This window comes from Saimiri boliviensis, chromosome 13 (genome assembly GCF_048565385.1).
Source record: "Saimiri boliviensis isolate mSaiBol1 chromosome 13, mSaiBol1.pri, whole genome shotgun sequence".
NCBI lineage: Eukaryota > Metazoa > Chordata > Mammalia > Primates > Cebidae > Saimiri > Saimiri boliviensis.
In genome coordinates, this window is record NC_133461.1 from 71,167,309 (window position 1) to 71,311,487 (window position 144,179).

Genomic DNA, 144,179 nt, shown 5'->3' on the forward strand with positions numbered 1-144,179 from the left:
TGAAAAACACAACATGAGAACTTCAAGAAGCATGTACAAGTTTCAAAAGCCGAATTGACCAAGCAGAAGAAAGGATATCAGAGGTCGAAGATCAACACAATGAAATAAAAAGAGAAGGAAAAAAAAAACAGAGAAAAAAAGCACAAAAAGGAATGAAAAAAATCTTCAAGAAATGTGGGACTATGTGAAAAGACCTAACCTATGTTTGATAGGTGTACCTGAATGTGATGAAGAGAATGAATCCAAGCTGGAAAAAACTCTTCAGGATATTATCCAGGAAAACTTCCCCAACCTAGCAAGGCAAGTTAATATCAAATCCAGGAAATACAGAGAACACGACAAAGATATTCCTCACGAAGAGCAACCCCAAGGCACATATTTTTCAGATTCACCAGGGTTGAAATGAAAGAGAAAATGCTAAGGGTAGCCAGAGAGAAAGGTTGGGTTACCCACAAAGGGAAGCCCATTAGACTCACAGTAGATATCTCAGCAGAAACCCTACAAGTCAGAAGAGAGTGAGGACCAATATTCAATATCCTTAAAGAAAAGAACTTTCAACCCAGAATCTCCAATCTACCCAAACTAAGCTTCATAAGTGAAGGAGAAACATACCAAATGGTAGAAGAGCATCAACACGATCAAGAATCTGCATCAACTAACAAATAAAACAGCCAGGTCGCATCAAAATGACAGTAACAAATTCACACATAACAATACTATCCCTAAATGTAAATGGACTAAATGCCTCAATCAAAAGACACAGACTGCCAAATTGGATAAAAAGCCAAAACCCATCAGTGTGCTGTATCCAGGAAACCCATCTTACATGCAAGGATACACAAAGGTTCAAATTAAAGGGATGGAGGAAGATCTACCAAGCAAATGGAGAACAGAAAAAAGCAGGAGTTGCAATTCTCATCTCTGATAAAATAGACTTTAAAGCAACAAAGATCAAAAGAGACAAACAAGGACATTACATAATGGTAAAAGGATCACTGCAACAAGAAGATCTAACGATCCCAAATATATACGCACCCAATACAGGAGCACCCAGATACATAAGACAAGTTCTTAATGACTTATAAAGAGACTTAGACTCCCACACAATAATAGTGGGAGACTTTAACACCCCATTGTCAATGATAGACAGATCAACCAGACAGAAAATCAACAAGGATATCCAGGACCTGAAATCAGACCTGGAACAAGTAAACCTAATAGATATTTACAGAACTCTCCAACTCAAATCCACAGAATATACATTCTTCTCAGCACCACCTCACATCTACTCTAAAATTGACCACATAATTGACAATAAATCACTCCTCAGCAAATGCAAAACAACGGAAATTACATCAAGCAGTCTCTCAGAGCACAGTGCAATCGAGTTAGAACTCAGAATGCAGAAACTAACTCAGAACTGCACAGCTTCATGGAAACTGAACAACTTGCTCTTGAATGTTGACTGGATAAACTATGAAATAAAGGCAGAAACAAAGATGTTCTTCGAAACCAATGAGAACAAAGACACAACATACCAGAATCTCTGGGACACATTTAAAGCAGTCTCTAGAGGAAAATATATAGCCATGAGTGTCCACATGAGGAGAAAGGATAGATCTAAAATTGACACCCTATCATCAAAATTGAAAGAGCTAGAGGAGCAAGATGAAAAAATCTCAAAACCTAGCAGATGACAGGAAATAACTAAGATCAGAGCAGAACTGAAGGAAATAGAGACACGAAAAACTCTTCAAAAAATCAATAAATCCAAGAGCTGGTTTTTTGAAAAGATCAACAAAATAGACAGATCACTAGACAGATTAATGAAAAAGAAAAGAGAGAATAAGCAAATTGATGAAAACAATAAAGGAGATATCACCATAGATTCCATGAAATCCAAACCATCATCAGAGATTATTACAAACAATTCTATGCACGTAAACTAGTAAACCTGGAAGAAATGGATAATTTCCTGGACACCTGCATCCTCCCAAGCCCAAACCCGGAAGAAGTCGAAACCCTAAATAGACCAATAACAAGGTCTGAAGTTGAGGCAGCAATTAAGAGCCTACCACCCAAAAAAAGCCCAGATCCAAATGTATTCACAGCCAAATTCTACCAGACATACATAGCGGAGCTGGTACCATTCCTCCTTAAAATATTCCAGACAATCGAAAAAGAGGGAATCCATCCCAAATCATTTTACGAAACAAATATCATCCTGATAGCAAAACCCGGCAGAGACTCAACAAGAAAAGAAAACTTCAAGCCAATATCCATGTTGAACATAGATGCAAAAATCTTCAATAAAATACAAGCAAGCCGATTGCAACAGCATATCAAAAAGCTTATCCACCATGATCAAGTAGTATTCGTCCTGGGGATGTAAGGCTGGTTCAACATATGCAAGTCCATAAACGTAATTCACCAAATAAACAGAACCAAAGACAAAAACTGCATGATTATCTCAATTGATGCAGAGAAGACCATTGATAAAATTCAACAGCGCTTTATGCTAAAAACCCTCAATAAACTAGGTATTGACGGAATGTATCTCAAAATAATAAAAACTATTTATGACAAACCAACAGCCAGGATCATACCAAATGGGCACAAACCGGAAGCATTCCATTTGAAGTCTGGTACTAGACAAGGATGCCCTCTCCCACCACTCCTATTCAATATAGTACTGGAAGTTCAAGCCAGAGCAATCAGGCAAGAAAAAAAACAATGGTTATTCAAATAGGAAAGGAGGAAATCAAATTGTCTCTATTTGCAGATGACATGATTGTATATCTAGAAGATCCCATTGTTTCAGCCCAAAAATCTCCTGAAACTGATAAACAACTTCAGCAGCATCGCAGGATACAAAACCAAAGTGCAAAAATCACAAGCATTCCTATACACCAGTCACAGACTTAAAGAGAGCCAAATCAAGAACAAACTGCCATTCACAATTGCTACAAAGAGAATAAAATACCTAGGAATACAACTAACAAGGAACGTAAATGATCTCTTCAAGGAGAACTACAACCCACTGCACAACAAAATAAGAGAGGACACAAACAGATGGAGAAACATTCCATGTTTATGATTAGGAAGAATCAACATCGTGAAAATGACCATACTGCCCAAGGTAATTTACAAATTCAACGCTATTCCCATCAAGCTACCAATGACCTTCTTCACAGAACTGGAAAAATACACCTTAAACTTCATATAGAACCAAAGGAGAGCCTGCATAGCCATGTCAATTCTAAGCAAAAAGAACAAAGCAGGAGACATCACACTAATGGACTTCAAAGTATACTACAAGGCTACAGTAATCAAAACAGCATGGTACTGGTACCAAAACAGAGATATAGACCAATGGAACAGAACAGAGACCTCCGAGGAAATACAAGATATCTACAACCATCCAATCTTTGACAAACCTGACAAAAACAAACAATGGGGACAGGGTTCCCTGTTTAATAAATGATGTTGGGAAAACCGGCTAGCCATGTGCAGAAAGCAGAAACAGGACCCCTTCCTGACACCTTACACCAAAATTAACTCCAGATGGATTAAAGACTTAAACATCAGACATAACACATAAAAATCCTAGAAGAAAATCTAGGCAAAACCATTCAGGACATAGGCATAGGCAAGGACTTCATGACCAAAATGCCAAAAGCAATGGCAACAAAAGCCAAAATAGACAAATGGGACCTAACCAAACTCCACAGCTTCTGCACGGCAAAAGAAACAGTCAGTAGAGTGAATCGACAACCAACAGAATGGGAAAAAATTTTTGCAGTCTACCCATCTGACAAGAGGCTGATATCTAGAATTTACAAAGAACTAAAACGGATCTACAAGATAAAAACAAACAAGCCAATTCAAAATTGGGCAAAGAATATGAACAGACACTTTACAAAAGAAGACATACAGGAGGCCAACAAACATATGAAAAAATGCTCATCATCACTAGTCATTAGAGAAATGCAAATCAAGACTACATCGAGATACTTTCTTACAGCAGTTAGAATGGCGATCATTAAAAAACCTGGAGACAACAGATGCTGGAGAGGAAGTGGAGAAAAGGGAATACTTTTACACTGTTGGTGGAAGTGTAAATTAGTTCAACCATTGTGGAAGACATTGTGATGATTCCTCAATGACCTAAAAATAGTATTCTCATTTGACCCAGTAATCCCATTACTGGGTATATAGCCAAATGAGTATAAATCATTGTATTATAAGGACACATGCACACGAATGTTCATTGCAGCACTGTTTACAATAGCAAAGACCTGGAATCAACCTGAATGCCCATTGATGATTGACTGGATAGGGAAAATGTGGTACGTATACACCATGGAATATTATGTAATCATTAAAAATGATGAGTTCGTGTCCTTTGTAGGGACATGGATGAACCTGGAAACCATAATTCTCAGCATACTGGCACAAGAGCAGCAAATCAAACACTGCATGTTCTCACTCATAGGCGGGCGTTGAACAATGAGAACACATGGACACAGGGAGGGGAGCACTAAACACTGGGGTCCATTAGGGGGAAATGGGGGAGTGTTGGGGGGTTGTGGGAGTGGGAAGTGATAGCATGGGGAGAAATGACAGATACAGGTGAGGGTAACAAAAGCAGCAAACCACACTGCCATGTATGTACCTATGCAACAATCTTGCATGTTCTTCACATGTACCCCAAAACCTAAAATGCAATTTAAATAAATAAATAAATAAACAATTGCAAGTAAATAAAATTATCACAGTCACAATAGAAAAATCAAAGCAAAATAACAATTATTTAAAAATCTAACAATATATACAAAATTATTATAAAACATATGGATTATTTAAAAAACTAAATGTCTGAAGTTGATACAGCAAAGAGGTCAAGTACATTGTGAACTCCTGATACTGCCTCTTCAAATAAATGACTTTAGAAATGCCACTTAGCCTTCCTGTGCCTATGAATTCCTCACCTGCAAAATGAGAATAATAAAGTGCTACTTAGAATTGTTATGAAAGTTATATGTAAAACACGAATATAGAACTGTTACTATGGTTGTGCATGTACGTATGTCTGTGTGTATAACAGCAGCAATACTCTTAGCAAATAGGAATGATTTTATCTCAGACCCTAGTTGGGTTTATAGAAAATTTCTTTCTTATTTAACATTGTAGTTTCCTTTATTTCACCAAGTGCACATTAAGGTTCACATATTTTATTCTCAAGTACCTAACACTGTAGCCAACTCCTTGATCATCCTCTCTAAAGAAGTCTCACAGACTATGGCCACTGTGAGGTGAAATAGTTCCTCCTTGATATTGGGTGAAAACTTGTTTTTTATGTTCACAGAGTGGTCAGGTTTTTTTGTTTTGTTATGTTTTTAAACAAAAAACATTAAGTTATAAATAGAAGCAACAGGCCAGGCATGGTGGCTCATGTCTGTAATCCCAGCACTTCGGGAAGCTGAGGCAGGCAGATCATCTGATATCAGGAGTTCAACACCAGCCTAGCCAACATGGCGAAACCCTGTCTCTACAATCAGTACACAAATTAGCCAGGTGTGGTGGTGCACACCTGTAACTCCCAGCTACTTGAGAGGCTGAGGCACAATAATCACTTGAAGTCAGGAGGCAGTGGTTTCAATGAGCTGAGATTGCACCACTGCACTCCCACCTGGGCAACAGAGTGAGACTCCAAATAAAAAGAAAAGAAAAAAGGTAAAAATCAGGAGGACAAAGTTTAAGTGGAGAGTCTTTGTTAGTCTTCTTTTTCCTTGTTAGTTTATGCAAGCAGTGTTCTTAGTATCAGCTAAAAATAAGGTTATAAAGTAGTATGTGCAAACCTCATGGTAACCTCAAAACAAAAAACAAACAAAGAATACACAGAAAGTAAAAAGCAATAAATAAAGAAATAAATCATTTTCTCTATTGAGAAAATCACTTTCTTTAAAAAGAAGACAGGAAGGAATAAAAGGAAGAGATGACCACAATACATCCAAAAAAATAAAACAAGATAGTTAAGAGTAAGCCCTTACTTTGCAATAATAACAATGAACTTAAATGGAGTGAACATTCCAATCAAAAGACATACATGGCATAATGGATTAAAAGAAAAAGATCCATTTATCTGTTGCCTACAGGAAACACTTTTCACCTACAAAGACACACACAGTCTGTAAACAAGGGGATAGAAAAGATTCCCTGACAATGGAAACAAAAAAAAAAAAAAGAAGAAGAAGAGCAGAAATAACTGTACTTATATAAGAAAAAACAACGATATGAAGAGACAAAGAAAGTCACTATATAATGACAAAGGGATCGATTTAGCAGGAACACATAACAATTGTAAATATATATATATAAGGGATCGATTTAGCAGGAACACATAACAATTGTAAATATATACACACACACACACACACACACACACACACACACACACACAACACTGAAGCACCCAGATATACAAAGAAAATATTATTACAGTTAGAGAGATAGAACTCCATACAATACTGGACACTTTGATGCCCCACTTTTGACATTGAACAGATCTTCCACATAGAAAATTACGAAACAATGAACTTAATCTGAATTACAGACCAAATGGATCTCATACATATTTACAGAATATTTCACCCAAGAGCTGGAGAATACATATTATTTTCCTCAGCACATGGGCCATTCTCAAACACAGACCATACGCTAGGTCACAAAACAAATCATAAAACATTAAATATCAAGTATCTTCTCTGACTACAAAGGAATCAAACTAGATATAATTAAGAAGAGGAATTTTGGAAACCATGCAATCACATGGAAGTTAAACAATATGCTCCTGAATGAATGACTGGTGGGTCAATGAAGATATTAAGAAAATTGAAAAATTTCTTGAAACAAATGGTAATGAAAACACAATCTACCAAAACTTATGATACAGAGAAAGCAGTACAAAGGCAGAAATTTGTAGCTATTAAGTGCCTACCATCAAAAAAGAGGAAAAACTTTAATTAAACAATACATCTTAAAGAACTAGAACAGTAAGAACAAACTAAATCCAAAATCAGAAAATAAAGATGGTAACAGAAATAAAATTGAAATTAAAAAAACACATAAGATCAATTAAAAAGTTGGCTTTCTGAAAAGTTGAGCAAAACTGACAAACTTTTAGCGAGGCTAACTAAGAAAAAAGAAAGAAGATTCAAATAAATAAAATCAGAGATAAATAAAGGAGGCATTACAACTGATACTGCAGAAATTCAAAGTATCATAGTTGGCAACTATATGCCAATAAATTGGGAAGCCTAGAAGAAACTGACAAATTTCCAGACACATAAATCCTACCTAGGCTGAATCATGAAAACATCCAAGATCAGAAAAGATCAGTAACAAGTAATGAGCTTTAAGCCATTAGAAAAAGTCTCCCGGTAAATAAAAACCCAGGAACTGATGGCTTCACTGCTGATGGCTTCACACCAAACATTTAAAGAACTAGTACCAATCCTACTCAAACTATTTTGAAAAACAGAGGACGGAATACTTCCAAACTTACTCTGTGGAGGCATTACTTTGATACCAGAATCAGACAAAGACATCAAAAAAGGAAACTACAGGCCAGTATCTCTAATACTGATGCAAAAATCCTCAGCAAAATACCATCAAATCAAATGCAGCAATACATTAAAAAGATAATTCATCATGATCAAGTGGTATGTATCCCTGGGATGCAAGGGTCATTCAACACACAATCAATGTGATACATCATATCAATCGAATAACAAACAAAAACTGTATGATCATGTCAATTGAAACTGAAAAGGCATCTGATAAAATTCAACATCCCTTCATGTGGTAAATCCTCAAAAAATCGGGTACAGAAGAAACCTACCTCAACATAACAAAGAAGGCATGAGAGATACTCACAGATAGAATCACATGGAATGGGGGAAAATGGAAAGCTTTTCCTCTAAGATCTGGAACATGATAAGTATGCCCACTGTCACCACTGTTATTTAACTTAATACTGGTAAACCTAGCTAGAGCAATCAGTGCAGCCCCTGATATGGCCCCCAACCCACCATGCCCCCTGCCACCAGGAGTGTAGCCCCCCCAACAGGGCACCTAACACACTCAAACTGCCCGCTCCACACACCATGGGCACTGCAACACATGATAGTGCCCCAAACCCAAACACCCCCCCTCACACCCGCCCCTGCAGGCAGTGCAGCCCTGGAGAACAAACTGAACCCACCTCACTGCTGCCAGTAATACAGTCCAGGGTAATTCCCCCAACCTGCTCCCCACTGAGGGTGGTGCAGCCCTGGATAGGGTCCTCAACCCACCCCCAGTGCAATCAATGCAGTCCCAGACAGGCACTCAACCAGCCACTCAAGACAGGCAGTGATGCCTGAGATAGTACCTCCAAGCTGCCTGAGGTGGTGGGCAGTGCAGCAATGGATAGCCCACCTACCCCATCCATCACCTTTTTACACTCTGGCCGGCTGCAGTGTCTGTGGCTGCTGCTAGCCACAGCTAGGTGAGCCAGTGAGATGAGCCACAGTACTGCAGGTTCTAGCATCCAGTGGTCAGCAAGTGGCGCCTCCTTCTCCAAGCTGGGAACAGAGCAGATACACCACCAGATGAAGAGCTATGTTAGTTTGCCCAGCTGCCCTGGAGGCTGGAGGCCGCAGCACCAGGGCTCACCTCTGTATGATGTGTGGCTGCCATGGAGACGGCAGAGCACATGGAGCAGTAGGAGGCAGCTAGCAGCAAGAACTGCTCAGTGCTTGGCTACAGGAAGGGAAAAAGGAGGAGTCACCACCAGCAGGCTGGAGGCTGGAGCCTGAGGCACTGCCCATCACCTTGCTGTGGTTGATAGCAAAGATAGAGACTGCAGTGGGCCAAAGTGGAGAAAGGCAGAGGGGTACGTTTGCTATCTGGGGCTTCACTGTCCATCTCAGGGGGCTGGTTGGGGTGTTATCCCAGGCATCATTACTTTAAGTGTACTACCTGGGGCTGTGCTGCCCATAGCGGTGAGGTGGAGGGTGGGTAGCTATTTCTAGCTATATGGCTGGGGGCAGTGGTGGCCGCATGGGGGCGCTATCCAGGGCTGCACTGTCCTCAGAAGGGAGCATGTTGAAGGCTCTGAAGGAAACCGGTTGAGGGCTCTGCATCAGAGGTTAGTTTGGGGGCGCTATCCTTGGCTGTACTGCCCTCAGCAGGAAGCAAGTTGAGGGATCTGCATCAGGGGATGGGTTGGGGACACTACCGTGGGCTGTATTGCCAGCAGTAGTGGGGCTGATTGGGGGCGCTATTGGGTGCTAGCTACACTGCCTGCGACAGAGGGTAGGTTGGGGACGCTATTGGGGTTACACTGCGGGTGGCATGGGGGTGGGGGAGACTGGTTCAGGAGTTGACGGTCCAGGCGCTGACTGTCCAGCTGCATTGCCCACTGCAGGGAGTGGGTTCGGGGTGCTATCTGGGGCTGCACTGCCCGCAGTGGGGAGGGAGTGCTTGTTGGGTGCACTATTCATGGCTGCACTGCCCATGGTGTGGCATGGGTTGGGGGCGCTGTCTGGGACTGCAGTGTACTTTGCAGGGAATAGGATAGGAGCAGTATCTGGTGCTACACTTCCAGTGGGGGGCGGGGGGGATGGTGGGAGGTGCAGGAAGATGTGTGTGTGGGAGTTTCAGTCTTTATTAGGAGCCAGACTACCCATGAGAGAGGGGCCTTGAGTGCGCTATCAGGGCTTACGCCACTGATGGCAAGGGGAAGTTTGGGGCTGATACCCACCGCCAGTGACAGACAGGGTGGTAGAATGGATTGTGGGCACCATCAGGGGCTGCACTGTGGCCAGTGGGAGCAAGTTAGGGGCACTGTCAGCTGCTCCACTGCCTGTGTGGGACTGTAGGGTTTGCTGTATTATCAGGGAGTAAGCAGCATACGGGTTAGTGGTGTTGCTGGGGGCTACATTGCCTGAGGCAGGGTGCAGGTTGGGTTTGCTATTTACAGTGTCATTCCCTATAGCTGGGGGATGGTTGGGGGTGCTATCTGCTACCTGAGGCTGTACTGCCTATCGTGGGAAGCGGGTTGTGGGCCTCAAAGATCCGTGGCTGCACTATTCATGACAGGGAACAGGTTGCGGCATTTTTGGGGCATCACTGCCCACAGCAGGGGATTGGTTGGGGCTCCTATCCCTGGCTGCATGATCCATGGCAGGGAGCATGTTGGGGGTGCTATCCGGGGCTGGCAGGGAGAAGGTTGGGGGTGTTATCTGGGGCTGCACCTCCCACTGCAGGGGGCAGTTTGGGGCATTTTCTGGTGCTGCAATGTCCGAGTCAGGGACGGGCTGGGGGTGCTATCGGGTGTTACACTGTGGCAAGGGGCGAGGGGTGTTAGGGGCGCTATCCCATACTGTTAGCAGTGGGTGACAGGTTAGGTGAGCTATCACGGGCTGCCCTGCTGGCGGCAGCAGAGTTTGTGGTGGCGGCAGAGCTCGTAGCAACAGCAGTGGCCTCCAAGGAAGGAGCCTTCCTCCTCTGTCTGGACTGTATTTAACTATATAATCTACAAAGATGCAGAGACTACTGTGACAGAACTAAAACAAACAAACAAACAAACAAAAAAAAAACTTTCTTTTTTTTGGAGGTGGAGTTTTGCTTTGTTGCTCAGGCTGGAGTGCAGTGGCACCATCTCGGCTCGCTGCAACCTCTGTCTCCCGAGTTCAAGTGATTCTCCTGCCTCAGCCTCCCGAGTAGTTGAGATTACAGAGACGGGGTTTCACCGTGTTAGTCAGGATGGTCTCGATCTCCTGACCTTGTGATCGGTTCATGTCAGCCTCAAAGTGCTGGGTTTACTGATGTAAGCCACCACGCCCAGCCAATAATAACATTTTTTTGAATGCTTACTATATGTTGTGTAATTATCTAAGTGATTTTGCTTTATTTTCTCCTCTAATTCTAATCTCTAATTGATGGGGAAGGTATTATTGCTACCCTGTGTTTACAGATAAGATCAGTGAGGCTTAGAAAGCTGATAAATGAACTTTTTCTATTAATCTAGGAGGAAATAACCCTCTCATTTCATTACGGGGGAAGTTCATTACACCTGCTCACTACAGTGATGTCATGGATGAACATTCTATTGTCAGACTCTGCAGTTGTCCTTTATATCAGAAGAAGCTGGGAATTGTAAGTAACTAATTTTTCTAAATGTAGGCTTTCATTATTTTTATTTAGCAAAATACTTCATTGTAAAAAAAAAGAAATAAAACCTGAGGTTATGAAGTAATGGCATGGACTGGCCAATGATTTGTAGATGACTTAATCTTGTAACACAATGTTCCTGTTTATTATTTGGATTCTTTTGTAAGCTGTGCTTTCTTTCCTTTAGGTACCAAAACAGAAATATGAAATTTCTACCAAAATCAACAAAGTCTATGATATTATTGAAAGAAAGGTTAGTTTAAAGGCTCTTTTATGGCAATTAATTATTTTTGTTTACTAACCACTGTCCTAAAAAGAAATGGCCATTAATTTTTAACGATTCTAAATACGATTCTAAAAGTAACTGGTTAAAATCTTAGTGCTTAGAAAATAGTGATGTTAAAAGTTTGATTATATTTGTAAATATTTCAGTCAAGGTATTAATTTTTTTTTGCTTAAGCTTTAAGACTTAAATATTTAAAAATTAAAAGTGCATATTGGCACAAATCTAGGCAAATCATGGAACAGAAGAGAGTCAGTAACAGACTAACCACGTATGTAGACTCTTGACATATGACAGTGGGAGTACTGTAGATCGGTAGAGAAAGGATGGATTTTTCAATAAATTGAACTGGTACAGTTGCTTATGAGAATGGAAAAAATGAAAATTGATGCCTATCTGTCTATATACAATTTTAGGTCGATTAAAGACATAAAATGAAAAGCACATAACGGACAAAGAGAATGAAAAGCACATTCAGATAGACCTAGATTTGAACATCTGTTTTGTCATTTACTAGCAGTATGAAAAATTAGTTTCTTGGTCTGTTTACTCAACTGTAAATGGGACTATTAATAGCTTCTCTAGCTCAATTGTTATTCCTTTTAAAGATAATATGTGTGAAACATTTATCACAGTACATGACATATAATCGGTAAATAATACCCATATGTAGAGAATTAAAACCTGCCACTGAGATTTAGGGAGCATCTTTTCCTATTTCTACTACCCATTTTTAATTAATGTGTACTCCCTGGAAAATGAAGTCATTTAACACAAAGAGGAGTGAGTACAACTTTGTATTTTTGTTGTTGTTGTTTTAGGAGATGGATTCTGTTGCCCTGGCTGGAGTGCAGTTGTGCAATCTCAGCTCATTGCAACCTCCACCACCTTCTGGGTTCTAGTAATTCTCCTGCCTCAGCCTCCCAACCTCCTGAGTAGCTGGGACTACAGGCCCATGCCACTATGCCTGGCTAATTTTTTATATTTTAATAGAGATGGGGTTTCATCATGTGGCCCAGGCTGGACTTGAGCTCCTTAGCTCAGGCAGTCAACCTGCCTTGGTCTCCCCAAGTGCTAGGATTACAGATGTGAGTCATTGTACCTGGCCATAACTTTCTTTTTACCACAAAACTTTGTTCTCAAAGATTGCTAAGTTAATAACGTGGCTTCAAATTTAAAATCACATTGGAGATTTGGAAAGATAAAATTTAGAAACGTCTTGTATTTCTATAGAGTGTTGCTTGGCCCAGCACCCTACTTCAAAGCATTTCAAGTATATCGTTAAACATCATCCAAAACTTATATTAAGCTGGGAGAAGCATTGATTTCTGTCACTGAGCTGCATAACACCATAGAACATCACATATTTTTATAATTTTCTGCATTTTAGCCTTAAAAAGGAAAAAAAATCCCTGAAGCTTTGACTTTTTGTAAATTTATAACATTTTTCAAAAATGTTACGTAATATATTAAAATACTTCCATTGAAGCCAGACGTGGGAACTCACACCTGTAATCCCAACACTTGGGAGGCTGAGGCGGACAAATCATGATGTCAGCAGTTCAAGACCAGCCTGGCCAATATGGTGAAACCTCATCTCTACTGAAATATATATATATATATATATATATATATATATATATATATATATATAAATTAGCCGGGCATAATGGCATGTACCTGTAGTCTCAACTACTTGGAAGGTTGAGGCAGAAGCATTGCTTGAACCCAGGAGGCAAAAGTTGCAGTGAGCCAAGATTATAACACTGCACTACAGCCTGGGTGACAAAGTGAAATTCCATCTTAAAAAAAAAAATTCCATTGAAGTATAACACAAATATTTAAGTATATGACTTCTTGAATATTCGCATATGAACACACTGATGTAATCTCTACCCAAGCCAAGAAATATATCATTACAAGTAAACTAGAAGCCCCATATATAGTCCTTCCTAATCAGTACATCTTTCCAGAATTAATATTATATTAGCATAGATTAGTTCTGTCAGTTTTTTGACAGTTTATATTCTTGGCGTCCAATTTATTTCATGCAATATTATACTTTTAAGTAAGTTGTGTTGTTGCATATAGCTGTGGTCCATTCTTTTATTGCTGCATAGTACTCCATCATATAAATATACCATTTTTTATGCTAATGGACATTTAGACTATTTGCAATTTGGGGCTATTATGAATAATACTCTGATGAATTTTCATATATTTATCTCTCTGCTAATATGTATATGTATATGTATTTCTGAAGTATATAGGGCTGGGAATGCTAGGTTATTGGATATGCATATATACAACTATACAAGATAATGCCAACCAGTTTTCCAAAGTGGTTGTACCAGTTTACAGTTCCACTACTACTATTGGCCATTTCCTTGACTCCATGTCTTTGCTAGTACTTGATATTGTTAGTTTTAGCCATTCTGGTAGCATTGATTTGTGATTATAATACATTTGTATGGTAATTAATGAATTCATCACTATTTTATTTGACCACTTGGATAGTCTTTTTTATGAAGTATCTGTTGTCTTTTTTCTGTTCATCTGTTGGAATATCTGGGGGGTCTAAAAAATGATTTGTGGAGATTCTTTATGAATTCAGGACTGAAGTCATTTTTCAATTCCATGTGTTGCAAAAATATTATCTTCTACTCTGAGACTTGACCTTTTAATCTTTTTAATAGTGTCTTCAGTCCAATTTATTAATTATTCTCTTCAGTGACTTCTGTAGTAAACCTTTACTTAGTCCAGATTATTTTATCCTCTAAAAGCTTTGTTGTTTTCCCCTTCACATTTAGATCTGTAACTCATAATTTTTAATTATAGTGAGAAGTATGGGTCAGATTTCATGTTTTTCCATATAGATATTTAATTTACCCAGCACTATATAATAGAAAGATTCTGCTGTTCCTGTTCTGTAGTGTGGCCCTTGTCATAAATTTTTTTTTTAAATGTGTGAGTTAATTTGTCTATGTGGGCCAATACCATACTGTCTAATTATAGTAGCTTTATGTAGTCACACACTGCATAATAATATTTCAATAAAAAATGGACTGTATATACAATGTTAGTCCCATAAGACTGTATTAATACATTTTTACTATGCCCTTTCTGTGTTTAGATATACAAATAATTACTATTGTGTTATGGTTGCCTACAGTATTCGATACTGTCCAGGTTTGTACTTAAGAGCAATGGGTTATACCATATATTCTAGGTATGTTGTAGGCTATACCACATAGGTTTGTATCATCTCAGTTTGTGTAAGTACATTCTATGGTATTTGCACAATGAGAAAATCACCTAACAACAAATTTCTTGTAATGTATCCTTGTCATTAAGTGACACATGACTGTAAAGTTTTAATATCTAGTAGAATAGACATTTTTAAAGTCTGCTCAATAATATTTTATAGTTCTATGTGTAGAGATCTTTAATATATTTCATTGTATTTATTCCTAGGTATTTTGGTTTGTATATGCTATTGTAAGTAATCATTTTTAAATTTTTTTCTAACTGGCTTTTACCTAGAAAATCAATTAATTTTTGTAGTTAGAGGAAGATGGACGAGTAGGAACAGCTCTGGAGTGCAGTTATCAGCAAGAACAATGCAGAGGGTAAGTGATCACCACATTTCAAATGAGTTTTTACTGTCCACAGACCAGGAGATTCACAGGTGGAAAAGCGCCAAGAGTTTCCAGCACAGCTGTTTCAGCCAGTGCCACCAGTTCTCACACAAAAGTTCACACAAATCTGGGGGCCATCTCAACTCGTGCCTGGAATGCCTGGGAGACAGAGCTGCCCATTCAACTGAAAAAGAAGGGACTGAAATAGGGAGCCAGGTGTTCTATCCTGGTAGGTCACACCCCCACAAAGACAAGCATTTTGAAAAGCTCTGTATTGAGAGTTTTGCAGCAAGCACAGCTGGACCTAGGATAGTGCAGCTTGGTGAGGGGAAGAGTGGCCTCCATTACTGAGGCAGTCTACCACCGCTGAGGCAATCTGCCATTATCGAGGCAGTTCACCATTACTGAGGCAGACTGCCATTACCAAGGCAGTTCTAACTGTACCTCTGTAAATAAAACCACAAGGAAGTTTACACAGCAGCTGGACAGAGCCCACGGCAGCTCAGCAACACCTCTGCTGGCAGACTGTGACTAGACTACCTGCTGGCTTGGCAGGGCATCTCTGAAAAAATGCAGCAGCGTATCAGGAACTTATAAATAAAGCCCCACCTTCCCAGGAAAGAACACCTAGGAAAAGAGGCATTTATGAATTTCACTGCAGCAGACTTAAACATACCTGCCCAGTGTTCTGAACAGAACAACAGAGCTCTCAGCACAGCACTTGAGCTCTGATAAGGGACGGATTATCTCCTCAAGCAGCTCCCCAACCCCTATATATCCAAAGAGACACCTCATAAAGGAGTCCAGGCTGACATCTGGTGGGTACACTTCTGGGATGAAGATAAACCAAGAAGAAATCAATAGCAATCCTTACTGTTCCACAGCCCCTGCAGGTGATCCCCAGGCAAACAGAGTCTGGAGTGGACCCCAAGCAGTCTTGTAGCAGAGGGGCCTGACTGTTAGAAAGAAAACTAAAAAACAGAAAGAAATAGCTTCAACATCAACAAAAAGAATGTCCACTAAGAGACCCCATCCGAAAGTCACCAACTACAAAGACCACAGATAGATGAATGCATGAAAATGGGAAGAAACCAGCACTAAAAGGATGAAAACACTAAAAACCAGAATGCCTCTCCTCCTTGAAGGGATCACAAACTCCTCACCAGCAAGGGAATAAAACTGGATGGAGAATGAGTCTGATGAATGACAGAAACAGGCTTCAGAAGGTGGATAATAACAAACTTCTTTGAGCTAAAAGAACATGTTCTAACCCAATGCAAAGAAACTAAGAACTTGAAAAAAGATTAGATAAAATGGTAACGAGAATAAACAGCTTAGAGAAGAATATAAACAACTTGATGGAGCTGAAAAACACAACATAAGAACTTTGCGAAGCATACACAAATTTCCATAGCAGAATCAACCCAGTAGAAGAAAGGATATCAGAGACTGAAGATCAACTCAGTGAAATAAAATGAGAAGGCAAGATTAGAGAAAAAAGAGTGAAAAGAAATAAACAAAGCCTCTAAGAAATACGGGATTACATGAAAATACCTAATCTACATTTGATAGGTGTACTTACAGGGAGACTGAATTCAAGCTGGAAAATACTCTTCAGGATATTATCCAGGAAAACTTCCCCAACCTAGCATGGCATGCCAACATTCAAGTCTAGGATATGCAGAGAACACCACGAAGATATTCCTCAAGAAGAGCAACCCCAAGGCACATAATTATCAGATTCACCAGGGTTGAAATGAAAGAAAAATGCTAAGGGCAGCCAGAGAGAAAGGTGGGGTTACCCACAAAGGGAAGCCCATCAGATTCACAGCGGATCTCTCAGCAGAAACTCTACAAGCCAGAAGAGAGTGGGGGCCAATATTCAACATCCTTAAAGAAAATAACTTTCAACCTAGAATTTCATATCCAGCCAAACTAAGCTTCATAAGCAAAGGAGAAATAAAATTCTTTACAAACAAGCAATTGCTAAGAGATTTTGTCACCACCAGGCCTGCCTTTCACGATTTCCTGAAAGAAGCACTACACATGGAAAGAAACAACCAGTACCAGCCACTCCAAAAAGGTACAAAACAGTAGAGAACACTGACACAATAAAGAAACAGCATCAACTAATGGGCAAAACAATGAGCTAACATCAAAATGGCAGGATCAAATTCACATATAACAAAATTAACCTTAAATATAAATGGGTTAAATGCCCAAATCAAAATAAAAAGACTGGCAAATTGGATAAAAAGTCAAGACCCATCAGGGTGCTGTATTCAGGAAACCCATTTCATATGCAAGGACACACAGTTTCAAAATCAAGGAACGGAGAAGATTGATCAAGCAAATGGAGAGGGAAAAAAAGCTGGAATTGCAATCCTAGTCTATGATAAAATGGACTTTAAATCAACCAAGATCAAAAAAGGCAAAGAAAGGCATTACATAATGGTAAAATGATCAACAAGAAGAGCTAATGATCCTAAATGTATACACACTTAATACAGAAAAAACAAGGTATGTAGAGTAAGTTCTTAATGACCTACAAAGAGACTTAGACGCCCACACAATAATAGTGGGACACATTAACACTCCACTGTCACTATTACATCAATGAGACAGAAAATTATCAAGGATATCTAGGACTTTAACTCAGATCTGGACCAAGTGAACCTAATAGACATCTGGAGAACCCTCCACCCCAAATCCACAGAATGTACATTCTTCTCTGCACCACGTGACACCTACTCTAAAACTGACTACATAATTGGAAGTAAAACACTCCTTAGCAAACACAAAAGAATGGAAATCACAACAAACAGTCTCTCAGACCACAGTGCAATCAAATTAGAACTCAGGGTGAAGAAACTATCTCAGAACCGCACAACTTTATGGAAACTGAACAACTGGCTCCTGAATGTCAACTGGATAAACAATGAAATGAAGGCAGAAATAAAGATATTCTTTGAAACCAAGAATGAAGACATGATGTGTGAGAAACTCCAGGACACATTTAAAGCAGTGTCTAGAGGGAAATTTATAGCAATAAATGCCTGCATGAAAAGCGAGGGAAGATCTAAGGTTGACAACCTATCATCAAAATTGAAAGAGCTAGAAGAGAAAGATCAAAAAACTCAAAAGCTAGTAGAAGACAAGAAATACCCAAGATCAGAGCAGAACTGAGGGAGAAAGAGACACAAAAAACCCTTCAAAAAATCAACAAATCTGGGAGATTTTTTTTTAAAGATCAATACACCACTTGCCAGATTAATAAAAAAGAAAAGAGAGAAAAATCAAATAGATGCAATAAAAAAAACCATAAACCAGTAAACTTGGAAGAAATGGACAAATTTCTGGACACTTGCACCCTCACAAGCCTAAACCAGGAAGAAATCAAAACCCTGAATAGACCAAAAACAAGGGCTGAGGTTGAGGCAGCAATTAGCCTACTAACCAAAAAGCCCATGTCCAGATGGGTTCACAGTAAAATTCTACCAGACATACAAGGAGGAGCTGGTACCACTCCTTCTGAAACTATTCCAAGCAATCCAAAAAGAGGGAATCCTTCCCAAATAATTTATGAGACCAACATCATCCTGATACCAAAACCTGGTATTGTTGATACCAAAACTCAACAATAAAAGGAAACTTCAGGCCAATATCGATCATGAACATAGATGCAAAAATCTTCAATAAAACACTGGCAAACTGAATGCAACAGCATATCAAAAAGCTTATTCATCAAGATCAAATGGGCTTCATCCCGAGGATGCAAGGCTGGTTCAACATAGGCAAGTCTAGAAACATAATCCACCACGTAAACACAACCAAAGACAAAAACCAAATGGTTATCTCAATAGATGAAGAGAAGGTCTTTGACAAAATTCAGCCTTTATGCTAAAAACTCTCAATAGACCTCCCCACCCCCCATCCCTCCCCCATGACAGATAAAGGTGAGGGGACGGAAGACAGCAAACCACACTGCCATGTGTGTACCTATGCAACAACCTTGCATGTTCTTCACATGTACCCCAAAAACTAAAATGCAATAAAAAAAAATAATAATAATTTTAAAAAAAGGAAAAAAAACTCTCAATAGGCTAGGTATTGATGGAACATATCTAAAAATAATAAAATCTATTTATGACGAACTCACTGCCAGTATCATGCTGAATGGGCAAAAATTGGAAGAACTCCCTTTGCAATCTGACACTAGACAAGGATACTCTCTCTCAATACTCCTATTTAATATGGTATTGGAAGTTCTAGCCGGAGAGAAAACAGGCTACAAAAAGAAATAAAGGGTATACAATTAGAAAAGAGGAAGTCAAATTCTGTCTATTTGCAGACGACATGATTGTGTATTTAGAAGACCCCATCACCTCAGACCAAAATGTCCTGAAACTGATAAGCAACTTCAGCAAAGTCTCAGGATACAAAATCAATGTGCAGAAATCACAAGCATTTCTATACATCAATAACAGACTAACAGAGAGACAAATCAAGAATGAACTCCCATTCACAATTGCTACAAAGAGAATAAAATACCTAGGAATACAACTAACAAGGAATGTAAAGGACCTCTTCAAGGAGAACTACAAACCACTGCTCAACGAAATGAGAGGACACAAACAGATGGAGAAACATTCCATGTTCATGGTTAGGAAGAATCAATATTGTGAAAATGGCCATACTGCCCAAAGTAATTTACAGATTCAGTGCTATTCCCATCAAGCTACCAATGACCTTCTTCACAGAACTGGAAAAAACATCTTAAACTTCATATGGAACCAAAAGAGAGCCCACATAGCCAAGTCAATTCTAAGCAGAAAAAACAAAGCAGGAGGCATCACACTACTGAACTTCAAACTATACTACAAGGCTACAGTAATCAAAACAGCATGTTACTGGTACCAAAACAGAGATATAGACCAATGGAACAGAACAGAGGCCTCAGAGGAAATACAAGATATCTACAACCATCTGATCTTTGACAAACCTGACAAAAGCAAGCAATAGGGAAAGGATTCCCTGTTTAATAAATGGTGTTAGGAAAACTGGCTAGCCATATGCAGAGAGCAGAAACAGGACCCCTTCCTGACACCTTACACTAAAATTAACTCCAGATGGATTAAAGACTTAAACAAAATCCTAATACCATAAAAACCCTAGAAGAAAATCGAGGCAAAACCATTCAGGACATAGGCGTAGGCAAGGACTTCATGACCAAAACACCAAAAGCATTGGCAACATAAGCCAAAATAGACAAATAGGACCTAACCAAACTCCACAGCTTCTACATGGCAAAAGAAAGAATCATTAAAGTGAATCAGCAACCAACAGAATGGGAAAAAATTTTGCAATCTACCCATCTGACAAGAGGCTGATATCCAGAATTTACAAAGAACTAAAACAGATCTACAAGAAAAAAACAAACAAGCCCATTCAAAAGAGGACGAAGGATATGAACAGACCCTTTACAAAGAAGACATACAGAAGGCCAACAAACATATGAAAAAATGCTCATCATCATTGGTCATTAGAGAAATGCAAATCAAAACTACATTGAGATATCATTTCACACCAGTTAGAATAGTGATCATTAAAAATTCTGGAGACAACAGATGCTGGAGAGGAGAAATAGGAACACATTTACACTGTTGGTGGAAGTGTAAATTAGTTCAACCATTGTGAAAGACAGTGTGGCGATTCCTTAAGGACCTAGAAATAGAAATCTCCTTTGACTCAGCAATCCCATTGCTGGGTATATATCCAAAGGATTATAAATCATTCTACTATAAGGGCCCATGCACACGAATGTTCATTGCAGTACCATTTACAATAGCAAAGACTGAAACTAACCCAAATGCTCATCGATGATAGACTGGACAGGGAAAATGTGGTCCATATACACCATGGAATATTATGCAGCCATCAAAAATGATGAATTCATGTCCACTGTAGGGACATGGATGAACCTGGAAATCATCATTCTCAACAACCTGACACAAGAGCAGAAAATCAAATACTGCATATTCTCACTCATAGGTGGGTGTTGAACCATAAGAACACATGGACAAAGGGAGGGGAGCACTACACGCTGGGGTCTGTTGGGGGGAAATGGGGCAGGGAAGGGGAGTGGGGAGGTAGGGAGAGATAGCAAGGGGAGAAATGCCAGATATAGGTGAAGGGGAGGAAGGCAGCAAATCACACTGCCATGTGTGTACCTAAGCAACAATCTTGCATGTTCTTCACATGTACCCCAAAACCTAAAATGCAATAAAACTTATTTTTAAAAAAATAAATATAATAAAATTGACACCCTATCGAGAAAATTTAAAGAGCTAGAGGAGCAAGATCAAAAAAACTCAAGACCTAGCAGAAGACAAGAAATAGCTAAGATAAGAGCAGAACTGAATGAGATAGAGACAAAAAAAAAAAAAAAAAACCTTCAAAAAATCAATAAATCCAGGAGCTGGTTTTTCGAAATGATCAACAAAATAGACAGGCCACTAGCCAGATTAATAAAAAAAGAAAATAGAGAATAACCAAATTGATGCAATAAAAACCAATAAAGGGGATATCACCACAGATTCCATAGAAATTCAAACCATCATCAGAGACTATTACAAACAACTCTATGCACACAAACTAGTAAACATGGAAGAAATGGATAAATTCCTGGACACTTGCCTCCTCCTAAGCCTAAACTTGGAAAAAGCTGAAACTCTGAACAGACCCATAACAAGGTCTGAAGTTGAGGCAGCAATTAAGAGCCTACCACCCAAAAAAGCCGGGCCCCAGACGGGTTCACAGTCAGATTGTACGAGACGTACAAAGAGGAGCTGATATCATTCCTACTGAAACTATTCCAAGTAATCCAAAAAGATGAAATCCTTCCCAAATCATTTTATAAATCCAACGTAATTCTGATACCAAAACCTGGCAGAGACTCAACAACAACAAAAAAACTTCAGACCAATATCCACGATGAACATAGATGCAAAAATCTTCAATAAAATACAGGCAAGCTGATTGCAACAGCACATCAAAAAGCTTACCTATCATGATCAAGTAGGCTTCATCCTGGGGATGCAAGGCTGGTTAAACATATGCAACTCTATAAACATAATTCACCACATAAACAGAACCAAAGACAAAAAGCACATGATTATCTCAATTGATGCAGAGAAGGCCTTTGACAAAATACAACAGCCCTTTATGCTAAGAACCCTCAATAAACTAGATATTGATGGTACGTATCTCAAAATAATAAAAGCTATTTACAACAAACCAACAGCCAATATCATACTGAATGGGTAATAACTGGAAGCATGCCCTTTGAAATCTGGCACTAGACAAGGATGCCCTCTCTCACCACTCCTATTCAATATAGTACTGGAATTTCTAGCCAGAGAAACGAAGCAAGAAAAAGAAGTAAAGTGTATTCAAATAGGAAAGGAGGAAGTCAAACTGTCTCTATTTGCAGATGACATGATTGTGCATATAGAAGACTGCATCGTCTCAGCCCAAAATCTCCTGAAACTAATAAGCAACTTCAGCAAAGTCTCAGGATACAAAATCAACGTGCAAAAATCACAAGCATTCCTATACACCAATAACAGACTTAAAGAGATCCAAATCAAGAACGAACTGCCATTCACAATTGCCACAAAGAGAATAAAATGCCTAGGAATACAACTAACAAGGAACATAAAGGACCTCTTCAAGGAGAACTACATGCCACTGCTCATCGAAATAAGAGAGGACACAAACAGATGGAGAAACATTCCATGTTCATGGTTAGGAAGAATCAATATCGTGAAAATGGCCATACTGCCCAAAGTAATTTACAGATTCAGTGCTATCACCATCAAGCTACCAATGAACTTTTTTACAGAACTGGAAAAAAAATCTTAAACTTCATACGGAACCAAAAGAGAGCCCGCATAGCCAAGTCAATTCTAAGCAAAAAGAACAAAGCAGGAGGCATCACACTACCGAACTTCAAACTATACTACAAGGCTACAGTAATCGAAACAGCATGTTACTGGTACCAAAACAGAGATATAGACCAATGGAAAAGAACAGAAGCCTCAGAGGAAACACAACATATCTACTACCATCTGATCTTTGACAAACCTGACAAAAACAAGCAATGGGGAAAGGATTCCCTGTTTAATAAATGGTGTTGGGAAAACTGGCTAGCCATGTGCAGAAAGCAGAAACAGGACCTCTTCCTGACACCTTACACTAAAATTAACTCCAGATGGATTAAAGACTTAAACATCAGACCTAACACCATAAAAACCCTAGAAGAAAATCTAGGCAAATCCATTCAGGACATAGGCATAGGCAAAGACTTCATGACCAAAACACCAAAAGCAATGGCAACAAAAGCCAAAATAGACAAATGGGACCTAATCAAACTCCACAGCTTCCGCATAACAAAAGAAAGAATCATTAGAGTGAATCAGCAACCAACAGAATGGAAAAAAATTTTTGCAATCTACCCATCTGACAAGGGGCTGATATCCAGAATTTGCAAAGAACTAAAACAGATCTACCAGAAAAAAACAAACAAACCCATTCAAAAGTGGGCAAAGGATATGAACAGATTCTTTACCAAAGGAGATTTACATGAGGCGAACAAAGATATAAAAAATGCCCATCATCACTGGTCATTAGAGAAATGCATATCAAAAATACATTGAGATACCATCTCACGCCAGTTAGAATGGCAATCATTAAAAAATCTGGAGATAACAGATGCTGGAGAGGATGTGGAGAAATTGGAACACTTTTACACTCTTGGTGGTAGTGTAAATTAGTTCAACCATTGTGAAAGACAGTGTGTCGATTCCTCAAGGACCTAGAAATAGAAATTCCATTTGACCCAGCAATCACATTACTGGGTATATATCTAAAGGATTATAAATTTTTCTACTATAAGGACACGTGCACACGAATGTTCATGGCAGCAGTGTTTACAATAGCAAAGACCTGGAACCAACCCAAATGCCCATCAATGATAGACTGGACAGGGGAAATGTGGCACATAAACACCATGGAATACTAGGCAGCCATCCAAAACGATGAGTTTGTGTCCTTTGTCAGGACATGGATGATCCTAGAAACCATCATTCCCAGTGAACTGACACAAAAGCAGAAAATCAAACACCACATATTCTCACTCATAGGCAGGTTTTGAACAATGAGAACACATGGAAACGGGAAGGGGAGCACTACACACTGGGGTCTGTTGGGGGAAATAGGGGAGGGATGAGGGGTGTGGAGTTGGGGAGAAATAGCATGGGGAGAAATGTCAGATATAGGTGATAGGGAAGAAGGCTGCAAATCACATTTCCACGTGTGTACCTATGCAACAATCTTGCATGTTCTACACATGTACACCAAAACCTAAAATGCAGTTAATAAATAAATAAATAAATATACTGATTAGGGTAATTTACAGATGTGTTAGTATCTTCATTCTTTCTGTGGTGATAATTCTGATTTTTATTTAGACTTTATTTCTATTATATACTTTCTCACATTTATTGTACCTATAAAGTTTCTTCTAGCAAAAACTCTGATGTTTCCTAAGGTATATATTTTGAATAAGGTCTTTTACATTTATTACATTTGTATGTGCTCTCTGCTATGGGAAATGTTTGTCAAGTAAGATTTACACAATAGCTAAAGTCTTTGCTAATTGCTTTACATTTGTAAAAATTTTTTTTCTTATAATGTGGTGTATTAACTTTCTAATGTTGAGTAAGGTGTGAGCACCAGTTTATGGTTTTGGCACATTCTTTACACTTGCAATGTTTCTATCTGGTATGAATTATTTGATGTTGAGTAAGGGCTGAGTGTCTGTTAAAGGCCTTGCCACATTCTTTACATTTGAAAGGTTTCTCTCCAGTATGAATTCTCTGATGTTGACTAAGGTATGAGCTCCTGTTAAAAGCGTTCCCACATTCTTCACATTTGAAGACTTTCTCTCCAGTATGGATTCTCTGATGTTGAGTAAGGTGTGAGCCCCAGATAAAAGCTTTACCACATTCTTTACATTTGAAAGACTTCTCTCCAGTATGGATTCTCTGGTGTTGTAAGCTATGAGCCCCTGTTAAAAGCCTTGCCACATTCTTCACATTTGAAAGTTTTCTCTCCAGTATGGATTCTCTGATGTTGAGTAAGGTATGAACCCATGTTAAAAGCTTTGCCACATTCCTTACACTTGAAAGGTTTCTTTCCAGTATACATTCTCTGATGTTGCATAAGGTGTGAGCTTGTTAAAGGTTTGTCACACTTTTTACATTTGTAAGATTTCTTTCCAGCATGAATTTTCTGATGTCTAAGATGTAAGCCCCTGGTAAAACCTTTGCCACATACTTTACATTTCACTGATTTCTCTCCAGTGTTAATTATCTTAGGTCTCTTTAGATGTGATGATTGACTAAAGACTGTTATATATTTATTACATCTTTGTGAGATCTCTCCAATATAAATTCTTTGATACTGCATAAGTTTTGAGGATGGGTTAGAAGTTTTGCCACATTCATTACAGTTGTAAGGCTTTTCTTGAATATGGATACTTTGATGGAGAATAAGCTTTGAGGATTGATAATATACTTTCTCACATTCATTACATTTGTAACAGTTTTCTAGAAAATTAGTATTCTGATGTTTACTAATATTTGAGTCATGGTTAAAGTTTATCTAATTTTTATTACAAAAGACAGATTTTAGAAATTGATGTTGATATTTACTCACAGGAATACATGGTTCTGTAGGAACCTCAGGTTCTGACAGAAACTGAGGCTTCTTATAAAATATTCTGAAATGTTCTTCATCTCCTTATACAGTTAAATTTTTGTTATAAGTAGTTGTCAAATATTGGATGCATGAATTATAACATTCTTTTTGTCCTTCACCTTCATCTATACTTTTCCAGTTTTTCCATAAGCATAAAGTGTCAAGGCCACAGCTTCCATACCTTCCCAGTGTTGCTGTTTTGAATGAATCTTCTTTGCTTTGCTCTGGTAAAATGCCTTGGTTGTAATAAGATACATAGCTGAATAACTATTTATTCTACATACTGAATTCAGTTGAATATAACTGAATAACTAATTATTCTACATACTGAATTCAGTTGAATATACTTTACAAATCTAATATGAAATTTTCCCAAGCTGACAACATCAGCACAATGCCATAGCAGAAAACCAAGAAAGAATAGAGCAAGGTGGCTAAATAGAAGGTTTTGTAAGAATAAAGGTGAGCACTCATAGCACCTGGTTTTAACTTTGTACTACTCAAAGAGACACTAAAAGAGGGTAGAAAAGACAGTCTGGAATCACTAATGTCAACCTTTACGCATGCCCTGGCAGCAGTCACATGCTATGTAAATAGAAGCTGTATATTTGGGAGAGGAAGATCACTGGGACTGTAAGCATTGAACTCAGTGCTGCCCTATTATAGCAGAAAGCAAAACTGAAATAAATTAATCTGATAACTGCCATAGAGGGAGTATTTAAACTGACCCTGAGCAGAGGGGAACAACTCCTCCCAGTGATCAGAACTTGAGTTCTGGCAAGCCTCACTGTCACAGTCTGAAGTGGTTTGGGGCACTAAACAAACTTGAAAGGCAGTCTAGGTCAAAAGACTGCAACTCCCAGTTGAATCATAGTGCTGAACTGGGCTTAGAGCCAGTGAACCTGGGGGCCTCATTACCTTGTGAGATATAAGCTGTGGCAGTTAAGACAGTGCTTACACCACCCCTCCTCCAAACTGAGGCTGGACAGCTCACAGAGTCAAGAGACCATTTCCATCGACTTAAGACAGGAAAGAGTAAACAGGGCTTTGTCTTGCATTTTGGATACAAGCAAAGCCACCAGTCAGTTGTGGAGCCCCCTTTTAAGCCACGAGATTCTAGATAAAATTTCTATACATGTTGAGCTGGAAGAAAATCTGCTGCCTTGAATGAAAAAATCTGGTCATGACAAGACCCATCAACGGCTAAGTAAAGAGTCATTGGCCTGGAATAATCTGCAGTGATAACCAGGTAGTTTGCTGTGAGTTTCATTGAGACCCTGAGGCTTACTAGAATCAGGTGAGACTCAGCACATTCACAGCTGTGGTTGCTATAGGGAGAGACTGAAAAAGGTGGAGGAAAAGCAACAGAAGACTTCATCTTGCACCTTAGGTACCAGCATGACCAAAGGGAGGAAGAGCATAAAGTGGTCTCTTGGGAGGGGGTCCCTTATTACAGGCTTTGGCTCTTGGATGGCACTTCTGGACATGTGCTGGGGCAGAAGGGACACCACTGACCAAAATGTGAGTACCAGACCAACCATCATTCACTAAAAGCAAATTAAAGAGTACTTGAACCTTAAGGGAACATTGGTGATAGCCTGAAAATATTTCCAAAGGGCCTGTGGTGATAGTAGCAATGGGATAGGGCTCCTCTGCCTGTGGAATAAGGAGGAAAAAATGGGAAGAACTGAATCTTCCCATTTTAATTGCAGCTCTACCACAGTACAGAACACAAAATAGACTCCTAAAATTATTGACTCAAGCCCCTGGCTCCTGGATGGCACCACTGCACTTCCCCAGAGCCTGAAGGAACTCTGAAGGAAAGGATACAAGCCTGGCTGGCTTACCACCTACAGATTACAAAGCCCCAGGACCTTGAGCAATTATTGGTGGTACCAGGTAGTGATTACAGCTCACCCTGGATAAGATCAAGTGCTTTGATAGTTTTAGGTTTGACCCACTGCAATGCTAGAGATGACAACAGAAGACAAACTTCTAGGCAGACAGGGATGGGTCCCTGGTGAAACTTGACATTCAAGAGAAGGATAGTCTAAAGCATGAAAACTAAGCTACCAGTTCAGAAAGAATTCACAGACTGGAGTGAGAACTTCCATCCCTGTCTAACCCACTCTCTCTCTATATTGCTTCTTTGAGAATGGTGCCTTTTTAACAAATTTAATGGCACCTTTTCCAAGCCCATCATGAACCAATCAGCATGTATTCTCCCATTCCAAACTCATAAAATTCCTGGACTCAACTTCACAGATGGCTAACCACTTTCGGGTTCCCTCTTGCTGTTGAGAGCTTTCCTTTAGCTCAGCAAATTCTACTCTTCCTTACCCCTCTCTGGTATCCATGTACATTATTCCTCTTGATAGCACTGTAGGATAGAAACCCGGAACTAGGTGAACTGCAGGAGCAAATGAGCTGTAACCCTCCTGCTCGCCAAGCTGTAGGTGATGGGTGTAAAAAAGCTGTAACACTCCTGCCCGCTGAACTACATAAGTAAAAACATGCGACATCAGTTCTTGTGGTACCCCATCCTAAACTACAGGTAGCTCAGAACAAAGAAATGCTTGTTTGGGAGAAAGTTAGGGGAAGAGAACAAGAATCTCTGACTGGTAATCCAGAGAATTTTTCCAGATCTAATATTATTACGGTGGTACCTCTATGAGTCTGAAAGAATCAGTGTTACTAAACTTGGGGTGCCCCCAATGCAGATATTTAAGATAACAACACGCAAGTCCTTTTGAATACCTGCAAAGCCTTCCCAAGAAAAGGTACAAACAAACCCAGACTGCAAAGACAATGAATAATTATCTCCTTAACTGCAATAAATAACTCCTTAATGCCTAGACACAGACGAAAATGTATAAGCTTCATGACCATCCAAGAAAACATGACCTAACTAAGTAAACTAAAGAAAGCACCAGGGACCAGTACTGGAGAAACAGATATGTGATCTGACAAACTGACCATTCAAAATAGCTGTGGAGGAGAGGCCAAGATGGCTGACTAAAAAAAGCAGCAGCAATCGGAAGCTCCCATTGAAAAGAACCATAGCAGTGTGCGAATCTCCAGTGGCAACTGAGGTATCCAGATTCTGTCATCAGAACTGATTAGGCAGCTAGTGTGACCCACAGAGAGGAAGAAATAGCAGTGTGGTGTGGCAGTCCACCTGAAAGCCACATGGGGCAGGGAAGCCCCTACCCTCAAGCTGCCAAGGGAGTTGATGAGTGACTGTGCTATCCAGCCTGAGAAACCATGTGTTTTCCATGGAACTGTGCAACCCAAGGGTCAGAAAATCCAGCTTCTGAATCCACATCACTGGGGCCTAGGATCCCAACCATGGAGCCATGCAGATTCTCACCAGCCACTCAGCTACAATTTGCTTAAGCCTTTGGCCAGGACCACAGCTGCAGCTGTCGGCTGTCAAAGCCATTTGTGCTCTTTGGAGGAGGGGCAGCAGTCAACACTGGGACTGAGAGCTGCCTAACACACTAGGCTCCCAGGGTGGGGAAAGGTTGGCAGCCATCTGTATAGCTTCAGCCCACACTTTACCCCTGCTGGAGCCAGGGAGGCTAAATGGCTGTGTCTCAAGAGGTATCCCCCACAGTCCGACACACTGGCTGTGTCAGACTGTGGCCAGAGTGCCTCTTCATGCCTAACCCTGACCCATCCCTCCTCATTGGGTAGGACCTCCCTGCAGGAACTGCAAGAACTCCAGCAACAGCTCAGGGACAGAACTCTGATCTCCCTGAGCCTGAGATCCTAGGGGGAGGGGTGACCACAGTCTCCACGGACCAACAGATACTGTCTTTCCTACTGTGAGTTCTGAGGAATCTGGGCAGTCCAGATAAGTGATTCCCTGCAGCGAAACACAGCCTCTCCACCAAAGGACAGTCACAGTGATTCATTAAACAAACAGGTCCTGCTCCATGTGCCACCCAACTGAGACCCTCCAACTGGAGTTGTCAGACGCCTTATACAGGAGCATTCCTACTGGCATTAAGTTGGTGCACCTCACAGAGGAAGGAGCAGGCACCCGTATTTGCTATTCTCCAGCATCCTCAAGTGACTCCATATTGCTAGGTGTGGGAGCGAACCAGATCAATAGGGCCTGAAGTGAACCAACAGCAAAATGCAGCAGCCCTACAGGAGAGGGAACTGACCATTAAAGGAAAAACAAAAACAGAAAGCAACAACAGCATCATAAACAACAACAAAAACCTGATCCAAGAATCAACATCTTCAAAGATTGAAACTAGACAAACTAATGAAGATGAGAGAAAAGAAATCAACAAAAAAAGGCTGAAAGCCCAAAAGGCCAGAGTGCTTCTTCTCCTCCAAATGATCGCAATGCCTCTCCAGCAAGGGTACAGAACTGGGCAGAGGGTGAAATGGACAAACTGACAGAAGGTTTTAGAAGGTGGGTAATAACAAACTCTGCTGAGCACATTCTAATTCAATGAAAAGAAGTGAAGAACCTTGGTAAAAGGTTACAAGAGCTGCTAAGTAGAATAATCAGTGTAGAGGGAAACATAAATAACCCGATGGAGCTGAAAAACACAGTGAAAAAACTTTGTGAAGCATACAAGTATCAATAGCTGAATCAACCAAATGGAATAAAGGATATGAGTTTGAAGACCATCTTGTTGAAATAAGGCATGTGGACAAGATTAGAGAAAAAAGAAGAAAAAGGAAAGAACAAAACCTCAGAGAACTATGTAAAAACACCTAACCAATGACTGACTGCTGTACATGAAAGAGATGGGAAGAATGTAACCAATCTGGAAAACACATTTCAGAATATAATCTAAGAGAATTACTCCAACATATCAAGACAGGCCAACACTGAAATTCAGAAAATACAGAGAACACTAAGATACTCCAAGAGAAGATCAATCCCAAGACAAATCATCATCAGATTCTCCAAGGTGGAAATGAAGGAAAAAATGCTAAAAGTAGCTAGAGAGAAAGGCCAGGTCACCTACAAAGGGAATCCTATCAGACTAACAACAGACCTATCAGCAGAAACCCTATAAGCCAGAAAAGAGTGAGGGCCAATATTCAACATTCCTAAACAATTTTCAACACAGAATTTCATATCCAGTTAAACTAAGCTTCATAAGTGAAGGATAATTAAAATCCTTTTCAGACAATCCTGAGGGATTTCATCTCCACCAGGCCTGCCTTGCAAGAGCTCCTGGAGGAAGCACTACATACGGAAAGGAAAACTGATACCAGCCACTGCAAAAACACATCAAGATATAAAGACCAATGACACTATGAAAAAACTATATCAACTAGTGTGAAAAAATAACCAAATAGCATCATGAAGACAGTATCAAATTCAGACATAACAATATTAATCTTAAATGTAAATAGACAAAATGCCCCAATTAAAAGATACAGACTGGCAAATTGGATAAAGTCAAGACCCTTCAGTGTGCTGTATTCAGGAGACCCATCTCAGGTGCAAAGACAAACCAGCTCAAAAAAGGGACGGAGAAAAATTTATCAAGGCAAAAAAAAAAAAAAAAAAGCAGGTATTACAAATGATCTTACTCTATATCTGTAGATGTAGACATCTAAGAACACTATGAAAAAACTGAAATCATAACAGTCTCTAGGACAATTTGGTTACACAGTGTAACCAAATTAGAATTCAGGATTAAGAAATTCACACAAAACCACAAGACAACATGGAAATTGAACCGCCTGCTCCTAGTCTCTGAGAAAACAGACTTTAAACCAACCAAAATAAAAAAAAAGATTTTTTTAAAAAGAAAAAACATAGAAAGACATTACATAATGGCAAAGGGATCAATTCACCAAGAGCAAACTATCCTAAATATATATGCACCCAATAGAGAAGCACCTAGATTCATAAAACAAGTTCTTAACGACCTACAGAGAAACTTAGACTCCCACACAACCCACTGTCAATATCAGACAGATCAATGGGACAGAAAATTAACAAGGATAATCAGGACTTGAACTCAATTCTGGATCAAGTGGACCTAACTAAGAGACACATACAGAACCCTCCACACGAAATCAACAGAATATATATTCTTCTCAGTGCCACATGGCACTTATTCTAAAATTGACCACACAATTGAAAGTAAAACACTCCTCAGCAAATGCAGAAAAACTGAAATCATAACAGTCTCTTAGACGACAGTGCAATCAAATTAGACCTCAGGATTAAGAAACTCACTCAAAACCACATGACTACATGGAACTTGAACAAGCTGCTCCTGAATGACTCCTTGTTACATAATGAAAGTAAGGCAAAAATAATGAAATTCTTTGAAACCAATGAGAACAAAGAGTCAATATAATAGAATTTCTGGGATACAGCTAAAACAGTGTTAAGAGGGAAATTTATAACACTAAATGCCCACATCAGAAAGCTAGCAAGATCTAAAATCGACACCCTAACATCACAATTAAAAGAGCTAGAGAAGCAAGAACAAATCCAAAAGCTAGCAGATGACAAGAAATAAATAAGATTGAAACAGAACTAAAGGAGGCAGAGACCTGAAATACCCTTCACAAAAAAATAAATATAAAAAGTCAGTGAATCCAGGGGCAGGTTTTTGAAAAAAATAACAAAACAAACAGACTGCTAGCTAGACTACACAAGAAAAAAAATAATCAAATAGACACAATAACAAATGATAAAGGGAATATCACCACTGATCCCACAGACACACAAACCACCATCAGAGAATATTATAAATATCTCTTTGCAAGTAAAACAGAAAATTTACAAGAAATAGACAAATTCCTGGACACATAAACCCTCCCAAAACTAAAACAGGAAGAAGTTGAATCCCTGAATAGACCAATAACATGTTCTGGATTTGAGGCAGTAATTAATAGCCTATCAGTGAAAAAAAGTGCAGGACAAGATATCCATCATAGCTGAATTCTACCAGAAATACAAAGAACTGGTGCTATTCCTTCAGAAACTATTCCAAACTACTGAAAAGGAGGGACTCCTCCAGCATCATCCTGTTATCAAATGAGGCAAGTATCATCCTGATACCAAAAGCTGGCAGAGACACAACAAAAAAACACAACTTCAGGCCAATATCCTTAATGAACATTGATTGATATGGAAATCCTCAATAAAATAATGGCAAACCAAATACAGCAGCACATCAAAAAGCTTATCCACCACAATCAAGTAAGCTTCATTCCTGGGATACAAGGCTGGTTCAGCATACACAAATCAATAAATATAATCCATCACGTAAAGAGAACCAATGACAAAAAACACGATTATCTCAATAAAGGAAGAAAAAGCCTTTGATAAAATACAACATCTCTTCTTGTTAAAAACTCTCAATAAACTAGGTATTGATGGAACATCTCTCAAAATTGTAAGAGCTATTTATGACAAACCCACAGCCAATATCATACTAAATGGACAAAAGCTGGAAGCATTCCCTTTGAAAATCAGAACAAGACAAGGATGCATGCCCTCTCTTACCACTCCTATTCAACATAGTATCTGAGGTTCTGGCCAGGGCGATTGTGGGAATTCAGTCAGGATGGTATGAAAAGTTGTAAGAGAATTATAAAGTTACAGGAAATAGTCACAAAACTTTTTGGAAGGCCACGTTTGTATAGTTTCAGTAGAAGGTCTGGCTGAAGGCAGCCTAATCTTCTTTACCTTGAGTTGATAAAAAAGCAAATAACAAGGGAATGTAGAGGAGATTATCCAAGTAACTTGTTTACTCATGTGGTCCTAAAACTAACCTTTAATCATTCACAGGCAGGATGGCTCTCTCCGGGGGAGGGTGACCAGGTTTGTTACCCACATGCTTCAGGCATTGGAACCTGGCCTTTAATCATTATCCACAAATTTGTTAACTCAGAGCTTCTGTTATTAAATCTATACTGAATAAATGCCGGCAGAGCCCATGAGTTGGGGCCATGGCTGCCATCTCTCTCAGCAGTGTCTGTGAGTGGTCAATGGACCCCTAAGCCTACTCTTTCACTGATACCTGTGTTTGAGTGCATTCATTCATCCTTTGATGGGTCAGGGTCTGCGGTTGAACCTGGAAGGCAATCAGGCAAGAAAAAAAGGGTATTCAAATAAAAAGGAAGTCAAATAGTCTGTTTTCAGATGACATGATTCTATATTTAGAAAACCCCATTGTCTCAGCCCAAAAACTCCTTAAGTGAGCAACTTCAGGAAAGTCTCAGGATACAAAAGTGATGTGCAACCATCACAAGCATTTGCTATACACCAACAGCAGACAAGCGGAGAGCCAAATTATGGGTGAACTCCCATTCACAATTGCCACAAAGAGAATAAAATATCTAGGAATAAAGCCAACAAGGAATGTGAAGGACCTCTTCAAGGAGACCTACAAACCATTCCTCAAGGAAATAAGAGTACACAAGCAAATGGAAAACATTCCATCCTCATGGATAGGAAGAATCAATATTGTGAAAATGGCTATATTTCCCAAAGTAATTTATAGATTCAATGCTATTCCCATCAAACTACCATTGAAATTCTTCACAGAACTAGGAAAAACTACTTTAAATTTCTTATGGAACCAAAAAAGAGCCCACATAGCCAAAACAATCTTAAGAAAAAATAACAAAGCTGGAGGCATCAAACTACCTGACTTCAAATGATACTTCAATGGTACAGTAACCAAAACAGCATGGTACTCGTACCAAAACAGACCTATAGACCAATGAAACAATAGAGAGACTTTAGAAATAACACCACACATCTACAATGATGTGATCTTCGACAAGTCTGACAATAACAAGCAATAGGAAAAAGATTCCCTATTAAATAAATAATTCTGAGAAAACTAGCTAGCCATATGCAGAAAACTAAAACTGGATCCCTTCCTTACACCTTATACAAAAATTAACTCAAGATGGATTAAAGACTAAATGTAAAAACCAAAACCATCGAAACCCTAGAAGAAAACCTAGGCAATACCATTCAGGACACAGGCATGGGCAAAGACTTCATGATGTAAACACGAGAAGCAACTGTAACAAAAGCCAAAATAGAGAAATGGGATCTAATTAAACTAAAGAGCTCCTGCACAGCAAAAGAAACTATCATCGAAGTGAAAAGACAACCTACAGAATGGAAGAAAATTTTTGCAACCTACCCATCTGACAAAGATTTAATATCCAGAATTTACAAGAAACTTAAACAAACTTACAAGAAAAATAATCCACCAATCCACCAAAAAGTGGACAAAGGATATGAACAGATACTTCTCAAAAGAAGACATTTACATGGCCAACACACCTATGAAAAAAAGCTCAACCTCACTGGTCATTACAGAAATGCAAATCAAAACCACAATGAGATATCATCTCACGCCAGTGAGAATGGCAATTATCGAACAGTCAAGAAGCAATAGATGCTGGTAAGGCTGTGGAGAAATAGGAATGCTTTTACGCTGTTGGTGGGAATGTAAATCAGTTCAACCATTCTGGAAGACAGTGTGGAGATTGCTCAAGGATCTAAAACCAGAAATAACATATGATCCAGCAATCCCATTACTGGGTATATAACCCAAAGGATTATAAATCATTCTCCTATAAAGATACATGCACATGTACGTTTACTGCAGCACTATTTACAATAGCAAAAACATGGAACTGACCCAAATGCGCACATTAATAGACTGGATAATATATGCAGCCATAAAAAGAAAGAGATCATGTCTTTTGCAGGAACATGGATGAAGCTGGAAGCCATCATCCTCAGCAAACTAACACAGGATTGGAAAACCAACCACCACAGGTTCTTACTCATAAGTGGGAGCTGAACAATGAGAACACTTGAAAACAGGAAGGGGAACAACACACATCAAGGCCAGTCAAGGTGTGGGAGCTGAGGGGAGGAAGAACATTAGGACAAATAGCGAATGCATATGGGGTTTAAAACCTAGATGATGAGTTGATAAGTGCAGTAAAGCACCAAAGGATACATATAACTATGTAACACACCTACATGTCCTGTACTTGTATCCTGGAACTTAAAGTACAATAAAAATTGAAAAATTGAAAAATAAAACAACAAAATACCCGTGGAAATTTCAAGATATTCAAGATAACACAGATAAATAGTTAAAAATTTTACCAGCTAAATTTAACAAAGAGAATGAAATAATTCAAAAGAATCAAGTAGAAACTCTGGACTCCCAAAAGGCAACTAAAATACTATAGTATCAAAACCTTAAAAAGCAGAATTGACCAGGGAGAAAAAAGATTTCGTGAGCTTGAAGACAGACTATATAAAAATATACAGCAGCCAAAATTAAAAAAAACAATTTAAAAAATGAAGCATACCTACATGACCTAGAAAATAGCTGCAAAAAGGCAAATCTAAGAGTTATTGGCTTTAAAGAGGAGGTAGGGAGACACGAGTAGACAGTGTATTGAAAATGATAATAGAGAACTTCCCAAACTTAAAAGAAAATGAGACATTAATATGTAAGTACAGGAAGGTTACAGAATGTCAAGTTGATGTAATCCAAAGATTTCCTTGAGGCATTTAATAATTAAACCTCCAAAGATCCATGATATAAAAATAATTCTAAAAGGAGCAAGAGAAACATAATCAACAACATACAATGGAGATTGAATATATCTGTTAGTAGACTTCCATGGGAAACTTACAGGCCAGAAATTGACATGACATATTTAGAGTGCTGAAAGAAAAACGTTTATGCTAAAATAGTATATCTGACAAAAATATCCATCAAACAAAAAGAAATAGTTCCTCAAAAAAAATTGAGGTATCTCATCATCATCAGACCTATCCTACAAAAAATTATGTAAAAAATACTTTAATGAAAAAGAGAATCATGTTAATGTGCAAGAAGAAATCATCTAAAGGTACAAAAATCACTGATAATAAGTACAAAAAAAACTATAGAATATTATGTAACATTGTAACTGTGGTATGTAAACTACCTGTAAATAGAAAGATTAAATGATAAACCAAACAAAACTAATAACTACAACTTCTCAAGACACAGTAAAATAAAATATAGATATAAACAACAAAAATTAAAAGTTGAAGGACAAAGTTAAGGTGTAGAGTTTGTATTAGTTTTCTTTTTCTTGTTTGTTTACAAGAAGTATTAATTTGTTTTCAGCTTAAAGTAATGTGTTATAGGCTGGGTACAGAGGCTCATACCTGTAATCACAGCAGTTTGGGAGGCCAAGGAGGGCAGATCACAAGGTCAAGAGCTCAAGACCATCCTGGCCAACATGGTGAAACCCTATCTCTACTAAAAATACAAAAATTAGCTGGACGTGGTGGCACACACCTGTAGTCCCAGCTACTTGGGAGCCTGAGGCAGGAGAATCGATTGAACCCAGGTGGCAGAGGCTGCAGTGAGCCAAGATCATGCCACTGCACTCCAGCCTGGCGACAGAGCAAGACCCTGTTTCAAAAAATAAAAATAAATAAAAATGTGTCATAAAATAGTATTTTCAAGCTCATGGTAACCTCAAATTGAAAAACAACAACAACAAAAAAATTAAGTTATCGCACCAGAGAAAATCACCTTCAGTAAAAGGAAGACAAAAGAGAGACAGAAGATGAGAAAACAAATAATAAAATGGCAGGAGTAAGTTTGTAATCAATAACAACATTGTATGTAAATGGACTAAACTCTCCAATCAAAAGACACAAAGCGGCTAAGTGGATAAAAAATTAAGACCCAGTGATTTGTTGCCTACAAGAAACACACTTCAACTATAAATACATACATAGATTAAAAAGATTTTAAAAATCTACATCGATGAAAACAAAAAAGCAGTAGTAGCTGTACTTAGACAAAAGAGATTTCAAGACAAAACTATAAGAGAAAAAGACAGTCACTATATAACAATAATGAGATTAATTCAGCAAGAGGATATAAGAATGGTACATACATATGCACCCAACACTGGAGTACTTAGATATATTAAGCCAATATTATTAGAGCTAAAGGGAGAGATAGGCCCCAATATAATAATACCTGGAGACTTCAACAACCCACTTTCAGCACTGGATAGCTCTTCCAGACAGAAAATCAACAAAGAAACATCAGGCCTAATGTGTGCTATAAACCAAATGGACATAACAGATATTTACAGAACATTTTATCCAATGGCTTCAGAACGTACATTCTTCTCTGCAGTGCATGCACCATTTTCATGGACAGACTATATGATAGGTCACAAAACAAGTTTTAAAATATTTTTAAAATTAAAATAATATCAAGCATCTTTCCGACTACAAAGAAAAAAACCCTAGAAATCAATAAAAAGAAAAATTTTGGAAACTACACAAGCACAAAGAATTTAAACAATATGCTCTTGAAACATCAGTGGGTCAATTAGGAAATTAATAATTGAAATATTTATGAAATATATTATAATGGAAATACATGAAAACAGGATATACAATAAAAGCAGTACTAAAATATAGATTGTTTATAACTAAAAGTGTCTACATAAAAAAATTCAAATAAGAAACTTCATGACAGATTTAATGCAATTTCCATGAAAATACCACCAGTGTTCTTCACAGAACTAGAAAAAACAACCTAAAATTAATATGGAGCAAAAAAGATCCTATGTAGCCAAAGTAATACTAACCAAAACAAATAAATAAAAAAGCTTGAGGCATCACATTACCCTAATTCAAATTATACTGTAAGACAATAAGTTCCCAAAACAGCATGGTATTGGTATAAAAATAGACATATAGACCAATGAAGCATAAAAGAGAGTCCAGAATTTAAGCCAAATACAGGCAGCTAGTCTTAACTAATCATTAATAAGGTATACAAAGACATAAATTGGGAAAGAAGACCCTATTCAATAAATGGTGTGAGAAAAACTGGCAAGCCACACATAGAAGAATAAAACTGGATCTGCATCTCTTACCTTTTACAAATATCACCTCAAGATGGACGGATCAACGACTTAAATAGAAGGTCTGAAAGCATGCAAATTCTAAAAGATAACATATAAAAAACTCTTCTGGACATTGATTTAGGCAAAAAAAATCATGACTAAGACCCCAAAAGCAAATGCAATGAAAACAAAAACAAATAAATGGAGCCTAATTAAACGAAAACGCTTCTGCACAGCAAAAGAAATAAGCAGCAGAATATACAGACAACCCACAGAGTAGGGGAAAATATTTGCAAACTATGCATCTGACAAAAAACTAGTATCCAGAATCTATAAGGAATTCAAAGAAATTAGAAAAATAACAAGTAATAAACCCATCAAAAGGTGGACAAAAAAGACAAATACATATTTTTTGAAAAGAGGATATGCAAACAGGTAACAATAACCTAAAAATGCAACATCATTAATCAGGGAAATACAAATAAAAACCACAACTAGATATCAACTTACTCCTACAAAAATGGCCATTAATTCAGACATCAAGAAAATAGCAGATGTTGGCATGGATGTGGTGAAATGGGAACAACTTCTACATTTCTGGTGGGGATATAAATTAGTACAACCACTATGAAAAACAGTGTGGTGATTTCTTAAAGAACTAGAAGCAGAACTGCCTTTTGATTCAGCATTTTTTCCTTTGTGTAGATACACTACTGGGTATCTACACACACACAAAAAAAGTCATTGTATGAAAAAGACATATGCCCGCCCATGTGAAGGGCAGCACAACTCACAATTGCAAAGACATGGAACAAACCTCAGTGCCCATGAACGAATGAGTGGATTTTTTTTAAAAAAAATTGTATATATACAGTATGGAATACTACTCAGTCATAAAAACAAATAGAATAATGTCTTTTGTGGCAACTTGGATGGCGCTGTAGGCCATTATTCTAAGTGAAACAACTCAGCTATGAAAAACTAGATAGTGTATGTTCTTACTTATAAGTGGGAGCTAATCTGTGAGGCTGCAAAGGCGTAAGAATAACGTAATAGACTTTGGAGATTTGAAGGGGAAGGTGGGGAGGTGGGTGAGGGATAAAAAAACTACATATTAAGTACAGTGTACACTACTCATATGACAGGAGCACTAAAATCTCAGAAATTACACAAAAGAATTTATCCATGTAATGAAAAACCACCTGTACTTCCAAAACGATTCATTTATTTTAAGAAAAACCTAATGATGTATCATAGAGAGCTAGAAAAACAAAAGCAAACCAAACCAAAATTAGAAGAAAAGAAATAATAAAGATCAAAGCAGAAATAAATGAATTTGAAATAAAGAAAATAGAAAAGGTCAACAAACTGCAAAGTTGTTTTCTGGAAAACAAAACAAAATAAACAAAAACTTGACATACCTTTAGTCAGACTAAGAAAAAAAAGAAAACTCAGCTGGTCACGTTAGCTAATCCCTGTAATCCCAGCACTTTAGAAGACCGAGGCAGGTGGATCACCTGAGGTCAGGAATTCAAGAGCAGCCTGATCAACATAACAAAACCCTGTCTCTACTAAAAAATACAAGTGTTAGCTGGGCATGGTTATGGGTGCCTGTAATCCCACCTGTTCAGAGGCTGAGGCAGGAAGAATTGCTTGAACCCAGGAGGCAGCGGTTGCAGTGAGCCAAGATAGTGCCAATCCATTCCAGCCTTGCCAACACAGTGAGACTCCATCTCAAAAAAAAAAAAAAAAAAAAAAGAAAGAAAGAAAAAAAAGAAAAAACAGAAGACTCAAATAAATAATATCAAAGATCAGATAAAAATGGAGACATTTCAGCTCTACAAGTTATAATGCAGAAATTCCAAAGATTATTGGTGGCTACTATGAGCAGATAGATGCCATAAATTGGAAAATCTAGAACAAATGAATAAATTTCTGGCCACAGAGAACCTACCAAGATTGAATTATTATGAAATCTCAAGTCCAACCTTAAAATGATTTTAGACAGCAGGTCCTAGTCAGTTCCCTCTATTTTCACCCATTCTACTCACAAGCCATATTGTTCTGATTAGTGGTATTGTCTTGACTCACATATCTGATCCAAATAAAGGTAGCTGCTGATCAAAAAGAAAACAAGAAACAAAGAAATATTTGCTTTCCTTTCCACAATTTCATGAATGTTATTGTTTTATATTTCCTGTTTAGATCTTTTTCCCATATGAGTATCTAATTGATCTATTACTTTTTATTGAAAACACCAATTCACTTCTCTACTGCAGTGACACCTGTCGTAAATTAAACCTCCATATCTATATATACGGCTATGCTTCTGAGCACTCTATTGTGTTTGTTTGATCTATCTGTCTATCCTTGTGTCAGTACAACACTGTCTTAATAAATGTAACTCAATAACAACAAAAAAAAGACCCATAATTAAAAGACTCCCATTAAAGAAAAGCCTGAAATCTGATGCCTTCACTAAATTCAACCGAACGTGTACAAAACTATTAGCAATCCTACTTAAAACTATTCCAAAACAGAGAAGGAGGAAATACTTCCAACCTTATTCTATAAGGTAAGCATTAGTCTCATACTAAAACTACACAAATGCATAGCAAAAAATCAACAGGCCAATATCAGCAATAGATGCAAAATTTCTCATAAAAATACAGGCAAGCAAAATTCAGCAATAGATTAAAAAGAATATTATTCCTCATGATCAAGTAGGATTTATCCCAGGAATGCAAAGATACTTCAACATATGTAAATCAATTAATGTAATACATCATATCAACAAAAGAAAGAACAAAAACCATATAATCATTTTAATCAATCCTGAAAATCATTTGATAAAATATCCCCTCATGACAAAAACTCTCAAAAATAGAAGAAAATGCCTCAACATAAAAAAGCTACATATGACAGCCCAACACCTAGTATCATACTAAATGGGGAAAAATGATAAGCTTTTCCTCTAAGATTGAGAACATGATAAGGATGTACACTTTCACCAGTTATTCAACATATGGCAGCTAGAATAATTAGACAAGAGAAAAAAAAGAGCAACCAAATTGGAAAGAGGTCAAATTATCTTTGTGGATGATGTGGTCTTATATTTGACAAATACTAACTCACTAAGACATTATTAGAACTCATAAATTTAGTCAAGATATAGGATTAAAAAATTAGCAGTGTTTCTATATGCCAACAGTGAACAATGTGAAAATTGAGAGTAATCCTATTTATAATAGCCACAAATTAAAATTAAATACCTAGAAATTAACCAAAGAATTTAAAGATCTCTACAATTAGTACTATAAAATATTGATGCAAGAAATTTAAAAAGATTTAAAAAAGTTCTTAAGAATCTATATTTTTAAAGTGTCTACTACCCAATGCAATCTACAGACTTAATGCAACCCTATCAAAACATCAATGATATTCCTCACAGAAATAGGAAAAAACATCCTACAATGTGGACAGAACAATGAAAGACTGAGAATAACCAAAATTCATCTAAGAAAAAATTTTGCCTTTATGTGCCTGGTGCATTTCTAACACTTCCAGTTTCATCCATGTTGTTGCGAATAACAGGATCTCATTCTTTGTAACTGAAAACTACTCCTTTGTGTATATGTACATTTACTTTACCCATTCATCTGGTGATAAGACACTTGTTTCTAAATCTCGGCTAACGTAAACTATACTGTGTGAAAGGAAAATAAATCTTGGAACTCCCAAATCACTACCTATAGGGAAGTCAAGCTGGGAACTGCTTAGAGCAAATCTGCTTCCCATTGTATTCAGTCATCTTTCCACTCACTGAGATAAATGCTTATCAGCCTGCTTCCTTTGGAAAGGCTATTCAGAAACTCAAAAGAATGCATTTGTCTCCCACCTACCTATGACTTGGATAAGCCCTCCCTGCTTCAAGCTGTTCCACCTTTCCAGACTGAACCAATGTATAACTTACACATATTGATGTCTCACGTCTCCCTAAAACATATAAAACCAAGTTGTGCCCCAATCTCTCCAGACTGTGTCACGGGTGTGCATCCTTAACTTTGGCAAAATTAACTATTTAAATTGGATGAGACCTTTCTGATATTTTGTGTTCACAGCTACAATAAAAATGAAGGTGCAACTATTTCTTTGATGTCCTGATTTCCTTTGTGTACATACCTAGGAGTGGGGTTAGCTGGACAGTACAGTAGCTCTATTTTTCTTTTCTTTTTTGTTTTGGAGGAACCCCTACACTGTTTTCCATAGTAGTTGTAATAATTTACATCCCTACCAAGAAAGTACTAGAGTTCCCTTTTCTCCACATCCTTGCCAGTATTTGTTATTACCTGACTTTTGGAGAAGAGCATGAAATAATCTCACTGTCATTTTGATTTGTATTTCTCTGACTATCACATGTTGAGCACCTTGTCATATGCATTATTTGTATACCCTCTTTTGAAAAATGTCTATTCACATTTTTTGCTCATTTTTAATCGGATTATTAAATTTTATCCTATAGAGTTGTTTGTGTGCCTCACATACTCTGGTTATCAATTCTTTTTCTGATGGGCAGGTTACAGATATTTTCTTCCATTTTGTATGTTGTCCCTTCACTTTGCTGATTGCTTCATTTATGGTTTAAAAGTTCTTTAACTTGATGTGATTCTATTTGTCCATTTTTGCTTTGGTTTCTAGTGCTTTCAGGGTATTACTCAAGACATCTTTACACCATTTAATTTCCTGGTGAGTTTATCCAATGTTTTCCTAGAGTGCTTTCATCGTTCTGAGTCTTAGGTTTAAGTCTCTAATCCATTTTGATTTGATTTTTTAATATGGCAAGAGATAGCGGTCTAGTTTCATTCTTCTGAATATGTATATTTAATTTCTGTAGCAAAGTATATTCAGTAAGTTCCTCTCCTCAATATATATTCTTAAAACTTTTGTCAAAAGTAAGTTTGCTGTAGCCATACGGATTTCTCTCTGCATTCTCTCTAGTGTTTCACTGATTAATAACCTGTTGTTTAAATACTATGACTCCTCCAGTTTGTTTTTTATGTTCTCACACGTTTGCTGGAGCTAGAAATTAAATTAATTCAGTTCATGAAGAGAGAGAGCATAAGGATTGTTACCAGAGGCTGGAAAGTATAGTGGAGGGATGGTGGGAAGTGGGGAAGGTTAATAAGTACAAAAATAATTAGAATAAGATTTAGTAGTTGCTAGTACAACAAAGCGATTATACTTAAAAGCAATTTAACCTTACGTTTTCAAATGAAGGAATGTAATTAGATTGTAAACAAAGGACTAAACACTTATAATGAATGTACCATTTGCCCTGATGTGATTTTTACAACTACTATTATGCACTAACAACTAAAACTAAAATGTAAAAATAAATAAAAATATAAATTTAAATTGCAAAGCTTTTAAAAATAAAGACCACTGGTCTTCATTTCATCATAGATGTATGAACTTAACACTATATTGATCACATTGTCTTTGTGAGAATTCCAAAACATAGTTAAGAATTTGTACGACTTCCATTGCTGCAGTTTTACACATGCCAAAAGCAAGAAGAGAAGGAAAAGTTTACTACATGTGCCTAGCACAGGCTTATCTCCTCCCAGTACAGCATGGTACAACAGTATCCCAACTCTATGTTTCTTCCTCACAAGAGAAAGAGAAGTATGGAATATGTGTCCACATTTCTGGTTTCCAAGGGGCTATCCTAAGATGAGGTTTGGCTCCCCTGACACAGAGTGCTGAAGAAAATGGTGGTATACTTTGGATGACAGCTATACATATTTTACATTAATATAAGAAGCAATCCTAAAAATTCTGTCAGAACTAAAGAGACCAGAAGTGTTCAACAATTGTCAAAAAATATGTATATATATATACTGGAAGTGTACACAATGATTTTAAAAACCTATTGTAAAGTTATGGTAATTAAAATAGTTTATAAGTGGATTAAAGAGACAATGCCAGTAAAACAGAATAGAGCACAAAAATAATCCCTTGCATATATTATCAAATGAAGAGTAATTTCCAAATCCATATTCATTGTAGTATTTACAGAAGCAAGAAGAACCAACTTAATAAATAAATGAAGACAATTTGAAATATACAAATAATTAAATATTATTCAGCTTTTTAAAAGCAGACAATTTTCTAATATTCACAATAAAAATACATTTTTAAGACTTTATATGCAAGAAGCCAGGCATAAAAAGGCAAAAACCATACAATTTTACTTATGTAAGATACCTAAAGTAGTTAAACTCCTAGAAACAGAAAACAGACTGCACCCTGTGAGGGGCTAAGTGGAGAAAATGGGTAGTTATTTTTTCATGGACAACCTGTTATGACACAAAGCAACTCTTGTTTTATTTTTTTAACTTTTAAGTTTGGGGGTATAGGTACAGGTTTGTTATATAGGTAAACTTGTATCATGAGGGTTTGTTGTACACAGTATTTTTGTCACCAAGGTATTAAGCCTAGTACATGTTAAAGATTGAATCATACAACATATCCTTTCTTACCACATAGAATAAAACTAGAAATCAAAAGCAGAAGCAAAATGGCCAAATTGAAAAATCTGTGAAACCTAACACACTCTTTAATATACTATTCTTTAAGTGTCAGAAGATTTAATATTGTTTAATGACAAAACTACCCACAATGATATTCAAATTCAATGTAGTCTCAATGAAAATCCAAATGATACTTTTTGAAGAAATATATATTTTTAATTATTACATTTACATAGAATTTCAAAGGACCACTGATAGTTCAAACATTCTTAGAAAAAAAGAACAAAGTTAGAGGCACCATACTATCTGTTTTTAGAATAGATTACAAAACTACATAAATAAAAACAGTGTGGTACTTGCAGGAAGACAAACAGATGATAGAACAGAATCAAGAACTCAAAACCAAAGCATTGTGTATAAGCTCAAATAATCTTCAACAAGGTTTCTATAATAACATATTAAGGAAAAGATAGTCTCTTCAATAAATGGTGTTGAAAAATTCTATATTCACATGTGAAAAAATGAGGTTGGATCCTTCCTCTAAACCAGACACAAAAAATGTCTTGAATGAGTTTCTCTACAATTTTTGGAAAAAAAAAATACAGGGAGTCATCAGATGTGGTGGCTCACAACTGTAATCCTGGCACTTTGGGAGCCTGAGGCAGGCAGATGACTTGAGGTCAAGAGCTGAAAACCAGCCTGGCCAACATGGTGAAACCCCATCTCCACTAAAAGTATTTTTTTTAATTAGCCAGGTGTGGTGGTACACACTTGTAATCCCAGATGCTCAGCAGGCTAAGACAGAAGAATGACTTGAACCTAGGAGAGGAGGGTTGCAGTGAACCCAGATTGTGCCATTGCACTCCAGTATGAGTGACAAGAGCAAACCTCCATCTCAAAAAAAAGGAAATATAGGGAGAAAAATTATGACATTGGTCTCAGCAATGTTTTCTTGCATATAACATAAAATGCATAAGCAACAAATTTAATGGGACATTAAATTTGTCTCTGCAAATTTAGTGAAGTAAAAACATTTAGTGAAGTAAAAGTCCCACCTAAGTAGCAAAAGAAGAAAAAAATTAAATGTCTGACAGAAGTTAACAACCAAAATACATACTTTGAAAAATCAACCACGAAGAGCAAGTAATATGATTAACAAATGAACAAGAGATGGAAATATGTTTCTCCAAGGATAAAATACAGACAATGTTTTCTTGCATATAACATAAAATACATAAGCAACAAATTTAATGGGACATTAAATTTGTCTCTGCAAATTTAGTGAAGTAAAAACATTTAGTGAAGTAAAAGTCCCACCTAAGTTGCAAAAGAAGAAAAAAAATTAAATGTCTGACAGAAGTTAACAACCAAAATTCATACTTTGAAAAATCAACCACGAAGAGCAAGTAACATGATTAACAAATGAACAAGAGATGGAAATATGTTTCTCCAAAGATAAAATACCAGACAATGTTTTCTTGCATATAACATAAAATACATAAGCAACAAATTTAATGGGACATTAAATTTGTCTCTGCAAATTTAGTGAAGTAAAAACATTTAGTGAAGTAAAAGTCCCACCTAAGTTGCAAAAGAAGAAAAAAAATTAAATGTCTGACAGAAGTTAACAACCAAAATACATACTTTGAAAAATCAACCACAAAGAGCAAGTAACATGATTAACAAATGAACAAGAGATGGAAATATGTTTCTCCAAAGATAAAATACAGACAGCAAACAATTATTAAAAACATGTCTAATCTTTAAATTGTTCATTAATTAGGATGGCCAACATCAGACAAACAAAAAATAACAAATGTTACCAAGAACGTAGAGGAATTGAAACCTTTGTGCACTGTTGGTGGGGAAAAAGTGATGCAGTCACTTTTTGAAAAATGTATATATAGTGAAAAATGTATGGAGTTTCCTAAAAAAAAGTGAGGTCATTATATGACCCAGTAATTCCACTTCTCGGCATCTATTCAAAATATGCAGAGTATAGATGAAAGAAATATTTGCACACCCATATTCATTGCAGCAATATCCAGTGTATTAGCTCATGATTGCACTGCTATAAATATCTGAGACTGGGTATTTTTAAAAAAGAGGTTTGGGCCAGGCGCGGTGGCTCAAGCCTGTAATCCCAGCACTTTAGGATGCCAAGGCGGGTGGATCACGAGGTCAAGAGATCAAAACCATCCTGGTCAACATGGTGAAACCCTGTCTCTACTAAAAATACAAAAAATTAGCTGGGCATGGTGGTGCATGCCTGTAATCCCAGCTACTCAGGAGGCTGAGGCAGGAGAATTGCCTGAACCCAGAGGGTGGAGGTTGCAGTGAGTCGAGATCGCGCCATTGCACTCTGGCCTGAGTAACAGGAGTTTTTTGAAACTCCGTCTCAAAAAAAAAAAAAAAAAAAAGGTTTAATTGGCTCATCGTTCTGCAGGCTGTACAGGAAGCATAGCAACTTCTGCTTCTGTGAAGACCTCAAAAAGCTTCCAATCATGACAGAAAGTAAAGGGGAAGGGAAGTGAGTCAACTCAAATGGTGGGAGCATGAATAAGAGAGTGAGGGTAGAGGTGCCACATGCTTTCCAAAACTGAGATCCCAGGAGAACTCACTCACTATAGCACAGACAGTACCAAAGGGTGTAGTGTTAAACCATTCATGAGAAACCAACAGTATGATGCAATCAACTCCCACCAGGCCCCACCTCCAACATTAGAAATTGCAATTTGATGTGAGATTTGAATGGGAACATAGATCCAAACCGTATCAGTTACAAAAGCCAAAAAGTGAAAAAACTCAAACGTTCTTCAACAAATAAATAATTTTAAAAGATGTGGTGTACACATACAATGAAATATCCTTTAGTCTCAAATGAAAATATCTTCTCAGATGCTACAATAATAAATCTTAAAGCTATTATTTTCAGTGAAATAAGACACTAATGAAGTGACAGTGTATGATTACACTAACATAAGATATCTTAAGTAGCAACCTCATAGAAACAGGAAGTAGAAAGGTGATTACCTATGGATGGTGTTGTGAAACCTTTGTGGAGCCAAAGATCAAGGAGGGTCATTTGGAAAAAGCAGGTGGCAAACTCGAGAGTGCATGGACATGGCTACAGACAAAGAATCAGCACACCAAACTTGGTCTTACTGAGGATACTGAAGCAGTTCTGCAACCTGTCCCAAACTCCTCTCAGCTATAGTCCAGAAATGGTCCTTTCTATCAAGAGACGTGCAGGAAGACATATCCAGCCATGGCCCTAGAGGCAGGCCTGCCCATCTTGGCCTCAGCTATGGTCCCTGAAGCAGTGCTGTAACTCAGTTCTAGCCCTCACAGCCACAGTCCATGGCCAGTTGTAGGGAGCCAGATAGAGACCTGTGAAAACTACTCCCAGGTAGTTAGTAGAAGGCAAACACATTCATATACCTGGTATTTGGCCCATCAAATGCAGACAAATTTCAAAACCCTAGCCTAGTGCCTGCTGTATAGATTACTGTCCACAAAGAAATCTCTAGCCCCCTACAGTGATCCAGCAGCACTCTGTGATTCAGCTATAACCCTTCTTCTCTGCAACCACAGAGATAATCTCATCAGCCTGGGAACACAACAAAATAATTTCCTTACCTGTCAAAAATAGTTTATAGAAACTATAACCATTGTTAGATCCTTCAAATGTATAGAAACAGGGCTGCTTCAGGGACCACAGCTCAGGCCAAGGTTTGCTGATCTGCATCTGGGGCCATGGCTATTTACACTGTGCCACTTTCAATATTTTTACCTTAACAGATTACTGAAAGTTTGTATCAGGACAATTAGGCAAGGATAAGGAGAACAAGGCTCTCCAGCTTGGAAAAGAAATAAAAATGTTACTGTTTGTAGATGATATGATCATACGTGTGTGTGTGTGTGTGCGCGCATGCACATGCATAAAATCTTAGAGTACAACAACAAAAATTGTTTGAACTAATAAATGCATTTATTAAAGAATCACAATAAATAATAGACATGCAAAAATACCTGTGGGTTTTTTTGAGACAGGGCCTCACTCTGTTGCCCAGGCTTATCTCAAACTGCTGGACTGAAATGATCCATGTGCCTCAGCCTCTGAAAGCAATGGGATTACAGAAATGAGGCACTGCACCTGGCCCCACATACAAATATTTGTTGGATTTTCATACAGTTAAAACAAACTTTCCACAAAAAGGAAACAATTTTCATTTACAATAGTATAAAAGAAATTTAATCAAAATAAATTTAACTGATGATATAAAAAATTATATACTAAATACAGTAATATATCAATGACAGAAATTAAAATGGACTCAAATAAATAGAAACATTCCATTAGAGTAATTAATATTGTCAAAGTACCCTATTATACAAAGTGGTCTACAGATTCAAAATTTTAGTGGCATTTTTTCACAGTAAAAGGAAACACAATTGTAAAATTTAAGTGTAACCTTAAACTTGAAATACCCCAAGCATCTTGAAAAAGAACAAAGCTGGGAGCATCATACTTTCTAATTTCAAACTTTATTTATAGTAATGAAAATAGTGTGGTATGTGCATAAAAACAGATAGAAAAATGAGTGGAACACAATAGAGGGCCCAGAAACAACCCTTGCACAAAGGTCAACTAATCCTTGACAAGGGCACCAAGAATATACAATGCACAAAGTATAGCCTTGTCAATACATGGTGCTAGAAAAACAGGATATCCACAAGCAAAAGAGTATAATTAGATTATTTTCTTTTACCATACCCTAAAATTAACTCAAAATAAAAGACTTAACTGTGAGACACAGAACCTTAAAACTCCTGAAGAAAACATACTGGAAAACTTTGTTGATACTGGTTTTGGCAACAGCTTTTTAGATATGACACCAAAAGCACAGCATCAAAAGAAAATATAAACAAGTGGGACTTCATCAAAGTAAACAGCTTCTGCACAGGAAAGAAAAACATTTTTTAACCCTATAGGATAGGTAAATATTTGCAAGCCATGTATAAGAAGTTAATATCCAAAATGTAAAAAAAACTTCTGCAATTCAAAGCAAAACAATGATGATAATGCACTCAAAAATAGGCAAAAGATTCTTTTTTTAATTTTTTTTAATTGCATTTTAGGTTTTGGGGTACATGTAAAGAACATGCAAGATTGTTGCATAGGTACACACATGGCAGTGTGGTTTGCTGCCTTCCGTCCCCTCACCTGTATCTGTCATTTCTCCCCATGCTATCTCTTCCCACCTCCCCACCCCGTGTCCCTCCGCCATTTCACCCCAACGGACCCCAGTGTGTAGTGCTCCCCTCCCGGTGTCCATGTGTTCTCATTGTTCAACACCCGCCTATGAGTGAGAACATTCGGTGTTTGATTTTCTGCTCTTGTGTCAGTTTGCTGAGAATGATGGTTTCCAGGTTCATCCATGTCCCTAAAAAGGACGTGAACTCATCGTTTTTGATGGCTGTGTAATATTCCATGGTGTATATGTACCACATTTTCCCTATCCAGTCTATCATCGTTGAGCATTTGGGTTGGTTCCAGGTCTTTGCTATTGTAAACAGTGCTGCAATGAACATTCGTGTGCACGTGTCCTTATAGTAGAATGATTTATAATCCTTTGGATATATACCCAGTAATGGGATTGCTGGGTCAAATGGAATTTCTATTTTTAAGTCATTGAGGAATCGCCACACTGTCTTCCACAATGGTTGAATTAATTTACATTCCCACCAACAGCGTAAACGTGTTCCTATTTCTCCACATCCTCTCCAGCATCTGTTGTTTCCAGATTTTTTAATGATCTCCATTCTAACTAGTGTGAGATGGTATCTCTATGTGGTTTTAATTTGCATTTCTCTGATGACCAGTGATGATGAGCATTTTTTCATATGTTTTTTAGCCTCCTGTATGTCTTCTTTTGTAATGTATCTGTTCATATCCTTCGCCCATTTTTGAATGGGCTTGCTTGTTTTTTTTTCTTGTAGATCTGTTTTAGTTCTTTGTAAATTCTGGATATCAGCCCCTTGTCAGATGTGTAGACTGCAAAAATTTTTTCCCATTCTGTTGGTGGCCGATTCACTCTACTGACTGTTTCTTTTGCCGTGCAGAAGCTCTAGGGTTTGATTAGGTCCCATTTGTCTATTTTGGCTTTGAGTGACATTGCTTTTGGTGTTTTGGTCATGAAGTTCTTGCCTATGCCTATGTCCTGAATGGTTTTGCCTAGATTTTCTTCTAGGGTTTTTATGGTGTTAGGTCTGATGTTTAAGTCTTTAATCCATCTGGAGTTAATTTTGGTGTAAGGTGTCAGGAAGGGGTCCTGTTTCTGCTTTCTGCACATGGCTAGCCAGTTTTCCCAACACCATTTATTAAACAGGGAATCCTTTCCCCATTGCTTGTTTTTGTCAGGTTTGTCAAAGATCAGATGGTAGTAGATATGTTGTGTTTCCTGTGAGGCCTCTGTTCTGTTCCATTGGTCTATATCTCTGTTTTGGTACCAGTACCATGCTGTTTCGATTACTGTAGCCTTGTAGTATAGTTTGAAGTTCGGTAGTGTGATGCCTCCTGCTTTGTTCTTTCTGCTTAGAATTGACTTGGCTATGCGGGCTCTCTTTTGGTTCCATATGAAGTTTAAGGTGTTTTTTTCCAATTCTGTGAAGAAGGTCATTGGTAGCTTGATGGGAATAGCGTTGAATCTGTAAATTACTTTGGGCAGTATGGCCATTTTCACGATGTTGATTTTTCCTAACCATGAACATGGAATGTTTCTCCATCTGTTTATGTCCTCTCTTATTTCGTTGAGCAATGGCTTGCAGTTCTCCTTGAAGACGTCCTTTGTGTTCCTTGTTAGTTGTATTCCTAGGTATTTTATTCTCTTTGTGGCAATTGAGAATGGCAGTTCGTTCTTGATTTGGCACTCTTTAAGTCTGTTACTGGTGTATAGGAATGCTTGTGATTTTTGCACGTTGATTTTGTATCCTGAGACTTTGCTGAAGTTGTTTATCAGTTTCTGGACATTTTGGGCTGAGACGATGGAGTTTTCTAGATATACATTCATGTCATCCGCAAATAGAGACAATTTGACTTCCTCCTTTCCAATATGGATATCCTTTATTTCTTTTTGTAGCCTGATTTCTCCGGCTAAAACTTCCAGTACTATATTGAATAGGAGTAGTGAGAGAGGGCATCCTTGTCTAGTGCCAGATTTCAAAGGGAATGCTTCCAGTTTTTGCCCATTCAGTATGATATTGGCTGTTGGTTTGTCGTAAATAGCTTTTATTGTTTTGAGATACGTTCCGTCAATACCTAGTTTATTGAGGGTTTTTAGCATAAAGGGCTGTTGAATTTTGTCAAAAGCCTTCTCTGCATCAATTGAGATAATCATGTGGTTTTTGTCTTTGGTTCTGTTTATGTGGTGAATTACATTTATGGACTTGCATATGTTGAACCAGCCTTGCATCCCTGGGATGAATCCTACTTGATCATGGTGGATGAGCTTTTTGATATGCTCCTGCAATCGGTTTGCCAGTATTTTATTGAAGATTTTTGCATCTATGTTCATCATGGATATTGGCCTGAAGTTTTCTTTTCTTGTTGAGTCTCTGCCGGGTTTTGGTAGCAGGATGATGTTTGTCTCATAAAATGATCTGGGAAGGATTCCCTCTTTTTGGATTGTCTGGAATAGTTTCAGAAGGGATGGTATCAGCTCCTCTTTGTATGTCTGGTAGAATTTGGCTGTGAACCCATCTGGACCTGGGCTTTTTTTGGGTGGTAGGTTCTTTATTGCTGCCTCGACTTCAGACCATGTTATTGGTCTATTCAGGGTTTTGGCTTCTTCTGGGTGTAGGCTTGGGAGGATGCAGGTGTCCAGGAATTTATCCATTTCTTCCAGGTTTACTAGTTTATGTGCATAGAGTTGTTTGTAATAATCTCTGATGATGGTTTGGATTTCTGTGGAATCTGTGGTGATATCCCCTTTATCGTTTTTTATTGCTTCAATTTGGTTATTCTCTTTTTTCTTTTTTATTAATCTGGCTAGAGGTCTGTCTTTATTTCTGACTTTATTTCATTGTTTATCCAGTCAACATTCAAGAGCAAGTTGTTCATTTTCCATGAAGCTGTGCGGTTCTGATTTAGTTTCTGCATTCTGAGTTCTAACTTGATTGCACTGTGGTCTGAGAGACTGTTTGTTATGATTTCCGTTGTTTTGCATTTGCTGAGGAGTGATTTATTGCCAATTATGTGGTCAATTTTAGAGTAGGTGTAATGTGGTGCTGAGAAGAATGTATATTCTGTGGATTTGGGGTGGAGAGTTCTGTAAATGTCTATTAGGTTTGCTTGTTCCAGGTCTGAGTTCAGGTCCTGGATATCCTTGTTGATTTTCTGTCTGGTTGATCTGTCTAATATTGACAATGGGGTGTTAAAGTCTCCCACTATTATTGTGTGGGAGTCCAAATCTCTTTGTAAGTCATTAAGAACTTGCCTTATGTATCTGTGTGCTCCTGTATTGGGTGTGTATATTTAGGATAGTTAGCTCTTCTTGTTGCAGTGATCCTTTTACCATTATGTAATGTCCTTCTTTGTCTCTTTTGATCTTTGTTGCTTTAAAGTCTATTTTATCAGAGATGAGAATTGCAACTCCTGCTTTTTTTTTGCTCTCTATTTGCTTGGTAGATCTTTCTCCATCCCTTTATTTTGAGCCTTTGTGTATCCTTGCATGTAAGATGGGTTTCCTGGATACAGCACACTGATGGGTTTTGGCTTTTTATCCAATTTGCCATTCCATGTCTTTTGATTGGGGTATTTAGTTCATTGACATTTAGGGATAGTATTGTTATGTGTGAATTTGATACTGTCATTTTGATGCTACCTGGCTGTTTTGTTGGTTAGTTGATGCAGATTCTTGATTTTTTGATACTTTTTTACCATTTGGTTTGTTTTTGGAGTGGCTGGTACTGGTTGTTCCTTTATATGTGTAGAGCCTCTTTCAGGAGTTCTTGTAGAGCAGGTTTTGTGGTGATGAAATCTCTGAGTGCTTGCTTGTTCACAAAGGATGTTATTTTTCCTTCACTTATGAAGCTTAGTTTTGCTGGATAGGAGATTCTGGGTTGAAAGTTCTTTTCTTTAAGGATGTTGAATATTGGCCCCCAATCTCTTCTGGCTTGTAGGGTTTCTGCTGAGAGATCTGCTGTGAGTCTAATGGGCTTCCCTTTGTGTGTAATCCTATCTTTTGTCTCTGGCTGCCCTTAGCATTTTCTCTTTCATTTCAACCCTGGTGATTCTGATGATTATGTGCCTTGGGGTTGCTCTTCTTGAGGAATATCTTTGTGGTGTTCTCTGTATTTCCTGTATTTGAATATTGGTCTTCCTTGCTAGGTTGGGGAAGTTTTCCTGGATAATATCCTGAAGAGTTTTTTCCAGCTTGGATTCATTCTCTTCATCACATTCACGTATACCTATCAGACATAGATTAGGTCTTTTCACATAGTCCCACATTTTTTGAAGATTTTGTTCATTCCTTTTTGTGCTTTTTTCTCTGTTCTTGCCTTCTCTTTTTATTTCGTTGAATTGATCTTCGACCTCTGATATCCTTTCTTCTGCTTGGTCAATTCGGCTGTTGAAGCTCGTGCATGCTTCACGAAGTTCTCGTGTTGTGTTTTTCAGCTCCATCAATTTACTTATATTCCTCTCCATGGTGTCCATTCTTGTTAGCATTTCATCCAATCTTTTTTCAAGGTTCGTAGTTTCTTTGTGTTGGGTTAGAACATGTTCTTTTAGCTCTCTGTAGTTTCTTACTACCCACCTTCCGAAGTCTGATTCTGTCATTTCATCACCCTCCTTCTCCATCCGGTCTGGTTCCCTTGCTGGTGAGGAGTTGTGATCCCTTTTAGAAGGAGAGGCGTTCTGGTTTAGGAAGTTTTCATCCTTTTTGCACTGGTTTCTTCCCATTTTTGTGGGTTTATCCACCTGTTGTCTTTGTAGTTACTGTCTTTCAAATTGGGTCTCTGAGTGAGCTTCTAGTTCGTGGATGCTGAAGTTACTTCTTTTTTTTTTTTTTAAACTTTCCTTCTAACAGTCTGGCCCTTCTGCTGTAGGACTGCTGAGGTCCTCTCCGGGCCCTGCTTGCCTGGGGATCACCTGCAGCAACTGCAGAAGAGTAAGGGTTGCTACCAGTTTCCTCTTCCAGTATCTTTGTCCCAGAAGGATGCTCGCCTACTGTCAGTCCGTTCTCTCCTTTATGAGGTGAGTCTTTGGATCTATGGGGGTCAGGGAGCTACTCGAGGAGACAGTCTATCTTTTACTGGGGCTTAAGTCCTGAGTTGTGAGCTCCGTTGTTCATTCAGAGCTGCTGGGCAGGTACGTTTATTTCTGCTGCAGCTGAAATCATAAAGCACTTTTTGTTCCCAGGTGTTCTGTCCCAGGGAGTTGGAGCTTTATGAGTTTCCATTGCACTATTACCTTTCTTGATTTTTCTTTCAGGTCTGGCCTGCCCAGCTAGCAGCACGCCTAGCCACTGCCTGCCTACAGAGGCTTTGCTGGGCTGCTGAGGGCTCTGCCCAGCTGCCCTGTGCTCTTCCCTGCCATCTTGTTTATATGGGCATAGTTAGAACTGTCTCAGCAACAGTGCCCCCACCTCTGTTATAGCAGACTCTCTCTGTTGTGGCAGGTTGCCTCAGCAACGGCGGGTTGCCTCGGCGATGGTGGCCTGCCTTTGTAGTGGGGGAGAGTCTCAGTAATGGCAGAATCCCCTCCCGCACCGAGCCGGGCCATCCGGGGTTCAGCTGTGCTTGGTTTGAAGGGCTCAACCCAGAGGGTTTCCAATTACTGTTTTTGTTTTCATTGTTGTTGGGGGTCGGGGTGTGGGACCAACTGTGCCTAATCACCTGGCTCCCTGACTCAGAGTCTTTTCTTTTAAGTTGAATGACCCCGCGTTCCAGTTGCTTGTTGAAAAGGCGCTGGGATCTCCCATGCTGCGACTCACTGAGTTGGTTCAAACAGCAGAGCTGGCTCCTGGCAGATTTTTTGCCTAGGAATCTCCTGGCCTGGCTTGCTATTTCAGATGAATGGGCAACTCTGCCATCTCAGGGCTCCGATCACCAGCTAAGAGGGCTCCCAGACCAGTGGCTTTTGTACGGGGAACTGCCATAACAGGGTGTGGTCAAAGCAGCCACGCGGGCCAAATCAGCCCTGCTGGGGCCAAAACAACCGCACCGGCCAGAACTGCTGGCGACCCCTCTGCCTGGGTATCTCCTGGTCTGTGGACAATAAAAATACATCTGGAAATGCGGCATCCACTCACCCTCTGCACTTTCACTGGGAGCTGAAGTCCTGAGCTGTTCTTAGGTGGCCATCTTCCCAGCATTCCGGCAAAAGATTCTTTTCCCCAAAGAAGACATACATACAAGGGAAATCCCATATGCTATTAGTGAGATGTAAATTGATAAAGCCATCATAAAAACCAATAAAAAATAAAAACAGGAGTATCATATAATCCGTAATACCACTTCTAGGCATACTACTACCAAAGGAAACAAAATATTAGTACCTTAAAGAAGTATCTTCAGCTCCCATGTTCACTGTATTATTGTTTACAATAGACAAAATATGCACATAGACACAGAGAAGAATACTAGTCAGCCATAAGAAAGAGGAAATCTAGCCATTTATAACACAGATAGACCTGGAGGACATTATGCTAAATGAAATGAGCCAAACACAGAAGACAAGAAAACTGCATGTTCTCAGTTAGATGGGAAATCTAAAAATGTAAACTTGTAGAAGCAGAGAGTAGAAGGGTGGTTGTTAGTGACTAAGGGTGGAAATATGAGGAGATGTTGTTCAAAGAGTACAAATTTAGTTATAAATTGAGCAGGTCTTGAGAAATCTAATGTACATTAGCATTAGATTAGCAAAATAGCATTGTTTATAGTAATATTATAATATGTGCTTAAAATTTGCCACAACAGTAGACCTTAAGTGTTCTTACTACAAAAAAAGTTTATCTGTGTGAAGTAATAGATGTGTTCAACTTTACTATATTTCATTTCACAATGTATGTGTGTATCAAATCATTACATTGTACACATTAAATGTATAGGTATACAATTTTTATTTATCTGAAAAAATCCATGTCACACAAACACAGTCATATAGTACGTCCTCATTTAATGCTCAAAATAGGTTCTTGAAAACTGCATTTTTAAATGAAACAACATTGCTATATGCCATTCACATATCTTTTGTTTGTATCAATTAAACTATGGTAAAATTTGTTTTCTTAAGTGATATGTTGATTCATTTACAATTACAGCTTCCAAGAACCTATCAATGTTAAGAACTAACTATAGACACATACAAATTATATAGGTGTGTCTATGTGTATCACCTTACACATTTATATATATTGATATGTCTTAATGACACAGTCCCAGCAGGCTCCCTATTAAAAAAGACAAAATTATAAGATAAAGTTATTAAAAAATAAGATAATACATGGCTTAATATATGCTTAGCAATCTTCTAAGCTCATTAATGACATAGGGCATTTAAAAAATCTAGAAGATGAGTAGATAGTTTCAACCAGCCATGTCTAACCAACCATTATGCTTATTTCATTTAGCATAATGTCCTCCAGGTCTATCTGTGTTGTAAATGGCTAGATTTTCTCCTCTCTTATGGCTGAATAATATTCCTCTCTGTGTCTATGTAAACAACACTACAATGAACATGGGGGCTGAAGATACTTCTTCAGGTACTAATATTTTATTTCCTTTGAAAATGACCTTTTTGCTTATCTGTGGTGATGAATGTCATGAAAACTGTGCATGAACACCCCCCGCCACCGCGCTTTTCCCCTTTTTTTGTTAGCTTATCAACTATCATGAGTGCTAGCGTATCTTATATATGGCCAAGACAATGTTTCTTCTTCCAATGTGGCCTGGGGAAACCAAAACGTTGAACAACCATTCTTTAAGCTATAATTTGATACTCTGCACATAGAGAATTTGAATTACAAATCTCAGTTTATACTAAACAACATTTCAAAGTAAAATAACATTACATTTTTTCATATTTAGAAAAATGTTTATTGTTCTAATAAAGTTGCTGAGTAAGAAATTTTGTAGAATCCCATTTGTAACCTCTATAAAATTCAAAATTACTAAGCAGAAAGATGCAACATTGGTCCCTGGTGTTCCTGGGATTTCTGAACTCAAATTCCAATTTGTCCTGAAAAAGATATGTTAACATAGAGCTCCTCAAAAATACAAATATTCCTATGTCTGCAAAAACAATGGAATAGCAGTCAAATCATGCAGCCCTTTGTAAGTGATAAAGTGGGATACTGGCTCTCACTGTAACCTTGAAGGGAAATCTCTAAAGAAAAAAAAATTCTTAAAAGACTTAAGAGCATGAGACAGAAGATGTCCCAATCTGAGAATATGAAAAAAAAAATGCAACATTTTCAGAAATTATTTTCATTGGAGCAGAGCTTCCCAAACTACATTTTAAGGCCTGGTTCCTTCTTGACCTTTGGTCCCCTTGCCTGTGTCATCTCCTTCATTCACTCCCATATACTTGGGAGTCTGGCTACTGTCTCATGTATCTTCACATTGTAGGGCTCTTTTCTTTGCTCCAGACAGGTGACCAATTCTGGTTAGAGATAGCAACACCTGTTTTATTAAAAAAAATCAACTGTTTTGGGAGATTCTCCAATTACCAACCTAGTACTATGCTAAGCAGAAAAGAGAAAATATGGAAGACTTTAGAAAATCAATCCAAAAATTGTTTTCTGACAGAATCTTAGAATATTTAAGTATTCTAAATCTGCAAGTTCTAAACTCCACTACCCAGTCCTACTGAATCAAAATAAGTGGTACAAGGCCAGGTGCAGTGGCTCACACTTGATATCCCAACACTTTGAGAAGCCAAGGTGGGCAAATTGCCTCAGCTCAGGAGTTCAAGACCAGCCTGGGCAACACAGCAAAACCCTCTACTAAAATACACAAAAAAAATTAGCTGGGCATGGTGCTGCATGCCTATAGTCCCAGCTACTCAGTAGGCTGAGGCAGAAGTGCTTGAAACTAGAAGGCAGTGGCTGCAGTGAGCCAAGTGTGCCACTGCACTCCAGCGAGAGTGAGATTCTGTCTCCAAAAAGAAAAAAATACTAGTAAGTGATACAAAATGGATGTTAAGATGTGAGAAACCATATTTCATGTCACTGAATTTCTAAAACTACCACTAGAGTAAAGAACATAAATTAGCTCGAGAAAAGAGAAGGTTTATGTAAAGATGAAATCTCTTAAAGATTTTCTTTTTGGACAGGTGCTGTGGCTCAAGTCTGTAATCTCAGCACTTTGGGACATCGAGGCGGGTGGATCACCTTAGGTCAGGAGTTCGAGACCAGCCTGACCAACATGGTGAAACCCCGTCTCCACTAAAATACAAAAAATTAGCTAGGCATGGCAGTGGGTGTCTGTAATACCAGCTATTCAGGGGGCTGAGGCAGGAGAAATACTTGAACCAGGAGGTGGAGGCTGCAGTGAGCCAAGATTGTGCCATTGCACTCCAGTCTGGGCAATAAGAGTGAAACTCCATCTTAATTAAAAACAAACAAACAAAAAAAAAAAAGAAAAAGAAAAATATTTTCTTTTTTACACCAGAAAACTCCCATTCTTCTTGAAGAAAGAACTGAAATTAATTCATGCAAAGCAGAAGCTCTCAAGAAACAGTCTGCAAAGAAAAAAAAATAAAATTCTGAGGAAGTGTTAGGAATTATGCATTAAAGTTACTCTCATGCAGAGAGACCAGGCTTCTGTAGTCCTCCAACATCACATCTCTATATAAATTCTGCTGGCCAGGGTCCACGCATTTCCACTCCTCTGGAGAGAATTCTATGGCCACATCCCTGAATGTTAAGAGTTCCTGAAAACATAGATCAAGTGACAGAGTTCTTAATTTGACTAGAGATGAAATGAGTTAAAATAACTAGCTCTGACTTATGTGGCTGACTGGGATTATCTGATAAAATAACTTTTAACACAGTCATATTCTCTAAAGTATTCTGTAACTCTGAGGGAAAAGGGTGCTATGCAAGCAGTTTCTGCTGCTGCAATGGAAATATAGGTTATACTGATGTGCCCCTACCAAAACCAAGCAGAGCAAGCCCTGTGACCTCCTGGAACAATGGGTAAACTCATCTCTCGTTAAAGTATTTGGAGGCCCTCATACTTGACCCTGGTCTCACCATACAACGATGTGAGGAATTTAAAACACAGGGATGTTTCCACCCAGAACAATAAACAGGATCTGTAGGGAGGGCACAGGTAACGATCTCTCTTCAAAGTGTCCATGTGATCCTGTTGAAAGACTGGGCTGACAGGCACTTAACTAAGCATTGCCTCTCAAGCTTCAATGTGCATATAAATTATGTGGTATTCTAGGCCTCACCATAACAAAATTCTGCAGGTTTGAAATGGGTTCATGAATTGGATTCTTATAACAAGTCTCCTGTTAATGCTGATGTTCCTCCTCCTAGACTCAGTATAGTACCATTCAGCTAGAGAAAGCAGGCACATGCAGAATCCCTTACCCCAACACCCTTATGACAACACAAATATTCTTCATCCCAAGAAAAGATCACCAATCATCATCCTGAAACACGGCATTCTCTGCAGGCCCTTTTACATAGTTTACATAGGCTGGAGATGATGACAATGTCTGAGTAATTCTGCAGATGAAAAACACGTGCAAAAGCAGTAACAAAATGTTTATGGAGCATGTACTATATGCTCAGGAATATGTCACAGAGCACTATGCTGGGAAGCTCACATTATGTGTGTTAATTCTTCTAACACCTGGGAGGTGGGTATAAGTGTCCCATACTTCCCAGGATTTAAATACAGGCCCTGACATTTCTATTTCTTCTTTTTTCCTATCAATGATTTTAAATATAAAATGTATAGAATAATATATCATTATAGACAGATGGGAGATATACAGAAAGAGCTAATTGTAATTCAGATGATTTTTAAATTTTTGTGTTTGTATTTACTTTGAAACTTGTGAGTAAACCATTGAAAAGGCAGGAATGAAGAACAGGTTGCTGGATGGGATGTCTGTAGAAACATTTCTTTTAATTATTATTTTTGTGTGTGTGTGATGGAGTTTCACTCTTGTTGCCCAGGCTGGAGTGCAATGGTATGATCTCAGCTCACTGCACCTTCTTTCTCCTGGGTCCAAGTGATTCTCCAGCCTCAACCTCCTGAGTGGCTAGGATTATAGGCACCCACCACCATGCCCAGCTAATTTTTTTTTTAAGTAGAGATGGTCGGGGGAGTGGCGGAGGGGTAGGTTTCATCATGTTGGGCAGGCTGGTCTTGAACTCCTGACCTCAAGTGATCCACCTGCCTCGGCCTCCCAAAGTGCTAGGATTACAGGTGTGAGCCACCATGCCTGGCCTAATTTTTTAAAAAAGAATTTAAGGCCCCAAAGTATATAGTTTTTCCCCCTTTATCTGTTTTTAGGTTTCAGAAAATTGTGAGCACTAGCTCTGGAGGGGCAGTAGGAGTAGGCACTCCGCACTCTGAATTCCTCCAGGCAGTTCTGGGAGAAATTTCAGTGTGGTGTCAGACCTGGAGAAAGTTTAGCAGCAGAGGGTGGATCTGGGCAGGGTTGGGACAGGTCTCTATGCTGCTAAGAATTTTCAATTTTGCCTTTTCTAAGCCTGCCCGAGAAATTTGATTTTCAGAGTTTGTGCAATTTTAATCTATTTTAGCCACTTCCCTGCCTATTTTATAACATACAATAGGAAGAAATTTAACCAAAACCCTTAAGTTTTCCTAAAACAATTATATTTGAAGCTAAATATTTATTCTCAGCAAGGTAAAAATAATATAAATAATAACAAATTCTCTTCTGTCCATGAATAGCCCTTCAGGTGGTGGCATCAAAACTCAAAAGAATGAAAGGGATGTGACCTAAATGAAGCTTAAGTCTCCTATACGCCTTCCATCTTTGTACTGAACACTGGATGCTGAATTCAACCACTTGTTCATGTGCTCTAGATTGCAAATTCCTTCGGAGTAGGGACCATGACTGCTTTCATCTCTTTTTCTAATGACCATATGAAATAGAAGCAATTGGCTTATTGATCAGTTTGAGTACTGAGTACTCAATTTGTACCATCTGGGTACAAACCAAGGAAATTATTTCTGTGAGGTGAGGAACAAACTCTGGCTGAGTCATTTCTATTTCTCTAAAATGGGAGCAGAATTAAACCTTGTTGTCAAACTGACCCCAATCTGCACAGGACACTCTCAGATGTCTCCAAAACTCACAGGTGTTGGTGAGAGTGTCCTCAGTGACTATGGGCTGATACCCTCATAATGACCCACGCAGGAGACACTCAGGCTTTGTGGGGAGCAAATATTATAGAAAATGGAACTGCACTGGTGGAGCAACAGATTCTGGATCTAGATGTAATATCTCCTGTCCCTAACCAGCTAACTCTGAGTAAGGGGAGGAACAAAAATACTCTACTCCAGTAAGAGTTTACAGGGGGGCATAGTTGTGATTATCATTCTGGATATGTTGTAGCTTTGACCTCCCACTGCTAAGATGCTTGTTTAACTTACAGATTCTGCCACAGGATTCTGTTGGCACCAGAAGCCTCTCACAGAGTTGTGGCAGTTTACTGGACAAGATCTGGAGAACTCAAATGGCTCCACTCTGAAAGTGAAGCTTAGGATGTCTATGTTGATCTCTCATGATGCAGAAAATGTCTTCTGTGAGTTTTCTGTATGTTTTCAACACAAAGTCTGAACCTGTCTTGTGAATCCTAGAGAGAGGCCAGCTTTTCTGTGCAGATTCTAGGGGGGATCAATGGGCCTCTGCATTCTTTGCGGTTACAGCAAGCAGGGTAAAACCAGAAGAAAGATCCTGTCATGGAGGCTCCTTTAACACCTTTTCTTCTCTAAAATCCCAGGACATAAATTCAGAATTTAGAACTGCACATTTAGGTCTTGAAGGGCTGGTGAACTATGCACATTCGTGGGCCTTTGGACAAGGGAAAGTGGGAGGGAGTTGAAGTTTTCAGGTTTAATTAATGTACATGTGTGACCTTGGTTGGCTTTAAGGGCCTCATGATCTGAATCAGTGTCAGATGTGAAGATGCCAGGAACACTACAGGAGGCAGAATACTTGATTGCTGTTCTGAAAAGTTATTTTTATAAAAAGATACTGTACCTGCTCTAGAAGGGACTGTAGATTCCAAATAGAGAGAGAGACTATTCTGTTTGCAGATTTGGGGAGCACTTAGTTGCACAATTGTGGGCTGTGATTGGAATCCTGAGAAAGAAAGTTCCCTCTAAAGTGAAGCTTGGTGGGCACCTTGTGTATAACATGTAGTAATGTTGGAGAGTGTGTGGAAAACATAACTAAAAGCAAACTCATCTCCAAATCTAAAAAATTCTCCACAATAACAGAATAGCGAGAAAACTGTTTGGTTATATAATTAAACTAAAATGTGATGTACATCACAGGCAATCTACTAAGAGATGGTGAACATAGAAAGGTCAACATAATTAGTTATCAAGTGCATCATTTGTCATACAAAGTTCATTATAATTTAACCTAGTAATTTAGTAGCTCATCTGAATTTTCTAATTGGTAATGTGTAAAGGAAAAATAAACCCTCCATCTTCATGACAGGAAGTAATTTTGTAACAAGGAGTTAGGTACCTGCTGAAGGCAAGCAACTTTCTATTCTCCTACAGAAACTGTGGGATAGGGTGTATATACTTATTATTTACATTTCAAAGCAACGGTTCCCAGGTCCTAGATTAAGACAATTCTGAAACAAAAGACTAAAAACACACAAAAGCCAAATGACCTATTTAACTGATAAAAATGATTTACATATATTTCAAAGAAGTAGATAAAATCTTTAAATATAAAAGTTTTCAAACTAAATGTTTTTTTTCTTTTTTTAGTCATAATACCGATTATTTAATTGAAGCTATTTAAAAAAGGCAGTATAAGTGATAAAATAACTAGGAAAGAATATTTAGCATGTTTCAAAAAATTTAAAATAGGAGCAGGACATTTTACAAAAAGTTGTACAGGAAATAAAATTCTTAAACTATAGGTAGAAACATTACAGCGTATCTTATAAAATACAAAGACAAATATAAAAGGACTATGATGCTTTAAATCTGAAAACTACTAATAATGGTCAAATATTTAGGTTTAAATTTACAGTTCGTGGGTAACTATACACATCTATACACATCTCCCAAACCAGTAGGTAGTATTTTCCAATTAACCATGTGTGGTATCATCTTCTACGAAGTCTTTGGCCATCTCTGCTGTGATCACATCAATATGGCTAACCTTGTTTCTGAACTTTACACCATAGAATTTGTCAGCTGACTCCAGCAGTTCAGGCCTAAAAGTAGCTGTAATAAACTGAGCATGTACAGCAAGTTCCATAATCATATCTGACACAGCCTTTCTGTGCTGAGCATCCAGAGCCTGGTCAACCTCATCAAACAAGTAAAAAGGAGCGGGGTCACATTTCTGAATGGCAAAAATCAGAGCAAGGGCTACCAAGGATTTCTGTCCACCTGAAAGCTGTTGCATTTCTCTCATTTCACCTTGTTTTCCTGTAAATGACATCCTAATTCCAACTCCAGTAAACTGGTCAACTGACGGGACACTGCTTTGTGAGCCAGAACCCCTCTCACTCTCACCACTCCCTTCTCCTTCATCTTGAGACTGACTGCCCTCCACATCTCCTTTCTTAATCACCAAGGTGGCTTTGCCACCAGGTACTAACTTCTGGAATACTTCACTGAAGTTCTTGGATACCTGTTTGAAAGTTAACTGAATAGCTTCATATTTCCGAAGTTCAAGTACATTCATCAGCTCCATGATTAATTTGTAACCTCTATCTAACTCTTCTTGTCGCTTTATTAACTTTTCTTTCTGCTCAGAGAAATTTACAAACTGATCCAAAGCCTTTTTTTTTTAACATGACTATACTTCTTTAATTCAGTGTTGCACTGCTCAGGTTTTGGAAACAACTGTTTGAGGCTTAGCATCTGGTACTTTTCAAATGCTTCCTGGGGTAGTGATCCGAGTTCTCAAATTTTCTTCATACACTCTTCTTTCTTCTTCAATAGCATGCCTTACCGATTTGTCATCTTTTCCAGTTCTTTCGTATCATGATTTATAGCATCCATATGTTCTTTTTCCATATTTTTCCAGTGCTCCATACTCTTTTGAAGTTCCTTAATTCCAGCTTCTGTTTTATCAATGGAATTGTCCAAATCTTCTGATCGTGCCATAGTGTCTTTCACTCTTTTATTGATGGCTTCAAGTTCTGATGTTGTGGCAGTGAGAACAGTACCCCCTTCTGTCTCTCTCAGCTCATTAATTTCCTGTTCTACTTGGTCCAAGTGTTTTCTCAGATTCTCATTGAGATAAGTCTCTACTCGAGTAATAATACCTTCTAATTTAATTCTTTCATTTAGTAACTGTCTGTTTTCCTGCTGAAGCTGACGAATCTCATCATTCAGTGCATCTACTCTCTTCTGATCTTCCAGACTCAGTTGAGAAAGCAAATCAGTTCCCAGTTCTGCTTTCAATGACTCTCTGGTAGACTCCATAGCGTGCAAGCTTGCCTCCAAACTCTGTAAGCTACGTTGCTTAGGCATGAAGGTTTTCTCTGACTGCTGCCTCTTCTCTTTTAGCGTCTTCATTTCTGACAATATGCTATATCTAGAGGCTTTAAATTTCCTTTGCTGGGTCTCAATCTGCTGCATTTGGTTCATCAACTGATTGATTTCATTATTAATCCTTTCAATATTTCTGCGCAGGTTTTCATTGAGCTTTGCTTCAAGCTCACCTAGTTCTTCTTCTGCTTTTCTAACATCTTTTTGCAATTCAAGTCGAGACTTCCTTGTGTCATAATAACCTCCAGTTAGAGCACCCCGATGACTGACCTGGTCACCTTCCAAAGTAATGCAGTCCATAGTGAAAGCACGGGCCAGCTGGGTTGAAACTTCCATGCTACGACAAATAAGTGTCTTTCCAAACACATGTTTGAAAGCTTGGTCAAATCTGGGATTGTACCTCAGTTTACTGATCATAGGAATGGCATCATTGGTTTCAGGATAGGCAGTATCCCTGACATCTAACTTGTTAAGAGGTAGAAAAGTAACCTCTCCAGGAAGATTCATTTTATTAAACTCCATTAAAATCTTTGTGCTGACTTCATCTGAATCAACAATGTGATAAAATAACCTGTTTCCAGCAGTGACTTCCACGCATGTGTAGAAAGCTGGTTCACATTCAAAGTTATTCATCACAATGCCATGATAGCCATTTTGAACATGCTGGTTTATTCCTTTTCAACGAAAGTGGTCTAGCACTTTGTTTATGCTGTCTATTCCATTTAAAATGGCCTTTCCCGTTGCCGCTCTAAGAAGTTGTTGCTTCTTTTCAAGATCTTCTTTTAGCAGCAAGTGCTTGCTGTTCTGCATTCTCTTCTCTCCACAAGTAATTTCTCTCACTTTGTAATTCATCTTTCTTATTTTTTACTTCATAATATTTTCTGTCCAGTTCTTCCACTCGAGCTTTGACTTCATTAAGATCCTGGTCCAGTTTATTATACTGCTCCAGATTTTTCTCTTTATTTGCTTCACTATCTTCCAAATCCTTATGAATAGCAGCAATCTGTCTTTTCTTGTCATTAATAGCCTGATCTAAAGACTTTAGTTCCTTTTTAATCCATTTATCCCTTTCTTCTTTTGATGTAAACTGGCTTCCTCGACCCTGTTTTGTGTAAAGACCATTCTTTCCTGGGTAGCTTGAACCAATCTAGGAATTCCTCGTTCTTCTTTCTCTCTTACACTGTTGAATTTAGGTTCTGTTTCTGCCAGTTCTTTCTGCTTTTCTTCTATTTTTTTTCAAGCAGCTTCTGCCTCTTTAATAAGCGTTTCCTCTGTTCACTATTGCCTGCCAGTTCATCTTGTAAATCCTTGGCTTTAAGCTCCAACTTAGATCTCTGCTTAATTTGTTCTTGTCTTTCAGCACTAAGCTGTTCTTTTTCTTCTTTCATAGCTGAAATTTTTGTTTTCAATTCTCTGACTTGGCGTTCAATATCCTCCATTTTATCTCTTGCATCCTGTTGGGCATCTCTTAATTGTCTGGATTTTTCTCCACTAGTCTCTCGCTTAGCAGAAAGCTCATCAAGTTTAGCATGAGTCTCGTTAAGTTCCTGATTGTAAATGGTATATTCCAGGGCTCATTTCATTTTATCCCGCTTCTGATACTGAGCTAGTTCTTCCTTTTCTTCCTCTAAAGTATGTAATCTCTCTTCAATGTATTTTATTTTATTTTATTTTTTTTCCTTTTAGTTGCATTTATTTTAAGGCTGAATTTATTCCCGTGCCATAAATTTTTGTTTCTTCAGTTTCTTCTGGGATATTTTCTTCTTCTGGGCAACCTCCTCTTCTGGTTTAGGAACAATCTGTTCCTTTTCAGTAAGGATCATCTCAATGTAGCAGGGAGAACTCATGTATGGGTTAATTCGACCATGAGCTCTGTAGGTCCGGCGGCGCATCTTGGGTGCTTTGTTCACTTGGATATGCTCAATGACCAGAGAATCTACATCTAAACCCTTAAGTTCAGCATTACTCTCTGCATTTTTAAGCATGTGCAGCAAAAATTCAGCACTCTTTTTGGGCCACCGACCTTGTGTCCAGCCCCACTGCTTGGCCTGGGCACACCTGCCAACTCCACCATTGTAACGTCGGAATGGTATGCACTGTTTCTGTAAAGTGACATCTTTCAGATACTTCGTGGCTTTTCGTATATGCATACCCTTGATGGCCTGAGCAGTTTCACGTGTATTCTTAAAGTGAACACGAAGATTGGAACCTCTTGATTTGCATGACTTTGTGGGGTTCTCCGGATCAAGTGAATAGCGAACCATTTTCACAGATTACCTGTCAACTTGATTGCATTGAAGAATGCCTAGATAGCCAGTAAAGCATTGTTTCTGGGTGTGTCTGTGAAGGTGTTGCCAGAGGAGATTAACACTGGAGTCAGTGGACTGGGAGAGGAAGCCACATGCAAAATGTGGTTGGGCACCATCCAATTGGCTGCCAGTCCAGTTAGAACAAAGCAGGAGGAAGAAAGTGGGATAAACTGATTTGCTGAGTCTGCTGGCTTTTATCTGTCCCCTGTGTTGGATGCTTTCATCCATTCCTCCTGCTCTTGAACATCAGACTCCACAATCTTTGGTCTTTGGACACTTGGACTTATGCCAGTGTTTTGCTGGAGGCTCTCAGGCCTTCAGCCACAGACTGAAGGCTGGACTTTTGGCTTCCCTGCTTTTAAGGCTTTTGGCCTCTGTCTTCTTTCTTCCTCAGCTTGCAGATAGCCTATCGTGGATATTTGCTTTGTGATCCTGTGAGCCAATTATCCTTAATAAACTCCCTTTCATATATACATATATCTTATTAGTTCTATCCCTCCAGAGAACCCTAATACACAAATTAATTAGAAAAATTAAATCACTGGTAGTTACATTATGGACTATTTCCTTTATTCTCATATTATTTATGATTACTGTCAAATACATAGTGCCTCAGAGACCCATAAAAGTACAGTTATGTAAATCCTAATCTGGTACAACAAAAATAGTTTGACTATTAACACTTGAATATCAATTCTTAGAAAAAAATAATGAAAACATTATAATGAAAGTATAATGCATGTTTTTGTATCTGATTTTTAAAAATATATTGTCAATATTCTTTTCCTGTAAAAGGTCATTTTTGGACATTTCAACATAGCTATAAAGACATAAAGGTAGTTAATGATGGTGGTAAAATTTAATGCAAAGTTTTAAAGAAATTTATATTTACCAGATGTTAAGATTTTATGAAGACTTCAAGAAAGATACTGGCCAGGCATGTTGCCTCACACCTGTAAATCCCAGAACTTTGGGAGGCTGAGGCAGGACTGCTTGAGGCCAGGATTTCAAGACCAGCATAGGGAACATAGAGAGATTCCATCTCTACAAATAATCAAAAATTAACTAGGTGTGGTGTCACATGCCCATTGTTCCAGCCACTCAGGCTAAGGTAGGAGGAATGATTGAGCCTGGGAGGTCCAGGCTTCAGTGAACTATAATCACAACACTGCACTCCAGCTTGGGCAAGAAAACAAGATCCTGTCTAAAAAAATAAAGTAAATAAAAAATAAAAGATACATGCCATGTTAATTTTGATAATTCAATCTCTGATTTTCTGTGGTTAATGTTATTCATTGTTTCTTATTTAAAATCATTCCTTTCCATTTTAAAGTAGCCATATCCTTCCTAAACAAGTAAGAGGTTTTAAAAATAATAATTCAATGTATTTTAACAACTCATTGATTTTTTCCCGTTTGCCCTCTGTTTCTTTCATTAAAGAGATGCTTTCTTCCTTTCGTTCATCATACACTCTAGTACCAGCTTCTTCTCTTAATAGCTTTAATCTCTGAGAATCTGGCGCTGTCGCCATCTGGTTGATCTTTCCTTGTTTAACAATATAGTAAGGATTGCTTTGGGAAAACCCAGCACTTTCAAGAAGGTTCATCACATCATTTTTCGTGACCATCTTCTTGTCTAAGAAATACTGATCTTTTTTGGCACCAATAACTCTTCGAAGTGAAACTTCCTCTTTATCAATTGGTAACCGGTTGTCTGAATTATCAAAAATAATCTCCGCAAAAGCAGAAATAACACGAGGACCAGTACCTTCATGCAATAAGGCCAACCGCTGTTCTGGACGAAGATGACTAAACTCATCACTGAGAACAAACTGAATTGCATAAAAAAAGTTACTTTTCCCAGATCCATTTCTGCCCACAATCACATTATGTTTTGAACTGAAGGGCTCTACAATTGTTTGATCTCTGTAACTTCGAAAACCCTGGATAATCACCTGCTTTATGTACATGATTCTGCACCCCTCGCCAGGAATGAAACCCGGCCGGGAGCAGCAATTGCGCCGCGGCAGAGTCGGGTGAGGCACCTACGCGACCCCTCCCCCAAAGCACTGCTCGCTCCCCTCCTCAAACTAAATGTTTTAAGAAAAGAGAGAAGAGCAAAAATTCTTCCCTCATTTTAAGAAGAAAGCGTTAAGCTTTTTCTAATTTGTATTTGCTCCAACAACAGCCAGGTCTAAAGGCATGGTCTTAAACTCATTAACATCTGACTTCTAGTAGGCACTGAATGCAGGCACCTGAGAGATGGACTTGGGCACACTGTGTACACAGGAAAGGGGATTTCTGGGGAGGTAAAATGCAGAAAAGAGAAAGATGCTATTGAGAACCATCGGGGGGGTTGCAGGGCAAAACTGATGAAAGAACTGGTTTGTGCTACAGATACAGGCTCCAGCAGCACTAGGCTCTGACGTATTACTGTGTTCATACCATCAAAAGAGATTATCATCAGCTAGTCCAAGAAACATGGGTCAGTGAAGAAAACAGTTACTGATAGAGATTCAGTGTCTAGGGTTGAGATAAACCAGGAGTTTTCTAGGCACCTGTGTATGTTCTTGGCAGAAAATTCTAGGCACAAAGCTGTTGTGGGCACAATCCCTGAGGGTAAAACCTTGTCCTGGGAGGAGGTTGGCCAGATTAGTTTTTAGTGAGTATGTTCAAGGGTGGGTTAGAAGCCTGTGGGGGCTGGCAGCAGCATGGGGAGAGGGAATAGGTTCTCAGAGCTCCTTCAATCTAAGCTCTTAGTCCCCTCTCATATTAGGAGGAGACCTGTAATTATGGTACAATGCACAGTGTGATGATAAGGTGGTGTGTAAAGTCTCACTTCCCTCAGACACCTGGAGTCCCCTTGCAGCCCAGGCCCCAGTGATGTCTTTCTACTGACACAAAATGTGAGGAGTCTGCTGAATACCAACCAATCATCTAACACCAACTAGCTGTTCAACAACTCTATTCCAATGCTGCTCAGAGTCAGCATAGATCCCACAAGTTCAGGGCTAAGTCCCACAATGGTGCCCCCATTGCCAATGACAGGCACATGCCTCTGGATACCCATCTTTATTTCTCACCTACTGCCTACAAATCAAGGGCTTCCACATTCCCCTCCTCAAACTCAATAATTTGATGTAACTATTCACAGAACTCAGCAAAGAACTGTACTTATATATATCAGTTTATTATAAAACATACAACTCAGTAACAGCTGCATGGAAGAGATGCATAAGGCAAGGAAAACTGGTGGTGAAAGTTGGGGCAGGTAGGTAATTCTGCTAAATAGCTGTGACTGAATAAATTCCTTATGCTTTTTGTTCTCTGAAATCAGCTTAATGAAAAGAAACACCCTTCCCATTATGACTTCAATAATACACCCCCACCTTTTTTAACCTATAACAGAGCCAGACACAGACCACACATTTCCATTGTTTTCTCATGAACAATTGGCTAAACAATTTCACCTTTGGTGGCCAAAATACACACACACACACACACACACACACACACACACACACACACACACACATATATATATATATATATTTGTTCAGGCCCCTGAACTTTGACCTATTTTCAGCCTGAGTCAACATTCAATCTCTCTTTATTAACCTCCTGAGAACAGGCTGACTTCAGGATGGAACATTCTCTGATTCAGAATCTGATTTTGCCACCCTTCATTCTGTCCACCTCCTCTTACCTTCCTTCTAATCTTATTTGCTCTTTCCAATTTTCTTTCAAAGCCCTTTTCTGCCTATACTTTGAGATTCAATTTACAGTTAATAAAAAACAAAGTTGAAATAGTGAACAAATCTATTGAAGGGACCAAACTCAGGGAGTGACAGTGCTTACTGGAACATCTGACTCAAGTGTCGAATCAGGCCACCTTATCCCTTCAGACTTTCTCTCACTCTCATACTCCTCACTGAAGTGCTCACTGCCCACCCTCCCTGGAGACACTGCATTGTGTCACACTCTGCGTTTTGCTTTGCAGGTTCTTGCACTGCCTCCCTGGGGTGGAGTTTTTCCCTTAGCAAATATAAGAGAATTCAGAAGGCAGGAATAATCTGTCTTTTTCTCTGACTACTGGCATCTGGCTGACCAGCACTGTGCCTCCATGGAATGAAAACTGGGATTGGGGAAAAAAACCTTAAAATCCCAAGACGTTCTTTTCTTTTCAGGAAGGGTAAGCCTGCATATTTCTCTCATCCCCTCAAAGGGCATTCATCTGTTCCTTTTTTAGAAGCTGCACTCCCACCATACCTCAGAGTGTCCTCTGGAAGATTACCAAGGTTTGATATTCAACAGAACTTCCAAAAGACATGACTCTGGTTTGTATCTTGGGCCATTTCAAGACAGTTATAAAACTCAGAACTAGAAAAAGGCCCAAGTGTGGCTGAGGAAACATTGCCCCATAAAGTTGCCCAAGGAAAACATCAATTAGATGTCCTAATAAGGCGTTTTTGCCGAGGGAGGATGCAAAGAGAAACAACAGAAAGGTTTTTCACAGTTGAGTGCCAGAAGATTATTTTCTGCTTTTCTCTCATGAAATATTTGTAAGTAGTAAACAAGTATTTTACAAAGTGCCATCCACTGCTCTATGAAAAAGTGATTAATTAGAATACTGTTTCTGAAATTAGCAATAAAGGAAAAAAGTAATTGATAATGTTTGGGAGGGGAAGAGTTGGCTTGGGGAATGTCAACAAGAAACCGGAAATTTAAGACTTTACTTCAAGCCAAGTTAGGCTGGCAGAACAGAGTAGTGGATGTGAGACCCTGCTTGCCACACATTTGGAAAATGCAGACAAAAACCAGTGTCTTTGATTAAAATTAAAATAATTAAACAGCAGTCAGTTAGACTGAAGTGGCTCTAGTGGTCTAGGTCTCTGTGTAAAAAAAAGAAATCTAACTTACATGCATTTTTTTCTTAGTTACTATCTTAGAAGGAAACAAAATTCAAGCTTAACCAGCTACAAACCTCCAATTAATCACCGATTACATAACCAGGAAATTTCCACCCAGACACTCCAAATAAAGGGATTACATAACTGTACCCAATCAATTATTTAATTATCTTTGCTTTCTCACACACTTAATAAAATCCTTTCTTTCAAGACTCTCTGGTGGTCCCAAAACCACAAACCATTGCTGAGTGCTGTCCCATTAATTAATCACTATTAGCTCATATAAGCTCTTTACATTTTATGATGCCTCAGTCTAATTCTGAATAAGGTAAGGTAGGGATGGAAAACCCCAAGGACCACAGCTCCTCCCACGCAGGAACCTGACTCTCTCCTCATTATCACCTCCCAACCTGGGGAAGATGCAGAGGGGCGGGTGCAGAGCTGCCCAGAGAGCTATAGGCTGGGGCCAAAGTCACCATGCAGGGACTGGACAGGATACCCGGGACCCCTGCACCAGAGGGGACTGATCACTAAGCTGCAGGGCACTCGACTCGCAGACTCGGTCCCACCACCACCATTTCCAGCCAGTTCCAAGGAGCCCCCTCCCCAAGTCTCGGGATGCCCAGCCCCACACACTCACCACTTCTCGTTTTCAGGGGTGTCCTGGAGTCTTAGCTATAAATCTCCCAATGCCAGCACATCACAGAGTGACTGAGTCTCAGAATGATCTAGACCTCCAGGAGAGAAGGATACAGTGCAGTGAAGCCTGCCTGCTCTAGCTCAAGAAAGACAAAGGCCGGGCCAGATCCGGGAAGCCACATTTTCCACTCTGGCTGAGTGCCTGATTGGATGGTTCCCACCCCAGATGCCTGACTGGATAGGACTCCAGGCTCCACATCTTCAGGCCTTGAGTGACAGAAGATGCGACCATACACTGCACTGAATGAGCCAAGAGTGACAGGCTGTTGCTTCCATTCAGCTTCAGGCAGGGCTTTCTGCCTGTGGTGAGCCTGGCTCTGCACAGGGATCATTGTTTAGCCTTGTGGTGTACAAGGTTATGAAGGTTATGTCAGTTTATGTGGGCAGCAATAGCCACCATTTTGTGATCTGCTCAGCCATGTTGTGGTTTGCATAAGTTTCAGTTTAATGTTTCCTGTTGACAAGTTTCAGTCTTTGTTTCCCGCTGATAAGTTTCAGTAATGTTTCAGTTTCTGTTTCTCTGCTGATAAGTTTCAGTAAAGTTTCAGTTTCTGTTTCCTGCTGATAAGTTTCAGTTTCCTGAAACTTACGTAGGCCGGAATTTCCCAACTGCAAGCTACCCTTGCCCTGCCTCTCTGCCTGCACCTATTTAAGCTGTGAGCTTAGCAACAATAAACGAGACTTGATCAGACTCCTGTCTTGTCTCCATTCTTCGCATCTCCTGTTCCCATCCATCCCCACTCCCTCCCTTCGAGCTCCTGTTGTTGTCCTGCCAGTCGGGACAGTCTGGCGCCCAACATGGGGCTCGAGGTAAGAGGGACACTGTGAGGGACGTCATCGAAGCCGGCCGGATTGAAGGTAGAAATCCAGAGAAGGAGTCACCAGGGGAACCTGCTGTGGTTCCTTGTTCTCTGGTAAGTGAACAACAATATTATGGGTCAGGAAATTAGTCAGCATGAGTTGTTTGTTGAAGGACTCAGCAAAGCATTAAAGTCGCGAGGAGTAAAGGTGAAAGTAAACTGGTTAATCAAATATTTTGATTATATTAAGGATGTTTGCCCCTGGTTCCCTCAAGAAGGAACCGTAGATCAAAGAGGTTGGAAAAGAGTAGGGGATGCCCTAGAAGATTATTATGATGCTTTCGGGCCTCAAAAGGTCCCTGTAACTGCTTTCTCATACTGGAATCTAATAAATGAGATCATTACCCAAAAACATGACGATCCCGTCATTGCTAATGTCATCACCCAAGGGGAAACTTGCCTGAGGGACACATGCAAAAATTTGTCTGATAAAAGCCCCCCCTTAAAAGAAAATTCATTAGTTTTGGGAAAACCAGAACCCAAAGAAGGCAAGGAGAAAAAGCCAGGGGAAACTGACTTAATGTCATTTGGTAGCAACTCTGGTAAAGAGGAACAAAAACCCACGGAGAGCGGTGGGCCTGTGTGTTCCTTAGAGAAATTTGCTGAACATGTAGCCGCAGGCCTTAAACAAAAATTAGCTAATCCAAAATATCGAAAGAGGATTGTATGGCTAGCCAGTCGAGCCAATAATTCAGAGGACGAAGGCATTGATGAGGGTATTGATTGGGATGATCTTGAGGATGAAGCAGCTCAATACCAAAATTCTGTGTTCTGAGTTGGATATATATGAAGGTATTTTGAAAGTTACGTTCAAAGCTAACACCTGAGCTTTGTGTAATGTAAATAAGACCTTGTGTTTATGAACCTTTCAGCTAATTTGCTTTTTTTCCCCTTACATGCCAAGTGATGTTCAGGTTTTGAATGTTTTTGTATCAGTTTTTTCCTTTGTAAATGGCATTAACATTGTTACTTGAGGTCTTGCTTAATCACTTTTGTTGTCCTGAGGACTTGAATTTACAGTGCATCAGATTTGTTGCTAATTTTGTCTGTAGATAGTCTAGCTTCAGCTGTTTATGGTGATGCTACATTTTCATTTATAAATATGTTTGTGGTATAAAAAAATGAGTATAACCAAGTTTGGCTGGAATTAATATCCCTGGGCACCCTGGAACAGGGTGATGTATATTTGTGTACAACCCGGCCTCCCTTCCCTGTAGCCATACCTCTGGGATTCTATAAAGTTATTGTAGACTTAAAAGACTGTTTCTTTACTATCCCTCTCCATCCAGAGGATTGTAAGCATTTCGCTTTCAGCCTTCCCGCAATTAACTTTAAAGAGCCTATGAAGAGATATCAATGGAAGGTTTTGCCTCAGGGCATGGCCAACAGTCCCACCTTATGTCAGTCATATGTGACCATTGCCATTGCCGAAGTTAGAAAAGATTGGAAGGATGTATACATAATTCATTATATGGATGATATACTTTTAGCAGCAGCAAAAGAGGAGGTGGTCTTGTCCTGTTTCAAAAGTCTACAAACTGCCCTTACTGCTAGTGGATTAGTCATCGCCCCAGAGAAGGTGCAACTTACTGATCTCTACACCTACCTAGGATTTCAGTTAAGTGGAACTCACCTATCGACTCAAAAGGTGCAACTCAGGCTACACTGTTTAAAAACCCTCAATGATTTTTTAAAATTATTAGGAGACATAAACTGACTGTTACCTTATCTAAAATTATGCAAAGCTGATCTCAAGCCCCTATACGATACATTGGTAGGGGATTCCAGTCCTGCTTCTTTAAGACAACTCATCCCAGAAGCAAAATCAGCTATCAGTTTAGTTAATCAAGCTATCAATAACCAAACCATCACCTTTTTCGATATTGACAAACCACTCCAATATATTATATGTCATATCTCATTATCTCCCACAGCTGTGTTCTGGCAAACTGCTCCACTTATGTAGATCCAACTTCCTAATATGCCCACTAAAGTCATTGAATCTTACTACCTTATGGTAGCCAGTCTAATTACCAAAGGAAGAACCCTAGGCAAGGAATATTTCGGACAGGAACCTAACAACATTGTCCAACCTTATACCAAACAGCAGATCCATTGGCTCACGCAGAATACTGAAGCATGTCCCATTGCACTTGCCTCATATACTGGCAACCTCGATAATCATTATCCTCCCAATAAGCTTCTAGATTTTGCCAACAGACATTATTTCGCTTTTCCTAAAAATACCAGACTTCATCCCCTTCCAAATGGAATTACCATTTTCACTGACTGGTCATCCACAGGGCTTGCAGCCTTTGTTACCCCAAACCAAACCATCAGCTTTCAATCCCAATCTTCGTCTGCCCAATTAGCAGTGCTACATGCAGTTATAGCTGCATTTTCCATGTTTCCCAATGATCCTCTCAATGTTTATACCGACAGTGCATACATTGCTACCTCTGTCCCAAAGTTAGAAACAGCCCCATTCATAAAACACACTTCAACTGCCGCAAAACTATTTTCTCAACTACAAAAGCTATTAATTTCCAGAACACAACCTTTCTACATTGGACATTTATATGCTCATTCAGGCTTACCCGGTCCATTAGCCTCTGGAAATGCCAAGGCAGACTTAGCCACCCATGTTCTGTTAGTTCAACTCCCTAACACCCCTCTAGCTCAAGCACAACATTTGCACAACTTGCATCATCTTAATGCTCAATCCTTAAGACTACTCCATCACATAACTAGAGAACAAGCCCGACAAATAGTAAAGTCCTGCACACAATGTACCCTTCACTTATCGGTCCCACATCTTGGAGTTAACCCTTGAGGTCTCCTACCTAACGCCCTTTGGCAAATGGATGTCACCCACATCCCAGAATTTGGAAATCTTAAATATGTTCATGTCTGCATTGATACTTGTAGTGGATATATCTTTGCCACTTTGCAAACCGGAGAAGCCACAAAACATGTTATTGCTCATCTTTTAACTGCCTTTGCATCCCTGGGGTGTCCACGTAAAATCAAAACTGACAATGGGCCTGGTTATGTCAGTACAGCCTTCACTCAATTCTGTACTCAGCTAAACATTCAACATGTTACAGGCATCCCGTACAACCCCCAGGGACAAGGCATAGTAGAAAGAGCTCATCTCACCATAAAAACCACTCTAAATAAATTAAAAAAGGGGGAATGGTACCCCCATAAGGGATCACCAAAAAACCTTTTATCACACTCCTTATTTATTTTAAATTTTTTAACACTGGTTCAAGGACACTCTGCTGCCAATCGACACTGGCATTCTGAATCCAAAAGCCATTATGCATCGGTAATGTGGAAAGATCCCATGACGGGCGCATGGCATGGCCTGAACCCGGTCCTGATTTGGGGTCGAGGATCAGTGTGCATTTATGCCAAGGAAGCCGATTCGGCCAGGTGGCTTCCCGAGAGACTTGTAAAGCAAGTAGATACCAAAAAATCCGAAAAACCAACTACACCCAGGGATGACACCAAGCCCTAAGGGTCTTCTATCTTTTTCCTTTTTAGGAGTCAACAATGTCTATCGGTCCTGTTATACTCAGCAAACTCATGAGCTTCTCAAGATCACAAATTGAGGCCATAAAGATGCAGCCCATTCAGGTCCATTACCACAGGCTGGAAATGGCAGACCTAGAGATGGAGCTTGATTCATAAAACACAAAGGTTATACCTTTCCTCTCAGGTCACCTGGCGAGCTGAACCGGTTAGCCAATGACGGGCAACTGAGGAGCATGAGTAAGGACACTCTGCCTAAGATAGGGAGGAAAACATTTTTCCCCTCTCCATGACGGATGAGGAGTCAGTGTTCTCTCATGTGGGGTCCTCTGACCTAAGACAGGCACAGTTCCCGTGGGCATAACTACCCCTCAGCCTAATTTCTAAACAAAATAAAAAAGGGTGACCTGTGGGCAGCAATAGCTGCCATTTTGTGATCTGCTCAGCCATGTTGTGGTTTGCATAAGTTTCAGTTTAGTGTTTCCTGTTGACAAGTTTCAGTCTTTGTTTCCCTGCTGATAAGTTTCAGTAATGTTTCAGTTTCCCTGCTGATAAATTTCAGTAATGTTTCAGTTTCTGTTTCTCTGCTGATAAGTTTCAGTAAAGTTTCAGTTTCTGTTTCCTGCTGATAAGTTTCAGTTTCCTGAAACTTACATAGGCTGGAATTTCCCAACCGCAAGCTACCCTTGCCCCGCCTCTCTGCCTGCGCCTATTTGAGCTGTGAGCTTAGCAACAATAAATGAGACTTGATCAGACTCCTGTCTTGTCTCCATTCTTTGTGTCTCCTGTTCCCATCTCTCCCCACTCCCTCCCTTCGAGCACCTGTTGTTGTCCTGCAGGTCGGGACAAGTTTATAAAACACACACACACACACACACACACACACACACATTGTTCACAATATAATGACAATTGAATTATTTTAATATTTCAGAGTGCATTTTTTATCTTTGGAGTGGGACACCTGAGATTTTATGAGGGAAGCAATCCTCTAAAAAGTAAAATGTTAGCTACTGTGACCTTTAAATGTTTTATTAGCCAGATCAAAAGTAATAAAAAGAGGCTGGGCGTGGTGGCTCATGCCTGTAATCCCAACACTCTGAGAGGCCAGAGGTCAGGAGTTCGAGTCCAACCTCACCAACACAGTGAAATCCTGTCTCTAATAAAAATACGAAGATTAGCCAGGTGTGGTGGTTGGCGCCTTGCCTGGTGCCCAAATGCTTAATTTTCTGACCTGGATTTATACATTCTTGGCAGCCAGAGAGCCAGGTTTGCATTCACACCAACACAACTGAGTCAGAGGTACAATTAGTATAAAGTTTATTCTCTGTAGGTTTATTGCTGAGTTAAAAACCGAGGAAACTGAGGCCAGCACAAGAAAATTAGATGCCAATTTATTCAGCTCCCTGGCAAGGTTCTGTGGTCCCGGGGAGAGGGGCCAGGGAAGTCGCACCTGATTCCTCTCAGGAGTGGGGTTTTATAGGGAGTGAAGGCATTCGATTGGATTTGGAGAAACAGGATATGGATGGGGTGAGCTGCTATTGGTAGGTAAGTGGGACTTCTGGTGAATGGGCTAAGTGCTGAGTGCAGAGGGGATTTCCAAGGGTGAGGTTAGGTGCCGAGTGCAGAGAGGATTTCCAAGGTGGGCTAGGTGCTGAGTGCAGAGGGGATTTCCAAGGCAGAGCTAGACAATGGGCATATTCTGAGACTGTCATTTTTAAGCAGGGAGGGAGATGGGTGTGTCAGCACTCCTGGCAAGGCAACCAGCCTTACATTCCGACCTTTTTGATGATATATAGGACACCACTTCTTTCTGGCTACTTCCTGCTGAATAGGGGCAAAGTGGGGGGAAGGAGTCTATTGGCCGGTGCCTCAATTGGGAGTCGGATATAAGGGTGAAGTATTATCTGGTTAACGGCCACCCTGGAAATTTCTCTTATGTGGGCCTGTAAAAACTTGAGAAAAAAAGGGCTAGTATTAGTAGAAGACATACAAAAATAATGGGGGTAATAATGGGAGTCAGCCAGGTAAGCATAGGTCATTGCCACCAGTTGAGATATGAGGCTGGTGTTCTCTGCTTCCTGTGGAGATTCTCATGGAGGTGATAGAGAGTGTTGACATTTTCTTCCACAAAGCCTGTTTCATTGATGTAATAGCAGCACTGCTCCTGGAGAAACAGACAGGTACCTCCTTTTTCTGCCATTAGTAAGTCTAGGACCCATCGGTTCTGGAGAGTTACCTGAGCCAGCAACATGATTTGTTGCTGGAGGGAGGCTAGAGAGGTGGCTGACCCTTCAATAGCCACATGGAGCTTGTCTTCCAATTGGGTGGCTGAAGTGACGCTGTAGCCCATGGCACCACTCCCTATTTCAGCTGCTACTAGAGAGGATGCTAAAGAGTGGCCAACTACTATTGGGAGGAAGACTGCTCGTTTGCTTCGGTGATTCGGGGACAGTGTGATGAGGGAAAGGGACTCAGCTTATCCATACACTTCTAACTGTGGGACTAGTGTGATGGGCACACAAGGGAAAGGGAGGGTTGCATTAATAACTTTGGTTAGGGTTCCATTACACCAAAAGTATTCTCCTGGAGGTGGGTAAAGGGAGGATTTTACTTCTGCCATGGTGTTGCACCTGAGGCTGGGGCTGATGGCTGACCCATAGCAGAGAGAGAGACTTTGAGAATGTACATTGAACAAGGGGATACCCGTCAAGGTGGTGTCAGGCCCCATGGGAGATTGTGACATGTTGAACCGGGTCTGGAGGGGAACTGTGGCTAAGGGGGATTTGTTAAGGAAGGCACATAAAAAGCAGTTGGTGAAATCTGTGGCCCCAATTAAGTTTAATATGTAAGCCCCTTGCTGTACTAGAGTTAGCCAGGGGAAAGGCTGGGGAGCATAGTTTGAGGGCCTGGGTTGAATTGAGGGCTTAAGTTGGTTAGTTAAAGTAGCCTCATTCTGTAAGATGGAATTTCTTAACAAATTGAGTTGTTCTACTTCCACGGGTATGATCCATGCATAGGACCAGAATATTAGTCAGGTACCACTGGGGTGGGTGCTTGCAAACCTGGTGTATATTTTACCTGCAGTATCCTCTTTCCAGCAGGTGTCCCAGGGATCATGGATGATAAGGAACATTTACCTCAGTTGAGAAAAAGCATTTTACTTGCTGGGGAGGTGCCTATTCTGAAGGCTCTGTGTATAACACAAGAAGCGTATGGGCATCTGCCATGGATATCGCTCCTTGAACGACAGAAGTTTTCGGTTTTGTCATAAAGAAAACAGAGGCCAAAGTTATTCCAGGAGTTTTTGATAATATTTGGACTTCGATTTAGAGAATTCAAATCTTATGGCTGATTGGTAGCCTGCTGGCTGGCAATCTGCTTGGGCAAGGTACTGGGTTTTAGTGGTTCTGCCTACTATCCAGGACTCCTGAAGGTAGAACCACCAGACATAGTAAGGGTTGGCTTTAAGAGGGGTTACCAGAAGGATTGTTAGGAGGAGAATTTGAAGGGTTAGGAGTTGATGAGTAGGGGTTATGGGTGAGGCGTAGGCGAGTGTGGCCCAAGGGTTCAGACCTCCACTGGTCATTCTTGGGAGCCAGTTTGAGGCGTGACACATGGTACCAAGGGGTGTGGCCTAAAAGTTTAGTGGCAGTTGGGATAGTTAGGATAACTATATGGGGTCCCGACCACCTGGGCTGCAGAGATCCTGGCTTGAGTTCCCAGAGGAGGACACTGTCACCTGGCTGGAGAGGTATAGTCAGGTGGGAGTCCTCTGGTCCCGGAACTACAGGGAGCATACGGTCTGCGTGTTCCCTGAGTAAGTGGTGGAGGAGAGAGAGGTAGGGAAGGTAGGAAGCCAGAGGAGGTGGTTGTACCGGGAGATTGTGAGAAACTAGGAAAGGCCTACTAGCAACTCGAAGGGACTGAGACCCATTGGTTCCCATGGGGTGGCTCGGATCTGGACTAGAGCAAGAGGTAGGAGTGTGGACTAGGAGAGTTTTACCTCTATGATGAGTTTGGCTAAATGATTCTTGAGGATGCTGTGAGCCTGTTCAACTTTACCCAACGACTGAGAGTGGTAGGGGTTGTGTAGTTTCCAGGAGATGTTGAGAGACTTGGTGACTAGCTGGACCATCTGGGCTGTAAACACTGGACCATTGTCTGACTGAATGTTTCCAGGTAAGCTTAAATGAGGGATAATCTCCTGGATTAAGAGGGAGGCCACTATGTCTGCAGTTTCGCTGGAAGTGGGAAAGGCTTCAATCCATCCAGAAAAGGTATCTACAAAGATTAAGAGGTAGCGGAGTTTTTTGTGCGTGGGTATATGGATAAAATTAATTTGCCAGTCTTGGGTTGGCAGATGGCCACGCATTTGGTGGGTAGGAAACTGTGGCCTTAAGCTCCCCTGAGGTGAGACCTTAGAGCAGGTAACGCATGCCTTGTGTACTTGTTTAATCGTCTGTTGCAGACCTGGCAAGAAAAAGAGGGGCTGCACAAAACGGTGCAATGCTTTGGGCCCTATATGTAAGGATTGGTGTATTCCAGCAATGATTTTTAGGGCCTGTTCCCAGGAAGGGTGATTTTGTTGTTTAAGAAGACCAAACCCTGATCAGACTCTGTTTCCCCTTTTAATATTAGGGTCTGTTTCTCTGATGGTGAGTAAATTGGTGGCGTGATTGTGGAGAGAAACAGGACTGGAGTGGGGGGTAGCCTGGTACTGGTTAAGGATTTTGCTGCCACATCTGCCCTTGCATTGCCCCAGGAAACAGCATGCTCCCTGGCCTGATGCCCTCAGCAGTGGAAGACAGTGACTTCTTTGGGCAGTGATAGGGCCTGCAGAAGATGAGAGATTTGAGTAGCATTAATTATGGGGGACCCTTTCATAGTAAGGAATCTCCGCTCTCTCCAGAGGGCAGAGTGGCAGTGAGTAATAAGAAAAGCATACTTTGAATCAGTATAGATATTTGCTTGCTTTCCCTGTGCTAGCGTGAGAGTTTGGGTTAAGGCAATGAGCTCTGTCTTTTGTGATGTGGTCCCATCAGGGAGGCGGCATGTCTCAAGGGTGGCTGAGTCTGTAACTACTGCATAGGCGGCTTTTCGCAGCCCTTGGGTGTCACTGTTGAACTCCCATCTACATAAAAGGTAAGGTCTGGGTTAGATAAGGGAAGGTCAGACAGGCCCTCCCGAGGTTTAGTAAATTTATTCATTGGTTCAGGGCAGGAATGGGCTGGGGAGGAGGATTGGGATGAAAGGGGAAACAAAGTAGTTGGGTAGAGTGGAGAAGTGGAATGAAGGCTAACTGACGGATTTTCAATAAAGAGTAGATGAAACTCCTGTAGGTGAGAGGGTCCTAGGTGAGGGAAAGATTTGTGAGAGAGAAGGTTGGTCAGTTGATGAGGAGAGAACACTGAGATAGGCTGGCCTAAAGTAAGTTTCAGGGATTCCTTGGTAAGTTCTGCTGCTGCCCCCAGAGACCGCAGGCAAGGCTGCCATCCCCTGATTGTGGGATTAAGTTGTTTTGATAAATATGCTACAGTACGATACATGGGACCTAGGGATTGGGTTAGGACTCCAACTGCAATCCCTTGTTTCTCATCAGTAAACAAGTGGAAGGGATGGTTAAGGTCTGGCAGATGAAGTGGAAGTGCCATGGACAGAGCAGTTTGTAGGGTTCTGAAAGCTTGTTTTACAACTCCAGGATGAGAGAGGGGTCCCATGGGTGTGTCCTTAGCTGCCACATACAGAGGTTTAGCTAGAGTGGCAAAGTTAGGTACCCTGTGATGGAAGTATCCTACAAATCTTAAGAAGGAGAGAATCTGGTCTGCAGTCTTGGGGGGCTGCAATGAAAGAAGTGCCTGCCAGTGGTCAGTTGTTAGGCTTTTAGTTTTGGGGGTGAGGCGAATGCCTGAGTAGACTACTGAGGTGACAGATAACTATACTTTAGAGGGAGATATCTGGTACCTCTTGGATCCAATAAAGTTAGGGAGAGTGGCAGTATGTTGTTGAGACAGAAAGAGGGAGGGGCTACAAAGTAACAGATCATCCACATACTGGAGAAGGAGACTGGGTTGGAGGGAGCAGGAGTTAAGGTCAGCTGCTAAGGCTTGTCTGAAAATATGGGGGCTGTCCTAAATCCCTGGGGCAGGACTGTCCAGGTGAGCTGCTGTGACAGGTTGGTGTCAGGATCAGTCCAGGTGAAGAAAAAAAATAAGTAAGACTCTGGGTGAAGGGAAATAGTAAAGAAGGTGTCCTTAAGGTCAAAAACCTTAAAATGAGAGGTAGTGGAGGGAATGTTGGATAATAGAGTGTATGCGTTGGGGACCACCGGGTGGATGGGTACCACTGCCTCGTTGATGAGTCACAGGTCCTGAGCTAGGCGGTAGTCACCGGTCGGCTTTTGGACTGGTAAAATAGGAGTATTACAAGGGGAACTGGTGGGGATAAGGAGTCCCTGGACCAAAAGTTGGGTGATGTTAGGCTTTAGGCCCTGGCAGTGGGTTCTTGAGATGGGAAACTGAGGACATGAGGGAAAGTGGGTAGAGTTCTTCAGGAGTATTTTAACTGGTGTGTGGTGTCTAGCCACCACAGACTTGGAGGTATCCCATACTGAGGGATTAACCTTATTAGGAGGAATAGCGGATTTAGGTGAGGGGTTAAGTCAGGGCGTGATACTGGTTAGGAGTAGCAGTAGGAGGTGGGCAGAGGATGAACTTGAATGTGAGGGCTGGTGAATTGGAGGGTGGCTTCTACAGTCTGGAGAATATCTTGTCCTAAAAGGGGGACTGGGCATGAGGGTATAATTAGAAAGGAGTGGGAGAAGGGGTGTCCCTCAAGGACACAGGCTAAGGGACGAGTTTGGTTAGGAGAGGACGGCTTTCCATCAATCCCCATGACTGAAACCTGGGAAGGTATGCTAGGTCCTGAGTAGGAAGGCAGTACAGAATAGGTAGCTCCATATCCATTAAAAAGGAAATGAACTTACCCACTGCTTGCAGCGTTACCCTGGGCTTGGCAAGGGTGATGGAGGTTCTCGAGTCTGGGCTGTATCAGTCGTCCAGAAGGCCAAGAAGTTCAAGTGAAGGGACTGCTTCCTGCAGACCGGCCTGCCCTCCACATAGAGGTGTAGGAGGTGAGCCTGCAGCCCAGGATGGGCAGTCAACTTCCCAATGTCTAGTCTGTTTGCAGCTTGGGCAGGGCCCAGGAGGTGTATGAGGACAGCGGCACTGCCATGCCCAGTGTCCCTCCTGGCCCCATCTGAAACAGGGCCCAGGCGGGGCCTTTGACAAATTGGGAGAGTTTTGATGGACCCCCTCCACCAGATGTTTGGTGGGCTGCCAGCCTCATGGCTGCTACAAGAGCTCAGGTTTGGAGGCCTACCTTTTGCTGTAAACGGGCCTGGTGGGTGGCCTTAGCCTGTTTCTCTTGGCCATTGAAAACTTTAAATGCTGTGTTTACCAGGTCCCGTATGGGAATTTGGGGGCCCTCCTCAGCTTTTAAAATTTCCTCCTTATATTAGCTGCTGACTGGAAGATGAAGTGGGTGGCTAGGACTGTAGCCCCCGCTAAGGAGGCCAGATCTAGCTAGGTATGGAGGATCATAGCATTAGTTAATCGGTCTAGGAAGGCAGCTGAGTTTTCATTAGGACCCTGAGTTATTTCGCTTTACTTGTCATAATTAACTACCTTTTGAGCTGTGCTTTGCATGACTGCTAGGAGGTGCTGTAACATTTGGTCTTGGCAGCGGTGGCCGTATTGACCAATTTGATAGTCTCAATTAGAGTCGGCCTTGGGGATCACCACTGCTCCTACTGGCATTTGATTGTTTGTGAGATGTACCTGATCAGTGTAATCAGTGTGAGCTCGGGCCACTGTAAGAATGTGGTCACGCTTATCAGGAGTAAAAGTGGAAGAGAGGATCACATAGGTGTCATGCCCAGTTAGGTCGTACGCTTGGGTGAGGTAACGAAATTCTTTGGTATAAACGCTAGGATTGGTAGAGAATGACCCTCGGCGTTTTTCAAACCCTAGGCGGTTTTCAATGGCTGACAGATCAGAGAGAGAGAAGGGAAAGTGCACTTGGACAACGCCTTCTGCTCTGGCTACCTCACACAAAGGGCAGAGGAGTGGAAAGTCATGAGAGTAGGTACAAGCACTGACAGGGGAAATTATATTAGGGTTTTGGAGAGAAGAAGGAGAAGAGGGAGGAGGGAGTTGAGGCCTCACATAAGGGGGGGGTTGGTAAAGTGGGTGGGGCAGAACAGGTCTTCTGAGTCTTCAGAGAGTTCGGAGTTGGGTAGGGCTGAGGACAAAGGTGGGGTTTGAAATGAATATGGGAAGGTTTTATATCCGACACTGGCAGAAGTACTCCTTCCCGGGGAGGGGAGGGGGGTGGCTCAGAGAGCTTACAGTCTGCAACAATATAATGATTATAACAAGGAAAGAGAGAGAGAGAGAGAGAGAGAGAGAGAGAGAGAGAGAGAGAGAGAGAGGCCTCAGTAGAAGAAGAGGAGGAAAAAAGAAAACAGAGTTACTTAATTAACGAGAACTTATATGCCAAAAGGGCTGATCCGAGAATTTGAGATAGACGTTTTAGTACTGTAAGCCAGAGATTTGGTCCTGCTGTTAAGCAGGGCTTGGGTTTACAAATGGGGCTTCTGAATACCTAAACCTTGGCTGTTGCTGCAGAGATGTTCAGAAGGCATCCCAGACTGCCCTACCGAACACCAGAGAAGGTTCAGGAAGATGGGGATGTCTCCCTCAAATTCCTGACCCCCAGAATCCACTCACGGGGAGAAGACAAGAGAGTAGGGACGTCTCCTCTACGCTCAAGTCTTCGAGACAAGGGTGGGGCCCGGGCCCATGGTGAGAAGCGAGGAGGAGTCCCTGACATGGCTGTGGTTAGGAGCAGGGAGTCAACGAGAATATGGGAGGGTTCAGGAAGGTGGGGACGTCTCCCTCAAATTCCTGACCCCCGGAATCCCCTCACAGGGAGAAGACAAGAGAGCAGGGACGTCTCCTCTACTCTCAGGTCCTTGAGACGAAGCCGGGGCCCTGGGCCCATGGCGAGATGAGACTGGGGCCCCGGGCCCATGGCGAGAAACGAGAAGGAGTCCCTGACGCAGCCGCGATAGTGAGCAGGGAGTCCATGAGGCAGGCAGTGGGAGAGGTTGTGGGTAACAGAAGTCTTACCTTGCGATGGAGCAGTTCCCTGTTACCTTGAGATGGAGCAGTTCCCTGGTCCGGCTTCAGGTGGAGGAGTCAGTTTTCCCCAGGAGGGGTCATACAACTTCCTTCTGGGTTTTGGCACCCCTTGTAAAGTTTATTCTCTGTAGGTTTATTGCTGAGTTAAAAAATGAGGAAACTGAGGCCAGCACAAGAAAATTAGATGCCAATTTATTCAGCTTCCAGGCAAGGTTCTGTGGTCCTGGTGAGAGGGGCCAGAGAAGTCATGCCTGATTCCTCTCAGGAGTGGGGTTTTATAGGAAGTGAAGGAATTTGATTGGATTTGGAGAAACAGGATATGGACAGGGTGAGCTGCTATTGGTAGGTAGGTGGGACTTATGGTGAGCGGGCTAAGTGCTGACTGCAGAGGGGATTTCCAAGGTGGAGCTAGATGATGGGCATTTTCTGATAATATAATTTTTAAGCGGGGAGGGAAATGGGCATGTCTGAACTCCTGGCGAGGCAACCAGCCTTACAAGTAGTAGCCAGGACAAGCGTCTTGGTGGCAGGTATCTCATGTTTGCCTTAGTTCCTCCTGTCAGTCTTGGTAAAGAGCCCTGGAGTCTGGAGCTGCTGGGACCTTCTCGGTACCAGGTTCTGCTTTTCCTTCGTATTTGACCCAAAATTATGGGACTGTACCCTATCGTAGCACCTTCCTGGGCATCTTCTGGTTCTTTCCATGTGTCCTAAGACCTGGAAGTTGATTGAGTTAGCACTAGCTCCAATCTGATCAATTCAGTGTGATCACATTTGATCTAATTATCTTTCCAATATTCAAAGTATAAAGGAATATTCTATTTGGAGTTTACTTTTCTGTATTTTATTTTATCATATATATTTAATACAATCAACTATATTTTAATGTTTGTCATTTACTACTATTTGAAAAATTGTTACATATATACATACAATTATAGTACTATAATGAATTTCTTCATGTGAAAAATATAAATACACCTGTTAACATATGGTCTGTTTAATTTTGCATTTTGAATCTGGGCAGAATTTTTAGTACTTGTGGGTGGAAACTGGGCTGGGAAAAAAAAAGGCAATGAGTCTCCTTCATTCTAGTTCCTGTGCCTCCTAATTTTGTTATATCTTTTTTTTTTTGATGCCATGGCAAGACCTTGCAAAAGTCTCCCCTTATGTATGTCTAGGTCCGCAGCACAATCAAAACATAAAACATTCCTTATTGAGGCTATGATGAATGGCAGGCAAGAGAAATCAATCTCTTCAGCCAGTAAGAGTGAGCCATGCTTATAAAAATAGGGCTTATGGCCAGGCGTGGTGGCTTACACCTGTAATCCCAGCACTTTGAGACGCTGAGGCAGGTGAATCATGAGGTCTGGAGTTCAAGACCAGCCTGACCAACATGGTGAAACCTCGTCTCTACTAAAAATACAACAATTAGCTGGGCGTGGTGGTGCGTGCCTGTAATCCCAGCTACTCAGGAGGCTGAGGTAGGAGAATTGCTGGAACCCAGGAGGCAGAGGTTGCAGTAAGCTGAGATCACACCACTGCACTCCAGCCTGGGTGACAAAGTGAGACTCCATCTCAAAAAAAAGGAAAGAAAAAAAAAAAGACTTATAAAAGACAAGTCCAGCATCACACCGTACACTCTGAATCTGGATGTGTGAGATAAAACCTTTCATTTGAGCTTCAACATGGAATGGGGAACTGGAGACCAAAATTCTCACTGGACCTTGTTCCAAGGCCTCACTGGCCAGCCCCCTTTCCAGCATAGCTCCTTTACAGAAAGAGGCTCAGATGAGGAGGAGAAATGATTTGAAGAAAAAGGCAAGATGCTCTCTTTCCATTCCAGTGAGAACTGCACTCAAAGGCTAGGTAAGAACAGAACTTTTCTTATGAAGGTTTCAAAGAGGGGTGGAATCAAGGATACCAAGCTGAATATCTTTGGTAGAGGTTTATTTTGTAATTGAGGATAGGAAATGGATTATAGCCTTCACCTGGCTTTGAAAAATGTGGCAATGATCTCCTGGAATCGTATTCTTTCCACTCACTTTTCATGCTGTCTGAATAGCGTCAGTTGAGAATATGACCCATAGACTATGGGACTCCAGGTCTAGAGCAAGGCAAGACTCCTAAACTCCCTTTTCCACTAGGACCAGACCTCAGTCCAAATGGGAAAAATAATTCAGAGAAAACTAAGCTCAAAACTAGAAACAGCAACGCTAGATTAAGTAAGATTTGACTTTCCAAGATGAGAAGGAACATGATATAGATTAACACAGTATTCCCTGGGAAAAAAACTGATAACTTTTTTGAATGCAGCATGTTACAGATCCTGGGCTCTGGAGAACAAAAGAGAGCTGAGATTTTGTGGAAACTTTATCTCTACTGTATCCAAAATGGACCAGGGCTTCCAAGGCACTAACACACACTTTCATTTTATCAACAGAATCAGAGTTCAGCTCAGATGAGCAGAAGAAATAAAGAAAAAAGAATAATTTCAAGGAAACTTGACAAGATAGAACAGGTGGGATCTTGCTTTTTTATCCTAACTAGAAGACAAGCAGGGCTTGGGAAGAAGCAGTCTTCTTGATGGTTGAAAGAATTTTAGAGATCCTGGCATTCAGAGAGCATTTGGGGACCCAGGAGGAAACTCAGTCTCACTTAATTAGGCAGGTTGAGGGAGTTGGCAAGGAGTAGAGACAAGTGGGGCTTACCTGAAGGTACATGGGAAGGTTCTAGAATGAGCTTTTGTGTGAAATGTTCTGGTGAATCTTTCATTCTCATCCTTTCCACACAGGAAGAAGTCTAGGATTTGAGCACAGCTTGACTTGAAAGCAAAGACCTCTGAGGATGGACACAGTAGCAAATTAAGAAGACCAGTGATGCCCACCATAAGAGACCCCCTGTGGGGGTGCATGGCAACATATTCAAGATTATGTACATGGCATTTGAGGTTGGGCATGGAAAAATACTGAGGCACTGTGTATTATTTGTGCATGGGAATGAAACTCCTTGACCCTGAAGACAGGACAGGGTGTGGTGTGTGTGGTGTGATAAGGAACACTGAAAACAGCCTCCTGAGAATGCAGTTTTAGTGTGTACAAGGTCACAGATGCCTCAGTAACATACCTCTAATGGCCATCTAGATGATATTTGTAGTTAATACAAGCCCTTTCAATAAATAACTTGGTGGACAGATGCTGGGGCAGACTCTCTCAGAAGAGCTACCCTCAGCCCTGCTCAACTGTCATTATCTGAGTACTTCATTCTTGGCATTCACTGCAAACTGTAAGCTGTTCACCCCTAAGAGATGGCACTGGACACAGCAAACAGCCAGATCTTGATTAACAAGAGATCAACCACCACCACTTCAAAAGACTGGTGACTCTCTGCATTCTATTTCTGAGGGCATTATCAAGACCTTGTTCAGGTGTGGATAGAGGTACGTTCTCCCCTGATGTGGAAATAGCTTTCTTCCCATATTCAGGGGCTTCTGTGTACTGTGCTGGAGGGATTCTACACCATGACTACCCAGCTAGCCTGTGTCTTCCCTGATGATGAATGGCACATCCCATCCACACTGGCTGGTCCCAGGGAGACATCCCTGTCTGGAGTAACGAAGAGTTCCTAGGAGGGAGATGTATCCTCCTCTAGCCAGGAGATAGCTGAGTCAGTATGTGAATTAGGTGAGGATTGAGCTGGGGGCACCCAGACCTATTCAGCAGAGGATGCAGTTCTGGAAACAAGAACAGAGCTGCTGCATATCAGATTCTTCCAAATGACCACCAGTGAAAATTTTAGACACACTTTGTTAATAAATTAAAAAATTGGCCAGGTGCAGTGTCTCATGCCTATAATCTTAGCACTTTGGGAGGCCAAGTAGGAAGATTGTGTGAACTCAGAATTTGGAGACCAGGCTGAGCAATATAATAAGACCCTGTCTCTACCAAAAAACATTGATTAGTGGAGCATGATGATGGGTGCCTATAGTTTTAGCTACACAGGAGGCTGAGGCAGGAAGAACAATTAAGCACAGAAAGTTGAGGCTTCAGTGAGTCATGATCACACCACTACACTGCACTCTTGGTGGCAGAGTGAAACCCTGTCTCAAAACAAAAATGAAGACAAAAATACATGACAGAACTTTGAGCTGTCCTGGAAATGAAACTTGAACAATACACTCAGAATTGTGAATTCTGGGTTTCCCTGAGGGCTAAGATTACTGCATATTTTGTGTTAGACATTAGATTCATTTTTTATCTCTTATGACAGTCATATATTTCACTATAATCAGAAAACTATGAGGGTGTAATCAATCACTCATACGTTTGTATATTAAAAAGTGTAGCAAAATAGATATATAATTATATCCAACTCTTTTGATTCAGAAAAGGCCATAGCTCTTTACCAGCCTGAGTCTGTGGGTTACTGATATCCATAAACCTTTAATAGAATTCTCTATGAACAAATTTTTATAATTTTATATTTATATTTGATGAAATCATGATATTATAAAATCACCATGCAATTGTTATTTTTTATTTTCTTTATATACAATCTAAGACAAAGTATATTAAATGCTTACTGATCATATTTTTCTTCACTTGGCTCATATTATTTGCCTGATTTTATTTATTTATTTAGATACAGAGTTTTGCTCTGTTGCCCAAGCTGGAGTGCAGTAGTATGATCCTGGTGTACTGCAACCTCTACCTCTCGGGTTCATGTGATTCTCTTGACCTGCCTCAGCCTCCCAAAATGTATGCTGTTTCTTATAGCTATGGTAAATGGGGTTGAGTTCTTGGTTTGGCTATCAACTTCAGGGTTATTGGTGTATGGAAATATTTTTACATATTGATTTTGTATTCTGAAACTCTCATAAAATTGTTTATCAGTTCCAGCAACTCTTTGGGGTTTTTAGGGTTTTCTAGTTATAAAATTAGATAATCTATGGGGAGAGATAGTTTGACTTCTTTATTTTCTATTTGGATGCCTTTTATTTATTGCTCTTGCCTGATTGCTTTGGCTTCCTATTATAAATTTTTTTGTCACCATAAGTGAATAAAAATCCTATTAATTTCCTATATCCCTTAACTACTTTATATGCCAAAGAGAAATCTTTGCTATTCTTGTTCTATTAGGATAAAACTATTTTTCTAGAAATAACAAAAATATATTTAAAAACAATATCTATATTAGATTTAAAATCTCCTACAATAAGATAAAGTGAAACTTATAAAATGGAAGAGAGTTTAAAATTAGGCAAATAGGGCCGGACATGGTGGCTCATGCCTGTAATACCAGCACTTTGGGAGGCTGAGATGTTTGGATTACCTCAGGTCAGGAGTTCAAGACCAACCTGACAAACATGGTGAAACCCTGTCTCTACTAAAAATACAAAATTAGCCAGGCATGGTGGCACATGCCTGTAATCACAGCTACTTGAGAGGCTGAGGCAGAATAATCACTTGAACCTGGGAGGAAGAGGTTGCAGTGAGCTGAGATCATGCCACTTCACTCCAGCATGGGCAACAGAGTGAGACTCCATCAAAAAAATGAAACAAAAGTACTGGGCATGGTGACTCACACCTGTAATCCCAGCATGTTGGCAGGCCAAGGTGGGTGGATCACGAGGGCAAGAGATCAAGACCATCCTGATCAACTTGGTGAAACCCCATCTCTACTAAAAATACAAAAAAAATAGCTAGGCATGGTGGTGTGCACCTGTAGTCCCAGCTACTTGGAGGTTGAGGCAGAATTGCTTGAACCCAGGAGGCAGATGTTGCGGTGAGCCGAGGTCGTGCCACTGCACTCCAGCCTGGTGTCTGGTGATGGAATGAGACTCTGTGTCAAAAAAATACAAAAATTAGCTGAGCTTGGTGGTGGGCACCTGTATTCCCAGCTACTTGGGAGGCCAAGGCAGGAAAACTGCTTGAACCGAGGAGGTGGAGGTTGTAGTGAGCTGAAAACATGTCATTGCAATCTAGCCTGGGCTACAGAGTGAGACCATCTCAAAAAAAAAAGAAAAAGAAAAAAAGAAATATAGGAAGGAAGGAGGAAGGGAGGGATGAAGAGAGGAAGGGAGGAAGAAAGGAAGGAGGAAGGAAGAAAGGGAGGAAGGAAGGAAGGAAGAAAGGAAGGAAGGAAGGAAGGAAGGAAGGAAGGAAGGAAGGAAGGAAGGAAGGAAGGAACATACCTAGGAATACATAAAATCAAGAAGGTGAAAAATCTCTGTAAGAAAAACTATAAAACACTGCTAAAGGAAATGGTAGATGACACAAACAAATAAATACTTTATTCTCATGGGCTGGAAGAATCAATATTATTAAAATGTTCACACTAGTCCAAACGATCTACAGATTCAATGCTATTTCTATCAAACTGCCTATGAATTTTTTAACAGAATTACATAAAAACTATTCTTAAATTTATATGGATCCCTGAAAGAGCCTCAATGGCTACAGCAATCTTAAGCAAAAGAGCAAGCCCAGAAACCACTATATCCAACTTCCAGCAATACTATAAGTCTATAGTAACCAAAGTGGCATGGTACTGTTACAAAAAAGACACATAGACCAACAGAACAGAACACAGCACTTATAAATAAAGCTAGATGACACAACAACTAGAGCCATCTAATTGTTGACAAAGTTGGCAAAAATAAGCAATGGAGAAAGGATTGTCTGTTCAATAAATGGTGCTGGAATAACCAGCTAGTCACATGCAGAAGAGTAAAATCAGACGCCTACCATTAGCCATATAAACAAATTAACATGAGATGGATTAAGGATTTAAATTGAAGACCTCAAAGTATAAAAATTCTACAACAAAACCTAGGAAATATCCTTCTTGACATTACCCTTGGCAAATTTGTGGCTAAGTACCCAAAAGCAATTGCAAGGAAAACAAAAATTGACAAGTGGGACCTAATTAAACTAAAGAGCTTCTGAACAGCAAAAGACACTATCAACAGAGTAAACAGAAACGCTATAGAATGAGGGTAAATATTTGTGAAGTATGCATCTGACAAAGGTCTAATTTCCAGAATCTGTTAGAAACTTAAATAATTAAAAAACAAGCCTATTAAAAATGAGCAAAAGACATGAACAGATACTTAACAAAAGACAAATTACAAGAACCAACAAACATGAAAATATGCTCCAAATCATTAATCATCAGTGTCGTGGACCGTCCGGACGGGTAGGCACGTCTGCCCGGGGGTCTCTCGACCTGCAAGAGGGTCCCAATACGTGGAAGAGGGAGTGCCCCTGAGAAAATAATAAAGACAGAGAGAGAGAAAGCGAGGCATCTGGAGGGCTGATAGGCTGTGCCTAAACAGCAAATTTTATTTTTCAAATGCCAGGAATAAATACACTTTCTTGGCTTTGATCTACGTCATAGTAAGAGGAATGTAAATGTATGCCTCACATGGCCTATACAATAGAGAAGTCAGATATGCGATCAATGGTTGTAAAAAGTAACAAAATTTTCTATAATCACAAAGCTTGTTTATATCTAAACATCATCCACGAGACTTGTTTATATCAAAACATTATTCAGGAGACTTGTTTATATCAAAACATTGTCCAGGAGACTTGTTTATATCAAAACATTATTCAGGAATCTCTAAGTCAGGAATCCAAGCCATCCCTTATGGTGGCATTTTTCTTTGCAGATATCAACAGTTAAACCATTATCTATGGTACAAGGCAGTTAGGTAAGTAAAGGTTAAAACTTAAAGTCATAGAAAGGTCATAGCAGGAACCGGTTGCTGGTAGGGGGTTACTCGGTCTAGCAGCAACGCATAATTTTAGGCCCAAACGATATTGTGGTTGATATTAGAAACTGATCATTCATCTTTCAGTTCCTATATTCTGGATAGCTCGACTGCCTCCAGTAGGAAACTGTGTTTGGGATCAAACTCACCATATAGTGAGACTCACGCCTTTTAGGGGTCTCACACGGGAGTGTTCCCCACACATCAGAGCAATGCAAATCAAAACCACAATGAGATACCACCTCACACCACTCATAATGGCCATTATTAAAAAGTCAACAAGGCTGGGCACAGTGGCTCATGCCTGTAATCCCAACACTTTGTGAGGCGGAGGCAGGCAGAAAACAAGATCAGGAGTTCAAGACCAGCCTAGCCAACATGGCAAAACCATGTCTGTACTAAAAATACAAAAATTAGCCTGGCATGGTGGCAGGTGCCTGCAATCCCAGCTATTCAGGAGGCTGAGGCAGAATTGCTTGATCCCAGGAGGCCATGGTTGCAGTGATCCAAGATTGTGCCATTGCACTCTAGCCAGGATGACAAGAGTAAGACTCCATCTAAAAAAAAAAAAAAAAAAGAGCAGTCGGCAAAACACAGATGTTTATGAGGCTGTGGAGAAAACGAGACACATATACATGCCTGGTAAATCAGCTCAGACACTGTGGAAAGCAGTTTGGAGATTTCTCAAATAATTTAGAACTACATTTAATTCAGCAACCCTATTACTGGGTATTTATTTCAAAGAAAACAAATAGTTGTAACAAAAAGACACATGCACTGACATTTTCACTGCAGCACTATGCACAATAGCTAAGGCATAAAATCAACCTAGGAGCCTATCAATGGTGGACTGAATTTTTTAAATGTGGAACTATAGAATACTATGCAATCATAAAAAATAAGATTATGTTTTTTATGGCAACATGGATGCAGTTGGAGGCCATTATGCTAAGTAAATTTATGCAGAAACAAAAAAACAAATACTGAATGTTCTGACATATAAGTGAGAGATAAACATTGGCTACTCATAAACATAAAAATGGCAAAAATAGACACTGAGGACTACTGGATGAGGGAGAGACAGGGAGCAGGTGTTGAAAACTAACCGTTGAGTACTATCTTCAGAACCTAGGTGGCAAGATTACTTGTACCACAAGCCTCAACATCACAAGATACACATCAAAGAAACCTGCATATGTACCCCTTTAATCTAAAGCAAAAGTTGAAAAACAAGTTCCATGTGTCATAAAACTTATCACAGCTCCCCCAAAACACATATATAAAATTTTTAGCTTCCAATTGCATACCTTTATAAATTTTTAGCTTCCAAATGCATACTTTTTAATAAACTTTTTGAACCAAAAATTTATAAAAGTATGCAGTTGGAAGCTAAAAATAATATATTTGAAAGCTCTAATGAATAGTCTATCTTTTATATACAATTATACGCATTTATCTATACAAAGCAAATGAGTATAACAAAATCCAAGCACGCTTTTTCTCTGAGTCAGGCTCCTGGAAGATGGGGATGTGCATGAAAGCAGACATCTCTCCTGAGTCCCAAAAGCAGATTCCTCAGTACAGCCACTAACAGCTTCCTAGGGGAGACTTGAAGAATCACATTTTATTGCTATGACACTGCCACACATGAGAAGCCCACTGTGTAGCCAGCCCCAGGACTAAGGCAAAGTGCAGGGCCAGTGAGCCCTGAGACACACAGGCAGGAACTAGGTTGCAGCTGTATCTATTTTGTGTAAATCAAAATAATGATCTTTATACATTGTACTTTCTGGGTTTTACCCTCTGCACCTTCAACATGACCTGTAACCTAATATTGTCCTCTGTTTCAGGGATGCTCACTGAAAGGGGAACCTACCTCTTCCATCTAGGTGCAGTTCCCAACCCATGAAGCAGACCATGATCAGCACTGCCCAAAGATCCACAGTGGGAGCTCAAGGCCTGACTGAAAAAGAGCTGAACTCTTACTGTGAGTCAAGGTAGCCAAGGACATAAAAATGCCTCCATCTGAGCCATTACTGAAATTTGCAAAGTATTTCCCAGTTTGTTCACTTGTGGAATCCATACTCCACAAAGCCCAGGGAGAGCATTAGCACCCCATTATGACAACTAAGGAAAGTGAGTCTCCCAGTGGTGCCGTGACTCTAATAAATCTCCTTCTGAAAATGGCCATTCTTGTCTTACCTTTACCAAGAGGACAGCCCTGTGCAGTCTATGCCCTACCTGAATGCTCTTGGTGGTGGCACAGTGAGTGCAGCAGGCCAGCAGAAGGCTCTGGAACAGCAGAGCTGGGCCCTCCATTCCCCATCTGGGCCCCCAGCTGACCACACTGTCCTGCTCATGACTATGATTATGAGCCATCTACTGTGTGCTCAGCCCCAAGAGAGCTTCCCATGCAGAATCTTCTTGCTCCTCCTGACTGCACACTTGGCAGGTGAGGAACCTGGGCTTCAGGAGAAGGGAGGAGATTCACAAATGGCTGTCTTTTGTCTCAGCTGATACATAGTTCAGAAGACAGGGCCCCAGCAAGTGTTCAGAGAAATGGGCTGAATGAATGTGAATTTTGTTAGGGTAGTCTCTCACCTAAGACCAGTGTTTCCAAGCTGGGACTCTTTTCTGGATTCCCTTCCATGAAGCCAATGACTCTGGTGGCTCTCTGAAATTCTCACTTCGACAGTACCAACAGTACCTCCCACCCCAGGGGTCTGTCACGCATGCTAGAACAGATCTGAAGTTATTTCAAGTTCAATCCTATCCCACTTCTTAGGAAAAATGCCTTAAATGTTTGTGTCCTAGTTTGGGTGGCAGAATTGTCTTGTTCCAAAACAGCCCCTCTAATCCCTTTTAGTTGCACAGATATACACCACACAGTGATGTTTCAGCCAATAATGGACAATGGCCCCACAAGCTGATTATAGAAGTAAAACTGTCCCATAGCCTAGTGATGTCATTGCCATCTAACATTATGCTCATATGTTTGTGGTGATGATGCTGTAAACAAACCTACTGCATAGTTTAGGGAAAGGCAAGTCAATTCCAGGCAAAGGGAGTCCAAGCATGGCAAGGCAAGTCAATTAAAGGTAGGTAAGGCAAGTCCATTGCAGGCAAGGAAATTCCAGGGAAAACTAGGCAAGTCGATAGCAAGCAATTTGATTTCAGGCAAGGCAAGGCAAGGCAAGTCGATTGTAGGCAAGTCTATTCCTGGCAAGGCAAGGCAAGTCGACTTCAGGTAAGTCAATTCCAGGCAAGGCAAGGCAAGTCGATTCCAGGGAAGCCAATTCCAGGCAAGGAGAGGCATGTCAATTCCAGACTAGGTGAACCCAGGCAAAGCAATGAAAGTCGCTTCCCAGCAAGGGAAGTCAAGTCAATTCCAGGCAAGTCGATTCCAGGCAAGGTTCAACAATGAAAGGCAAGGCAAGGCAATGCAAAACAAGGCAAGGGAAGACAGGGCAAGTCTGGGCAAGGCAAGTCAAGGCATGTCAATTGTGAGGAAGTCAATTCCAGGAAGTGTCATGCAAGTCAATTGCAGAGAAGTTGATTGCAGAAAAGGCAAGGCAAGGCGATTACAGGCAAGTCAATTACAGGCAAGGTTAGGCAACTCGATTATAGGCAAGTCGATTCCAGGCAAGGCAAGGCAATTCGATTCCAGGCAAAGGCGATTCCAGGCAAAACAAAGTAAGTCGATTGCAGGCAAGTCGAATCCAGGCAAAGTAAGGCAATTTGATTTCAGGAAAGTTGACTCCAGGCAGGTCAAGCCAAGTCAATTGTAGGGAAGTCAATTTCAGGCAAAGTAAGGCAAGTTGATGTCAGGCAAGGTGATTTCAGGCAAGGCAAGGCAAGTCCACTCCAGTCAAGTCTATTCCAGCCAAGGCAAGGCAAGTCTATTGCTGGCAATTTGATTCCAGGCTAGGCAAGGCAAGTCAAATGCAGGCAAGTTGATTCCAGGCAAGGAAAGGCAAGTCGATTGCAGGCAGGTGGCTTCCAGAAAAGCATGGCAAATAAAATGCAGGCAAGTTGATTCCATGCAAGGCAAGGAAAGTTAATTCCAGGCAAGGAGATTCCAAGCAAGGGAAGACAAGTCGATTCCAGGCAAGCCGATTCCAGGCAAAGAGAAGCAAGTCAATTCCAGGCAAGGTGAACCCATGCAAGGCAATAGAAGTCGATTCCCGGCAAGGCTAGTCAAGTCGATTCAGGCAAGTTGATTCCAGGCAAGGTACAGCAATGAAAGGCAAGTCAGTGCAAAGCAAGGCAAGAGAAGGCAGGGCAAGCCAGGGCAAGTCAAGGCAAGGCACTGCATGTGATTCCAGGCAAGTTAAGGCAAGTCCATTCCAGGCAAGGAGATTCCAGGCAAGGCAAGGCAAGTTGATTACCCGCAAGTCGATTCCAGGCAAGGTAACACAAGTCGATTGCAGGCATATCGATTTCAGGAAAGGTAAGGCAATTCAATCACAGGCTAGGCGATTCCAGGCAAAACAAGGCAAGTCTATCACAAGTCAATTGTAAGGCTGGTTGCTTCGCCTTGGAGTTCAGACACACCCATCTCCCTCCCCGCTTGATCAGAATATGCCAATCATCTAGCTCCTCCTTGGAAATCCCCTCTGCACTTAGCACCTAACCCCATCCTTGGAAATCCCCTCTGCACTCAGCACTTAGCCCACTGACTGGAAGTCCCACCTACCTACCAATAGCAGCTCACCCCATCCACATCCTGTTTCTCTAAATCCAATTGAATGCCTTCACTCTCTATAAAACCCCAAACGAGAGAGGAATCAGTGCAACTTCCCTGGCCCCTATCCCCGGGCCACAGAATGTCACCTGGGGGCAGAATAAATTGGCATCTAATTTTCTTGTGCTGGCCTCAGTTTCCTCATTTTTAACTCGACATTAAACCTACAAAAAATGAACTTTACAGTAAGGCAATTCAATCACAGGCAAGGCGATTCCAGGCTAAACAAGTCAAGTCAATTGCAGCTAAGTCGATTCCAGGTAAGGAAAAGCAAGTCGATTGCAGGCAAGTCTATTACTGGCAAGGCAAGACAAGTCAATTGCAGCCAAGTCGATTCTAGGAAAGGCAAGGCAAATCATTTGAAGTACATTGATTCCAGGCAAGACAAGGCAAGTCAATTGTAAGCAAGTCGATTCCAAGAAGTCCAATACAAGTCGATTGCAGAGAAGTCAGTTGCAGGCAAGGCAAGACAAGGCGATTGCAGGCAAGATGATTCCAGGCAAGGTTAGGCAAGTCAACTGTAGGCAAGCCAATACCAGGCAAGGTAAGGCAATTCGATTCCAGGCAAGGCGACTCCAGGCAAAACTAGACAAGTTGATGGCAGGCAAGTCGATTCCAGCCAAGGCAAGGCAAGTCAATTGCAGGGAAGTCGATTCCAGCAAAGGCAAGACAAGTCAGTTACAGGCAAGTCGTTTTCAGGCAAGGCATGGCAAGTCGATTCCAGGCAGGGCAAGGCAACTGGATTGCAGGCAAATCAATTGCAGGTAAGACAACGCAAGTTGATTCCAGGCAAGATGAATCCAGGCAAGGAAAGGGAAGTCGATTTAAGGCAAAAAGAGGCAAGGCGATTCCAGGTAATTCGATTCCCGGCAAGCAAAGGCAATTTGATTCCAGGCAAGGTGAACCCAGGCAAGGCAATGGAAATCTATTTCAGGCAAGGCAAGTCAAGTTGAATCCAGGCAAGTCAATTCCAGGTAAGGTACAACAATGAAAGGTAAGGCAAAGGAAGGCAGTGCAAGCCAGGGGAAGGCAAGGCATGCGATTTCAGGCAAGGCAAGGCAAGTCCTTTCCAGGCATGGAGATTTCAGGCAAAACAAGGCAAGGCAAGTCGATTGCAGGCAAGGTAAGGCAATTCGATTCCAGGCAAGGCGATTCCAGGCAAAACAAGGCAAGTCGACTGAAGGCAAGTGGATTTCAGGTAAAGCAAGGCAGGTCGATTGCAGGCAAGTTTATTCTAGGCAAGGCAAGGCAAGACATTGCAGGGTAATCGATGCCGGGCAAGGCAAGGTAAGTTGATTTTAGAGAAAGCAATTCCAAGCAAGACAAGGCAAGTCAATTGTGAGCGAGTCAATTCTTGGCAAGGCAAGGCAAGTGGATTACAAGCAATCAATTTCAGGTAAGACAAAGCAAGCTGATTGCAAGCAAATTGAATCCAGACAAGGCAAGGCAAGTCAATTCCAAGACAGTTGATACCAGGGAAGCAGAAAAGGCAAGGCAAGGCAAGGCACGGCCAGGTTATTACAGGCAAGGAAATGCAAGGGAAGGTGATTCCAGGCAATGCAAGGCAAGTCAATACCAGCAAAGGAGATTTCAGACATGGCAAGACGATTCAATTTCAGAGAAGGTAATTCCAGGCAAGGAAAGACAAGTCAATTCCAGGCAAGGGGATTCAAGGCAAGGCAAGGCAAGTCAATTGCAGGCAAGTTGATTAAAGGCAAGGTAAGGCAAGTCAATTGCAAGTAAGCCAAATCCAGGCAAGGCAAGGAAGTCGATTCCAAGACAGTTGATACCAGGGAAGCAGAACAAGGCAAGGCATGTGGCTCTCAGTGTTTCTCTCACCATCATTCTTCATGGGAAGAGCCAGGCACAAGCAACCTCAAATTCTCTTTCTCCCTGAACCCAATCATCATCTTGTGAGGCCTGCAGGATAGGCTCATCATTTGTACATTTGCCAGAGGAGGAAACAGAGGCCCAGAGGGCAGTGAATTGCCCAGAGCCTCACAGGAGAGAATGGCTTCTCCCAAACCTGTAGGCCCTGTCCCAGCTGTTTTCACCCCACACCTCAGCACCACCACTGACCAGGATCCCATCCTCTGGAAGCCTAGGGGTGTCTGCACTCCCATCCAGACTCAGCTATGGTGGGAGAGGAAAAAGTTGTCTTGAGAGGTCTGGCTGAGCAGCACCTACTTGTCTCAATATCACTGGATTCTCTGCTCCACACGCTAAGCTTTATGTCAGACCACAGGCCTCATTTACCACATGATCCACCAAGGAAGTGCCCTGCACAGAACCCTCTCCTCCTCCACACAGGAAGTAGTCACCCAAGATGCCACTTCATATTGACAGGGCAGGGTCTTCGTAAGGTACTGGGCAATAACATGTCACTTCCTCATTTCCAGGGAAGGTTTTGAAGTCTGGTCAGGAAGAATCCACAGGGAATTCAAGAGTCTCCAAGTACTTATAAAGCATCTGGAGCTTTTAGTAGTGCTCACTGGCCACTGGGGTGAGAATCCTGTGACTGTGACTGATTAGCAGTGTATGCAAAGGTCAGAGTGGGGAGCCACAACAAACACATATATATCCACATCACATTTACCAACGGAGACCCACCTGGCCTGTGATATTCCTCTGTTGTCCCCATCATTGGTACAGACAGGGTGACCCTCCCTGGAGAGGTGCAGTACAGGAAGAAGCAGAGGCCTTGCTTCTTATGGAATTGCTGGGCTAGTCTGGGAACAGAAGTAAGCGCCACCTACCACACCCACCCCACAGCCTGCAGGAAGCTCCATACTAGCAGGATGGATCAGCATGGGAACCAGAGCACTGCTCCTTCTGCAACTTCTCATGCCTGCTCAACAGCCTAGCTGCTATCAGCACATCCCATTACCAGAGTTGCCTGCCCCCAAACTTTCCACCTGCCTATGGGCAAACACACAGCTTTCAGTTAATCTAGTCTAGGCAGGGCTGGAGATTTTCAAGTAAATGTTTAGTAAAAAAGTTACACACACACACACACACACACACACACACATGTGTGCACACCCCCACATCTGGCTCAGTACCCCTTCCAGCCTATCTTTTTCGCTACCCCCCCAAAACTCCTGACTCCCATCTCCCATATCTACTTTTCCTTGACGTGCAAATCCTACCCAGGGTACTGTCTTTTCTGAAAACATTTTTAAATTTTCTGGAGCTTTTTCTATGGAGAGGAAAAAGAAGGAAAGATTTAAGAAACAATAAGGTAAAAGAAGAAATTATTTGAGAATAATAAGCAGATGTGTACATTCAATTTTCTTTTGAGAACCAAGAGAATCAAGCTTCCTGGATGAGAATGTCTACACTGGTCCTCTAAGCCCTTAGGGCTTCACGGGTCTAGGAAGAGAGCTCTGTGGAGGCTAAAGCAACTTTGCCTTGGATGCAAATCCACCATGTTTATTTCAGATTAACCCCAGTTCTGGCAATGCCTTTAAGATTATTGCTTGACCTACTGTTTCTTGTGCAAGAGCACATACTTACTGCAAATTTTCTCCTTAGGTCAAAGCAACCCGATTGTATTATGCAAATTACAGGCTACAATGGGCACATCCTTCCCTTCCTCGAAGGCTGCCGTTAATTGTCCTGCACAATCTGTATACAGCATATTTACCCTTTTCCTATACTAAGTAAGCCCTAAATCTTGGTGGTAACAGCCTGGAGAACTATTTAACTTGCTACTCATTCAAGACCATGCTTCTGTTCATAAATTCTCCCAATAAATTACCTTTTACTGAAAAATTGGATTTGTCTGTCTCATTTTTTGGTTTCTTGACTCCTGTGTTGGGGATCCCTTTGCAGATAAGCGCTTTGTATATTACTAATATAAAACAAGGAATATTAGTCCATCCTCACACTTCTATAAAGAAATACCTAGAACTGAGTTTCCTTGGCTCACAGTTCCACAGGCTGTACAGAAAGCAAAGTGGATTCAGCTCAGCTTTGGGAGATGACTCAGGGAGCTTAAAATCATGTTGGAAAGAGAAGAGAAATCAGGCACATCTTATATGGCTGGATCAGAAACAAGAAGGAGAGGGGAGAGGTGCAACACACTTTCAAACTAGATGTTGTGAGAGCTCTCACTATGACAAGAACAGGGTGGGAGGAATGGTGCTAAACTATTCCTATGGGACCACACCCATGATTCAATGACTTCCCACCAGGCCTCACCTCCAATACTGCATATTACAATGAGATTTGAGATTCAAGTGTGGACACAGATCAAAACTATATAGTGGCATGTGGGTATGTCTGCATTTTGCTAATCACAGCTGTTGGCAATACTTGGGTCTTACTTAACCCAACCATGCCCAGTAATGTTATGGTGCCCTCTGGTCCCTGGACTTTCTCTGTATTGTAAATGCTCTAGGAGTTTCTGGGTAGATTTCTGCAAAATACTTAAATCTGTAGAGAATAAAAGAATATTATCCGTACAGTGTTCCCAGAGAATGAGGGGCACTTCACTCCAAAATGTCTCACTTCACTCTGAAACATGCCAGATAGGTGGGCTGTTGGGCTGTGTAAGTTTCTCAGGGAACAACCAAAAGGTACACTGTTGGTCCTCTCAGCTGAAGGCAATAATGTCCTGGGATTTTGGGCCTAAGGGATAGGCTGCAGAAAGCATTTGCCAAAGTCAAGACTGTGCCATGGACCTGATCAACTATAGCTAGTGCTTGACTTACGACCATGATTGGTTCCGACAGACCGGTCATAGCACGATTTGGTCATAAGTTGAGTAGGCTATATGTACAGTACTGTGAAATGATGTTATAAAATTATTTAAGTCATATTTTATCATAATTTTGTTTCATTATTGTCATATATCATGATTTTCTTTGTTCATTTTATGCCATTTGTATCATCTCTACACCATTTTGTTTCTTATTTTTACATTCGTCAGGTTTAAGTAAAACACTGCATTACCAGTACAACTGGTTTAATATTTGCAAAACATACAAAATTACAAAATACAGGTGCATACAAAAATACAAAATACATGTGTAAAAAATACCATAGGAAACATTTTCCCAATTGCAAAACATATCAAAATATATAAACATGTACAAAACATTTTGTTGGCCACTGGTACTTGGCTGCGGATCATTGATGTCATCATCTGAGGCAGCAGCTGGGGTTACTGGAGTTGGTTTTTTTCATAAACATGGTGAGCTTTGTCTGAATTGTATGTTTCTTTTTTCTTCATAAATTTCACGCTACAGATGAAACACATCATGCACCATTCGTTCAATCCTTGCAAATCGTTCGATGTTGGGGTCATTGCTTCAAAATGTATAAGAAGTTTATTCAGTAAAGATAAACTGTCTGATAATCCCTTAGTGGTGAACTTTCTTTCTGGCTCCTCCTCTTCTTTCTCTGCTTCTCTTCTTTCTTCTTCTGCCACTCTTTCTTCTTTCAAGTTATTTAGCTCTTCATTTGTAAGTTCACCAACATTGAAAATCTGTTCTGCTAGATATCTCTCATCTGTAATTAATTCATCGAGACTATCAACAAACTTAAGTGCTCCTTCCTCATCCGCACTTGCTGCTTCTCCAGTCACTCGAACACTATGCATTTGGAATCTTTTCTTGACTCTCTGGAACCAGCCAGTGCTTGCTACAAATTCTTGACTGTAATCTTCTCCAGCATGCTCCTTCAGTGTCTGAAATAGACTTCTCACCTTCATCTGCACAGTAAAAAGACTTAATGGTGTCCGTTTTTTGAATTTCATCTTCCATCCAAATATATAGCAATTTCTCCATTTCGTGGATGGGCCTGCTTTGTTGCTTTGTTATAACTGTTGATCGCATGGGTGCAGAACCTTTCACAGCTTCATGAATTCTTTCTTTATCTTTCAAAATCGTCGACACAGTGGAGTGTGATAACTTCGTATCACGTGCAATCACATTCACTTTCTTTCCTCCTTTGTACCGCTTAATTACTTTCATTTTCGTGTCGAGATCGATGGTTTTTCTTTCCTTCTTGGCAGGCTGAGGCATAGGCAAAGACAATTTTCTCTTGATAGACGTCTTGGGAGGGGTTTGATGAAAAATATCCAAGACAAAACACAAATTGCTGTACCGAGTCTGGGATAACAGTTGAAATGGTGCACGTGAAGATGGTAGTGCTGCCAGAAGCTGGTCCGCACTGTCGAATGCCCAGCTGGGCAATGTTTGTGCTGCCAGATGTGGAGCAGTCATGGCTAGTGACTGTGGTCGTAAAGTCGAATGGTCGTAAGTTGCATAGGTCATAAGTCGATCAATACCTGTATTTAGTTTTCCCAGGATTTCAGCCATTTGGTAGATAGCAGCACACATGGCCAGAGTCACTGTATTCAGTTCCCAATAATCAATGATCAACTGTCATATTATCCCAATTATCAACAGTCACACTCCAGGTTCTATCAGGCTTGGGCACCAATCACAGAAAATTGTTTTATGGGCTCTGTGCAGACATACAATCCCCATCTTCTGCAAGTCCTGAAGAGAAGCTATGATCTCAGGCCAGGTACAATGGCTCACGCCCATAATCCCAGCAGTTTGGGAGGTTGAGGTGGGTGCATCACTTGAGGTCAGGAGGTTGAGACCAGCCTAGTCAATATGGTGAAAGCCCATCTCTACTAAAAATGCAAAAATTAGCCAGCATCATGGCACATACCTGCAATCCCAGCTACTTGGGAGTCTGAGGTAAAAGACTCTCTTGAACCTGAGAGGAGAGAGTTGCAGTGAGCCAAGATTGTGCCATTACACTCTAGTCTGGGTGGCAGTGAGACTCGTAAAGAAAAAAGAAAAAAACTTATCTCCTGTGCCCTCCTGGGAGGTGATATTGTTTATTTTTTGATGCACACTAGTCCTCTTATGCGAGGCAATATCACCAGCTTCCACGTGGCTTCCCCTCAGAACATGGCTTTTGTCACCCTCACCTAGAGATAGAACTTGTCTAAGTTTGCCTCAAGGGCAGTTTCCAAGAGAGTGCTTGTCCAACATATGCTGGGGGATTGGGAAGATGTAAATCCCTCAGAGCCAAAACTCATTGTTTGCTCTGAAGGAATCAGTGACTCATTTTATCCACATGGGGTCTCTGGTCTCCTTCAATGGCCCAACATTGAGGAGAATAGTGGCCTTCCTGTCATGGTAGGGGCTTTGGTGCTAGCTCCCTTCCTGGGAGAGGGAGAAGGTGGTGGAATCAGCCTGTTCCTCACTCTGTCACCCGCACTACATCCCCAACCTCCAGAATTCCACTCCTGGCCTGTATGGGTGTCAGTATCAGTCAGGCCTGCCAGTGTCTGCCCAGTATCAGAACTCAGCCCTGCCCCTCAAGGTCTGGCCTGGTCCAGCTACTTCCAGAGACCACCTAGAGCCCCAGTGAGTATGAGGTGAGTGTGAGGCAAGTGGCACAGCTTGTCTTTTCTTCTTTCTTCTCTGTCTGACACAGAAAATGTGATCCTGAGCCCTTGCTGCCACTAGCATTCAAAGCCACCCTCAGAAGCAGGCCTGAGGCTTCAGGCTCCCCTGGCACCTCTCTGCCAAGAATTTCTTTCATTTAACCTCCACAGGAGCAATCAACAGAGTGGGCAGAAGTTGGCAGGCCTTTCTCTATGTTCATTTCTGCTTCTTTAACTTGGGGAACTTGCTCTCACCCCCCCCCCCCATAGAGCCTTTGCTCCCAGGTGGACAGCTCATGGCAGACGCCAGCCTAACCTTTCTCTGCCCACCAACCTCTGAGCTCCTTGGCACTTTCAAACACCCCATCAGTTTCTCTAGCCTGGTGGAGCTTTCGTCGCATCTTGGCACTCACAGGGCAGTCCACAGGCATCAGACAGTGGGTGACAAAGCCTCACATAGGCACTTGCCGGCTACCCAGGATCTCCCCAGTAGAATTCTGTTTTCCCCAGCCCATTCTCTCTCTTTTTCTTTTTGAGACAGAGTCTCCATCTGTCACCCAAGTGGTAGTGCAGTGATGTGATCTTAGCTCAATGCAACCTCCACCTTCTGGGTTCAAGTGATTTTCCTGCCACAGCCCACTGAATAGCTTAGAATAAAGATGTCCACTACCATGCCCAGCTAGTTTTCATATTTTTAGTAGAAACAGCATTTCACCATGTTGGCCAGGCTGGTCTCAAACTCCTGACCTCATGATCCACCCATTTCAGCCTTTCAAACTGCTGGGATTACAGGTGTGAGCCACTGTGCCTCTCCACCCTGCCCATTCTTTTGAATAATTCCAACTACATCGGTTCTTCCCTAGGATGAACCAGTGGCTCAAGTTGACCACAAAATTGGCAGTAGGGGAGTTCTCACAAGAGACTTCCCAAAACATCATGAAATTTGGAAGTTGGAATTTCAAAGGGAGCTCTGAAGCCAAGAGTTATCTGTCCAAAGTATGCATTAGAGGAACAGACACACAGAGAGGGCAGCAGCATATTCTTGCAAGGGACAAAACATAGATGCTCTACTGCAATGTGTCCGCAATGAGTGGGTCTTGTTATGGAGTTCATAAAAACGGTTAAGGAATTTGGCTGAGGGCCAGGGCTACATTATTTCAATGCTGTGGACAACACCCTAAACATTTTTATCAGTGCCCACAAATATTTAAGATCCTGGCTTGGGATTAAGCCTTCAGGGAAAAACCTGCAGCTGGCCATATTACAGAGTGGTTATGTTACTCTGTATTTCTCAGTCTGGACAGAGAAAAAAATGGGGAAGAAGTGGAGTAATAGACATTATTCTTTGCAGTGAAATTTTTTTTTTTTGAGATGGAGTTCCACTTTGAGATGGAGCCCAGGCTATCTCAAAGTGGAACTCAATCTCAAAAAATGGTGCTATCCAGGAGCCTTGGCACCGCAGTTTGAGCCAACTCAATGAGTCACAGCACGGGAGATATCCTGGCGCCTTTTCAACAAGCCACTGGAACCCTGGGTCGTTCAACTTAAAAAAAAAAAAAAAAAAAAAAAAAACTCTTGAGTCAGGGAGCCAGGTGATCAGGGTCAGTTGTTCCCACTCCCCCACTCCCAACAACAACAACAATAAAAACAGTAATTGAAAACGCTCTGGGTTGAGTGTTTCACAGCAAGCAAAGCTGAACCCGGGACGGTCCGGCTCTGTGGTGGAGGGTTGTCCGCCATTACTGAGACTCTCCACCACTAAGGAGGCAGGCTTCCATTGCTGAGGAAATCCACAATTGCTGAGGAAACCTGCCACAACAGAGAGAGTCCGCCATAACAGAGATGGGGCCACCGTTGCTGAGGCAGTTCTAACAATGCCCATATAAACAGGACTGCAGGGAAGAGCACAGGGCAGCTGGGCGGAGCCCACAGCAGGTCAGCAAAGCCTCTGCAGGCAGACAGTGGCCAATGGGCTGCTACCTGGGTGGGGCAGACCTGAAAGAAAAACAAAAAAGGCAGCAGCACAACGGAAACTCATAAAGCCCTAACTCCCTGGGACAGAGCACCTGGGAACAAAAAGCGCTTTATGATTTCAGCTGCAGCAGACCTAAAGGTACCTGCCCAGCAGCTCTGAATGAACAATGGAGCTCACAGCTCAACCGCAAGGCACATAAGCCCCAATAAAAGATAGACTGTCTCCTCAAGTAGCTCCCTGACACCCACAGATCCAAAGAGTCACCTCATAAAGGAGAGAATGCACTGACAATTGGCGAGCATCCTTCTGGGACAAAGATAGCAAAAGAGAAAACTGGTAGCAACCCTTACTGTTCTGCAGCTGCTGCAAGTGATCCCCAGGCAAGCAGAGCCTGTAGAGGACTTCAGCAGTCCTACAGCAGAGAGGCCAGATTGTTAGAAGAAAAGCTTAAAAAGAAAAAAAAAAAGAAAACAGAAAAAAAAAAGAAGTAACTTTAGCATCCACGAACTAGAAGCTCACTCTGAGACCCAATCTGAAAGACAGTAACTACAAAGACAGCAGGTGGATAAACCCACAAAAATGGGAAGAAACCAGTGCAAAAAAGGATGAAAACTCCCTAAACCAGAACACCTCTCCTCCTAAAAGGGATCACAACTCTTCACCAGCAAGGGAACCAGACTGGATGGATAAGGAGTGCGATGAAATGACAGAATCAGACTTCAGAAGGTGGATAGTCAGAAACTACAATAAGCTAAAAGAACATGTTCTAACCCAATGCAAAGAAACTAGGAACCTTGAAAAGAGATTGGACAAAATGTTAACGAGAATGGACAATATAGAGAGGAATATAAGTGAATTGATGGAGCTGAAAAACACAATACGAGAACTTCAAGAAGCATGCACAAGTTTCAACAGCTGAATTGACCAAGCAGAAGAAAGGATATCGGAGATCGAAGATCAACTCAATGAAATAAAAAGAGAAGGCAAGAACAGAGAAAAAAGCACAAAAAAGAATGAACAAAATCTTCAAGAAATGTGGAACTATGTGAAAAGACCTAATCTACGTTTGATAGGTGTACCTGAATGTGATGAAGAGAATGAATCCAAGCTGGAAAATACTCTTCAGGATATTATCTAGGAAAACCTCCCCAACCTAGCAAGGCAGGCCAATATTCAAATCCAGGAAATACAGAGAACACCACAAAGATATTCCTCAAGAAGAGCAACCCCAAGGCACATAATTTTCAGATTCACCAGGGTTGAAATGAATGCTAAGGGCAGCCAGAGAGAACGGTCGGGTTAACCACAAAGAGAAGCCGATTAGACTCACAGCAGATCTCTCAGCAGAAATCCTACAAGCCAGAAGAGATTGGGGGCCAATATTCAACAGCCTTAAAGAAAAGAACTTTCAACCCAGAATCTCCTATTCAGCCAAACTAAGCTTCATAAGTGAAGGAAAAATAAAATACTTTGCGAACAAGCAAGTACTCAGAGATTTCATCACCACCAGACCTGCTCTACAAGAACTCCTGAAAAAAGCTCTACACATATAAAAGAACAACCAGTACCAGCCACTACAAAAACATATCAAATGATAAAAGAGCATCAATACAATCAAGAATCTGCATCAACTAACCAACAAAACAGCCAGGTAGCATCAAAATGACAGTAACAAATTCACATATAACAATACCATCCCTAAATGTAAATGGACTAAATGCCCCAATCAAAAGACACAGACTGGCAAATTGGATAAAAAGCGAAAACCCATCCATGTGCTCTATCCAGGAAACCCATCTCACATTCAAGAATACACAAAGGCTAAAAATTAAGGGATGGAGGAATATCTACCAAGCAAATGGAGAGCAAAAAAAAAGCAGGAGTTGCAATTCTCATCTCTGATAAAATAGACTTTAAAGCAACAAAGATCAAAACAGACAAAGAAGGACATTACATAATGGTAAAAGGATCACTGCAACAAGAAGAGCTAACGATCCTAAATATATACGCACCCAATACAGGAGCACACAGATACATAAGGCAAGTTCTTAATGACTTACAAAGAGACTTAGACTCCCACACAATAATAGTGGGAGACTTTAACACTCCATTGTCAATATTAGACAGATCATCCAGACAGAAAATCAACAAGGATATCCAGGACCTGAACTCAGACCTGGAACAAGCAAACCTAATAGACATTTACAGAACTCTCCACCCCAAATCCACAGAATATACATTCTTCTCAGCACCACATCACACCTACTCTAAAATTGACCACATAATTGGCAATAAATCACTCCTCAGAAAATGCTGAAGAAATAATAAGAAACAGTCTCTCAGACCACAGTGCAATCGAGTTAGAACTCAGAATGCAGAAACTAAATCAGAATCACACAGCTTCATGGAAACTGAACAACTTGCTCTTGAATGTTGACTGGATAAACAATGAAAGAAAGAAAGAAGGAAGTTCTTCATAACCAACGAGAACAAAGACACAATATACCAGAATCTCTGGGACACATTTAAAGCAGTCTCTAGAGGAAAATATATAGCAATGAGTGCCCACATGAGGAGAAAGGAGAGATCTAAAATTGACACCCTATCATCAAAATTGAAAGAGCTAGAGGAGCAAGATGAAAAAAAAATCACAAAACCTAGCAGAAGACAAGAAATAACTAAGATCAGAGCACAACTGAAGGAAATAGAGACACAAAAAACTCTACAAAAAATCAATAAATCCAGGAGCTGGTTTTTCGAAAAGATCAACAAAATAGACAGACCACTAGCCAGATTAATGAAAAAGAAAAGAAAGAATAACCAAATTGATGCAATTGATAAAGGGAATATCACCACAGACTCCACAGAAATCCAAACCATCATCAGAGATTATTACAAACAACTGTATGCACATAAACTAATAAACCTGGAATAAATGGATAAATTCCTGGACACCTGCATCCTCCCATGCTTAAACCCAGAAGTCAAAACCCTGAATAGACCAATAACAAGGTGTGAAGTTGAGGCAGCAATTAAGAGCCTACCACTGAAAAAAATCCCAAGTCCAGATGAGTTCACAGACAAATACTACCAGGTATACAAAGAGGAGCTGGTACCATTCCTTCTTAAAATATTCCAGACAATCCAAAAAGAGGGAATCCTTCCCAAATCATTTTATGAGACCAGTATCATCCTGATAGCGAAACGCAGAAGAGAATCAACAAGGAAAGAAAACTTCAGGCCAATATCCATGATAAACATAGACGCAAAAATCTTCAATAAAATACAGGCAAGCCGATTGCAAGAGCATATCAAAAAGCTTATCCACCATGATCAAGTAGGATTCATCCCAGGGATGCAAGGCTGGTTCAACATACACAAGTCCATAAACATAATTTACCACATAAACAGAACCAAAGACAAAAAGCACATGATTATCTCAATTGATGCAGAGAAGGTCTTTGACAAAATTCAACAGCCCTTTATGCTAAAAACCCTCAAAAAAGTAGGTATTGACGGAACATATCTCAAAATAATAAAAGCTATTTATGACAAACCAACAGCCAATATCATACTGAATGGGCAAAAACTGGAAGCATTCCCTTTGAAATCTGGCACTAGACAAGGATGCCCTCTCTCACCACTCCTATTCAATATAGTATTGGAAGTTCTAGCCGGGGCAATCAGGCAAGAAAAAGAAATAAAGGGTATTCAAATCGGAAAGGAGGAAATTAAATTGTCTCTATTTGCAGATGACATGATTGTATATCTAGAAGACCCCATCGTCTCAGCCCCAAATCTCCGGAAACTGATAAACAACTTCAGCAAAGTCTCAGGATACAAAATCAACATGCAAAAATCACAAGCATTCCTATACACCAATAACAGATTTAAGAGAACCAAATCAAGAATGAACTGTCATTCACAACTGCCACAAAGAGAATAAAATGCCTAGGAATACAACTAGCAAGGAACGTAAAGGATCTCTTGAAGGAGAACTACAAGCTGCTGCTCGACGAAATAAGAGAGGACACAAACAGATGGAGAAACATTCCATGTTCATGGTTAGGAAGAATCAACATCGTGAAAATGGCCATACTGCCCAAGGTAATTTACAAATTCAATGCTATTCCCATCAAGCTACCAATGACCTTCTTCACAGAACTGGAAAAATACACCTTAAACTTCATATGGAACCAAAAGAGAGCCTGCATAGCCAAGTCAATTCTAAGCAAAAAGAACAAGTCAGGAGGCATCACACTACTGGACTTCAAACTATACTACAAGGCTACAGTAATCGAAACAACATGGTACTGGTACCAAAACAGAGATATAGACCAATGGAACAGAACAGAGGCTTCAGAGGAAACACAGCATATCTACAACCATCTGATCTTTGACATACCTGACAAAAACAAGCAATGGGGAAAGGACTCCCTGTTTAATAAATGGTGTTGGGAAAACTGGCTAGCCATGTGCAGAAAGCAGAAAAAGGACCCCTTCCTGACACTTTACACCAAAATTAACTCCAGAGGATTAAAGACTTAAACATCAGACCTAACACCATAAAAACCCTAAAAGAAAATCTAGGCAAAACCATTCAGGACATAGGCGTAGGCAAGGAGTTTATGAACAAAACGCCAAAAGCAATGGCAACAAAAGCCAAAATAGACAAATGGGACCTAATCAAACGCCACAGCTTCTGCACGGCAAAAGAAACAGTCAGTAGAGTGAATCGGAAACAAACAGGGTGGGAAAAAATTTTGCAGTCTACCCATCTGACAAGAGGCTGATATCCAGAATTTACAAAGAACTAAAACAGATCTACAAGAAAAAAAAAAAAGCCCATTCAAAAATGGGCAAAGGATATGAACAGATACTTTACAAAAGAAGACATACAGGAGGCCAACAAACATATGAAAAAATGCTCATCATCATTGGTAATTAGAGAAATGCAAATCAAAACCACATTGAGATTCTATCTCACGCCAGTTAGAATGGCAATCATTAAAAAATCTGGAAACAACAGACTCTGGAGAGGATATGGAGAAATAGGAACACTTTTACACTCTTGGTGGGAATGTAAATTAATTCAACCATTGTGGAAGACAGTGTGGCATACCTGACAAAAACAAGCAATGACCTAAAAATAGAAATCCCATTTGACCCAGCAATCCCATTGCTGGGTTTATATCCAAAGAATTATAAATCATTCTACTATAAGGACACATGCACACGAATGTTCTTTGCAGCACTGTTTACAATAGCAAAGACGTGGAACCAAAGCAAATGCCCATCAATGATAGACTGGATAGTGAAAATGTGATACATATACACCATGGAATATTGCGCAGCCATCAAAAACGATGAGTTCACGTCCTTTGTAGGGACATGGATGAACCTGGAAACCATCATGCTCAGCAAACTGACACAAGAGCAGAACATCAAACACTGCATGTTCTCACTCATAGGCAGGTGTTGAACAATGAGAACACATGGACACAGGGAGGAGAGCACTACACATTGGTGTCCATTGGGTGAAAATGTGGGAGGGATGGGAGGGTGGGGAGGTGGGAAGAGATAGCATGGGGAGAAATGACAGATACAGGTGAGGGGAAGGAAGGCAGCAAACCACACTGCCATGTGTGTACCTATGCAAAAATCTTGCATGTTCTTCACATGTATCCCAAAACCTAAAATGCAATTTTAAAAAATGGCGCTATCTCAGCTCACTGAAACCTCCAAATCTTGGATTCAAGTAATTCTTCTGCTTCAGCCTCCCAAGTAGCGGGATTTTAATGTGCCCACCACCATGGCCAACTAATTTTTGTATTTTTAGTAGAGATAGTTTCACCACATTGGCCAGGCTGCTTTGCAACTCCTGACCTCATGTGATCTTCCTGTCTCGCCCTCCCAATGTGCTGGGATTACAGGTGTGAGCCGCCACACCCAGCCTGCAGTAAGAATGTATACTGGGATGTGGAAGTCACTTATTCTTCAAGATTGTTTCATATATTTGGTTTTCTGTATATATCTATATCGGTTTCAGAGTGTGGAGGGTTGTCAATTTCTACAAAAACAGCCAGGAATTTGAAGGGGTTATGTTGAATCTCTTGTTCAACTTGTGGGATATTGTAATCATGGAAAGATTAAGTATTTTTATCTTTGAAAATTAAATACCGTTCAATTATTTCAGATCTTGATTTCTTTCAGTGTTAAAAAATTCAGTGTAGGCCAGGCATGGTGGTTCCCACCTGTAACCCCAATACTTTAACAGTCAGAGGTAGGCAGATTGCTGGAGCATAGTTTGATATCAGCCTGGCAACATGGAGGAACTTTATCTCTGCAAATAAAGCACAAAAATTAGTCAGGCATAGTAGCAAACACCTGTGGTCCCAGCTATTGAGGACACTGAGGCAGGTGGATTAATTGAGTCCAGGAGGTTGAGGCTTCAGTGAACTTTGATGACACCACTGCACTCCAGGCTGTGTGACAGAGCAAGACCTCATCTAAAAAACAATTAAGTGTAAAATCTTTGCACTTCCATTGCTTTTTCTAAATATTTTGGAAGCTATTATAAATCAAATTTATGCATTTTATTTTCATTGTTTGTTTGATATGTTCATTTATTTCACTGTTGCAGATGTTGGCTCAGCTCTAATCCACAAATCCTCAGGCCACTGTTATGGCACCCCCCTAGGTAAAACAGGGCAGCTAAGGGCAGGCCAGATCTCACCTGTGACTCCATCTGGGATTTATGTATAATTTTGTATGTGTATTTTTTATCTTATGACACTGATCAATTCTAGTGGTATTTTAGTGAAACTCTTACCCATTTTTATATAAGGGATTATGTTATTTGCAATTAAGACTGTTCCAGAAGTTGACATGAGAAAGGAGGGTGAGCAGTCAGGACTCCAGCAGGGCCTGTGGGCAAGCTGCACTGAAGGAAGGGGACCAGGTGATGGAACCTTTAAGTAACTTCACTTCCTTGGTGATAGACCCACAAGAAATTAAAACTCCGATAATCAGAAACCCTTATTCTAGACACAACCCTGTATCAAGCAAATTGTATGGGACATGCTCAAGAGCAAGACGTTCTGCAGACTTTCTGAGGCACTCATCTGTGGAGGCTCAAAGTAAGGACATTTTCCAATAATGCAGACTTTGGCTCAGCTCACATCTGCAAATCATCAGACTACTTGACAGGGGGTACTCATAGGTAACAGAGAAGCTCGGGGCAGACCCATCCAGGCCAGACCTTGCCTATGATCCTATGTGGGCAACCCCACATCCCTGCCCACCACCATGTGCTGAGGGAGAAAGAGATGAGGGTTCTCTCCCTGGAAAGAAGCAGGTCGTCAAGTGTTGGGAGTGTAGTGGATATGCCAGGATCATATCCCAGGTCATGGCTGACAGAATAAGTTGGGCATTGGGGAACAAGTTTGTCTATTCAGATGAGAATCCCAAGATTTCACACTGTAATCTCGTTTTCTCTCTGGCTGGAAATCTATGCAGATGCTCCTATGTGTCTGATCTGGGGAAAAGAATTTCTAATTGGGTTTTCCCCCTGTAGAGATAGCCAGGCAGGTCACTGACACCTCTTGGCCCAGCTGCTGTGCACTCTCCTTGCAGAACTTCAGGCAGATCAGTAGAAATGAGTGACAGGTTCAACCACTCTATCTCCATTGACATAGGGCAGGAATACCAAACCACCAACCAAGACCAGTGCTGGGGTGGGATGACAGCAGGAACAGAGGGGTCACATCAGTCAGAGATTCAAGATCAGGGCAGGCCCAGAACTCAGACTCAAATATGGAGTCTCCATTGCTTCTGTCCTAGGGCTTTCACACCTAAGTAACCCACAGTACCTTCCCAAAAGAAATGATCCTCTATTCCTCACCTCTCATCACCCTAAGAGAAACTTGGTTTGGTGCTAAGTTCTTGCTCACATGGTTGTAGAAGAAGGAGAGAAAATAGTTTTGTATTGTTTACACTGGGCCATGAATGTACTTGCATGTTACTACTATTTACATTTTGTTTTTGTTTTTGACACAGTCTTGCTCTGACCTGATCTCAGCTCACTGCAGCCTTCACCTCCCAGGTTTCAGTGATTCTACTGCCTCAGCTTCCCAGGTTGCTGAGATTCCAGGCACACACCACCACACATGACTAATGTTTGTGTTTTTAATAGAGACGGGATTTCATCATGTTAGCCAGGCTAGTCTCGAATTCCTGACCTCAGGTGATCTTCCTGCCTCAGGCTCTGAAAGTGCTAGGATTACAGGCATGGGCCTCAATGCCAAGCCTATTTATATTGTTTTTAACATCCACTCCAGGTGTTTCCTGTAGCAGGCAACTCCACCTTTCTGCCAGACCGTTAAGATGTAAAAGTCCACACTCTTACTAGGGAGGCTTTTACACACAGAAAAAGAGGGTTAAAAGAGAGAGGGAGGATGGCTAAATTACTCTATGTATTGATTATCCCACAGAACTCATCCTTGTAGCCCCATTAGGGCTGGAGTTGCAACCTCACATGTCTTCATAATATTCCATAAAGGAGACCATTTTCCTCAGCATTTTAGCCTTGCAATACAGGTGGAGCCTGAACACTATCATCTTCTATTTACATTTCAGCCACTCCTCAGGAAACACCCTCTACATGCTGTAACCACCTCCTAGAGCTTCCATAAACGGAGCTGCAGACTGAAGAACTTTAACAGAAGAAATTTAGTTTCCCACAATTTTGGATGCTAAAAATCCAACAACAAGCTGTTAGCTGGGATGATTTCTCTAAGAACTCTCTCCTTGGCTTGGAGATGGCTGATTTCTATCTCTGTGTCCTTACCTCCTCTTCTAACAAGGACTCCAGTCATATTGGATTTGGGCCCACTCCAGTGAACTCAAAACTTATAACCTCTTTGGAGACCATATGTCCAAATACAGTCACATTCTGAGGCACTCAGGACATAACCTTTGGGGAAGGGACATCTTTCAGCCCATTGAATGTTTTATTCCCTTGTAGATGACAAACTTCTGGGAGATCACTCAGTGAAAGGATATGCATATGTAAAACTGTAATAGCTATAGCTAGATCACTTTCCAAAAGAGCTTTGGAAGGGACATTGCCACCAGCAATTTCTGAATATGACTGTGTCTCTCAATCCAGATTCACCTAGACGTTAACTTTAATTTTTGCCAATATAGTGTCCATGTGGAAAATAAAATCATGTTGATTCATGTTGATTTTCAGTTTTCTGACTGAAATTTTTGAGTCATCTTTCAATTGCTTAATTCATATGTTTTCCCTGAGTCATCTGCTCAGATTCTTGGCCTTTAAACCAACTTTCTCCTATCCTGGACTCTCCCAGTATTTACCCCTTGTCATGGCTGGAATACATCTGCTTGTCAAGGTTCCTTTTCATGTTAAAAACTTGTGTTACTTAAAGTCAAAAAGGTACTCCTAGGCTGTCTTGCCTTGTGCACTGTCTCTAAAATAGAAACTGAGGCTTTTTTGAGACCCTTTCAATCCATATGAGGAACAGATACAGCCTCGATTAGCTTGAAGGAAATTTATTGCAGCCCTTGCTGTTTACAGTTCTCAGTTCTGACCCACGTGCTGTTGAGAAGATATTTGACCTCACAAAACTTGTGTTTTCCCAACTCTACAACAAGGACATTTTATGAAGATTCACTAGGATAATTCTCTTCATACAGGCTGTTAATATAGGTGGGTGCCATTGCTCCACAGATGACAAAGTATCATGAAGATGCCTTGAAGGTGTTAATAGTTTAATTATTCTCCACCTCCACATAAAACTTTGGTTTTTTTGTTTGTTTTGCAGATGGAGTTTTGTGCTTGTAACTCAGGCTAAAATGCAATGGTGCAATCTTGGCTTACTGCAGCCTCCTCCTTCTGGGTTCCAGCAATTCTGCTGACTCAGCATCCTGAGTAGCTGAGATTACAGGTGCCCACCACTTTCCTGACTAATTTTTTGCATTGTTAGCAGAGACAGGTTTTCACCATGTTAGCCAGGCCGGTCTTGATCTCCTGACCTCGGGTGATCCATCTGCCCTGGCCTCCCAAGGTGCTGGGATTACAGGCATAAGCCACAGTGCCTGACCCACATACATTTTGGAAGCCTAGAACCTTCTTCACCATGGACACGTATGTTGCCCACATGCACAAGTGTCTGAAGAATAAGAGCTTCCTGGTATAAGCCCCAGGCCCCAATCTGCCAGTGCTTCACAGTGATGTCATCGAGCACATGTCTCTTCTTGTTCCACTCCACATGAAAGTAAGTTTGCCCTAAACCTTGAGATGAGAATTATGCAGATACTCCCACCCATGTACAAGGGAGAAGCTGAATGAGCCTTTGGTACTGGACTTTCAAGTTGAGCCATCTTCTCCTTTACCACTTTCCTGGGCTCCTAACAGTACCTCACCCCCAACCCACAGTTTCTGGGCCATGTGTAGGTATATATCTTATTCAAGACACACTGGTGACTCAGCAAGGTACTAGGTGTGTACTAAGGATATCACAGCAGCTCTCTCAATCTAAGCCTCTGAAAAGTGGGAAGATGAATCTCGTAGAGTTCTTGTAGGAACCAAATGGCATAAGACATAGGGAGCAAATGTCTAGTGCCTGGCTCTGTACAAAGGCTGCTTAGATTGTTCTGGTTGCTTACATATACATTTTCCTGTCTTTTTGAACAAAAATTTCTCTGCCTCATTGGCCTGTGTCTCTCCACATTTGGAACACCACATAGAAAGCAAAGTTGTTTTTGCATTTGTAAGCTACATTTGAGACTTCTTCTTGCTGGATTTTGTCCTTGACACAGAATGAACAAACTTCCCAGGGTTCTGAAACAGGAGTCCCTTTCCAATTTAGATATCAGAGGAGGTTCTCATTGAGATATGTTTATTCAATACATATATTTTAAGCATAATGTATAAAGTCAGTTTTCTAGATGCTTGGCATAATTCAATAAACAAAGATGACAGTCCCTGGGTTCTGGATATTTACTGCTAATTATGGAGCTTCTGTTACACAGCTAGCACTGCCCTGTGTGTGTTCATTTATGTGCCAAAACAACTTCATGATGTATAAAGCCTCCTATTGTTTACATAAACAAATTGACTCAATAAACGTGATTATGTCCATTACAAAAAGAACAATCATGAAAGAAAACGTGGCTTAAATGAAGTTCTCCAATTATAAGAAAAACAATGGAATGTAACTGAAATCACTAACTAAAAACACTAAGATCTAACAGTTATTCTCTGAGCACTATTCAATCTCATAAAAGTCATTCTTATAATCCCATAGGACATTATATAAAGAATACTTCATGAACCTTGAAATGAGATAATTATATCTTAGGTCCACCATAAGAAACAGGCAAGAAAAAGACAGACCATTTCCATGGAAATTCGGAGCCAAGGGGCCATAAGGTTTTAGATAAATGAATTCATTAAAAAGAAGAGAAAATAATTTTGCTTTTAGAACCATTAAGTTTGATCTGCCTAGTAAATGTTCAGCACTTTCAAAAATTATCTGTATTGATCTAAGGTTTGTCTTTTCTTCTCAAAATAGGCACACTCATACACAAATGTAATTACATTCACCACAAGCTCTTACACCTGAAGTTTATCTGTAAAGTGATCCATTTGTATATTTAAACCCATGCAAACCAAAACTAAAAATCTGTGTTTTTCAGACTAGAGGGGGCACATTGAGAAAAATGTAAGGTAAAAATTTTTTAAGTCATTCAGAATTTGGAAATATGTGAATATATTTTATTATAGTCTTATATAATCTTTATTATGATCATCATAGTGATCTTGTAGTTACAAAAACTAATAAAAATATTACTTCTGGTAACAAAATTCAACTTGGAAAAGGGATTATGAAAGACGTCATTGTACTATGTTATTCTTCACCAAGCTATTTAATAGTATATTTCTACCATCTGTTACCTCCAACATGGGGTAAGGTGGGATAGGTTAATGTTAGGGGTAGGATGCATTTCATTCAATGGAAAACAGCCCTAACACAATAAAAACAATTGTATTCCATTAAAATAAATTAAGTTCAAACATTATCCCAAAAAGCATTCTAAGCTCCATTGCATTTCATTATTTTAATGCGTGACTAGTAAAACAATTTACTTCTAAGATTCAAAATGCTTCTCTTCTACTACAATGCAGAATAATATTACCCTGAAAAAACACCTCATGAGTCACTTATAACAATGTTATAAAGAGCCTCTTAACTTAGATTTTCTTTATGCATCTTATCATGCAAGTGAGCATCACACACTGGGATTTGTTAGGGGGAAATAGGGGAGGGAGAGTTCGGGGTGGAGAGTTGGGGAGAGATAGCATGGGGAGAAATGCCAGATATAGGTGATGCAGAGGAAGGCAGCAAATCACACTGCCATGTGTGTACCTATGCAACAATCTTGCAAGTTCTTCACATGTACCTTAAAACCTAAAATGCAATAAAAAAAAGAAAAGTGTATTAATGGTACCAATCTAATAGAGAAGATGGCTCAGGGCTCTGTTGCAGAAACTATTAACCACGTGCTTTCACATAATACACAGACCACTAGCCAGATTAATAAAAAAGAAAAGAGAGAATAACTAAATTAATTAATAAAAAAGAAAAGAGAGAATAACCAAATTGATGCAATAAAAAAGGATAAAGGGTATATCACCACAGACTCCACAGAAATCCAAACCATCATCAGAGATTATTACAAACAATTCTATGCACATTTCTAGAAAATACAACATCAAGAAATTTGTGAGTTTAATTTGTAAAAATATTTGTTTTACAAAATAACTAAAATTACTTTAATTCCAAAAAGTGTAATTTGAACATAATTATAATTGTCCAAAAAGAGAAAATTAATGCCTTTCTCCATTTAAACTTACATATAAGTAAGCAAATTATTTTACTTTATTTTATTATTTATTTTGAGACCGAGTTTTGCTCTTGTTACCGAGGCTGGAGTGCAATGGTGCGATCTCGGCTCACCACAACCTCCGCCTCCTGGGTTCAGGCAATTCTCCTGCCTCAGCCTCCTGAGTAGTTGGGATTACAGGCACGCGCCACCATGCCCAGCTAATTTTTTGTATTTTTAATAGAGATGGGGTTTCACCATGTTGACCAGGATGGTCTCTCGACCTTGTTATCCACCCGCCTCAGCCTCCCAAAGTGCTGGAATTACAGGCTCGAACCACTGCGCCTGGCACAAATTATTTTAAACTATTCTCTATAATCAACTCTGATTAAGAGTAATGTCTCCAACTGTTACTGCCTTAGTTCTTTTTACTGTCAATCTATAATGTTTACTTGGGCTTGATTTCTAATTTATTTTTACACATTTTCTAAATCAGTATAATATACTCTACTAGAAACTCTCCAGTGTTTTCTAAGGTATGTGTATGAAATAAAAGTTGTTCCACATTAATTACATCCAGAGGGTTTCTCCCCAATATAAAGTTTGAGGCACTCTTGGAGAGTTTTCCTTTAGTATAAATTTTCCAGTGTACAGTAAAATCCATGATATAGGTAAGGTATTGTGCCTTTCTTTATATTTGTAATGTTTATCTTCAAGAAAATAATCTTGTACCCTTTAAGGGTTATATTTTGTGACGAACTCTTCAACAGTCATTACATTTCTACCACTTTTATTTAGTATTAAATTACTGATGTAGATTGTGATGTCAGCATTCATTAATGATTTTGACACTTCCCATACCTTGGTAGGGTTTCTCTCCAGAATGAATTCACTTACATTAGAAGTTAAGCACAAATTGAAACTTTTGCTACATTCTTTGTAATTGTAGGAATTCTCTATCATTAATAATGTTACATTCAGTAAGGATTGAGCATTGACCTACAATATTCTTCACATGTCTAGGGTTTTTCTCCAAATGCATTCTCATATGTTTAGTAAGGTTTGAGAACCAGTTACAGGCTTTGCTGCAATTTTCGCATTTGTAGGGTTGCTCTCCAGTATGAATTATCTTGTGTACAATAAGATGTTAGCTCTGGTTAAAGTCTTTGCCACATTCTTCACATTTGTAGCATTTCTTTCCAGTATGAATTCTCTTATGTTTAGCAAGGATGAAGTGATGCACAAAAGTTTTTTACACATTGCATAATGGTAAAAGGTTCACTGCAACAAGAAGAGCTAATGATGCTAAATATATATGCACCCAATACAGGGTGATACATAAGGCAAGTTCTTAATGACTTACAAAGAGACTTAGCCTCCCACACAATAAAAGTGGGAGACTTTAACACCCCATTGTCAATATTAGACAGATCAACCAGACAGAAAATCAACAAGGATATCCAGGACCAGAACTCAGACCTGGAACAAGCAAACCTAATAGACATTTACAGAACTCTCCACTCCAAATCCACAGAATATACATTCTTCTCGGCACCACATCACACCTACTCTAAAATTGACCACATAATTGACAATAAATCACTCCTCAGCAAATGCAAAACAACGGAAGTCATAATAAACAGTCTCTCAGACCACAGTGCAATCGAGTTAGAACTCAGAATGCAGAAACTAAATCAGAATCACACAGCTTCATGGAAACTGAACAACTTGCTCTTGAATGTTGACTGGATAAACAATGAAATGAAGGCAGAAATTAAGATGTTCTTTGAAACCAATGAGAATGAAGACACAACATACCAGAATCTCTGGGACACATTTAAAGCAGTCTCTAGAGGAAAATATATAGCAATGAGTGCCCACATGAGGAGAAAGGAGAGATCTAAAATTGACACCCTATCATCAAAATTGAAAGAGCTAGAGGAGCAAGATCAAAAAAACTCAAAACCTAGCAGAAGACAGGAAATAACTAAGATCAGAGCAGAACTGAGGGAAATAGAGACAAAAAAATCTCTTCAAAAAAATCAATAAATCCAGGAGCTGGTTCTTCGAAAAGATCAACAAAATACACAGACCACTAGCCAGATTAATAAAAAAGAAAAGAGAGAATAACGAAATTGATGCAATAAAAAAGGATAAAGGGTATATCACCACAGACTCCACAGAAATCCAAACCATCATCAGAGATTATTACAAACAATTCTATGCACATAAACTAGTAAACCTGGAAGAAATGGATAAATTCCTGGACACCTGCATCCTCCCAAGCCTAAACCCAGAAGAAGACAAAACCCTGAATAGACCAGTAACAAGATCTGAAGTCGAGGCAGCAATAAAGAGTCTACCACCCAAAAAAAGCCCAATTCCAGAAGGGATCACACCCGAATTCTACCAGACACACAAAGAGGAGCTGATACCAATCCTTCTGAAACTATTCCAGACAATCCAAAAAGAGGGAATCCTTCCCAAATCATTTTATGAGACAAACATCATCCTGATACCAAAACCCGGCAGAGAATCAAAAAGAAAAGAAAATTTCAGGCCAATACCCATGATGAATATAGATGCAAAAATCTTCAATAAAATACTGGCAAACCGATTGCAACAGCATATCAAAAAGCTCATCCACCATGATCAAGTAGGATTCATCCCAGGGATGCAAGGCTGGTTCAACATACGCAAGTCTATAAACGTAATTCACCACATAAACAGAATCAAAGACAAAAACCACATGATTATCTCAATTGATGCAGAGAAGGCCTTTGATAATATTCAACAGCCCTTCCTGATAAAAATCCACAATAAACTAGGTATTGATGGAATGTATCTCAAAACAATAAAAGCTATTTATGACAAACCAAACAGCCAATATCATACTGAATGGGCAAAAACTGGAAGCATTCCCTTTGAAATCTGGCACTAGACAAGGATGCCCTCTCTCACCACTCCTATTCAATATAGTACTGGAAGTTCTAGCCAGAGCAATCAGGCAAGAAAAAGAAATAAAGGGTATTCAAATAGGAAAGGAGGAAATCAAATTGTCTCTATTTGCAGATGACATGATTGTATATATAGAAGACCCCATCGTGTCAACCCAAAATCTCCTGAACCTGATAAACCACTTCAGCAAAGTCTCAGGATACAAAATCAACGTGCAAAAATCACAAGCATTCCTGTACACCAGTAACAAACTTAAAGAGAGCCAAATCAAGAACGAACTGCCATTCACAATTGCTACAAAGAGAATAAAATACCTAGGAATACAACTAACAAGGAACGTAAAGGACCTCTTGAAGGAGAACTACAAGCCACTGCTCAATGAAATAAGAGAGGACACAAACAGATGGAGAAACATTCCTTGTTCATGGTTAGGAAGAATCAACATCGTGAAAATGGCCATACTGCCCAAATTAATTTACAAATTCAACTCTATTCCCATCAAGCTACCAATGACCTTCTTCACTGAACTGGAAAAAACATCTTAAACTTCATATGGAACCAAAAGAGAGCCCGCATAGCCAAGTCAATTCTAAGCAGAAAGAACAAAGCAGGAGGCATCACACTACCGGACTTCAAACTATACTACAAGGCTACAGTAATCAAAACAGCATGGTACTGGTACAAAAACAGAGATATAGACCAATGGAACAGAACAGAGGCCTCAGAGGAAATACAACATACGCATAAAGATCTGATCTTCGACAAACCTGACAAAAACAAGCAATGGGGAAAGGATTCCTTGCTTAATAAATGGTGTTGGGAAAACTGGCTAGCCATGTGCAGAAAGCATAAACAGGATCCCTTCCTGACATCTTACACGAAAATTAACTCCAGATGGATTAAAGACGTAAATACCAGACCTAACACCATAAAAACCCTAGAAGAAAATCTAGGCAAAACCATTCAGGACATAGGCATAGGCAAGACTTCATGACCAAAACGCCATGGTAATGGCAACAAAAACCAAAATAGACAAACGGGACCTAATCAAACTCCACAGCTTCTGCACAGCAAAAGAAACAGTCAGTAGAGTGAATCGGCAACCAACAGAATGGGAAAAAGTTTTTGCAGTCTACCCATCTGACAAGGGGCTGATATCCAGAATTTACAAAGAACTAAAACAGATCTACAAGAAAAAAAATAAACAAGCCCATTCAAAAATGGGCGAAGGATATAAACAGATACTTTACAAAAGAAGACATACAAGAGGCCAACAAACATATGAAAAAATGCTCATCATCATTGGTAATTACAGAAATGCAAATCAAAACCACATTGAGATTCCATCTCACGCCAGTTAGATTGGCAATCATTAAAAAATCTGGAAACAACAGACTCTGGAGGGGATGTGGAGAAATAGGAACACTTTTACACTGTTGGTGGGAATGTAAATTAATTCAACCATTGTGGAAGACAGTGTGGCGATTCCTCAAGGACCTAAAAATAGAAATCCCATTTGACCCAGCAATCCTATTACTGGGTATATATCCAAAGGATTATAAATCATTCTACTATAAGGACACGTGCACACGAATGTTCATTGCAGTACTGTTTACAATAGCAAAGACCTAGAACCAACCCAAATGCCTAACGATGATAGACTGGATAGGGAAAATGTGGCACATATACACCATGGAATATTACACAGCCGTCAAAAAAGATGAGTTCACGTCTTTTGTAAGGACATGGATGAACCTGGAAACCATCATTCTCAGCAAACTGACACAAGAGCAGAAAATCAAACACCGAATGTTCTCACTCATAGGCTGATGTTGAACAATGAGAACATATGGATACAGGGAGGGGAGCACTACACACTGGGGTCCATTGGGGGGAAATGGGGGAGGGATGGGGGAGGGACGGGGGTGGGGATGTGGGAAGAGATAGCATGGGGAGAAAGAACAGGTACAGGCGAGGTGATGGAAGGCAGAAAACCACACTGCCATGTGTGTACCTATGCAACAATCTTGCATGTTCTTCACAGGTACCCCAAAACCTAAAATGCAATAAAAAAAATTAAGGGTAAATAAGGCTTGCGCTATTAGTGTTGCAGTTTAAGATAGAAAACGGGTTTTTCAACTTGTCAATTAGGAAATTATTTTCTACTGAGGAGCAAAGCTATATGGCTGGTTTTTAATTGCTCCTTACTAATTCAGGGGTTAGCTGTCATTCCTCTCCCTTCAGAGGTCACTCTTTTACTTAAATTATATGTTAAAAGAGCCACATGAAAGGTAGAGTTGGAATAACAACAGTGGCTAGTATCAGGAAACAGTTTTACAAATCCTTAAATTTTACTTAAATCTTAGCAGAGAATTACAATTTGGGATGTAAGAACACACAGAACTTTACTGTGGGACACCTGTGGAGAGCAGCCACAGTGGAGAGATCCTGGGACAGCAGCCACGAGGCCCTGCCCAGGTGCTGCTCCCTGCTTTCCACTTGTACTGTTTACTACACCTGCCTGCATCGCAGATGCTGGCCTTAGGCAGAGCTTCCCTGCCAAAGCATCTTTTATTTTCTTTTTTTTTTTTGGTTGGTGGCAGCTTCAGCCTGTAATGACTTTTTCTTACCTTATTATATGCATATACCTGATTCCCTTGCTGATTATCAATTACTGAGCAGTCTGAGTTCCTTCTGTAATGCCGATTGTTTAGGACAAATTTCAATAGCTGTAGTGTTTCCTTTGTTCCTTTTCCTATTCATTTACATGCCTTCGTGAATGATTTTTTTCCATTTGTTCCCCGAGCTTTATGTCCAGCATGTTCTTTACCGGGAACCATGGGCTTTGGGAAGCAGTGACTCGAATTACATTCTGTACTATTATCTGTTGAGCTATTCTGTACTATTATCTGAATGAGCAATTGAAACATTCAAATTATAGCAGAAAGGTTTAGCAAAGTGTCCTTTTCAGATAACTGCTGTCCCATGATGAATTCCCATCCTGAAAAATTGCCTCCTCAAGCTTGGCAATCCCCAGTGGGTACCAATGACTTACTACTTTTTGACCTGACCTGATCACGTGGTCCTCTTCACTTTTTGGTCTCAGGAGGTCTGCTATTCCTTCCCCCCAGCGATGATCACATCAGTTCATTCTGTGCTGGAGTGCCTGCTGTGATGGGTATCACGTCAGGATCACCACAGATGTTTTATATATACTGAGATATAGAATCCTTCAACAATCTTATGAGGTAGGTACTATTATTACCCCTATTTTATATACAAAAAGCTAAAGCATATAGAGGTTAATAAACACACCCTAGGTCACACAGCCAATAAATCTCATGCATCTGGGACTGAAAACCTGGTTATCAGGCTCCAAGATCCTTGCCCTGAGCCATTCATTACCACCCCATTCTGTCTCTCAGAAGGAATTGAGACCTCATCATCAAAGCTCTGCATCAAATGCGAGGTATAGTTACGAACTGCATAATGATAGGAATACATTCTGAGAAATTCACCATTAGGCAATGTCATCATTGTGTAAGCATCATGGAGTGGACTTACACAAACCTATGTGTTATAGCCTACTACACAACAAACCTATACAGTATGTCACTGTACTAAATATTGCAGGCAATTTTATCACAATGGCCAGTATTTGTGCATTTAAACATGGTTAAACATAGAAAATGTGCAGTAAAAATACAGTATAAAAGAAAAAATGGTACACCTATCTAGGGCATGTATCATCATTGAAGCTTGCAGGAAGCTTCATTCATGATATGTGCCCTAGATAGGTGTACCATTTTTCTTAAAGTTGCTCTGGATGCATCAGTGAGTGAATGGTAAGTGAACATGAAAGCCTGGGGCATTACTGTACATTACTGTAAATTTTATAAACACTGTAAACTTAGGCTAGTCAATTTATTTAAAAAATTTTCTTCAGTAAAAACCTTAGCCTACTATAACACTTTTACTTTATAAACTTTTTAAAAACCGTTTTGACTTTTTTTTTTAATAATACAAAACTGTGTTTAATACTACCAAAAATACAACTGTGTGCTGCTCTCCCTGGCTTCCATGGGAGGACTGCAGGCAGCCCCTGAACTGTAGTCCAATACAGGAAAGGGTCGGCTGCCTCGGGTAGGGAATGCTGCCGGTTTAAAAAAAGGAAGAGGAGGCTGATCTGGTGAGGGCTGCATCCATGAGGGTTAGAGGTGGGTTAGGGGAATGGGGGTACCAGAAAGGGGAGGGTTGTATGGAGTGGGAGAGCCAGGGGGCAGGTAGGGGACATAGGGGGGCAGCAGCTCCCCCTGGAGCCTAGGGTCACTCTGAGGGAGGGAGCACGGTGAGGGGGCCTCCAGTTTGCAGTGAGAAGAGCCATAGCTGCCAGGCAAGTAGGCTGTTGAGTAGTTGGGGGGTTTGTACCCAAAGCCTCTGCTGGGTTGGGTGGTCGCGTACCCTGGCCCCCAGAGTGGGCCGCTGCTGGCCAGGCTGCCTCTTCCCTGTCCGCAGCGGGAAGGTCCGGCGCCCGCGCTCTTGGCCTTGCGCCGAGGCCGGTACTTGTAGTCGGGGTAGTCGCGCAGGTGCCGGGCGCTGAGCCGCTTGGCCTCCTCCACGAAGGGCCGCTTCTCGTCCTCGCCCAGCAGCTTCCACTGCGCGCCCAGGCGCTTGGAGATCTCGGAGATCTTTGGGTTCTGCTGCGCCATCTGGCGGCGCTGAGCGGAGCTCCACACCATGAACGCGTTCATCAGCCGCTTCACCTTCTCCAGGGGTAGCACCCCAGGGACTGCGGGGCTCCCAGCACCCTCCCTCTCCTGGGGTCCCGAAGACTAGGAGGCAGCAGCCGTGGGAGCCGGAGGCTCCAGGCTCCAGGCCTGGTCCTGTGAGGAGCCCGATAGCGCCATGGGTCAGGAGAAGCCTTAAGAGGGCGTCCTGAATGCCCTCCCCTCAACGTGAAGCGTCGATCCTGAAAATGGAAGGGTCTTCTGGAGTCATTGCACAAAAATATTGTTTTCTTTATACACAAAAATATTTTTTCTTTATATCCTTATTCTATAAACATTTTTTCTTTATACACAAAAATATTTTTCTTTATATCCTTATTCTATAAACATTTTTCTTCTTTTTTAAAAAATGCCTTTTTTGTTAAGAGCTAAGTCAGGAACACACACATTAACCGGTACCTACACAGGGTCAGGATCATCAGTATCTCCACATCTTGCCCCATTGGTAGGTCATCAGAGGCAATGACATGCATGGAGCTGTTGTCTCCTATGGTAAGTATACCTTCTTCTGCAATACCTACTGAGGGACCTGTCTGAGGCTGTTTTAAGTTAGCTTCTTTATAGGTAGGAATACACTCTAAAATAAGAATTAAAAGTACAGTTTAGGGCTGGGCACTGTGGTTCACACCTGCAATCCCAGCACTTGGGAGGATGAGGCAGGTGGATCACCAGGGTCAAGAGTTCAAGACCAGCCTGGCTAACATGATGAAACCCTGTCTCTACTAAAAAAAAAAAAAAATACAAAAATTAGCATGGTGGCAGTCACCTGTAATCTCGGCTACTCAGGAGGCCGAGGCAGGGATAATTGCTTGAATCTGAGAGCTGGGTGTTGCAGTGAGTGAGATCACACCACTCTATTCCAGTCTGGATGATGGAAAGAGACTCTGTCTCAAAATAATAATAATAATAAATTAAATTAAAGTATAAAAGCAAAATTTAGTAAATATATTAACCAGTAATAGTCATTTATTATCATCAAGAATAGCATACTGTACATAATTGTATGTGCTGTACTTCTATACAGCACATACAACTCAATGGTGTTGAGTGTCCTGGAATCGACTTGCCTTGCCTTGACTGGATTCGACTTGCCTGCAATCAGCTTGCTTTGTCTTACCTGAAATTGACTTGCTTGTAATTGACAGGCCTTACCTTGCCTGGAATCGACTTGCTCACAATCATCTTGCCTTGCCTTGCCTTGCCTTGCCTGGAATCGCTTTCTCTGAAATCAACTTACCTTGCCTTGCCTGGAGTCGACTACCCAGCAATGACTTGCCTTGCCTTGCCTGGAATAGACTTGCCTGCAATTGACTTGCCTTGCCTTACCTGAAATTGACTTACCTTCAATCGACTTGCCTTGTTTTGCATGGAACCACCTTTCCTGGAATTGAATTGCCTTACCTTGCCTCGAATTGACTTGCCTGCAATCAACTTGCCTTGCCTTGCCTGAAATCTCCTTGCCTGGAATGGACTTGCCTTACCTTGCCTTGCCTTGGCTTGCCCTGACTTTCCTTGCCTTGCTTTGCCTTTCATTGTTGTACCTTGCCTGGTATCGACTTGCCTGGAATCGACTTGACCTGCATTGCCTGGAATCGATTTTCATAGCCTTGCCTGTGTTCACCTTACCTGGAATAGACTCGCCTTGCCTTGCCTAGAAAAGACTTCCTTTGCCTTGCTTGGAATCGGCTTGCTAAAATTGACTTGTCTTTCCTTGCCTGGAATCGCCTTGTCTGGAATTGAATCACCTTGCCATGCCTGAAATCTTTTTTGCTGGTATTGACTTTCCTTGCCTTGCCTGGAATCGCTTTCCGTGTCCTTTCCTTGCCTGGAATCGCCTTGCCCTGCCTTGCCTTGCCTTGCGTTGTTCTGCTTCCCTGGTATAGACTGTCCTGGAATCGACTTACCTTGCCTTGCCAGGATTCAACTTGTCTGCAGTCGACTTGATTTGTCTTACCTGAAATGAAGTTACTTGTAATCGACTTGCCATGCCTTGCCTGGAATTGACTTGCCCGCAATCTACTTGTTAGCCTTGCCTGGAATGGCTTTCTCTGAAATCATCTTACCTTGCCTTGCCTGTATTCGACTAGACTGCAATTAACTTTCCTTGTCTTGCCTGGATTTGACTTGCCCACAATCAACATGCCTTTCCTTACCTGAAATCGACTTGCTTGCAATTGACTTGCCTTGCCTTGCTTGGAGTCGACTTGCCTGCAATGGACTTGCATTGCCTTGCATGGAATCGACTTGCCTGCAATTATGTTGCCTTTCCCTGCCAGGAATCGACTTTCCTGCAATCGAATTGCCTTGCCTTGCATGTAATCGACTTGACCGCAATAGACCTGCCTTGCCATGCCTGGAAATCACCTTGCATGCAGTCGATTTGTCTTGCCTTTCTGGAATTGACTTGCTTTTGTTTGCCTGGAGTAGCCTTGTCTGAAATCGAATTGCCTTGCCATGCCTGAAATTTCTTTGCTGGTATCGACTTGCATTGCATTGCCTGGAATCACCTTCCCTTGCCTTCCCTTACCTGGAATCACCTTGCTGTGCCTTGTTTTGCCTTGCCTTGTTCTGCTTCCCTGATATCAACTGTCCTGGAATCAACTTGCCTTGCCTTGACTGGATTCGACTTGCTTGCAATTGACTTGCCTTGCCTTGCCTGGAATCTACTTGCCTGCAATCAACTTGCCTTGTTTTGCTTGGAATCACATTGCCTGGAATTGAATTGCCTTACCTTGCCTGGAATCGACTTGACTACAATTGACTTGCCTAATCTTGCCTGGTATTGACTTGCCTGTAATCGCCTTGCCTTGCCTTGCCTGCAATCGACTTCTCTGCAATTGACTTGCTTGCACTTCTTGGAATCAATTTGCTTACAGTTGACTTGCGCCTTGCCTTGTATGGAATCAACGTGCTTCAACTGACTTGCCTTGCCTTGCCTGGAATAGACTTGTCTGCAATTGACTTGCTTTGCCTTAACTGGAATCGACTTGCCTGCAATCGACTTGCCCTGTTTTTCCTGGAATCACCTTGCCTGTGATTGTATTGCCTTACCTTGCCTGGAATCGAATTGCCTGCAATTGACTTGCCTTGCCTTGCCTGGAATCCCCTTGACTGGAATTGACTTGCCTTTCTTTGCCTGGAATCACCTTTTCTGGAATCGAATCGCCTTGCCATGCCTGATATGTTTTTCGCTGGTATTGACTTGCCTTGAGTTGCCTGGTATCACCTTCTCTTGCCTTTCTTTGCCTGGAATCACCTTGCGGTGCCATGCCGTGCATTGCCTTGCCTTGTTATGCTTCTCTGGTATTGACTGTCCTGGAACTGACTTGCCTTGCCTTGCCTGGATTCAACTTGTCTGCAATCAGCTTGCTTTGTCTTACTTGAAATCGACTTGCTTGTAATCGAGTTGCCTTGCCATGCCTGGAATTGAGTTGCTCACAGTTGACTTGCTTGCCTTGCCTGGAATCACTTTCTGTGAAATCACCTTATCTTGCCTTACCTGAAATAGACTTGCCTGCCATCGATCTGCATTGCCTTAACTGAAATTGACTTGCCTGCAATCAACTTGCCTTGTTTTGCCTGGATTCGCCTTGCCTGGAATCGACTTGGGTTGTCTTATGTGCAATTGATTTGCCTGCAATCGTGGTTCCTTGCCCTGCCTGGAATTGACTTGCCTGCAATTGACTTGCTATGCCTTGCCTGGAAACGACTTGCCTGCAACCGACTTGCTTTGCAGTGCTTGGAATCGACTTCCCTGCAATTGACTTGCCTTGCATTGCCTGGAATAGGCTTGCCTACAATTGACTTGCCTTGTCTTTCCTGGAACTGACTTACCTGGAATTGAATGGACTTATTTTGCCTGGAATCAACTTGCCTACACTCGACTTGCCTAACCTTGCCTGGAATCGAGTTGCCTGCAATCGCTTTGCCTTGCCTTGCCTGCAATCGACTTCTTTGCAATTGACTTGTATTGCACTTCCTGGCATCTACTTCCTTACAATTGACTTGCCTTGCCTTGCCTTGCCTGAAATCAGCATGCTTCAACTGACTTGTCTTGCCATTCCTAGAATAGACTTAGCTGCAATTGACTTGCCTTGCCTTGCCTGGAATAGACTTGCCTGCAATTGACTTGCTTTGTCTTACCTGGAATCAACTTGCCTGCAATCGACTTGCCTTGTTTTGCATGCAATCACCTTTCCTGTGATCAAATTGCCTTACCTAGCCTGGAATCGACTTGCAGGCAATCTACTTGCTTTACCTTGTCTGGAATCTCCTTGCCTGGAATGGACTTGCCTTGACTTGCCTGGAATCACATGTGCTGTCTTGCCTTGCCTTGCCATGGCTTGCCCTACTTTCCCTTGCCTTGTTTTGCATTGTCTTGTTTTGCCTTTCATTGTTGTACCTTGCCTGGAGTCGACTTGCCTGGAATCGATTTGACTTGCATTGCCAGGAATCGACCTCCGTTGCCTTGCCTGGGTTCACCTTGCCTGGAATCGACTTGCCTCTCCTTGCCAAAAATCAATTTGCCTGGAATCGAATTGCCTTGTCTTGCTTGGAATCGCCTTGCCTGGAATTGACTTGCCTTGCCTTACCTGAAATCGACTTGCCTGCATTTGAATTGCCATGCTTTGCCTGGAAGCCACTTGCCTGCAATCGACTTGCCTTGCCGTGCCTGGAATCATCTTGCTTGCATTTGACTTGTCCTTCCATGCCTGGAATTGAATTGCCAGCAATTGATTTGCCTTGCCTTGGCTGGAATTGACTAGACTGGAGTCAACATGCCTTGCCTTGCTTGAAATCACCTTGCCTGAAATCGACTTGCCTTGCATTGCCTGCAATTGACTTCCCTGCAATCCACTTGCCTTGCCCTGCCTGGAATCGACGTTCCTGCAATCGAATTGCCTTGCCTTGCCTTGCCTTGCCTGTAATCAACTTGCCTGCAACTGACTTTCCTTGCGTTGCCTGGAATTGATTTGCCTGCAGTCGACTTGCCTTGCCTTGCCAAGAATAGACTTGCTTGCAATGGATTGCCTTGCCTTGCCTGGAATCGACTTGCCTGCAATAGACTTGTCTTACCTTGCCTTTAATCAGCTTGCCTGCAATTGACTTGCCTTACCTTGCCTTTAATTGACTTGCCTGCAATTGACTTGCCTTGCCATACCTGGCATCTTTTTGCCTGGAATTGACTTGCATTTCCTTGCCTAGAATCACCTTCTCTGGAATTGATTCGCCTTGCCATGATTGAAATCTCCGTTGCTGGTATCGACTTGCCTTGCGTTACTTGGAGTCACCTTCCCCTGCCTTTTCTTGCCAGGAATCACCTTGCCTTTCCTTGCCTTGCCTTGCCTTGCTCTGCTTCCCTGGTATTGGCTGTCCTGCAATCGACTTGCCTTGCCTTGGCTGGGCTCGACTTGCCTGCAATTGGCTTGTCTTGTCTTACCTGCAATCGACTTGCTTGTAATCAACTTGCCTTGCCTTGCCTGGAATTGACTTGCGCACAATCGACTTGACTTGCCTTGTCCGGAATCACTTTCTCTGAAATCAACTTACCTTGCCTTGCCTGTAATTGACTACCCTGCAATGACTTGCCTTGCCTTGTCTGGAATAGGCTTGCCTGGAATCAACTTGCCTTGCCTTACCTTAAATCGACTTGCCTGCAATCCACTAATCTTACCTTGCCTGAAATCTCCTTGCCTGTAATGGACTTACCTTGCCTTGCCTAAAATCACATGCCTTGCCTTGCCTTGCCTTGCCTTGCCTTCCCTTGGCTTGCCTTACCTTCCTTTGCTTTGTTTTGCATTGCCTTGCCTTGCTTTTCATTGTTGCACCTTGCTTGAAATTGACTTGCCTGGATTTGACTTGACTTGCCTGCCTGAAATTGATTTTGTTTGCCTTGCCTGCATTCACCTTGCCTGGAATCGACTTGCCTTTGCTTGCCTGAAATTGAATTACCTGGAATCGCCTTTCCACTCTTTGCCTTAAATCGACTTCCTTTGCCTTGCCTGGATTTGCCTTGCCTGGAATTGACTTGTGTCGTCTTCCTTGCAATCGAATTGTTTGCAATTGAATTGCCTTTTCCTGCCTGGAATCAACTTCCCTGCAATTGACTTGGCTTGCCTTGCCTGGAATAAACTTGCCTGCAATCGACTTGTCTTGCCTTGCCTGAAATAGACTTGCCTGCAATTGACTTGCCTTGCCTTACCTGAAATCGACTTGCCTGCAATTGACTTGCCTTGTTTTGCCTGGAATCACCTTGCCTGTGATTGAATTGCCTTACCTTGCCTGGAATCACCTTGCCTGGAATTGACTTGCCTCATTTTGCCTTTAATTGACTTGCCTGCAATTGACTTACCTTGCCTTGCCTGGAATCACGTTCTCTGGAATTCAATAGCCTTGCCATGCCTGAAATCTCCTTTGCTTGTATCGACTTCCCTTGCCTTGCCTGTAATCACCTTCCCTTGCCTTTCCTTGCCTGGGATCACCTTGCCGTGCCTTGCCTTGTCTTGCCTTGTTCTGCTTCCCTGGTATTGACTGTCCTGGAATCGACTTGCCTTGCCTTGCCTGTAATCGACTTGCCTGAAACTGACTTTCCTTGCATTGCCTGGAATTGACTTGCCTGCAGTCGACTTGCCTTGCCTTGCAAGGAATATAAACTTGCCTGCAATCGACTTCCCTTGCCTTGCCTGGAATCGACTTTCCTGCAATCTACTTGCCTTGTTTTGCCTGGAATCATCTTGCCTGTAATCAACTTGCCTTACCTTGCCTTTAATTGATTCGCCTGCAAACAAATTGCCTTGCCTTGCCTGGAATCCCCTTGCCTAGAATTAACTTGCCTTTCCTTGCCTGGAATCACCTTCTCTGGAATCAAATCACCTTGCTATGCCTGAAATCTTCTTTGCTGGTATCGACTTGCCTTGCATTGCCTGGAATCACCTTCCCTTACCTTTCCTTGCCTGGATTCACCTTGTCGTGCTGTGCCTTACATTGCCTTGCCTTGTTCTGCCTCCCTGGTATCAACTGTCCTGGAATCGACTTGCCTTGCCTTGCCTGGATTCGACTTGACTGCAATAGGCTTGCCTTATCTTACCTGAAATCGACATGCTTGTAATCCACTTGCCTTGACTTGCCTGGCATCGACTTGCTCTCAGTAGACTTGCCTTGCCTTGTCTGGAATTGCTTTTTCTGAAATCAACTTACCTTGCCTTGCCTGGAATCAACTATCCTGCAATGACTTGCCTTGCCTTGACTTGCCTGGAATTGACTTGCCTTGCTTTACCTCAAATCAACTTGCCTGCAATCAACTTGCCTCGTTTTGCCTGGAATCGCCTTGCCTGGAATCGAATTGGCTTGCCTTGCCTGGAATCAACTTGCCTGAAATCTCCTTGCCTAAAATGGACTTGCTTTGCCTTGTCTGGAATCGCATGACTTGCCTTGCCCTGCCTTGGCTTGGCTTGCCCTGCCTTCCCTTGCCTTGTTTTGGATTGCCTTGCTTGCCTTTCATTGTTGTACCTTGTCTGGAATCGACTTGCCTGGAATCAACTTGACTTGCCTTGTCGGAAATTGATTTCCATTGCCTTGCCTGGGTTCACCTTTCCTGGAATTGACTTGCTTTGCCTTGGTTGGAATCGTCTTGCCTGGAATTGACTTGCCTTGCCTTGCATGGAATCGACTACTTGCCTCCATTCAATTTGCCACGCTTTGTCTGGAAGCCACTTGCTTGCAATTAGCTTGCCTTGCCTTTCCTTGAATCAATTTGCCTGGATTCGACTGCCTTGCCTTGTTTGTAATCGAATTGACAGCAATTGAGTTGCCTTGCCTTGGCTGGAGTTGACTTGACTGGATTTGACATGCCTTGCCTTGTCTGAAATCACCTTGCCTGAAATCAACTTGTCTTGCCTTGCCTGAAATTGACTTCCCTACAACGGACTTGTCTTGCCCTGCTTGGAATCGACTTTTCTGCAATTGAATTGCCTTGCCTTGCCTGGAAACGACTTGCCTGCAACCTACTTTCCTTGCCTTGTCTTGAATCGAATTGCCTGAGGTTGAATTGCCTTGCCTTTCCTGGAATAGACTTGCCTTGCCTTGCCTGGAGTAGCCTAGCCTAAAATCCAATTGCCTTACTTTGCCTAGAATTGTCTTGCCTGCAACCGACTTGCCTTACCTTGCCTTTAATTGGCTTGACTGCAGACGACCTGCCCTGCCATGCCCGGAATTGCCTTGCATGGAATCGAAATTGCTGTGCCTTGCCTGGAATTGCCTTGCCTGGAATTGACTTGCTTTTCCTTGCCTGGAGTCTCCTTGCCTGGAGTCACCTTGTCTGGAATAGAATCGCCTTGTCATACCTGAAATTTCTTTTCCTAGTATTGACTTGCTTTGTGTTGCCTGGAGTTACCTTCCCTTGCCTTTCTTTGCCTTAAATCACCTTGCCGTGCCTTGCCTTGCCTTGCCTTGTTTTGCTTCCCTATTATTTGACTGTCCTGGAATCCACTTGCCTTGCCTTGACTGTATTCGACTTGCCTGCAATTGGCTTGCCTTATCTTACCTGAAATCCACTTGCTTGTAATCAACTGACCTTGCCTGGAATCGACTACCCTGCAATGATTTGCCCTGCCTTGCCTGGAATAGGCTTGCTTGCAATCGATGTGCCTTGCCTTACCTGAAATCTTTTTGGCTGCAATTGACTTGCCTTGTTTTGCCCAGAGCCGCCTTGCCTGGAATTGAATTGCCTCACCTTGCCTCGAATCGACTTGCCTGCAATTGACTTGCCTTACCTTGCCTTTAATCATCTTGCCTGCAATCTATCTGCATGCATGGAATCGACTGGCCTTGCCTTGCTTGGAATCAACTTGCTCACAATCATCTTGCCTTGCCTTAAATCAACTTTCCTTGCCTACCCTGGATTCACCTTGCCTAGAATCGACTTGCATTGTTTTACCTGCAATTGACTTGCCTGCAATCAAGTTGCCTTGCCCTGCCTGGAATCGACTTGCCTGCAATTGACTTGCCTTGCCTTGCATGGAAACAACTTCCCTGCAGTTGGCTTGCCTTGCCTTGCCTGAAATAGACTTGCCTGCAATTGACTTGCCTTGCCTTGCATGGAATCGACTTCCCTGGAATTGACTTGCCTTGTTTTGCCTGGAATCACCTCGCTGGCAATTGACTTAGCTTACTTTCCTTTAATTGGCTTGCCTGCAAACGACTTACATTGCCTTGCCTGGAATCCACTTGCCTGGAATTAACTTCCCTATAATCGAATCGCCTTGCCATGCCTGAAATCTCCTTTGCTGGTATAGACTTGCCTGGCATTGCCTGGAGTCACCTTCCTTTGCCTTTCCTTGTCTGTAATCACCTTGCAGTGCCATTCATTAGCTTACCTTGTTCTGCTTCCCTGGTATCGATTGTCATGAAATTAAGTAACCTTGCCTTACCTGGATTTGAATAGACTGCAATCGGCTTGCCTTGGCTTAACTGAAACCAAATGCTTATAATCGACTTGATTTGCCTTGCCTGGAATCACCTTGCTCTCAAGAGACTTGCCCTGCCTTGCCTGGAATCGCTTTCTCCGAAATCAACTTACCTTGCATTGCCTGGAATGGACTCTGCAATGACTTGCCTTGCCTGGCCTGGAATAGACATGCCTGCAATTGACTTGCCTTGCCTTACCTGAAATTGACTTGCCTTCAATCTACTTGCCTTGTTTTGCCTGGAATCGCCTTGCAAAGAATCGAATTGCCTTACCTTGCCTGAAATCAACTTGCCTGAAATTGACTTGCCTTACCTTGCCTGGAATTGACTTGCAGGCAATCCACTTCCTTACCTTGCCCTAAATCTCCTTGCCTGGAATGGACTTGCCTTCACTTGCCAGTAATATTTCTTCTGAAAACTGCGCTTGGACATTGCAGAGTGAATGAGAGTACAGGACGTAATGAGAAATATCTGGCTCTAAAACAAAAATGGAGCTATCAAGCTGGATGGTTGTCAATGTGTGCATTCAACTTACAGAGTTAAACTGACATGTGTATGCAGCAGTTCAGAAACCCTTTCTTTGGAGAACCTAGAAACATGTATTTCCAGCCATATACAGGCATATAAAAATTAGCAGTAATACTGCGTCTAAAACAGAGAATAAACGTTTCTTTCAAACTGCTCTGCTGTGTGTTGGTTCACCTTAGGAAGTTGCATCTATGTTTAGATTCAGTGAGTTAGAAACACGTTTCTTCTGAAAGCTGCGTTTGGACATTGCAGAGTGAATGGGAGTATAGGATGTAATGAGAAATATCTGGCTCTAAAATAAAAACGGAGCAATCTAACAGAATGGTTGTCAATGTGTGCATTCAACTTACAGAGTTTAACTGAGGTGTATTTGCAGCAGTTCAGAAATCCGTTCTTTGGAGAATCTAGATGCAGATATTTCCAGCGATATACAGGCATTGAAGAACTAGTAGTAAGACTGTGTCTAAAAGACAGAAGAACCAATTGTTTCAGACTGCTCTGCTGTGTGTTCGTTCACCTTAGGAAGTTGCACCTATGTTTAGATTCAGCGAGTTAGAAACACGTTTATTCTAAAAGCTGCATTTAAATATTCCAGAGTGAATGGGAGTATAGGATGTAATGAGAGATATCTGGCTCTAAAACTAAAACGGAGCTATGTAGCAGAATGGTTGTCAAGGTGTGCATGCAACGTACAGAGTTAAACTGATGTGTGTATGCACCAGTTAAGAAACCCCTTATTTGGAGAATCTAGAAACAGATATTTCCAACCACATACTGGCATATAAGAATTGGCAATAAGACTGCATCTAAAACACAGGAGAAACGTTTCTTAAACTGTTCTGCTTTGTGATCGTAAACCTTAGGAAGTTACATCTATGTTTAGATTTGGCGAGTTAGAAATACGTTTCTTTGAAAAGCTGTATTTTGATATTTCAGAGTGAATGAGAGTATAATTTGCATTGAGAAATATTTTGCTCTAAAAGTAAAAGGGAGATATCTAGCAGAATATTTGTTAAGATGTGCATACAACTTAAAGAAATAAACTGATGTGTGTATGCAACAGTTCAGAAAACTTTTCCTTGGAGATTCTAGAAACATATTCTAGAAACAGATATCTCCAGCCATATACAGGCATATAAGAATTAGTAGTAATACTGTGGCCAAAACACAAAAGAGACGTTTCTTTCAATCTGCTCTGCTATGTGTTCATTCACTTAAGGGAGTTGCATCTATTATAGATTCAGATAGTTAGATACAGGTTTCTTCTGAAAGCTGTGTTTGGATTTTCGAAAGTGAATGGGAGTATAGGCTGTAATGAGAAATATCTGGCTCTAAAACTTAATCAGAGGTATCTAGCAGAATGGTTGCCAGAATGTGCATTCAACTTACAGAGTTAAACTGATGTTAGTATACAGCAGTTCAGAAACCCTTTCTTTGGATAACTTAGAAACATATATTTCCAGCCACATAGAGGAATATAAGAATTGGCAGTATGACTGCCTTTAAAACACAGAAGCAATGTTTCTTACAAACTGCTCTGCTGTGTGTTCATTCACCTTAGGAAGTTGTATCTATGTTTTGATTAAGTGACTTAAAAACAGGTTTCTTCTAAAAGCTGCGTTTGGATATTGTAGAGTGAATGGGAGTACAGGTTGCAATGAAAAATATCTGGATCTAAAACAAAAATGGATCATTTTTGTAGAATGGTTGTCAAGGTGCACATTAAACTTGCAGGGTTAAACTGACATGTGTATACTGCAGTTCAGAAACCCTTTCTTTGGAGAATCTAGAAACAGATAATTACAGCCATATACAGGCATTATAAGAAGTAGCAGTAAGACTGCGTCTAAAACACAGAAGAAACGTTTCTTTCAGACTGCTTTGCTGCATGTTTGTTCACCTTAGGAAGTTGCCTTTATGTTTAGACTCAGAGAGTTAGGAACACTTTTCTTCTAAAAGCTATGTTTGGATGCTCAATAGTGAATGGGCATATCACTATTGTGTAATGAGAAATATCTGGCTCTAAAACAAAAAAGGAGCTATCTAGCAGAATGGTTGTCAAGGTGTGATTTCACCTTACAGTAGTAAACTGATGTGTGTATGCGGCAGTTCAGATACCCTTTCTTACAGAATATAGAAACAGATATTTCCAGCCCTAAACAGGCATATAAGAACGAGCAGTAAGACTGCGTCAAAAACACAGAAGAAACGTTTCTATCAAACGGCTCTGCTGTGTATTCATTCATCTTAGGAAGTTGCATTCAGGCTTTCGTTCAGGGTGCCTGAAACACGTTTCTTTTAAAAACTGCATTTACATATTCCAGAGGGAATCAAAGTAAAGGCTGTAAGGAGATATATCTGGCTTTAAGACAAAAATGGAGGTATCTATCAAAATGGTTGCCAAGAAGTGCATTCAACGTACAGAGTTAAAATGATGTGTGTATGCAGTAGTTCAGAAACACTGTCTTTGGAGAATCTAGAAATAGATATTTTCAGCCCTATACAGGCATATAAGAATAAGCAGTAAGACTGCGTCTAAAACACAGAGGTAACATATATTGCAAACTGCTATTCAGTGTGTTTGTTCACCTTAGGAAGATGCACCTATGTTTAGATTCCGCGAGTTAGAAACACCTTTTTTCTAAAAGCTGTGTTTGGATATTCCAAAGTGTATGGCTGTAACGAGAAATATCTGGCTTTTAAACAAAAACGGAGCTACCTAGTAGATTGGTTGTCCAGGTATACATTCAACTTACAGAGTTAAATGGATGTGTGTATGCAGCAGGTCAGAAACCCTTTTTTGGAAAATCTAGAAACAGATAACTCTAGCCATATACAGGCATATACAAATTAGCAGTATGTCTTCGTCTAAAACACAGGAGAAATGTATCTTTGAAACTCCTCTGCTGGGTGTTATGTCACTTTAGAATGTTGCATCTATGCTTAAATTGAGTGAGTTAGAAACAAGTTTCTTCTAAAAGCTTCCTTTGGATATTCCAGAGTGAATGGGAGTACAGGCTGTAATGAGATATGTCTGGCTCAAAATAAAAAAGGGAGCTATCTATCAGAATGGTTATCATGGTTTCCATTCAATGTATAGAGTTACAGTGATGTGTGTTTGCAGCACTTCAGAAATTCTTTTTCTTGGAGAATCTCGAAAGAGATATTACCAGCCATATAGAGGCATAACAGAATTAGCAGTAAAGCTACATCTAAAACACAGGAGAAATGTGTCTTTCAAACTGTTCTGCTGTGGGTTTGTTCACCTTAGATAGTTGTAACTATGTTCAGATTCAGCGAGTTAGAAACACGTTTCTTCTAAAGGCTGCATTTGGATATTCCAGAGTGAATGAGAGTATAGGCTGTAATGTGAAATGTCTGGCTCTAGTACTATAATGGAGCTATCTAACAGAACGGTACTCAAGGTGTGCAGTCAACTTACAGAGCTAAACTGAGGTGTGTATGCAGCAGTTCAGAAAGCCTTTCTTTCAAGAATCTAGAAACAGATATTTCCAGTCATATACAAGCATAAAAGAATTAGCAGTAAGAATGCATCTAAAACACAAGAGAAACATATCTTTCTATGTCCTCTGTTGTGTGTTCGTTCACCTTAGGAAGTTGCATCTATGTTTAGATTCAGCAAGTTAGAAACACGATTCTTCTAAAAGCTGTGTTTGGATATTCCAGAGTGAATGGGAGTATAGGCTGTAATGAGAAAAATCTGGCTATAACACTAAAACAGAGCTATCTAGCAGAAGGGGTGTCAAGGTGTGCATTTAACCTGCAGAGTTTTACTGATCTGTGTATGCAGCATTTCAGAAAAAATTCCTTTGGAGAGTAGAAACTGATATTTCCAGGCATATCTAGGCATAAAAGTATTAGCATAAAAATGCGTTTAAAACACGGAAGAAACGTTTCATTCAAACTGCTCTGCTGTTTGTTCCTTCACC

At 40.7% G+C, this 144,179-nt stretch overlaps 2 protein-coding genes, 1 long non-coding RNA gene and 2 pseudogenes across 3 annotated transcripts; 1 reads left to right on the plus strand and 4 right to left on the minus strand.

Annotated features, from left to right (window-relative positions):
- Positions 1 to 9,194: 9,194 nt before the first annotated feature.
- On the minus strand, positions 9,195 to 62,483 carry ZNF519 (zinc finger protein 519). The gene is given in 8 exon segments (XM_074384237.1): positions 9,195 to 9,289; positions 9,809 to 10,088; positions 10,185 to 10,373; positions 24,837 to 25,257; positions 25,259 to 26,221; positions 60,227 to 60,351; positions 62,061 to 62,152; positions 62,432 to 62,483. Coding segments are annotated over 8 exon segments (2,217 nt in total).
- A 1,948-nt stretch (positions 62,484 to 64,431) lies between these two features.
- LOC101030592 (structural maintenance of chromosomes protein 3-like) lies at positions 64,432 to 70,515 on the minus strand. Its single transcript, XM_074383812.1, is given in 6 exon segments — positions 64,432 to 65,454; positions 65,457 to 66,942; positions 66,944 to 67,283; positions 67,286 to 67,394; positions 67,397 to 67,813; positions 69,855 to 70,515. Coding segments are annotated over 6 exon segments (3,645 nt in total). The 5' UTR covers positions 70,440 to 70,515; the 3' UTR covers positions 64,432 to 64,746.
- Positions 67,856 to 68,435, minus strand: LOC120361675 (large ribosomal subunit protein uL22 pseudogene; annotated as a pseudogene).
- Positions 70,516 to 74,681: 4,166 nt separating the features above from the next.
- LOC141580945 (uncharacterized) lies at positions 74,682 to 92,163 on the plus strand. The gene is made up of 3 exons (XR_012513371.1): positions 74,682 to 74,992; positions 90,119 to 90,196; positions 90,470 to 92,163. It is a non-coding gene; the product is annotated as an uncharacterized LOC141580945 (long non-coding RNA).
- Positions 92,164 to 129,615: 37,452 nt separating this feature from the next.
- Positions 129,616 to 130,356, minus strand: LOC101033871 (transcription factor SOX-15 pseudogene; annotated as a pseudogene).
- Positions 130,357 to 144,179: the final 13,823 nt, after the last annotated feature.